Here is a 136299-nt window from a genome sequence, read left to right on the forward strand (position 1 = left end):
TCTCAGACGGGGCAGCCGGTCAGAGACGCTCCTCACCTCCAAGATGGGGTGGCGGCAGGGCAGAGACACTCCTCAGTTCCCAGATGGGGTCGTGGCCGGGCAGAGGCACTCTTCACATCTCAGACGGGGCAGCGGGGCAGAGGCGCTCCCCACATCCCAGATGATGGGCGGCCGGGCAGAGACACTCCTCACTTCCTAGAAGGGGTGGTGGCCGGGAAGAGGCGCTCCTCACTTCCCGGACTGGGCGGCCAGGCAGAGGGGCTCCTCACATCCCAGACCATGGGTGGCCAGGCAGAGATGCTCCTCACTTCCTATACGGGGTGGTGGCTGGGCAGAGGCTGCAATCTCAGCACTTTGGGAGGCCAAGCCAGGCAGCTGGGAGATGTAGGTTGTAGTGATCTGAGATCACACCACTGCACTCCAGCCTGGGCAACATTCAGCACTGAGTGAGCGAGACTCCGTCTGCAATCCCGGCACCTCGGGAGGCCGAGGCTGGCAGACCACTCGCAGTCAGGAGCTGGAGACCAGCCCGGTCAACACAGCGAAACCCCATCTCCACCAAAAAATATGAAGACCAGTCAGGTGTGGCAGCGCGTGCCTGCAATCGCAGGCACTCGGCAGGCTGAGGCAGGAGAATCAGGCAGGGAGGCTGCAGTGAGCTGAGATGGCGGCAGTACAGTCCAGCTTCGGCTTGGCATCAGAGGGAGACCGTGCAAAGGGGAGACGAGGACCATGAAAAGGGGAGAGGGAGAGGGAGAAGGAGAGGGAGAGGGAGAGTGCATAAATTTTTTTTAACATTTTTCTCTTTCACAACTTTTGCAGACAATTCTTTGACATGCCTCAACTTTCTGACTTATTACAAACATTTCTTTCTTTAAACAACCAGTTAATTTATTTCAGGACAATAATTTACCATATAACATTCTTTTTACAGAAATTCTGCCCCCCACTTTTTTTTTTCGAAGATGATAACCATTCTTTTCCAAAGCGAACTTCTTTTATGTCTGTGGACTAGACCATCTAAGGCCACAAGATTAGAAGTTACTATAATACATGTTACACTGTTAACTTTTAGCAAATTTTACTTTTGTTGAAAACCTTGTAAGTTTGGGATTTCAATTATCCTTTGCTATCAGTAAGACCTTGTTTAGTCCAAATGAACTTAGAATCGGTATAGATAGGTTTTTTTTTTTTCTTTAATTACCTTGGAGGAATCATCTATCGTCCTGTCATGAAGGGAGTTCCTCCTAGGTCTGGTCGGAATTTTGTATGGTAATTAAGATTTAGATCCCCTGTTAGGGAACCTGCTGGGTTAAGGGAATTTTCAGTGGTTAATGTTAAATCATCTTTTTTTCTTTTTTTAGGATACTTCTGAACTGGTGAGATGTGCTCAAAATGAGGTTTCCTCTAAAAGTTATTTTTCTACTTTCTTCTGTTAGCAAAGCAGTTGCCACTACAGATTGAATGCATTTGGGCCATCCACAGATTACTAGGTTAAGGATTTTTGATAGGAAGGCTACACAGGTTGTCAGTGGCCTCAGTGCTTTCAGGCTATGCCCTTGTTTACACTGACAACAAAGTGATATTGGAATGTTATAGGGTTATGGAGAATACCTTTAATTATCAATTATAGGTTTTAAATTTACCTTGGCTTTTAAAGGAATAGGGTACACTGCTTGTTTTTCTTAACAACTTGTATAGCTTTCTTTCTTTCTGTCTTTGATTTTCTGTCTCTTTTTCTCTTTGACTTTCCTTTTGCCTCTGTCTCTTTCTCTCTCTCTGTCTCTCTCTTTCTCTCTCTCTCTCTTTCCTTGACTCCCTCTTTGTCTCTCTGTCTCTTCCTCTTTCTCTCTCCTGGTCTTTCCTTGCCTCTGCCAGCTGCTTATGCTGCTGTTCTCTCAACCACTGTGGGGGTAGGGTGGGGGTCTAAAACCAGCCATGAGCAAATGTCTATGTACGGCAACTGGTCTGGGTGCCCTGGCTTACAGGTTACCTTGTACCATACCTTTGAAACAAGGGACCTGTCCAGGCTTCCTTCTGATGGCCAACCCACTTCTAATGCTGACCAGTCTATTTCACACAAAGTTCTAAGTTTTCCTGCTCTCATAGTAACATTCTAATCTCCCTTAAATCCTTTCTTTAAATTTTTCAACATAGTTCCTAGTAGGGTGGGCTTACTTTGTGCCTGACCCATGCTTCTTTGAGACAAAACACCACGCTCACACCACACACACACCACAAAACAAAGAATGTGTAAAAAGGGCACACATACACTTTTACAGTTTACACGAAACCAGAATCAAAACCAAAATCAGAGTATCCAGAAATCCAAGCCAGGTCAAAACCAAAACCAAAGTATCAAGCAATCCAAGTCAACTCAAAAACAAAAACCAAAGTGCCGGTACAGGCACATTGTGGGTGATCAGGCCACACTTCCACTCAAATGGAGTGGGCAAGTTCCAAAAACTAGTCTTACCAAGTTTCAGATGTCCAGACTCCAAGTGCCAGTTCCTTCCCGGTGTTCAGCCACTGCACTGATCCTCCACAGGGGCATGCCACACACTGCTCTGGTGAGGTGTTCCACTGGAGCAATTGCCTACCTGGGAGTGCTCTCAGGATCCGCGTCGCTCAAGCTGGCTGCAGTCCCCAACAGGGATGCTCCACAGGGCAGCCCTAAGCCACCTAAAGGGCTGCCTCGACCATCTGTTAATCACTTTGCTTCCTGGTTGGGGAACCAAGAAATGTAGCAGGATGAGCCACAGACAAAACCCCTCAGACACTGAGTTGAAGAAGGAAGGGCTTTATTCAGCCAGGAGCTTTGGCAAGACTCAAGTCTCCAACAACCGAGCTCCCCAAGTGAGCAATTCCTGTCCCTTTTAAGGTCTTACAACTCTAAGGGGGTCTGCGTGAGAGGGTCATGATCCATTGAGCAAGCAGGGGGTACATGACTGGGGGCTGCATGCACTGGTAATCAGAATGGAACAGAACAGGACAGGGATTTTCACAATGCTTTTCCATACGATGTCTGGAATCTATAGATAACATAACCGGTTAGGTCAGGGGTCAAACTTTAACCAGGCCCAGGGCATGGCGCCGGGCTGTCTGCCTGTGGATTTCATTTCTGCCTTTTAGTTTTTACTTCTTTCTTTGGAGGCAGAAATTGGGCAATAAGACAATATGAGGGGTGGTCTCCTCCCTTGGTGCCTGATTGTATCTCAGTTCTCCCACTTATGGGCTGTATGACCTAAGTATAGTTTCTTGCCTGTCTGTGCTGGGCCCTATAGTGGTTCTGTGAGAATAATAGTGCCTACATCCTAACGTTTTGTTTAAATTAAAGCAATTAATGCAAATAAAGGTGTCAGAAAAATGCCCAGCACATAACAAGTGTACAGGAAATTTAGTAACTCTTATTGATTCTGTTAGATCATGACAAATGTTAAGCCTGAAAACAAGATGGCCATACCACTGGTTCGTAACCCATGTTCCTTCTAATTTGTCCGTCTGGGGCTATAATAGTAGTTGAATGTTTTTAATACTAACCTTGGCAAATTCCCATATATTCACATACAGCATGGATATAAATATCTTTAAAAGATTTATCATTGAGTACTGCTCTTTAGCACTCCAGTAAATGGATAAAGAAGAACTTAAATGGTGAGTGTTTGTCAGTTTTATTCATTAGAGAATGAGGCAAATTGTTTCTTTATCTACTTGTTTAATATATTTCTTATTTATTTTCATTTGATACATTTAAATGTAGTTTGAAAATATATATTTAAATAACTTTTTTCTCTAACAAATGAAGAAAATCATTTATTTATAAATTTAGACAGAATTTTACTCTAAACTGTTGCTTTAGATTTTTTTTAAGGCATTATTTAGATCACTAAAAATCAGCATACTTTATTTCTGAGTGTGGGTTCAGACTATTCATGATATTAAAAGTTTACTTACATCACTACATGAGCAAGCCACATGAAATAAAAAAATATGTATATGTCTCCTGAAATTTTAAAATGAACAAACACTTTATTCTCTGGCCCAATTTCTTAAAATTTCTCTCTTTTTTTTTTTTTTTTTTTTTTTGAGACATAGTCTTGCTCTGTCACCCAGGCTGGAGTGCAGTGGCATGACCTCGGCTCACTGCAACCTCCACCTCCCAGATTCAAGCAATTCTCCCTGCCTCAGCCTCCTGAGTAGCTGGGATTACAGGCGCCCACTACCACTTCCAGCTAATTTTTGTATTTTTAGTAGAGATAGGGTTTCACCATGTTGGCTAGGCTGGTCTTGAACTCCTGACCTCAGGTGATCTGCCCACTTTGGCCTCCCAAACTGCTGGGATTACAGACATGAGCCACCGCACCCAGACTCTCTCTCTCTTTTTTTTTTTTTTTTGAGATGGAATCTCGCTCTATCACTCAGGCTGAAGTGCAATGGCACAATCTCAGTTCACTGCAACCTCTGTCTCCTGGATTCAAGTGATTGTCCTGACTCAGCCTCCCAAGCAGCTGGGATTATAGGTGCCTGCCACCACACCAGGCTAATTTTTGCATTTTCAGAAGAGATGGGGTTTTGCCATGTTGGCCAGGCTGGTCTCCAACTCCTGACCTCAGGTGATCCACCTGCCTTGGGCTCCCAAAGTGCTGGGATTATAAATGTGAGCCACCACACCCAGCCTTCTCTTATATGTTTTTTAAAGTATTAATAGTATTTTTGATTGGCAAATAAGAGTTGTATAAATTTATGGGTTAAAATGTGGTTTTAATATATGCATATTATATAATATGATTAAGTCAAGTTTTATAACATATCTATCAACTCACTTGTCAATCATTTCTTATGATACATTTGAAATTTACTGTTTTTAAAAAAATACAGTACTTTATACTTTACTATCATCATGCTGCTGTGCAATAGATCTCAAAACCTACTTATCCTGTCTTTTTGAAATTTTGTACCCTTTGATCAACAACTTCCTATTTACTTCCCACCACACCTAACCTCTCATAACCATTATTTCATTTTCAACTTTTTTGAGTTAAACTTTATTAGAGTCTACATATAAATAAGATCATGCGGTATTTGTCTTTTTGTGTCAGGCTTATTTCATCTAGCATAATCTCTTCAAAATTTATCTATATTGTTTTAAATGATGGGATTTATCCATTGTTATGGTTGACTAGTGTTCCATCGTGTATCTATACCAAAATTTTAAAAAATAATTTAAATATATGTATATTAATTAATAACTAATAATATTAATTTGTTATTTACATAAATATATATTTATCTCTTGGTTGAAAAACTAGTGTGTTATGAGAAAATATTTCTTTGTTAAAGCATGTATCATTGTAATTTAGCATGTAAATATTTTGTTAATAATAGCTCATTTGTACCAAGCACTAACCATAACATTATATGTGTTAATAAATTTAATTCTGACAGTAATTTAATAACATAAGTATACTAATTATCATTATTTCACAGTGGAAGAAACAGAGCCACTGAGAGAAATGACTCACTCACAATAGCAGAGCCCATATTAAAATACAGGCAACTTTGTCTTAAAGATAACTCTTGAGTACAACCATAAAAATCTTTCAAACAGATAAGACAAAATTACTCTTAACAATTATTTTTCATAAAAACTAACATAAATTGAATAATTGGATAAATTGTCATTGTTATATGTGTGTGTAAATGTATAAAATGGTACATAAAATAGAAATAATTTAAGCTAGAAAAAAGATAAGTTAATAATTATTATGAATAAAATGGAGAGGTAGTCAATTATTATTTGTAGATGATATCTTTGTTTACTTAGATAAAAAAACTACAAGACTACTTTAAATGTCTATTCAGGTGGGTAGGCAAAATTTTAAGACGATCACCTGGATTTTCAGTCTGTTGCACACCTGCTGTGTAATCTTCACCTCTGAAGTGTAAAAAACAAGTGTCTCACTGTGGTGGAAAATTACTTATGAAATTAGGTTACTAATGTGTTGACTCTGTGTTCATCAACAGGGAGATTACCCTGATTGGGCTAAACTTGATGAGAGGTACTTTTAAGAGAAAAAGACACATCATAGAAAAATACCCCTGCTGACCTGGAAGTAAGTGACTTCTAGGTCAACCAATTTGTAAACTGCTTATGGTGACCCCATGGCAGGAAATCTATTTGTATATTGTCAGAATTCCTGCCTTCCACTTGATGCTTCCAGTAGGAAGAGAAAAAGGATACCATGACAGGTTTAAAAAAAAAAAAAAGGAGGGGGCTCTCTTTTTTCAAGAAATAATCACCTCTCATCTGGGATAGCTTAATATAAACGGAGGAGACCACAACATGAGCACATCGATGAGAGGAAAAAGGCAACCTGGTTGAAAGGGCTCACTGACATGATGGAGCAACATTTACGAAGTCACAGTGAATGATTAGCCTCTGGGATAGCAATAGCCCGCCAAGAAGTCTACACTCATTCTTATACTGATTAAATGAGCATATCCGTGCCATTCTGGAGGCCCAGTTTTACACTACACATTACAGAAATAACATAGAGACCAGTGGGTAACCTCCTAGAATTAAACTTATTGTGAAAAAGCATATCTTATTGTTTTCACAATTGAAAAACCTTGAAAACATAATGAATTTATATAATAAATGCATTAATACAGATGTTTATTGTTGCGGGAAGTCAGGGACGCCAAATGCAGGGACCGGCTGAAGCCATGACAGAAGAACGTGGATTGTGAAGATTTTATGGACATTTATTAGTTCCCCAAATTAATACTTTTGTAATTTCTTATGCCTGTCTTTACTGCAACCTCTAAACATAAATTGTAAAGATTTCATGGACACTTATCACTTCCCCAATCAATAGCCTTGTGATTTCCTATGCCTGTCTTTACTTTAATCTCTTAATCCTGTCAGCCGAGAAGGATGTATATCGTCTCAGGACCCTGTAATAATTGCGTTAACTACACAAATTGTACAGCATGTGTGTTTGAGCAATATGAAATGTGGGCACCCTGAAAAAAGAACAGGATAACAGCAATTATTCAGGGAATAAGAGAGATAACCTTAAACTCTGACCGCCAGTGAGCCGGGCAGAACAGAGCCATAGTTCTCTTCTTTCGAAAGCAAATGGGAGAAATATCGCTGAATTCTTTTTCTCAGCATGGAACGTCCCTGAGAAAGAGAATGTGCACCTAGGGGTAGGTGTCTGAACTGGGCCCCCCAGGGTGAACCTGTCTCTTATAGTCGAGATTGCAGGGGTGAAATAAACTCCAGTCTCCCTTAGTGCTCCCAGGCTTATTAGGAAGAGGAAATTCCCACCTAATAAATTTTGGTCAGACCGGTTGATCTCAAAACCCTGACTCCTGATAAGATGTTATCAATGACAATGGTGCCCAAAACTTCATTAGCAATTTAATTTCACCTTGGTCCTGTGGTCCTGTGATCTCACCCTGCCTCCACTTGCCTTGTGATATTCTATTACCCTGTTAAGTACTTGATGTCTGTCACCCACACCTATTCGCACACTCCCTCCCCTTTTGAAAATCCCTAATAAAAACTTGCTGGCTTTGTGGCTTGTGGGGCATCACGGATCCTACCAACGTGTGATGTCTCCCCCAGACACCCAGCTTTAATATCTCTCTCTTTTGTACTCTGTCCCTTTATTTCTCAAGCCGGCCGATGCTTAGGAAAATAGAAAAGAACCTACGTGATTATCGGGGCAGGTCCCCCGATAGTTTATAATAATAAACTGCTAATTTTAGAAGATTCTACTATATTGTCATACAATATTGAACTTTAAACACCTTAATATGAATATGTCTTGAATGCATGAACAGCTATGCAGATAGTTTCTCTTAGATTAACATGATAAAAGTAACAATTAGAGAAAACATTTAGAATGGGATAAAATTTATCAAAACCACATTTTTTCAATGGCTTGGCATAATTGTCATGCTTTTTGAAATGGCTAAATTACTAAAAAGAAGCAAAGACAAAATCGTGGCTTTGCCAAATGATTAAATTCTTGACCATTTAAAATCTAAAATTCTGGCTAATGGATTTAGGTGGCTTCTTAGGGTCACAAAGGCAATACAAGAAGAATTTAATAGGCAGTAAAATGCATTCTACATACACACATTGCTCTTCTCAGATTTGCTTTAACATTAAAAGATTGAAGATTGCAAATCTAGTCTCTCAATTTAGAGTTAATTAATAAAAAGTTTTATATTTTAGCCAAGCAAATAATTGTATAAAACTCATAGGTAACAAAACAATGTCATTAACTGCCAAAAAATAGTATGACTAGATTCAGTAAGTATCTAGCCATGCAAATGACAGTGCAATTAAATCAAAATTCTAATAGGTGCATGTGGAAAGCATTTATGTGCAATGTGGTGAACTTCTGCTAGGCCCTTTTTTTTGAAAAGCAATATTCTTTATCCACAGTGGGCTTTAGAAGTACAACTCATGTCAAGACATGTATTTATTACTATACTTTGGTATACAATCATAGATATTTTTTATCTGGAATACAAAACCAAAATAAATAGCACAACTTTTAGAAACTGATGTTTATTTTCCATCAACTTTATTTCCATGCTGCTTAAGAGCCTGTGCAAGAGCAGCTTAAGACCATCCAGTGGTTGCTCCTACCCATTCAGTGGCCTGAGCAGTGGGAGCTGCAGACCAGTCTTCCATGGTAGGCTGAGCTCTCCAGTCTTCAACAGGGAACTGCTGGAGAGGCACAGAGGACACCTGCATGCCTTCAGACCAGTCTGCAACCTCAAACTGAGTAGCAGTGACATCAGGAGCTTGAGAAGTCCATTCAACCTGAAATGTCTCCTTGGTCACAGCCTTTTCAGCAGCAGCCTGCTCTTTTTTTTTTTTTTTTTTTGAGATGGAGTCTCACACTGTCACCTGAGCCAGTGTGTAGTGGTGTGATCTTGGATCCCTGCAACCTCCACCTTGTGGGTTCAAGCAATCCTCCTGCCTCAGCCTCCCTGGTAGCTGGGATTACAGGTGCCCACCACCACTCCCAGCTAATTTTTTGTATTTTTAGTAGAGATGAGGTTTCACTACGTTTGCCAGGCTGTTCTTGAACTCCTGACCTCATGATCCGCCCACCTCAGCCTCCCAAAGTGCTGGGATTACATGCGTGAGCCACCGCACCTGGACCCTAGCCCTGTTCTTAAAGGATCTCACCCACGGGCGGATCACGAGGTCAGGAAATCAAGACCATCCTGGCTAACACGGTGAAACCCCGTCTCTACTAAAAATACAAAACAATTATGGTGGTGGGTGCCTGTAGTCCCAGCTACTCAGGAGGCTGAGGCAGGAGAATGGCATGAACCCAGGAGGCGGAGCTTGCAGTGAGCCAAGATCGCACCACTGCACTCCAGCCTGGGCAACAGAGCAAGACTCCGTCACAAAAAAAAAAAAAGAAAAAAAAAGGGTCTCACCCAATAATCCAATTGGGAAATTAGAAAAAAAAAACTTATAATTACTGAATCTTCTGGTTGTCTGTGTGGCTATATATGTGTTATGTGTGCAATGTCTATTAAAAGAGCTCTAATTAATTGGCCTAAGAAAAATAAGCACTTAAATCATATATGTTTAAGGAAAAAGTAAAATCTGTGAGACCTTTCAGTTCACATGACTTTAATCTTTAAAGCTTACAGGTATAGTAAGATTAGAAATGTCTTCAGAGTTGCCAGGATACATTTTTGTTTGCATTTATTAATCAAGCAATTCCATACTTAGCACTGCCAAATACTAAAAGATGTCAAAATTTGGCATAGAGGCTACAAAACTGTAACTCAGCCCAAACAGAATAATCTTTGCTTGTATAACTTTTAAATAAAACAATAATATTGGTTTAATAAAGATAGCTACATCTTGAACTATTTAGTGAAATACCCTAACTTCCTACCTTTTAATCTTGTGGCCTTAGGCAGTCTAGTCCACAGACATGAAAGAAGTTTATTTTGAGAAAGGACTGTTATCATCTTTAGTATTGAAGAAAAGAGAATTTATTTTAAAAAAAAAGGATCTTACATGATAAATTTCTTTCCTAAAGTAAATTAACCAGTTGTTTGAAGAAAGTGATGTTTGCAACAAGTCAGAAAATCGAGGCCTGTCAGAGATTGTGAAGATTATGAAAAATTTTATAAAAGGGAATTTATGCAAGAAATGCACAATTTAAAAGTGATTAGGCATCCTGAATGCTTTATAAAATGCCACTATAACTCTTAGCTGTGCAACTTGCCTGCTTTGCCAGTAGGTAAGACCTAGGACACGTGGAGTTAAATGCTGGAATAAGCCAGACCTTATCTGCATTTCTGTCTAGGTCCTAGGCTCTACACCTAGCACATAATTAAAATCTCAAACTTACCAACGAAAGTAAAGATTGCTAAAAGTTAACAGTGTAAAATGTATTTAAAACTATTGAAAAAACAGTTTACATATACTTTTGGTAAAAAGATTATAAGGAGGCATGAGAATGTGGATTTTTACCTAGAATAAAAGGTTAAAGAATTGTTTTAAGTTGAATAAAATAAAAATGAAATTTTAAGCAAGTTTTGGAAGGTTAATTGTAAAGGAAAAGTTGTAGGGATATCATTCAGTTTTTCAGTAACTTGAGCATTAAAATAAAAGCACGAGTTTCTTATTTATTTATTTTTTTTCTTTTTGACATGGACTTCCACTCTTGTTGCCCAGGCTGGAGTGCAATGGTGCAGTCTTGGCTCAGCTCACTTCAACCTCTGCCTCCCGGGTTCAAGTGACTTTCAGCCTCCCAAGTAGCTGGGATTACAGGCATACACCACCACACCAGACTAATTTTGTATGTTTAGTAGAGATGGGGGTTTTCCCATGTTGGTCAGGCTGGTATTGAACTCTCAACCTCAGGTGATCCACCAGCCTCCCCCTCCCAAAATGCTGGGATTACAGCCGTGAGCCACTGTGCCTGGCCGAGCATCTCTTAAAGGACTAACCTGCTCTTTAACAAAAGTTATAAAGGGTTAAAAAGGGTCTATAAAAATGTTAGCTATGGCCAAATATCAAAATTGGGTAAATATGTCTGCAAGATTTTATTAAAAATTGAGTTTAACATTAATAACTCCCTAATATAAAGGTAAAATTTGGCTTATTTGGTATAAAGTCATACAGAAAGCATTGTCAAATATAAATTGGTGTTTGGCTTTCTTTGAGCTTTATTTATATAAATATGTTATTGGTATGTGTTCCAAAATTATGGGAGACTCTTATAATTCTGGTATTTCTTAGTGTACATTTTCAGTAATAATTATAATTGTTAAAATTATTGTGTGCCACAAAGATAGCAGATATCCTTGTTAATTGTAACTTTAACTGTGACTACCCTAAAACTTTTAGTTATCCATAAACAATTGGTTTGTTTTGGTCCTCTTTAGAAGGTAGTTTTACAATCAGCTATAAAGTTCTAACAGCTGCTCTTGAATGCAGGTTTCTGATAACTTTAGAGATTGTGATATCAGAATAGAGGAAAAAGGTTGAGGACTCTTGAAGAGCTAAAATGTTAATTAATATCCAGCGGGACAGGAATTAACTGCATGAACTGAAGTAATAGGATACTGGAGTGATCATTTTGACATTTTGCTTAAAATGTTGTTAATCCTTTGTTTTGGTTTTCAAAGACAAACTTTTCTTTTGCGTGATTGACAGCTTTTAATAATTTACTTCCATGAACAAAATTTGAAGCACACTTGTTTCTGTCTGTCTGATTTTCTCCAGAATTTGGAAACTATCTGAATATTCTTGTTATGCCAGTATAGTTATTTGCATAAGTGCAATAAGAATCTGTTTTGTTTTGCTTTTTTGAGATGGAGTCTCACTCTGTCACCCAGGCTGGAGTGCAGTGGCATGATCTTGGCTCACTGCAACCTCCGCCTCCTGGGTTCAAGTGATTCTCCTGCCTCAGCCTCCAAAGTAGCTGGGATTACAGGTGCCTGCCACCATGCCTGGCTTTTTAAAATTATTTTTAGTACAGATGGGGTTTCACCATCTTGGCCAGGCTGGTCTCAAACTCCTGACCTCATAATCCACAAGCCTCAGCCTCCCAAAGTGCTGGGATTACAGGCATGAGCCACCACACCTGGCCTAAGAATCTGTTTTCTTTTGTGACATTACACAACTGGAAAACTTGGTTATTTTACCAAGGCTTTAACTGGAATGTTGTGTTTTCTTTTAAGGAATCAAACTTGACTTAGGAAACCAATAAATCCCTTGGAAACTGGCCTCAGATTTTGTGTACACAGTCCCAGTACAGGGTTTCTGATCTGTGGTAAGTAAAGAATGTCACTTTCTAGCAGGCTGGGAAGTCCAAGTTATCTTGGAACCTCAAGAAGAGAGAAATTCACTCAACTCATAAGTGTTTGATGGTACAAATCCGTGGCTAGGCTTGGCTGTTAAAAGGTCTTATCTCAGATTCCTTCTACAAAACAAAGTTCCTTCAAAGCCAATTTAGAAGACCTATGTAACAAATAATTATTCTTGCTGCACCGTATGCAAATAATTAAGATAACTATAATAAAGCAAACACGTCCTACCATGATTTGTCTTCTAATAAAAATGGGAAACTGGAGAGAGAAAATTGTTTCAAAAACTACAGCATGCCTGTTGTTATATTCTAGTCTTGCCTAACGTTTTTTATTTTTATTATTTTATTTATTTTATTTTTATTATTTTCTACTGTTTAAATTAAATTCTAATTTTTCTGACTACAATTTCCAAAATAAGCTGTGTTTTCTTAAAGCCCTATGAACAGAAAACTATATGTTTCAGCAGGCGCTGCCTCTGAGCCCCCGTATCATCACAGGAGGAAATCTCTTCACTGACAACTAATAACCGAGTGTGCCCAGAATCCTTCTCCACCACATCTAGTGAGTCCATGGAACCCAGGGTAATTCAGAGAGTATCTGTTATAGGAATCAACTCCTGGATACATCACACGTAAGTCAAAGCCTGGAAAGATGAGGAAGCAACCCCTGATAGCCCAAAGGAATGTCCTAAATATCAATATAAAGAAATAGGAAATCTTAAGCTGAAAATAGTAAAAAATAAGTAACTGAGTGAGAACTACTCATCTTACTCAGTCTCACCCCTACCTCACCAAATACTTTTTGTCATTCCTACCTCAAATATTAATGAGGCAGAAATTTAAAAATAATAATAATAATAAGTACTGCATTTATTCACTACTAGAAAAGTAAAAGCTAAGTCTCAGAATGTGGAAAGGCAAGGGTTAAAAGGAAAAAGAAAAGAACAAATTTTCCTCTGCCTAGCAAGCTCACTTCAAGGACAGTTGTAAGATAATGCTGTCTGAATAGCCAAGGCCAAAGGAATGGGCTCCAGACACCCCCCATGCCCTTCCAGAGCAAGGTTGAAGGAAGAAAAAGAAAGACGGATTCTTTTACTGTTACTCTTTTCCCAGGCTTCTTAAGCATTATTGTGTTTTACAAATGTCTATATTTAGCCAGGTCTTGTTTTTCTTTCAATGCAGCTACAAGGCCACCAGCTATGCAAGGTCACAAGTTATGTTATGCTATAGATTACGTGACCTGTCACTGCATGACTAACTGCTTTTGTTTTGCTTCTGTAAGGCCACTTATAAAAACCCCGCTCTGTCTTTGTTCAATGCTCAGCTTTTTGGATGTGAGTCCACTGAGCCAGTGCGTACCTAAAATAAACAACAATCCTCCTGTACTCCACATTGGTCTCTCTGTTCCTCAGTTTACCACAACATTAAAACTTTTTAATTAAAATTATTATTATTATTTTTTTGAGACGGAGTTTCATTCTTGTTGCCCAGGCTGGAGTGCAATAGCATGATCTCAGCTTATCACAACCTCCACCTACCGGGTTCCAGCGATTCTCCTGCCTCAGCCTCCTGAGTAACTGGGATTATAGGTGTGGGCCACCCGCCCGGCTGATTTTGCATTTTTAATAGAGACGGAGTTTCTCCATGTTGGTCAGGCTGGTCTCGAACTCCCGACCTCAGGTGAGCCACCCACCTCAGCCTCCCAAAGTGCTGGGATTACAGACATGAGTCATTGCACCTGGCCATGAAAATTATTTACTATGCCACCTTGTGGGAATTGCTTTACTTACTCTACTATTTGCAGTAGGACTATATGTTGTAGCACCTTCAGGGTGGAATATTGGACAGAGAATATCAATTACTGTAGCATTTTGCTTAGTTATTATCCTCATAGCAGGAATAATGGTTACCAATAAAAAATAACACATGGGCCTTACCAAACATGCACCTCTGCCTCTCATTAGGTATGCAATGTTGTTTCTATCTCAACTAATCTGGCCTAGTAAGAGACACTGCTGAAAACTTAAAGGACTAAAAAGCTAAGGTAATACCAAAACAACCAAATAGATTCTTGGTTTGGAAACAAAATCATAGCATGGGTCATCCCATTCCTGGGCCCTCTCCTAATAATATGTCTAGGACTAATGTTCTTATCCTGCCTAGTTAACCTTTTTCGAAGATTTTTAACTGACAGGATCATGGCCATTTCACAGACAATTACCCCAAAACATCTACAGATGGCATTACTCCTGCAGTCTATCTGAGACCTGAAAACTCTTGGTCCCCTTGTCAGCAAGAAGTAGCCAGAAAGAACATGCCATCCCTCATCCTTTTTATAACTACAGGGTCTGGATTAATAGAGCAGGAGCTTCACCATCTTGGACAAGTACTGCCATTTTTCACCTCAATCAAAAACTGCCTAAATCCAAAGGGCATCAGTCTAATGTCTAAGGTCAGCATGACCATAAACCACAAATAACATCTCTGACCAGATACTCTCCAAACCCCTCTCTAACCAGAAACATGCCAGCCCTGAGATAACCTCCCCCCTGGCTGGAGAGATGTCAGCCCCAAAATAACCTCCCCTCTGACCAGAGACATTCTAACCCCGCCATAAACTTCTCCACCACACAGAAACATTTCAAGCCTGTGATAAGCTGTCTCACCTTGAACGCTTAAATAATCTTAGTCTGTAAGAGAAAGTGCTCCTGACCAAACCCAGGGTGCAGTGGCATGATCTCGACTAACTGCATCTTCCACTTCCCAGGTTCAGCGATTCTCATTCCTCAGCCTCCAGAGTAGCTGGGATTACATACATGCACCACCACTCCTGTCTATTTTTTGTATTTTTAGTAGAGACAGGGTTTCCCCATGTTGGCCAGGCTAGGCTGGTTTCAAACTTCTGGCCTCCAGTGATCCACCCACCTTGGCCACCAAAAGTGCAGGGATTATAGTCATGAGCCACTACACCTGGCCACTACTTACTCAGGGTAGTAAAACCTTTTATAATCTAAAATCAAGACATTGAGTCTGCTTGCCATCTACACTGCAGCAAGACTTGGGCCCTTGAAATTTGGGTTTATAACGTCACAACTCAGAAGAACCCCTCTAAACTCTTGCAATTGTATACCCTTTGGAGATCTTAAGGGAAAGCTAACCAGAGAAGTTTATCCTTAAAAACAAATGGCAACTTTGATATAGATAGCTTCTTTTACAAGATCAAAAATGAAGACATGTCTGCTATTATGACACTCTTAGTTGACAAATTTTTTTCTCATGGCTCCACAAACAACAGAAATCAAAAAGAAATCTCTCATGTGCACTCATGGGGATATTCTTTTATATGTAGAGAATTTTGCAGCCAACCTTACATATGAGGTTTCTTACCCACATTAAGAAAGAAATTTTAATGAGACATTTGCTGCCTCATAATATCAGAAACAAAATATTGGTCTACTGCTCTTAACCTACTTCATAACTTAAAGGGAACTTCTTCAGAATAGGTTAAAGAGCATTGCCAAGGGCCATTCGACTTCTGAATGGGCATTGTTTGTTAGGTTCCCCCCACACCCCGCATGGAGTAGAGTAAATGAGGCAATGATTAGAAATGTATTTTCCATAATAGGCTCTATAGCAGATTTTACTGCAAAGGCTATGGTTACACAATAGACTTTAAATTTTCTTACTAAAGTTTTGCTAAATAATAGAATTTCTCTAAATTACTGAATAAACAGAAAAGTATCTGTGCAGTTGCTAATATTTGTAGTTGCACATGGAGAAATACATTAGGTACTACATAGATTAAATTGCAGGGGATTAATAAAGAGGCTGCTTTGTTTAAATGAATAGAACATTTATCTAACTAATTATTTGATCTGTTTAATTTTAGTTGGTTTGTTCATGGGGACCCTGGTTAAAAACATACTTCAAACTCTTGGTGTTATCCTCTTTATAGTAAAAATAGTAGTTTCTCTGCCACACTCTATTCTCTCAAAAGTTATAAATGTTTGAATGCAGTCATCTGTACAATATCAAATGGTCTATGTTTAACTGGAATGAAAAAACCTCAAAGGCACATACGACCATGAGGACACCATAACCTATGAATGACATGGTATAAAAAAAAAAAAAAACTCAAAATAATGAAAACTGAGAGTGGCACTAAGGCCCTGAATTTTGGTCACACTCTTACCTACATGAGAACTTAACCAAAATGGGAGGAGGGGATATCTAAAATAAAATTATTGGAGGCCTTCATTCTGAACTAAGCTTGTGCCCTAGGCACAGAGCAAACCAAAATGGAGTCACTTATGCTAAATGTGATGTAATCAAACTTAAAATTTAAGAAAATAGATTCTAAAACAGGCCAAGTTTTGTTTTCTGTAAACAGCAGATGTAAACACAAGGAGGTCCCCTCTATTGTAATTATTTTAAAAAATAATAACCTGAAGTCGTTGTTTCCACTTAAAAAACCCACAGTTCTGGTATTTCACAGTGGAATTTGAGACTAAATAAGTACATTTTTGATGGTGACAGAGAAATATCAATGTCTAAAGTTTGGATCTGTTTCTCAAAATTGAGAAAATAACTAAAAAAGAGAAAATGTTAATTATAGCCTAATGCTGCCCCCTTTCATGTTTAATTTTGGTCAATAGGTCATTTTGTACATAGTATACTAAAACCACACCGTATATGTAAGTAGACCGTAACCCATTCTTGTACCTGTCAGGCCTCTGAGCCCAAGCTAAGCCATCATAACCCCTGTGACCTGCACGTATACATCCAGATGTCCTGGAGTAACTGAAGAACCACAAAAGATGACATTCCACCATTGTGATTTGTGCCTGTTCCACCCCAACTAATCAACTGACCTTGTGACATTCTCCCCTGGACAATGAGTCTCATGATCTCCCAACCCTGCACCCTGTGACCCCCGCCCCTGCTCACAAGATATAACCACCTTTAACTGTAATTTTCCACTACCTACCCAAATCCTATAAAACTGCCCCACCCCTATCTCCCTTTGCTGACTCTCTTTTTGGACTCAGCCCACTTGTACCCAAGTGAAATAAACAGCCTTGTTGCTCACACAAAGCCTGTTGGTGGACTCTGTTCACACGAACTCATGTGACATTTGGTGCTGAAGACCTGGGACAGGGGGACTCCTTTGGGAGACTGGTCCCCTGTCCTCACCCTCACTCCATGAGGAGTTCCACCTATTACCTCAAGTCCTCAGACCAGCCCAGGGAACATCTCACCAATTTTAAATCGAGTAAGCGGCCTCTTTTTATTCTCTTCTCCAACCTCTCTCACTATCCCTCCACCCTTCAACCTCTCCCTTCCTTAATTTCGGTTCCTTTCCCTTTCTGGTAGAGACAGAGGAGACATGTTTTATCTGCGAACTCAAAACACTGGCGCCCGTCATGGAGTCGGAAAGATAGTCTTCCCTTGGTGTCTAATTACTGAGGGGGCGCTTGCCTGATTATTCACCCACATTCCAGAGGTGTCTGATCACCTCAGGGACTCCTGCCTTGATCCTTCACCTTGGTGGCAAGTACCACCTCCCTGACAATTTGACTTCCTCTTTTCCTAATTGAATACACTTTATTTCCTTCTCCTGCCTAATTGCCCTGGCCAGAACTTCCAACACTATGTTGAATAAGAGTGGTGAGAGAGGGCATCCCTGTCTTGTGCCAGTTTTCAAAGGGAATGCTTCCGGTTTTTGCCCATTCAGTATGATATTGGCTGTGGGTTTGTCATAAATAGCTCTTATTATTTTGAGATACATCCCATCAATACCTAATTTATTGACAGTTTTTAGCATGAAGGGCTGTTGAATTTTGTCAAAGGCCTTTTCTGCATCTATTGAGATAATCATGTGGTTTTTGTCTTTGGTTCTGCTTAGATGCTGGATTACGTTTATTGATTTGCATATGTTGAACCAGTCTTGCATCCCAGGGATGAAGCCCACTTGATCATGGTGGATAAGCTTTTTGATGTGCTGCTGGATTGGGTTTGCCAGTATTTTATTGAGGATTTTTGCATCGATGTTCATCAGGGATATTGGTCTAAAATTGTCTTTTTTTGTTGTGCTTCTGTCAGGCTTTGGTATCAGGATGATGCTGGCCTCATAAAATGAGTTAGGGAGGATTTCCTCTTTTTCTATTGATGGGAATAGTTTCAGAAGGAATGGTACCAGCAACTCCTTGTACCGCTGGTAGAATTCAGCTGTGAATCCATCTGGTCCTGGACTTTTTTTGGTTGGTAAGCTATTAATTATTGCCTCAATTTCAGAGCCTGTTATTGGTCTATTCAGGGATTCAACTTCTTCCTCGTTTAGTCTTGGGAGGGTGTATGTGTCCAGGAATTTATCCATTTCTTCTAGATTTTTTAGTTTATTTACATACAGGTGTTTATAGTATTCTCTGATGGTAGTTTGTATTTCTGTGGGATGGGTGGTGTTATCCCCTTTGTCATTTTTTATTGTGTCTATTTGATTCTTCTCTCTTTTCTTCTTTATTAGTCTTGCTAGGGACAACATTCTTTTATGCAGTCCTTTTCAGTTATCCCCACCTTCCCAGTTCCCTTATGAGGTCGAGACGTTTTAACAAAATTATCTGCTACCCTGACTATTCCTGTACTGCAGCCCATCTCATTGCTGCTCTTCTCCCCAGCTCAAAGCCTCCTTCATGTCTTCCTCTTGTATCACCCCCACCTTAACCCACAAGTGTGGGACACCTCTACTCCCTCTCTGGCAACAAATCACACACCCATTACTATCCCATTAAAACCTAATCACACTTACCCCACTCAACGCCAGTATCCCATCCCACAACAGACTTTGAAGGGACTAAAGCCTGTCCAGAATCTTCACCTTATCAACAAAATTGTCTTGCCTATCCACCTGGTGGTGCCAAACCCATATACTCTCCTATCCTCAATACCTCCCTCCACAACCCATTATTCTGTTCTGGATCTCAAAGATGCTTTCTTTATTACTCCTTTACACCCTTCATCCCAGCCTCTTTTCACTTTCACTTGGACTGGCCCTGACACCCATCGGTCTCAGCAACTTACCTGGGCTGTACTGCTGCAAGGCTTCAGGCACAGCCCCCATTACTTCAGTCAAGCCTTTCTTCATGATTTACTTTCTTTCCGTCCATCTGCTTCTCACCTTATTCAATATTTTGATGACCTTCTACTTTATAGCCCCTCCTGCGAATCTTCTCAACAAGACACCCTCCTGCTCCTTCAACATTTATTCTCCAAGGGATATTGGGTATCCCCCTCCAAAGCTCAAATTTCTTCTCCATCCGTTACCTACCTCAGCATAATTCTTCATGAGAACAAGTGTGCTCTCCCTGCCAATTGTGTCCAGCTGATCTCTCAAACCCCAGCCCCTTCTACAAAGCAACAACTCCTTTCCTTCCTGGGCATAGTTGTATACTTTCACCTTTGGATACCTGGTTTTGCCATCCTAACAAAGCTGTTGTACCTGAGCGAGTTAGAGAAAATGTCACACTTTGAGATGAATTAAGAGTCCATTTATTTAGCCAGCGGCCAAGAGATGGCTAATGCTCAAAATTCTCTCAGCCCTGAAGAAGGGGCTAGATTTTCTTTTATACTTTGGTTTAGAAAGGGGAGGGGGCTCTAGTTAAAACAATTTTACAGAAATAAAGTAGGCAAAAAGTTAAAAGGATAAATGGTTACAGGAAAGTAAGCAGTTCCAGGTGCAGGGGCTTTAAGACTATTACAAGGTGATAGACCCAGGGCTTTGGGCGTTATCAATGGGACGAATTCCTGGGAACTGCGGATATAGCTTGCCACAGTATCTTATCAGTTAATTGCATTCTTGGATGTGCTGGGAGTCAGCTTGCACAAGTTAAGTCCTTGAGGAAGGGGGTGCCAGTGAAAGAGCCAAGATGGAGTATGTCTGGCTCTCTTAGCAAAGGGAGAGTCAATTCAGGTGGGAAAAGGCTAGGTGATTAAAGGAAAAGGGAGAGTCTAAAAACAGTGTTAGTAAAAACAAGGTTGGGCATTACATTCCTCACTTGTGTTTTTGGGGAATCAAATCGTTGATTCCTCAGTTATAGCAAGGGGGTTATACTGAGTCTTAAGATACATAAGTTTGACAGAAGCTATGCATTGTTTTACAAAATGAAGAAACTAATTTAATATGCAAGGCCCAAAAATTAGACTTAATAGTAGGATGGGGAGGGGTCCGGCTAACTTAGTGATTAGAGTAGTTATCCCTGGGTTCTAGTTGAACATGCTTTGATACTAGGGGATGTTATTTTCTCATTTTTGTTGGTGCCTATCTAGATTTTCTCACATCTTTTGAAGTGTATCTTTTATGACTAAGAATGGTGGAGGAACAGTTAAATCAACTTTGTCAGGGTGTTTCTGGAACATAAGGTTACTTAGATCAGTTAAAGGCCTAATTGACTTAGGTGGGCTTTATGAGACTAAAATTTTCTTTTGGATGGTGAACACAGTTCTAACATCGAATCCTGAGATATAAAGTCTTAATCTTTATGACATGCCATAATACTATTGAACTGAATTAGGGTCATGAACAGTTATAGTAAGAGGATTACAATTATTTTTAGTACATGATTTAGGACGAGAAGCATGAGTTATGGAATGAAGATCTGGTTGATCCTCTAGAGTAGGTGGCTAAAGTTACACATGTCTAATCAGGGCAGAAAAACTGATAAGTATCTTGACAGCTAGCGTCAGGGTGATTTCTAGGACAGAGGTAAAAGTCAACATTTTGGAGTCTTTTTTTCTGCACTTTTGGAGCTTCTACATCTAGTTTGGCTCTTGGAGCGCTTAAATCTTGCTGCAAGGTCAACACTTCCTGCTCCTGGGACTGGCAGATTGTGTTGCTCTTCGTGGGTACCGGCTGGCTCTGGGAACAGTACACATAAATCAACTGCAAAGGAGACTTCTTTGGAGGTACCAGCCTTCTAAGTGGTGTTTACAAATACACGTCCTGTCGTGAAAGAGGTGAGGAGAAAGGAGTAGGAAGGTACAGAGGATGTAAAGGGCAAAAACAAACAAGTGAGGTAGATAAAAAGAATTAACCTAATGGCTTCACTTGACTTAGGCACAGTTTTAAGGGGCCTGACCTAGGCCTGGAGACCTATGTTTCTAGTTGGGCTGTGTTGGTCTTTTTGATGCAGGAGTGATGAATCTAAGCAGGAATGCCGTCCACCTTCAGAGCCATTGGCATCGTGAGGAGAGTGGTGTGAGGTGTTTTCTAAGCAGGAGTGAGTCCTTCTTTTTGGAACTTTTTAACAAACACTAGGTCTCCTGGCTGGAACAAATGGCAGGAACCTGTCTGGTCAGGAATTGGATTGGGATGGGCTCCTCGAACAAGTGGCAGGATGATATCTTGTAGGAGAGACTGTAGGTACTGTAATCAATTAGCTTGTGATATTTCTGCCAATTGGGCATCTCTTAGCTTAGGCAACATAGTCAGTGCCTTCCTATACATGATTTCAAAAAGTGAGAACCTAGCCTAGTAAGGGGTGCATTTTACTTTAAGTAGGGCTAAAAGAAGGAGACTTACCTAATTTTCACCGGTTTTTAAGATTAATTTTGTAAGAGTGTTTTTTAGGGTGCGGTTCATGCATTGGGTCGATAGGCACCATGGAGCTTCCATTGAATGTTAAACACCTTACTGACCGACTGAGCTATGGACAAGGTGAAGGCCAGTCCATTATCAGACCTTATGGCAGCAGGCAGCCTATGTCAAGGGATGATTTCATTGAGTAAAAACTACTGTGCTGGCAGTTTCGTTTTTGGTAGCAAATGCCTCAGTGCATCCGGAGAAGGTGTCTACTAGTACTAGAAGGTATCTGTACTTATCCTGGCGTGGTTTTACTTCTGTAAAGTCGATTTCATACTTTTCTTCTGGCGAGTTTTCTCAGAGACGGTGGCCTGGGCTGGGATTAGGACCTTGCTTGGCATTTACCTGGGCGCAGGTTTTGCACCGGAGAGCTGCTTGATCTGTTAGGCTTTGAAGATGGGGCATCCTTCTTTGTTTTTGATAGCCTTTCCTGCTGAGGTGAGTAGCCTGCACTCCTGGTAGATGGCTCCATGTACATGCACAGTAGCAAAGGCGTACCTGCTGTCAGTGTAAACGTTAATATCCTTACCCCATCGGAGAGCCTGAGTGAGGGTGAGCAATTCAGCTTTTTGCGCTGAGGTGTTTGCTGGTAAAGCCTGAGCCTACGACACATTTGTCTCCGTGGTAACAGCTGCACCGGCCTTTCGTACTCCCTGCTCGAGAAAGCTGCTACCATCTGTGAACACAGTGGCGCCCGCCTTCTCTAGGGCCACATCTTGAAGGTCAAGTTGGCCAGTTTCGATAGTTTCTAACAGTTCCTGACAGTCATGAATAGTAGCTGGATTTAAACACCTTGTGGGAGAGAAAGTCAGACGAGGCTGATCTAACAGTAAACTCTGATACTGCAGGATGCGAGCATTTGACATCTATTCACCAGAAGCACTTTAAAGTAAAGTCTCTACAGCATGAGGAGCTGTAAGGGTTAAATTTTGGCCTAGAATCAACTTATCAGCCGCTTGGACTAGGCTACAGCTCGCAGACGACTTGGCTATCCGGAGGCCACAGGATCCAGTCTCTTAGATAAATAGGCCACTGGGCACCTCCAGAGTCTTAAAGTCTGTAGTCTTAAGCTTTTTTAGCAACTTCCTGGCTTTCATGGACAAACAGGTGAAACGGCTTTGAGATATTAGGGAGGGCTAAAGCAGGGGCTTCAGTTAACGTCTTTTTCAGGTTTTGAAAAGTCTGTTCTGTGTCTGTCCAAATTAATGGGCCATTTCATCCTGTACTTCTTGGATAGCCACTATTAAGATTTTTGTTTGTCTTTTGAATGCTTTATCAGTGGCCTTTTCAGCTGTCTGTGTTGCTTATTTCTGTTTTTCAAACTCTCGATTGTCAAAAACCTTTTGGGCTATTTCTAAAAGCTGACTGATATTCACTCCAGCAAATCCTTCCAGTTTTTGGAGTTTTCTTTTTAATATCTGGGGCTGCCTGAGCCACAAATGCTAAATTAGGAGGACGGCTATTTTCGGGGGCCGCTGGGTCAAAAGCTGTGTAAATCCGATAAGCCTCCTGGAGGCGCTCTAAAAACGCTCCTAGTGACTCATCGGGCCTCTGGACGACTTCAGTCACCTTACATAAGTTTATGGGTTTCTGAGCAGCTCCTTTAATACCCGCCAGTGGAAATTGTCTAAAGCTTTCCCTCCACTTGAGGAATTTGGGTCTTAATTAGGCCGGGTAGAGGGGAAGCCCTCCTCCAGGAGGTCTCTAGCTTCCTCCTCTGGCTATTGGCTGATGTGAGGTTGACAATCATCCTAGGTGGGCCGATGTGTCCGGAGTGTGGACTCCATCAGTGAGGTCAAAGCCTGGGGCTTTTCAGAGAAGGGAGGATTATGGGTTTTCTAATTATACAAGTCAGAATTAGAAAGAAGGGACATAAACTAAGAAGGGGGCTGAGCGCTAGTCACCTGGAGGGACTTGTGCCTCTCTTAGTGGTAGTAGAGTGGCTACTTCCTCCTGCTGTGGCTTCAGTTGAGGGGCAATGGGTGGTGAGCCTACAGGAGGTGTCGTCGAGAAGACATGGGATGACCTTAAGGGAGCAGGCTGGTTGTAAGGCGGTGCGACTTGGTGAGGGGGACTCTCCTCTTCTTCAGAGGGAGGCAGTACAGGGGGAGCCAAACCAGCCGAGGGTTGAGGCAAAAACGCGGTCTGGCTCAGGAGGACTTTGGAGGTAGAATTATTAATGGCACATGAATGGAGCCATGGAAGAGGGCTCCTGACCAAACTCAGCCATTGATCAATGTAGGGAAACTGATCAGGGTGGCTAGGAGTTTCGGTAACAACCTGCCACACAGCTTGAACAATTGTAGGATTCAGTGACCTTTCAGGGGGCCACCTAACTCTAAACTTTGGCTATTCTATCTTGCAGAGTGTCCAGAGCTTGCCTTTTTTAAGGCAGACTGCATAATCTTTGGAAAAACTGAGAAAAATTCTGTAGCATGCATTGGAGAGGGCTCTAACTTTTACAAGGCCGGGAGGAAGTGTTTCTTTTTTTTTCTTTTTTTCTTTTTCTTTTTAAAAAAAAGGCAGTTTAACAGAATTTGAGCAGAGATATCAGATCTAACATGGACAAAGACACTCACTCCCTGGGGGGCTGGAGTATCGGAAAAACAGAATTAACATAACTAGAAAGAACAGAAAAACTACAACAGCTAATACTACTTGTCACATTGCTGTAGCTTTAAGATTGAGGGAAGGGGACTAGAGGCTAGTCTGAGGTCTCCTGGGTTGGTTGGATCTAGGCATTCTCCTTCTCCTTTTTCTTCTAGACCTGTACCTTAAATACCTTTGATGTCTCCACAACTCAAAGGCAAATAGCTCAAATTCAGCTCTTTCTTTTAAGGGTTCAAGGAGTGAGAGCAGAGCCAAGTCCTGGAAACACTGAACTTGTTGTCACACCAGAAAATGAGATGTGCAGCATAGGGGGCAGGGATGAGGAGGAAAAGGACCACTCAGATCATCCTTAAGATGAGAGAGTAGCCACAGAGGAACAGAGTAGGAATCTAAATGAAGTAAAGCAGTACGGGCATAGGTTTCCTTAGACAGTGTTCTATTTAAGGGCACAGGAAAAGTTACAGAATGACAAAAGAGGTCAGCAAGGAAATCTGCAGGGTGGCTGTTTTGAACCTACTACAAGTTTAATCTAGAGGAGGTCTAATCACTTGGATGTGGGGTATGACAATCTAAATGCCTACAACCTCCATGGTGCCAGAAATCTTCATCAGATGAATGTTCTTCACACTTGTTCCTGTAACAACACTTGACTTGCCTCTGGCAGAAAAGACAGGGCTGTGGTGGCCAGCCTAAATGATTGATGAGAAACTTAACCTCTTGTGACAAAAAATCAGCACTAAGGACCTTGAAGAAGTTTTTACCTAGACGTCTTGGGCAATACTTACATCTTGACATGCAAAACCTTGACGACTACTAAACAAGACAATAGACACTGAACAAAACAATAAACATAAAACAAACAATTGACTTTAGGGCATGTAAACAGTTATAACAGTTTTCCTATTTATTTTTTATTAGACAGACAAGGGGAGGGGGTCCTGTGATGGGATCATTCAGATGCCTGCCTGGCCTCTCTTGCTGAGGGGACTTGGGCTCCTCTTATAATTGGCAGGCCGGTATAAACCTCTGGCTTGGATCGAGCTATGCCTGATGCTGCGTTAAGCCTTATGAGGTCACCACGGAACTGCAGGTGAGGACCCACTCAAACTCCGTAGCTTTTGCTGTGGAGCTACAAACTGGAAGACAAACGCAAGCCCTTGTCTTCCCCACTCACTCACCATTCACACAGAGTTTATAACAATTTTTTTCTCTTTTCTTTTTTTCCTTCTTGGAGATTCTCCAAGAAACTTGAACAAGAGAAAGATGAGAGATGAAAAAAGAGAGAGAGAGAGAGAGAAACTGGTCTGCCAGAAACTAAGGTTCAGTTCCCCAGCATCCTGGGACGTGAACTGAGTCAAGGGAGGGCCCCCGTCAGGACCACTTCCTACCTAAACCAAGACACAAAGGCACCTACGAGAAAACCAAGGCCCAACCTTTTAGCATCCTGGAGTAACGGGCTGAGTCAAAAGAGGGACGCCTTTGTCAGGGCTGCTTCCTTCTTACCAGAATCGAAGTCAAATCTGACCTACCTGAACCTGGGGTCAGAAGCTGAGGACTCAGATGTTGAATTTTAGGGCACCCACGCGGTAGTTGATCCGCTCTCCTCCGGAAGACAGTCACCCTTCGGGGACCTGAAAAAAATTTTTCAGGTGGCACCTCCCCCTATAAGCCAGCCATCTGTCCTGGGGAGCCCAGAGCGAGAAAGTCTCTCGCCCAGTGGCGTTAATATCTCACTGGGGCCTCCAAATGTTGTACCTGAGTAAGTTAGAGAAAACACCACACTTTGAGATGAATTAAGAGTCCGTTTATTTAGCCAGCGGCCAAGAGACAGCTAACGCTCAAAATTCTCTTGGCCCTGAAGAAGGGGCTAGATTTTCTTTTATACTTTGGTTTAGAAAGGGGAGGGGGTTCTAGTTAAAACAATTTTACAGAAATAAAGTAGGCAAAAAGTTAAAAGGATAAATGGTTACAGGAAAGTAAGCAGTTCCAGGTTCAGGGGCTTTAAGACTATTACAAGATGATAGACTCGGGGCTTTGGGCGTTATCAATCAGATGAATTCCTGGGAATTGCGCATATAGCTTGCCACAGTATCTTATCAGTTAATTGCATTCTTGGATGTGCTGGGAGTCAGCCTGCACAAGTTAAGTCCTTGAGGAAGGGGCTGCCAGTGAAAGAGCCAAGATGGAGTCTGTCTGGCTCTCTTAGCTAAAGGAGAGTCAACTCAGGTAGAAACAAGGCTAAGTGATTAAAGGAAAGAGGAGAGTCTAAAAACAAGGTTAGTAAAAACAAGGTTAGGCATTACAAAACCATTATATAAACTCACAAATGGAAACCTAGCTGACCCCAAAGATCCTAGATCCTTTCCCCACTCCTCTTTCCGTTCCTTGAAAACAGCTCTAGAGATTGCTCCCACACTAGCTCTCCCTGACTCATCCCAACTTTTTTTATTACACACAGCCAAAGTGCAGAGCTGTGCAGTCAGAATTCTTACACAAGGACCAGGACTGCATCCTGTAGGCTTTTTGTCCAAACAACTTGACCTTACTGTTTTAGCCTGTCTTTCATGTCTGCATGCAGTGGCTGCTGCCACTCTAATACCTTTAGAGGCCCTCAAAATCACAAACTATGCTCAACTCACTCTCTACAGTTCTCATAACTTCCAAAATCTATTTTCTTCCTCACACCTATTGCACATACTTTCTGCCCCACCCCCACCCCCTACCCCAGCTCCTTCAGCTATACTCACTCTTTGTTGAGTCCCACAATTACCATTGTTCCTGGCCCAGACTTCAATCCGGCCTCCCACATTATTCCTGATACCACACCTGACCCCCATGACTGTATCTCTCTGATCCACCTGGCATTAACTCCATTTCCCCTTATTTCCTTCTTTCCTGTTCCTCACCCTGATCACATTTTGTTTATTAATGGCAGTTCCACCAGGCCTAATCACCACTCACCAGCAAAAGCAGGCTATGCTATAGTATCTTCCACATTTATCATTGAGGCTACTGCTCTGCCCCACCTCCACTACCTCTCAGCAAGCCAAACTCATTACCTTAATTCAAGCCCTCACTCTTGCAAAAGGACTGCGTGTGAATATTTATATTGATTCTAAATATGCCTTTCATATCCTGCACCACTATGCTGTTATATGGGTTGGAAGAGGTTTCCTCACTATGCAAAGGTCCTTCATCATTAATGCGTCTTTAATAATAACACTTCCAAAGGAAGATGGAGTCCTTCACTGCAAAGGCATCAAAGGGCCTCAGACCCCATTGCTCAAGGCAACAATTATGCTGATAAGACAGCTAAGGAAGCAGCCAGTATTCCTACTTCTGTCCCTCATGGCCAGTTTTTCTCCTTCTCATTTGTCATTCCTACTTACTCTCCCACTGAAGTTTCCACCTATCAATCCCTCCCCACTCAAGGCAAATGGTTCTTGGACCAAGGAAAATATCTCCTTCCAGCATCACAGGCCCATTCTATTCTGTCTGTCATCATTTCTTCTTTTTTTTTTTTTTTGAGATGGAGTCTCGCTCTGTCACCTAGGCTGGAGTTCAGTGGCACGATCTCAGCTCATTGCAAGCTCCACCTCCGGGGTTCATGCCATTCTCCTGCCTCAGCCTCCCAAGTAGCTGGGACTACAGGTGCCTGCCACCATGCCTGGCTCAGTGATTCTCCTGCCTGAGCCTCTCAAGTAGCTGGGATTACAGGCATGCACCACAGGTTGTAGAGTTTGAGGGGTCAGATTCTTAACAAGAACTGATTGTTCAGCTATGGTGTCTTCATACGGCTGGGAATCTGAAGTAGGCAAGAGAAGATTAGCAGCCTGGCAAATTTCCTGTCTAGCTTGCTAGAGGATTGGAAGATAGTCGCCTAGAGGGCTGGTGTCTGGGATGAGGTCGGGGCCAAGCAAGAAAGTGCGTCCATATAAAAGTTCAAATGGACTGTACCCTGTAGCATCTCAAGGACAGGCTCTAATTCTGAGAAGGGCAAGAGGTAAAAGTACTGTCCATTCTGTTTTAAGTTGGTGGCTGAGCTTGGTGAGGTGTGGCTTTAAAAGACCATTAGTCCGTTCTACCTTTCCAGAGGATTGAGGACGGTAAGAGGTATGAAGGTTCCACTGAATACCAAGAGCCTGAGAAACTGCTGGGGTGATTTGACTAATAAAGACCTGTCCCTTTTCAGACTGTATAGAGGTGGGAAGGCCAAACCAAGGAACTATGTCTGACAGAAGGGAAGAAATGGCAGCAGTGGCCTTCTCAGACCCTGTGGGAAAGGCCTCTACCCATCCAGTGAAAAGTGTCTACCCAGACCATAAAGTATTTTAGTTTCCTGACTCAGGGCATGTGAGTAAAGTCAATTTGCCAGTCTTGGGCAGGGGCAAATCCCGAGCTTGATGTGTAGGGAAGGGAGAGGGCCTGAAAAATCCCTGAGAGTAGTAGAATAGCAGATGGAACACTGATAAGTGATTTCCTTGAGGATAGCAATTTCAATTGCTCTTTTTTATTCTTGGCCAGGCATGGTGGTTCATGCCTGTAATCCCAGCACTTTGGGAGGCTAAGGTGGGCAGATCATGAGATCAGGAGATCGAGACTATCCTGACTAACATGGTGAAACCCCATCTCTACTAAAAATGCAAAAAAAAGAAATTAGCTGGGCGTGGTGGCGGGTGCCTGTAGTACCAGCTACTTGGGAGGCTGAGGCAGGAGAATGGTGTGAACCTGGGAGGCGGAGCTTGCAGTGAGCCGAGATCATGCCACTGCACTCCAGCCTGGGTGACAGAGAGAGACTCCATCTAAAAAATATATATATATATAAAAAGACATTGTAGCCAACAAATACATGCAATGATTATATTTTGATTAAAAACATAATCTTTTAAAAGGAGCAATTATTTTTTATTCAATGAATCTTTGATACAGTCACTTTAAATTCTTAGGTGTTAAGCCTATAAATGTTCAATGGCTTAGGTAATGTCTTATACTGCATATCCTACATGCTAATCACTGTGACTATCAGATTCTCTTTTGTTCATAGCATTTTTTAAATATAATATTTTGTTTTTCTTATTAAAATTTATTTTTCTGTCATGCCTAAATCTTGATAAAAATAAAGAGGATTGGTTTGCCTGATTTATTCCAAAGTCAAATAGCAGTTTTGCTTTTTTCTTTTTATTCAGTAACTCATTTGTTTCACACAATAAACATGAGAATTAAATAACACAATTATAGTTATATCCTCATGCTAACAATGGAGAAATATTTGAGTTATTTTTTGATAGGGCTAAAATCTTATTTTATATTTTTATTACAGATTATTTCATGTCAAGTGACTAGAATATGAATTTTAATAATATACTATGAAATTAGAAAATGTGATAGTCACAGATTACGGAAGTACAGTGAAGAAATAGATTATATTAAGAGGTGATTTATTATATCTATAATAAAATGGAGCATATAAATAGCCATATAACAAGTAAAGTAAAAAGGTTACTTAAAATGATTTTACATAAAAAGCTCAGTGTCAAGTTGCTTAAATTTTAAATTTTACCAACACTTAATGAAAAGTTGATACCAATTTCCCATAAAAACTGTGAGCAACAGAAGAGGTAACATTTCCCAATTCATCTATTAGCCAGGATTACCATGATCCCGAAACCAGACAAAAGAATCAGAAATAATGAAGACTATGGAACAACGTCCCATATAAATATAGATGCAGAAATTTTCAGAAACACTAGCAAATTAAATCCAGCAACATATGAAAATGAGTACATACCATGACCAGGTAATATTTTTTCACAAATTTAGTGTTGACTTAATATTTAAAAAATCAACTAACATATTACAAAATAGTAATTACTCACAGGTTTTGTCCTGGTCGCTTCACCTGTGCAGGACCCAAGAATCTGCTCTGCTCTTGTTTCTCTAAGAAGCCAGGTGCTTAACCATGAGAACCAGGAGAAAGCAAGCTGAGGGAGCCAGAAGAGGAAGCGAGCTACAGAAAGAGGGGTGACAGGACCTCCAGGCGCAGGGTGCTTCGGGCAGGGAGGCGGGCAGGGCTGGCGGCTGCCTGGGTCAGGTAGCATGAGGTGGATCTGAGGGTACTCACGGACAGGATGTTCCAGCAACGAAAAGAGCAGAAGCTCCAGCTTTTATTTGCATGGCCATTACCACGACCAAACAATGGGAAAAGGACTGACTCTCCAACAAATGGCACCAGAGAACTTAATGTTTAAATTAAACAAAACAAAACAAAACAAAACTTGGGGCTGGGCGCGGTGGCTCACGCCTGTGATCCTAGCACTTTGGGAGGCCGAGGCGGGCGGAACACTGGAGATCAGGAGTTCGAGACCAACCTGACCAACATGACGAAAACCCTGTCTCTACTAAAAATACAACATTAGCTGGGCGTGGTGGCACGTACCTGTAATCCCAGCTACTCGGGTGGCTGAGTCAGGCGAATCGCTTGAACCCAGGAGGCAGAAGTTGCAGTGAGCCGAGATCGTGCCACTGCACTGCAGCCTGGGCGACAGAGCAAGACTCTGTCTCAAAACAAAAAAACAAAAACCTTGGATCCTTTTTTTTTGCATATTATACAAAAAATGTCTATGTATGCAAAGCAGAAACTGGAAGTAACATTTGCATACTCATGTTGATAATCATATTATTCACAAAACCAAAACTTGGAAGCTTCTTAAATGATTTTTGATGTATAATTTTTTTTTTTTTTTTTTAAATTGAGACAGGGTCTCACTCTGTCGTCCAAGTTGAAGTGCCGCGGCGCCATCTCGGCTCACTGCAACCTCCGCCTCCGGGGTTCAAGTGATTCTCCTGCCTCAGCCTCTGGAGTAGCTGGGATTACAGGCGTGTGCCGCCACACCCGGATAATTTTTGTAATTTTAGTAGAGACGGGGTTTCACCATGTTGGCCAGGCTGGTCTGGAACTCCCGACCTCAGGTGATCTGCCCACCTCTGCCTTCCAAAGTGCTGGGATTACAGGCTTGAGCTCCCACACCGAGCCATATAAATGGATTTTTAAAATGGCATATACATGCGATGGAATATAATTATACCTTATAAAAGGAAATTATGTCACATGCTACAATGAAGATAAACCTTTAGGGCCAGTGTGGTGGCTCACTCCTGTAATTCAGTTTGAGAGGGTGAGGCAAAAAAATGTTTTGAGCCCAGGAGTTTATGACTAGCCAGGCAACACACACACACACGCACACACACACACACACACACACAAAGGATAAACCTTTATGACATTATGTTAAGTGAATTATGCCAGGAACAAAATAACAAAGAGCATATAATTTGATTTACATGAGATATCTTCAGTAGTCAAATTAATAAAAATTGAAAGTAGAATGGTGTTTGTCAACAACTGGGGTAGGGGATAAAAGGGGAAGTTCTTGCTTAATGGGTTTGAATTTTGAGTTTCACTTTTGCAAAATGTAAAAGTTCTAAAGGTCTGTTGCATAACTTTTTTTTTTTTTTTTGATACTGAGTCTTGCTGTGTCGCCCAGGCTGGAGTGCAGTAGCATGATATCGGCTCACTGCAACCTCCACCTCCCGGGTTCAAGCAATTCTCCTGCCTCAGCCTCCTGAGTAGCTGAAATTACAGGCACCTGCCACCATGCCTGGCTAATTTTTTTATTGCATAACAATTTTAATACACTTAATACTACTAAACTATAAACTTCATGGTCAAATATATGTAATAACATTTTAAAAAGCATAATTATTAAAAGTATACAATTTTTAATTAAATAGGATTGACTTTGCATCTTCTTTGCTTTATGATTATGTAAAGTTTTACTTCCATTATCATGCCAATTTTCTACCTTCTCTTTCTTTTTTTTTTGTTTTTGTTTTTTTGTTTTTTTTGAGATGGAGTCTCACTCTGTCCCCCAGGCTGAAGTGCAGAGGCATGATCTCAGCTCACTGGAAACTTTGCCTCCCGGGTTCAAGCAATTCTCCTGCCTCAGCCTCCAAGTAGTTGGGACTACAGGCACGTGCCACCATGCCCGGCGAATTTTTGTATTTTTAGTAAAGACGGGGTTTCACCATATTGGCCAGGCTGGTCTTGAGCTCCTGACCTTGTGATCCATCCTCCTAGGCCTCCCAAAGTGCCACCAATCCCGGCCATTCTACCTTCTCTTTCTAATCCTACGGAGATTTTCTTAACTCTTTTCTATTCTTGCATAATGAATAAATTCAATGCATTTCTCTGAGATTTATTGTAACAATGAAATTTTTACTTTTACTTGTTTTTTTTTTTCTTGAGACGGAGTCTGGCTCTGTCGCCCAGGCTGGAGTGCAGTGGTGCAATCTCGGCTCACTGCAAGCTCCGCCTCCCGGGTTCACGCCATTCTCCTGCCTCAGCCTCGCGAGTAGCTGGTACTACAGGCGCCCGCCACCACGCCCGGCTAATTTTTTGTATTTTTAGTAGAGATGGGGTTTCCATGTTAGCCAGGATGGTCTGGATCTCCTGACCTCGTGATCCACCCGCCTTGGCCTCCCAAAGTGCTGGGATTACAGGTGTGAGCCACCGAGCCCGGCCTTTTACTTTTTTTTAAGTGAAAGCAAGTTTATTAGGAAAGTAAACAAACGAAATAATTGCTACTCTACAGGCCTACCTTTGGTTTTCATACCTACAAGTTGTTTTTGAAAAGAGATCATTTGAGAAATACTAACAGTAATTGCCTGCTATGCAAAGCTGTGTAAAATCAGTACCCAAAATTACAATTCTTCTTTCAAGCAAAGCTCTAGGAGCACCTATAATGCTTTCAGTCTAGTACCAAATGTAAAATTCATTTTCTGCAAAGAACTGTTCCTTTCACTGGAAAACACAGATACCACACTGAGCAGGCTTGTCTGTACTTATTTGGGAAACGGCTTAGTCATTGTGCCCTAAGTACAATAATTTCCTTCTTCCTTCCTTCCTTTTTCTTTCTTTTTTCTTTTCTTTTTTTTTTTTTTTTGACGAGTTTCGCTTTTTTTGCCCAGGCTGGAGTGCGATGGCGCAATCTCGGCTCACTGCAACTTCCGCCTCTCGGGTTCAAGCGATTCTCCTGCCTCAGCCTCTCGAGTAGCTGGGATTACAGGAATGCACCACCACGACTGGCTAATTTTTGTATTTTTAGGAGAGACGGGGTTTTGCCATGTTGGTCAGGCTGGTCCTGAATTCCCGACCTCAGGTCATCCGCCCGCCTCAGCCTCCTAAAGTGCTGGGGATTACAGGCGTGAGCCACCGCTCCAGGCCAATAATTTCTTAGAATTAGGAAATGAGAAAAATAAAAATAATATTAACTTATACAATTGAAATGTTTAAAAATGAAGTTTATTGTGTAATAAAAAATAATTTCAACATCTCAGTTACTAAGAAAAAGATTTGTTTCTTTTTTTTTTTTTTTTGAGACGGAGTCTCACTCTGTCGCTCAGGCTGGAGTGCAGTGGCGCGATCTCAGCTCACTGCAAGCTCCACCTCCCGGGTTCACGCCATTCTCCTGCCTCAGCCTCCCGAGTAGCTGGGACTACAGGCTCCCGCCACCACACCCAGTTAATTTTTTTTTTTTTTTAAGTAGAGACAGGGTTTCACTGTGTTAGCCAGGATGGTCTTGATCTCCTGACCTTGTGATCCACCTGCCTCGGCCTCCCAAAGTGCTGGGATTACAGGCGTGAGCCACCGCGCCCAGCTAAGATTTGTTTCTTGTTCATAGAATTGTTACACAGATTAACTGCATTTTTACTAGTTTTTGTCTTTATTCCAAAATCCAGGCTGGTGAAGCAGCTTCTCTCTACATTTTACTGATTTTCATGGCTTAGAGAAAAGAAGCAGTTGGCCGGGCGCAGACGCTCACGCCTGCAACCCCAGCACTTTGGGAGGCTGAGGCGGGCAGATCCCGAGGTCAGGAGTTCAAGACCAGCCTGGCCAACATGGTGAAACACCATCTCTAGTAAAGATAAAAAAAATTAGCCAAGCATGGTGGCATGTGCCTGTAGTCCCAGCTACTTGGAAGGCTGAGGCATGAGAATCGCTTGAACCCGGGAGGTGGAGGTTGCAGTGAGGTGAAATGGCACCACTGCACTCCAGCCTGGGTGACAGGGTGAGACTCCATCTCAAAAAAATAAATAAATAAATAAAAAGAAGCGGTCAACCACACATTGACTCTTAAAATTTATGCTCAGAAGTGACACACCTTACTTTAATCTATTTTCACTGGCCAAATAAAGTTAAATAGCCAAGTCTGATGTCTATGGTGTAAGAAAATATAATTCTCTTAGGAGGGTCATCAATTATCAGGAAACAATAATACAACTTACCACAAAACCTTCCTACTCAGCTAAATATTAAATTATAATATAGTCATTCATAAACAAAGGAACTTTGCATTTAATACTATTTATTAGTAATAATATTTAATATCTAATGTTTGCTTATTTTCTGCTAGAATCAATGATATGCATTTTATTTTTTTAATTTTTTTAGATAGGTTCTCACTCTTTTATCCAGGCTGGAGGGCAGTGGTGTAATCACAGCTCATGGCAGTCTCAATCTCTTGCTGAAATGATCCTCCCACCTCAGCTTCCTAGGTAGCTGAGATTACAGGCATGCACCACTGCACCTGGCTAATTTGTTTCATTTTTTTTTGTACAGATAGGGTGTAGCTATGTTGCCCAGGATGCTATCCAACTCCTTTGCTCCAGCAGTCTACCTGTCTTGGCCTATCAGTGCTGGCATAGGCTGCTGTGCCCAGCCAACGATAAGTGGGTTTTTTTGTTTGTTTTTTGTTTTGTTTTGTTTTGTTTTGTTTTATTTTGAGACGGAGTCTCGCTCTGTGGCCCAGGCTGGAGTGCAGTGGCATGATCTTGGCTCACTGCAACCTCTGCCTCCTGGGTTCAAGCGATTCTTCTGCCTCAGACTCCCGAGTAGCTGGGACTACAGATGCCCATCACCACACCTGGCTAATTTTTGTATTTTTAGTAGAGACCAGGTTTCAGCATATTGGCCAGGCTGGTCTCGAACTCCTGACCTCCAGTGATCTGCCTGCCTCGGCCTCTCAAAGTGCTGGGATTACAGGCATGAGCCACCACACCTGGCCCATCATAAGTATTTTATATGTGCTATTTCATTTAAATGTAAGAGGCTGGTATATAATTATCCCTATTTTAAAGATGAAGCTAGTAAAATGTAGTGAAGTTTTGAGTTGCATAAATAAGTAATGAAGTAGAGCTGCCTCTAATCCTTAGTAAATTGCCATACGCACACTAATAGTAACAATGTGTCAGTTTATAAATGCGCATGAAGTTGTACCCAAAGCTACTGATATTTTTCTTTACTAATTTGGATTATCCTTGGAGCTGCCATGAATAAAATATCCATCTAGAGCCCACAAGAGAGCAGCACATCTGAGAATAAACATGAAAACAATGAAGCAGCCACTTTTAGTGAGCTCAGCAGAACCATGGGTTCAAACTCTATTGACCATACTTATAAACCATCCAGGGCTCCAGGACAACTAAAACTGTGGCTTCTAATAATGGAGAACCACCTATGACATTTAAGGTGTGACTTTTTAAAACTGAAAAGAACAAATATGTTTACTGCTAACATTTTTATTTTGTTTATTTGACTTTGAGGATGAATGAGTAGATGTAAGAGAGGGCAATGATATGTCTTAATAGTCTTCTGAAGTAATAAATAATTTGATTTGGTCTATCAGAAGTCTATTGGCTACTACCAAACAAACCACAGTTATCCCGCGTTCAAGCGACTCTCCTGCCTCAGCCTCCTAAGTAGCTGGGACTACAGGCGCCTGGCTAATTTTTTGTATTTTTAGTGGAGACGGGGTTTCACCATGTTGTCCAGGATTGTCTTGATCACCTGACCTCATGATCCGCCTGCCTCGGCTGGCGTGAGCCACCGCGCCTGGTTGGCTGGAGTGCAGTGGCGCGATCTCAGCTCACTGCAACCTGCGCCTCCTGCGTTCAAGCGATTCTCCTGCCTCAGCCTCCCGAGTAGTTGGGATTACAGGTGCGCAACGCCACGCACAGATACTTTTTTTTTGTATTTTTAGTAGAGACGGGGTTTCACCATGATGGCCGGGATGGTCTCGATCACTTGACCTCGTGATCCGCCTGCCTCGGCCTCCCAAAGTGCTGGGATCACATGTGAGCCACCGTGCCTAGCCCAACAGCATCATTTTTATCTAAAGCTGTAGTTCAGCAAATGCTATAAGGTGAATAATTAAATATTATTTACTACAGACCCAAGCAGTCTACGATTTTATTACCCTTTAATACAAATTTATTTCTTGAATTAAATAATTATTTCTCTATTTTAGTTGTATTTTCTTTGTGTCTGTTGCTAAGTTTTGCTGAAATACTACCATTTTACTTAAACTTGCCCCACAGTTTTTTATTTGTTTAAAAAACTTCAAAAAAAAATTGTAAACATGACAGCTTGCATTGGTAGTCCCAGCTACTCAGGAGGCTGAGGAAGGATAATTTCTTGAACCCGGGCAGTGGAGGTTTCAGTGAGCTGAGATGTCGCCATTGCACTCCAGCCTGGGCAGCAAGAGTGAAACTCCATCTCAAACTAAAAAAAAAAAAAGAAAAAGAAAAATGTAGAATTCAATATGCTAAAACAACTTTTTTATATCAAATATATACATCATATTGATGGTTGTCTGATACAAATATTAAGTGTTCTGTATTAGATTTTGCAAAATATATAATTTTTTTGCACGAGTCATGAGCAAAAGCCCAACTATTCAAATGGCCATAAAAAATGATTTTTTGAAAAATAATATATGATTTTAAAAAGTTTGGGCCGGGCGTGGTACCTTGCACCTGTAATCTCAGCACTTTTAGAGGCCGAGATGAGCCGATCACCTGAGGTCAGGAGTTCAAGACCGGCCTGGCCAACATGGTGAAGCCCTGTCTCTAATAAAAATACAAAAATTAGCCAGGCGCTGTAGCATGTGCCTGTAATTGCAACTCGGGAGGCTGAGGCAGCAGAGTTGCTTGAACCCAGGAGGTGGAGGTTGCAGTGATCCAAGGTCGCCCCACTGCACTCCAGCCTGGGCAACAGAGAGAGACTCCGTCTCAAAAAATAAATAAATAAATAAACAAATAAATAAATAAATAAATAATAAAGAGCAAAACACCATCTCAAAAAAAGAAAATTACCATTCTCTGCTCTTTTTTTTTGGTTCGTTTTTTGGGTCTGTTTGTTTGTTTGTTTTGAGATAGAATCTCTCTCTGTTACTCAGGCTGGAGTGCAGTGGCACAATCTCAGCTCACTGCAACCTCCACCTCCCGGGTTCAAGCAATTCTCCTGCCTCGGCCTCCCGAGTAGCTGGGATTACAGCCATGTGCCACCACACCTGGCTAATTTTTGTATTTTTAGTAGAGGCAGGGTTTCACCATGTTGGCCAGGCTGGTCTCGAACTTCTGACCTTGTGATCCACCCACCTCGGCCTCCCAAAGTGCTGGGATTACAGGCGTGAGCCACCACGCCTGGCCAACGGTTTTCTTTTTTACAGATGAGGGTTTGCTACATTGCCTAGGCTGTTCTCGTAGTCATTGGCTCAAGCAATGAGGCTCCTGCCTCAGCCTCCCAAAATGCTCGCTGTAATATTTAATAATACTTACATGAGTCAAGTGTGCTGGCTCATGCCTGTAATCTCAACACTTTGGAGGCTGAGGGGAAAAAATTGTTTGAGTTCAGGAGATTAAGACGAGTCTTGGCAACATCGTGAAACCTCGACTACAAATAAAAAAATAGTAAGTGGACATGGTGATACATACTACAGTACTAGCTACTTGAGAGGCTTATGTGGAAAGACCCCTTGAGCCCTGGAGATCGAGGTTGCAGTGAGCTATAATCACACCACTGCACTCCAGCCTGGGCAACAGAGTGAGACTCTATCTCAAAAATAATACTTATAGACAGAATGCATTTATATAATTTTGTTATTCACTGTATTGGATTAACTTATAAACAAAAAATATAATACAGTCAAAGGCGGAATCATCCTTTTCTAGTCTTTCTTTTGCCTTTCATGTTAGCTCCTCACTCCCAAAGCAACCCAGCCTGTAGGGCTAGTTGTTGCCATGCTGCCAAATGTTTACATTCTTACTCTGATACCACATTAGCTTTTCTGAGCATATCTCTCAGAGAAGAATTTTGCTTTATATTTGTGTATGTAAGAGACTATAAGGTTGGCTTTCTTACTACTTCTTTTTCAATGATTAAAAACAAATCCTGGGGCCGGGCGCGGTGGCTCACGCTTGTAATCCCAGCACTTTGGGAGGCCGAGGCAGGCGGATCACGAGGTCAGGAGATCGAGACCACGGTGAAACCCCGTCTCTACTAAAAATACAAAAAATTAGCCGGACGTGGTGGCGGGCGCCTGTAGTCCCAGCTACTCGGGAGGCTGAGGCAGGAGAATGGCGTGAACCCGGGAGGCGGAGCTTGCAGTGAGCCAAGATCGCGCCACTGCACTCCAGCCTGGGTGACAGAATGAGACTCCGTCTCAAAAAAAATAAAAAAAAATAAAATAAAAAAACAACAAAAAAAAACAAATCCTGGGCCAGACACAGTGGCTCACGGCTGTAATCCCGGTACTTTGGGAGGCCGAGGTGAGTGGATCACCTGAGATCAGGAGGTCAAGACCAGCCTTGCCAACATGGTAAAACCCCGTCTCTACTAAAAATACAAAAATTAGCCAGGCGTGGTTGGTGGCCGGCACCTGTAATCCCAGCTACTTGGCAGGAGAATTGGTTGAACCTGGGAGGCGGAGGTTGCAGTGAGCCCAGATCACACCATTGTGCTCCAGACTAGGTGACAAGAGTGAGACTCTGTTTCACAAACAAACACGCAAACAAACAAACAAAATCTTGGCTGCTGGCAACCAGGCACAGCCAAGTAAGGTGAGGGCAGAAAGCAGAAACTTGCAATCCATGGTGCATCAGCTTTTTTAACATATTTTTTCTCCCCAACTACATAGAAAATATCCTAAGTGATCTCATGCATCTTTGAATCCAAACATCTTATTTTTTGCCTTATCCATATTACAAACGTATTCACAATTTATAATGCATAATCTATTGGAAAATATTCAAAACAAATGCATTCTCTTCATGGAACCAAGTAGTACGCCTGAATTAAAATTTGTATTGAGAATTATTAGTATAATAATTTTTAAAAAAATTATTAAGTACTTTTAGATGTTTAGCACTTGGAAAATATTATAAAAACCCTCTCAAAATTAACCTGGGACTCCAAAAGACATGTATGGTCCAAACAGTTCTTTTCTTCACAACACCGAGGAATGGCATACAAGGCTGTCTCCAAGAGGTCACATCTCTTCCAGACCTTAACGAACCTTAAAAATAATTTTTCATGTGCAGTGACTAGCAAGAAATCAAAGATGACAAAGCTCACAATAAATAAGACAGTGTGAAATACACCAGAAAAAAAATAACTGAAGCAAATTTGCAAAGACATCTAATATTAGAATTATCAGATACGAAAATATTAAAAACAACTATGCCTACCATATTACAAGAAGATAAAGTATTGGCAGGAAAAAAAATATTAAAAGTTTTAAAAATAACTAAGTTGTGGCTGGGTGCGGTGGCTCACATCTGTAATTCCAGCACTTCGGTAGGCTGAGGAGGTGCATCACCTGAGATCAGGGGTTCAAAACCAGCCTGGCCAACATGATAAAACCCCATCTCAGGCCGGGCATGGTGGCTCACGCCTGTAATCCCAGCACTTTGGGAGGCCAAGGCAGGCGGATCACGAGGTCAGGAGATCAAGACCATCCTGGCTAACACGGTGAAACCCCGTCTCTACTAAAAATACAAAAAAAAATTAGCCGGGCGTGGTGGCGGGTGCCTGTAGTCCCAGCTATTTGGGAAACTGAAGCAGGAGAATTGCTTGAACCTGGGAGGCAGAGGTTGCAGTGAGCCAAGATTGCGCCACTGCACTCCAGCCTGGGGAACAAGTGTGAAACTCCATCTCAAATAAAATAAAATGACTAAGTTGTAGAATGAATAATACAATAACTAAAATGAAAAACTCGCTAGTCACATTTGAACTTATGTGCACAAGACAGAACCAGTAAACTAGATGCTAGATCAGAAGAAATTAACACATAGGCAACAAATGTCAGTCTCAGAAAACTTTTCTGGTAAGTTTTCCAGACATTCAAAATTTAAAACTGAAAAGCATAATGTTGATATTATTTAGCCTCTTCCAAAAAATAGAGTAAGTAAAAAACCCTGCATAACTTAATTCCTGAGTTAATACCAAAGCTTGACAGAAACAAAATGAGAGCAACTATAGACAATCTCATTAAGACAAATAGAAAAAATGTTAAAGCAATTGCTAACAAACTAAATTTTGCTCTGTAAAAAATAAATAAAACCATAAGTAAGTTTGGTACAGTATAAGTTGAAATTGTAAAATCTACATGTCTATATATAATAGGCACAGAAAAAGAGTTTGGTAAAAACTTTTTAGCAAACTAGAAATAAAAGAAAATTTCATTTTATTTTCTAAATATACAAGGTATCTAAAATAAACTACAGCAAATGTAAATGTACAACTATTGAAAGCTTATCTTTTGATGTCATAAACATGATAATGATGCTGCTGTCGACGTTTTTATTAAACATTGCATGTATGGCTCCAGCCAACAAAATAAAATGAGAAATTAGTATTACAATTATATTGGCAAAGCAGAACTAGTCAATAAACTAGTACCTAAACAACTGTTCTACCTAGGTAGATTGCATCTCTGCAAAGCAACTCACACAAAAATTGTTCACATAGATCGAGGATTTAAAACTTTTGGGAGAAAATAGACGATAACATTGTTTTTATTAAAGGAGGAGACCACCCCTCATATTGTCTTATGCCCAATTTCTGCCTCCAAAGAAAGAAGAAGTAAAAACTAAAAGGCAGAAATGAAATCCACAAGCAGACAGCCTGGCACCATGCCCTGGGCCTGGTTAAAGATCGACCCCTGACCTAACCAATTATGTTATCTATAGATTCCAGACATTGTATGGAAAAACATTGTGAAAATCCCTGTCCTGTTCTGTTCCGTTCTGATTACCGGTGCATGCAGCCCCCAGTCATGTACCCTCTGCTTGCTCAATCGATCAGGACCCCCTCACGTGGACCCCCTTAGAGTTGTAAGCCCTTAAAAGGGACAGGAATTGCTCACTCAGGGAGCTCGGTTTTTGGAGACGTGAGTCTTGCTGAAGCTCCTGGCCAAATAAAGCCCTTCCTTCTTTAACTCGGTGTCTGAGGGGTTTTGTCTGCAGCTTGTCCTGCTACATTATAACTGTGGGGTAAAAAGACTTATTAAACATATAGAAATAGTGCATAGGCTGGGCACAGTTGCTGATGCCTGTAATATCAGCACTTTGTGAGCTCCAGGTGGGTGGATTACTTCTGGTCAGAAGTTCAAGACCAGCCAGGCCAAAATGGTGAAACCCCATCTCTACTAAAAACACAAAAATTAGCGAAGTGTGGTGGCACATGTCTGTAGTCTCAGCTACTACTCAGAAGGCTGAGGCATGAGCATCACTTGAAGCAGGAAAGCAGAGGTTGCAGTGAGCTGAGATTGTGCCATTGCACTCCACCCTGAGCGACAGAGTGAGACTTCGTCTCAAAAAAAAAAAAAAAGCATGAAAATATGTATAAATTAGACTATATCAATTTTAAGAATGTTTAATTATCAAAATCTTATAAAAACATGTTTTAGTAAAAATAGTGGAAAAAGCACATAGTGGAAAATGTTTTAAAAACACATATTACAGGCTGGGTGCAGTGGCTCACACCTGTAATCCCAGCACTTTGGGAGGCCCAGGCGGGTGGATCACCTGAGGTCAGGAGTTCAAGACCAGCCTGGCCAATATAGTGAAACCCCATCTCTACTAAAAATACAAAAACTTAGCAGGCGTGGTAGCGGGAGTCTGTAGTCCCAGCTACTCGGGAGGTTGAGGCAGGAGAATCGCTTGAACCCGGGAAGCGGAGGTTGCAGTGAGCCAAGATCGTGCCACTGCGCTCCAGCCTGAGCGACAGAGCGAGACTCCATCTAAAAAAAAACAAAACAAACAAACATGTTAAAAATATCAGCATTTAGAAAATATATATTACAGAATATGTATGCATAAACAAGGAAATGACAAACATTTAAAATAGGACAGATGGCAAATCTTAAAACAAGAACTTATAAAAATTGCTAACTCTATTAGTAAGCATGGAAATGCTAATTCAAACTACAAATGATACACTTTTTTTTTTTTTTTTTTTTTTTGAGACGGAGTCTTGTTCTGTCTCCCAGGCTGGAGTGCAGTGGCGTGATCTCGGCTCACTGCAACCTCTGCCTCCTGGGTTCACGCCTTTCTCCTGCCTCAGCCTCCCAAGTAGCTGGACTACAGGCGCCGGCCACCATGTCTGGCTAATTTTTTTTTTTTTTTTTTTTTTTTGAGACGGAGTCTCACTCTGTCACCCAGGCTGGAGTGCAATGGCGCAATCTCGGCTCACTGCAAGCTCTGCCTCCCGGGTTCACGCCATTCTCCTGCCTCAGCCTCCCGAGTAGCTGGGACTACAGGCGCCCGCCACCACGCCCAGCTAATTTTTTGTATTTTTAGGAGAGATGGGGTTTCACCGTGTTAGCTAGGATGGTCTCGATCTCCTGACCTCGTGATCCGCCCACCTCAGCCTCCCAAAGTGCTGGGATTACAGGCTTGAGCCACCGCGCCCGGCCGATACACCTTTCTAATTCACCATTTTGTCAAATAATTACGTCTAGTAGTTTTAAGAGTTGATAAAAATGTGAAGTAATTCAAATACCCACTGGCAATAGACGTGGTTTATAAATTGATGTATGTTTGCATTATGCAACAGTAAAAATACAGAACTAAAGGCCGGGCGCGGTGGCTCACTCCTGTAATCCCAGCACCTTTGGGAGACCAAGGCAGGCAGATCACGAGGTCAAGAGATCGAGACCATCCTGGCCAACATGGTGAAACCCCGTCTCTACTAAAAATACAAAACTTAGCTGGGCGTGGTGGCACGCACCTGTAATCCCAGCTACTCGGGAGGCTGAGGTAGAAGAATCGCTTAAACCCGGGAAGCGAAGGTTGCAGGGAGCGGAGATTGCCACTGCACTCCAGTCTGGGCAACAGAGCCAGACTCTGTCTCAACAACAAAAAAAAGAGACCTATACCTATGCAAAGCAACATGAAAAAATAGAAAAACAACATAAATAAGCAAGTCACAGATGAAAACTTATGCTAGAATATACATACAGGCAAAAAATAGGCAACACTGAAATGTATATTGTTTATACTTAAAATTGCATAAAGTAAATGATAACAGAGGCCGGGCGCGGTGGCTCATGCCTGTAATCCCAGCACTATGGGAGGCCGAGGCGGGCGGATCACCAGGTCAGGAGATCAATACCATCCTGGCTAATACGATGAAACCCCATCTCTACTAAAAATACAAAAAACATTAGCCGGGCGTGGTGGCACGCGCCTGTAATCCCAGCTACTCCGGAGGCTGAGGCAGGAGAATTGCTTGAACCCGGGAGGCGGACGTTGCAGGGAGCCGAGATCGCGCCACTGCACTCCCGCCTGGGCGATTTCAAAGCGAGACTCTGTCTCAAAAAAAAAAAAAAAAAGGGAAATAACACAAAATTCAGGTAGTGGTCACTTTGGGGTAGGAGGTTAATAGAAGACTTTAGAGGTATTGACTTTACAGGAGTGTGTGACGATTTTATGCAGCAAGACTGAAAGTTTTAAAAGAGTAAAGAGCAATACTTTTATTTTTTTCATTTTATTTCCTAAGGCTAGCAAAAAGTATGGCACAAAGTGTGTGCTCCACACACATTTCTAGGTTAAATGAATGAATACATCCCCTTTGTAAGCTGTCAAGCTATGCAAACCAAGACTTTATTATTATTAGTTACTATAGATTAGTTAATAGAATCAAATGAAAGGTAATGAACTGTGGGATTCAGAAAGCACTATTGAAAGTTCAATGTTACCCCAGCATTCTTAGGTAAAATAAATTAAAATTTTTAGTTTCTAAATTTGCGACCATTATAATTACATTTAATTTGCCACGTGTAGATGGAACATGAAATCTTACTTCAGGCGAGCATAATTTGAGATGAAAAGGCAAAAAGGGAAAAAATAAAAAAAGAATAAAAACTTGATTGAGTCAAATCTGCAAGTTCTACTTTATACTTAAAAAAAAAAATTGTTTCCTTCTCTCCTGACCCAGAGTGAGGCTGGCTGGGGAGCCTGGGTCCCTCTGTCCTTCCCGCGGTGGCAGTGGCTGATCTCTGCTCCGGCGTGAGAGGCGCCGCCCTGCGCTAGGCCGGAGGCTGCCCGGCCCAGCCCCTCCTCACTCCCTTGGACTCTTCACGGTGTCTCCGGGCCCCTGCACAATCCTGAGCGTCCCTCACATGGAAGCCGAGGTGGTAGCAGGAAGCTGGTGGAAGGAACTGGCTCCGCAGGCAGGGAGATCTCGCCCAGGAAATGCTCTGTTGGCCTCGGCTTGCTGCGCACGCAGCTGGGCCAGGACCCAGGGTTGGAGCCGAGACGTACCCGGGCTGGGCGACCCCGGGCGTTGGCGCGCCTGCTGCTGCTGCGGTTCGTGCTGTGCTCGGCTCGGCTGTGGAGGAAGGTTGGATCGAGGCTGGAGGCCAGAAGTGCAGGAGCCGCCTCGCAGGCGGGAGGAGTCGGTAGCCATGGTCTCTGAAAACTGGGCCCTGTAAACAATTTTCAGGCGCCAGGAACAGAAGAACCGGCAGAAACAGCCCTAGAGCTTGAGCCAAATGGACGGACTGTTGGCGCTGCTGAGGGCGAAGGTGCCCAAACTCCTCAAAGTGGAGCAGGAAAGCAACCACCAGAGATGGACAAGAAAAATGAAAAGTCAAAGAAAATTAGCAGAAATCAAAGGCAGTTGCTAAGGCAGTGCAAAACTGTTCACGCCACGATGGAAACCGAGTTGATGAAAGAGTCTGGGAAACGAATCTTTTTTTTTTTTTTTCTTTTTTTTTGAGACAGAGTCTCACTCTGTCACCCAGGCTGGAGTGCAATGGCGTGGTCTCGGCTCACTGCAACCTCCGCCTCCGGGGTTCAAGCGATTCTCCCGCCTCAGCATCCCGAGTAGCTGGGACTACAGGCGCGTGCCACCACACCCGGCTAATTTTTGTATTTTTAGTAGAGACAGGGTTTCACTATGTTGGCCAGGCCAACATATAGGGCAACTCACTTCTTTGGTTCCTCCAAACTGAGGCCTCACGAAGGCTCAAATATGGAGTGAGAAGGACTCAACAACAGAGCATGCAAAACAAAAAGGATGAGGTAGGATGGTCAGCTCTAAGGCTTAGGGAGTGCCTGGGGGATGCCAACATAATGATTGCAGCTATAAAGCTTACTGGGTAGAAATAAACATAAAAAGCTGAAAACACCATGGCTTGAATTTGGTAAAAAAACAGTCTCTGGAATTGTAGCAGTTGTGCCAAAATAATTGAGCAAGAATGACATGCATCTAAGGATTATTAAGGGGAATGTTTACAAGCACACAAAAATTTGTTCCAAATCTTATTACAGTGGTAATATTATTTTCCGTAATGACAGTTTCCCCAAGCTAAAGATGCCATAGTGAGACTAAGGCAAGTGCCTAATATGTTGTAGGCAGTTAGTTTCAAAATTTAACAAACCTACAATGATTTTATGAATTCAATTGAACTCTGTTTCATGTATAAATTTCACTAAAAGGCACTATCTAGTAGCTATTTCTCTCAGTTTTTCTGGAATTTTTCTGTTGCTTGATTCCAAATCAACCTTACTTGATTCCAAATCAATCTTACTTGAATCCCAGTCATTTCTAAAGCCTCAGATGTAAGAACAGAAAAACAGCAGAAATGAAGCCAAGTTACCGCAAACAGTCCACGTCTAATACATTTGGCTTCCCACATGAACCAAAAACCCCCACAAGCTAAACAACAGTGGGTTTAAAATTCAACCTAAATTCAACAATAGCAGTCACAGCCATATGTAAAAATTAGCAAATCACAATGTAGAAAACTTTAGTCTGTTATTGCATTGTTATTCTTAAATATCTACTATATTTAGACAAGACTTTCAATAAAAAGTACTTATAGCTACCATGTATGAATTAAAACAGCCCTGGGGGAAATAGTATTTTTTATTAATGATGAAGACTGAAGCTCCAAGGATGTAAAATAATTTCTACTAGGCACACAGCTAATGACCCAAATCAAGCTCATATATGTTTGATTTTAAAATTTTTAATTCTCTCACTGTTGACAATGTTGGCAAAACTTTTCAATCATAGTTTCAGTGTTGGTGCTTGGGAATAAATCACAAGTACTACTGAGGGAGGATGGGTAGTCAAGAAAGTGATCATGTCCTTGGGATGCAGCAACCACGGCGATTGCATGGTGACTGTATATTGTCAACACAATAAGTCCCAGCATTTGCTTCGTATTCCAGCTCATTCAAGCAAAGCTCTCTCCAATAGGAAAATTTTCCTGTAAAGAGCATGCACATTTTTATTTTACTTGTCCTCAGACTGACCTGACCTCTTACTCATTATTAATAGTAAAAAACCATGCCCATGGGTAGAGATTTAGAATGTCATCGAGACATGTGACATATGAAGAAGCATGTACAGCCACTGTGTATGTGCTCCAAGAGGAACACCCAGAACATGCTTACTAGTAACACCTCTCCCCTTATAAATAATTGTGTAAAGCTCCCGTAAGTGGAGTCTCCCTAGTTCCTTTCTTTCCTGTCTCATTCTTACAGCCTGTCTTGAATCCCTTTCTTTCAGGGTGTACTGGCTATTCTGCATCTAACTTTTTTTTTTTTTGAGGTGGAGTCATGCTCTGTCGCCCAGGCTGGAGTGCAGTGGCATGAACTCGGCTCACTGCAACCTCCGCCTCCCGGGTTCAAGTGATTCTCCTGCCTCAGCCTCCTGAGTAGTTGGGACTACAGGCGTGTGCCACCACGTCAGGCTAATTTTTTTTTTTTTTTTTAGTAGAGAAGGTATTTCACCATGTTAGCCAGGCTGGTCCTGAACTCCTGACCTCAAGCAATCTGCCTGCCTCGCCCTCCCAAAGTGCTGGGGTTACAGGTGTGAGCCACCACACCTAGCCTGCACCTAACTTTTAAAAGTCTTTGTTTCACAATAAATTACCCTATGCTGCATCTCCTTTGTTGTGTGTCTCATGTTTTTTTGTTTTTTAACTTAGAAGACAAAAACTGAGGTCTCACAACAGCCATTAACACTATCGCACTTTGTTTTGTGTTTTTTATTATAAACATTTTATTCTCTGATATGTCAACATTCACATTTCAAACAGCCAACTTATATTGAAGTCTACTATATAACAATGCTAAATTGAAAATTTAAATGATCAGGCAGGGCGCAGTGGCTCAGGCCTGTAATCCCAGCACTTTGGGAGGCCGAGGCGGGCGGATCACGAGGTCAGGAGATCGAGACCATCCTGGCTAACATAGTGAAACCCCGTCTCTACTAAAGATAGAAAAAATTAGCCGGGCGTGGTGGTGGGTGCCTATAGTCCCAGCTACTCCGGTGGCTGAGGCAGGAGAATGGCGTGAACCCGGGAGGCGGAGCTTGCAGTGAGTCGAGATTGCGCCACTGCACTCCAGCCTGGGCAACAGAGCGAGACTCCATTTAAAAAAAAAAGAAAATAAAATTTAAATGATCACAAAATGATTTGTCATAAAAGCATGTATATTTTACAAGTTTCAGCTTTATCACACTATTCAATTTCTTAAAACAATTTCTGACACAAATAATCAAATATTTTATTTAATGATTTGGATTCAATTCCAAAATAATTTACATTCGTTTATTGTTATATGTACTTTTGACAAAGGTGGATTTGAAAACTAAGAAAAAACTAAAGCATGTTCTCATTTTATTTATTTATTTATTTTTTTTTTCGAGATGGAGACTCACTCTTGTTGCCCAGGCTGGAGTGCAGTGGGGTAATCTCTGCTCACTGCAACCTCCGCCTCCCAGGTTCAAGCAATTCTCCTGCCTCAGCCTCCTGAGTAGCTGGAATTACAGGCAGACGCCACCACGCCTGGCTGATTTTTGTGTTTTTAGTAGAGACGGTGTTTCACCATGATGGCCAGGCTGGTCTCGAACTCCTGACCTCGTGTTTCACCCGCCTTGGCCTCCCAAAGTGCTGGGATTACAAGTGTGAGCCACCGCGCCCTGCTAAACCATGTTTTTAAAGGTTCAAGGGACTTAAGCTTAGAGACACAAATGCTCTGTAGTAAAATAAATAAAGCCTCATCTTTTTATCAATAATATTTTAATAGTTTTATGTCTGAGCACTTAAGCATCAAGAACACGACTCTGGATGATGTTGAGGGAATACTTAAATGGATAAAATAGAAAGTGGTCATCGGAGTCTAATAAGTGATGGATACAGCAACATAATACTTGACAAAACCATTCAGGGTGTGTTTGACAAACAAGGTTACATAGGAGCTGCACTGCATGATTAATGTAAAGTGTTTTGTCTCTAACTTTAGTCTTTATTCTCAATCTTACAAATATCACATACTCACATACACAGAATAATTAACTTTTTTTCCTGGAAGGCAGTGTTTCATCTTTTATTATGTCTGTTTCACATTGCTGTAATGATGCTGTTGAAGTACACTCTTTCACCAGAAGATTACCTGGGTGAATTTGAATAGACTGACACTGGATAGGACCAGCTCAGCACACTCACTTGAACTGTCTTGCTTTTCAGGCAGTTAAAATGCCTTTGAAGAGTGAAAATATACTGACTGCTGATTATGCAGAAAGTTTTACATTAAAAAAGCTTGTCAATTGTTTGAAAATTACATCGCATGGCCTACAACTTTTAAAATGTAAAATGCATAAAAATACTGCACAACAAAATAGAAATGATGGAGTTGGCCACAAAGGACAGCCAAATCTGTATATAGCAATATAGAAATGTATCTACTGTCAGAGTGAGGTAACTTGAAGTATTTGAGAGATGTTCTCTAAGAATCTAAAATTAATTTTAGTTTCAGTGTCCATGTTTTTTAAGGATTTTTAATTTTCAAAAAATGTTTAAATGTGTCCATTGTTTTATTCCTAGAAATAAAAACGGAAGGAAAAAGGAGGTATAAAAACAAATGAAATAGAAGGAAGAAAGTGGATTACTCACAATAGCTAAGGTATAGAATCAACCTAAGTGTCCATCAACCAGTGAATGAATAAAGAAATTATAGTATATTTACCGAATGGAATGATATCCATTTCTTTAAAATAGAAAGCCTTGTTATTTGCAACAACATTGATAAACCTAGAGAACATTATGCTAAGGAAAATAAGCCAGCACAGAATAAAAGTATATCACATGATCTCATTTCTATGTAGAGTGTAAAAAAGTTTAAATTCATAGAAGCAGAAAGTAGAATGATAATTGCCAGGGGCTGGAGGAGATGTTGATCAAAAATAATAGGTCTTGTCTACATCTCTTAAGTTAACAAATAAGTTATTCTCCTCTCAAATTGGATTAACCAGGGAATTGAATCATACACTGAAGAATCAATACTGAAGAAATAACACATTTGTTATAGCAATGATGGTTGTATACCGAAATTTCAGAGGCTTAGCAAAATAATATATTCTCTGCTTAGATCACCATGCCGTCGGTTTTCTTTTTCTGGTTAAGAGGACGTCTTCATGATCTTTCACGGATAATATTTTCTTTCATCTTCTATCTGCGTTCTCCTTTCTTCAGCGAATGGATGAAAAAAAAAAACGATGCAGAGAAGACACATTTGCATCTTACCCACACATCACTTTTACTATTAGGCAAAGCGGGTAAGCAAAATAGGCATATACATGAATAAAGTGCTTGTGGTAAAATAATCATTTTGTTGATTTCTATAGAGCTCAGGTTATAGATCAAAAGCTACCAAATATAAGCAGAAAAGAGTATTATTTCAAATAAGAATACTGTGAATGACATTATTCTGTCAATAGAAAACCATAACCTTATCCTAATAGTCTCACCTGTATTTGTACATCAAATTCTTTTCATTAAAAATTGTATTTCATATAAATATGCAAGTTATATCACCTTTTTAACCATTTCAATGTCTTCTTCACTCTATGTTAGTGGAAAACAGGCCAGCTGGTCCCGGGAATGATAAAGAACACTTGTTTGGGTGATACTTCTGTGCCAAACACTGTTATTTGGCCCAAGCTACTGGTTTTCTATTTTTCTCTACATTTAGTAATAAAATAAAATTCTTAGCTAAGAAGACTTGATCTCATTCAAATATGGTTTATGGAATATGGCTGACATTTAAGAGTCTCTGACTTATCTTGAATATTGACTTTTTTATGAATTCAAATTCAGTACTATAAATAATCTTTTACTAAAAGCCTTTGCAGAGTAAGATTCATAAAATTTCTTTATAATATAAAAGGAATATGTTAACCATGCTTCCAGTAATCACTCTGACCACAGCATTCTCAATTTCCAGTATTCACCCTGAGTCACTCAGGGGAAATTGGTATTTGTAAACAGGCAGAATAAGGTGCTGTTGAGTGGAGGTGAACCACACTGCACATAATGCTTTCTACATGCACCTCTTAGGCTCTTAATTTAATTGGACTGTCATTTATATGGCTAGATACCTACTCAACCTAATCATACTATTTTTTAGCAGCTAATGACATGTGTTACCCATTAGTCCTGTACAACTATTTGACTGGCTGAAAAATATTTTGTTAATTTACTTTAAATTGAGAGACTAGATTTGCGATCTTCAATCTTTCAGTGTTAAAGCAAATCAGAGAAGCGCAATGCACGTAGAATGCTCCTTCTCTTCCTTTTCCTTTTGTTGTTGTTGTTGTTGTTGTTGAGACGGACTCTCGCACTGTGCAATGGCGCGATCTCGGCTCACTGCAACCTTTGCCTCCCGGGTTCAAGCGATTCTCCTGCCTCAGCCTCCCGAGTAGCTGGGATTACAGGTGCCTGCCACCACGCCTAACTAATTTTTTAATTTTTTGTAGAGACAGGGTTTCACTATGTTGGCCAGGCTGGTCTTGGACTCTTGACCTCGTGATCTGCCCGCCTAGGCCTCCCAAAGTGCTGGGATTACAGGGGTGATAGAATGCATTTTCCTGCCCACCATACTTCTTCTTTACATAGAATATATTCCATTCAAACTATTTAGCCAGGATTTTAGATTTCAAAAGGTCAAGAACTTAATAATTGAGTGAAGCCAAAATATTGTCTTTGCTTCTTGTTAGCAATCTAGCCATTTCAAAAAGCACAGCAATTATGCCAAGCCATTGAAAGCATGTAGTTAACTTTATCCCATTTCAAAAATTGTTACTTTTATGTTAATTTAAGAGGAACTATCTACATAACTTTACATGCATTCAAGGAATATATACATTTGCTGGATGCAGTAGCTCACACCTGTAATCCCAGCACTTTGGGGGCCGAGGAGGTAGGATCATGAGGTCAGGAGTTCGAGACCAGCCTAGCTGACATGGAAAAGCTCCGTATCTACTAAAACGACAAAAATTATCTGGGCATAATGATGCACGTCTTTAATCCCAGCTACTCAGGAGGCTGAGGCATGAGATTCTCTTGAACCTGAGGCAGAGGTTGCAGTGAGCCAAGATTGCACCACTGCACTCTAGCCTGAGCAACAGAGCAAGACTCTGTCTCAAATAAATTTTCATATTAAGGTATTTAATGTTCAATATTGTATGACAGTATAGTGGAATCCTCAAAAAATGAACATAAGTTTATTATTAATAAATTTATTAGGCCAGGTGCAGTGGCTCAAGTCTGTAATCCCAGCACTTTGGGAGGCCGAAGCGGGTGGATCACGAGGTCAGGAGTTCAAGACCAGCCTGGCCAACATGGTGAAACCCTGTCTTTACTAAAAATACAAAAATTAGCTAGGTGTGGTGGCACACCTGTAATCCCAGCTACTCAGGAGGCTGAAGCAGAAGAATCGCTTGAGCCTGGTAGGTGGAGGCTGCAGTAAGCTGAGATTGCACCACTGCACTCCAGCCTGGGCAACAGAGTGAGGCTCTGTCTCAAAATACATAAAATAAATCAATTGATAAAATTATTTTTTCAAAGTTTTTCAATTGTTAAAGAATCAGGTATGCTTTTCATGATAAGTTCAATTTTAGGAGGGTACCCACTGGTCTCCATGTTATTTCTGTAATGGATAGTATAAAACTGGGTCACCAGAATTATGCAGACATGCTCATTTAATCAGAATGAGTCCAGCCTTCGTGCTGTATTGGTATCTCAGGAGCTGATCATTCACTACAACTTAGTAAATATTGCTCCATAATCCCAGCAAATTCTTTCAACCACGTTTCCTTTTTTCTCTCATTGATGTGGTCATGTTGTGGTCTCCTCTGTTTATCTTCAGCTATCCCTGATGAGAGGTGATTATTTATTGCATGAATGAGACCCCCTTTTTTTCCTCTTCCTTGGGATCCTCCTGCCCTCCCTACTGGAAGCAACATGTGAGAGGCAGGAATTATGACAATATACAAACATATTTCCTGCCAGGGGACCACTATAAGAAGCTTACAACATGACCCATCTAGAAGTCACTTACTTCCAGGCCAGCAGGGGTGTTTTTCTATGATGTGTCTTTTTCTCTTAAAAGCATCTCTAATTAAGTTTAGTCCAGTCAGGATAATCTCCCTTTTGATAAACACAAAGTCAAAATAACCTAATTTCATGAGCAATGAATTTCCTACCACAGTAAATCACTTTTTTTGTTGTTGTTGTTGTTGAGATGGAGTCTCACTCTGCGGTCCAGGCTGGAGTGCAGTGGCATGATCTCGGCTCACTGCAATCTTCACCTCACAGATTCAAGTGATTCTCCTGCCTCAGCCTCCAGAGTAGCTGGGATTGCAGGTGCCTTCCACCATGCTTGGCTAATTTTGTATTTTCAGTAGAGATGGGGTTTCACCGTGTTGGCCAGGCTGGTCTCGAACTCCTGACCTCAGGTGATCCACCTGTCTCTGCCTCCCAAAGTGTTGGGATTACAGGCGAGAGCCACCGCGCCCAGCCAGTCACACTTTTTTACACTAAAAAGATAACACCACAGGTATGCAACAGTTGGGAATCCTGGGGATCATCTTCGAATTTTGCTTATCCACCTGAACAGACTTTTCCTTTTTTTGAGATGGAGTTTCACTCTTGTCGCCCAGGTTGGAGTGCAATAGTGTGATCTTGGCTCACTGCAACCTCCACCTCTCGGGTTCAAGCGATTCTCCTGCGTCAGCCTCCTGAGTAGCTGGGATTACAGGCGCCCACCACCACACCCGGCGGTTTTGCCACGTTGGCCAGGCTGGTCTCGAACTCCTGACCTCAGGTGATCCACCCGCCTCGGCCTCCCAAACTGCTGGGATTACAGGTGTGAGCCACCACACCCAGACCTGAATAGACTTTTCAAATTCTTTCAGTTGCTTTTGTTATCTAGGTAAACAAAGATATCTGCAAATAATATTAACTACTTCCCAATTTAATTCATTACATGTATCTTTTTTCTGGCTTAATTTCTTCATGTACCATTTTATAGATTCACACACACACATATATAACAATGAAAATGTATCCAATTATTCTATTTTTATTAATTTGTATTATAAATGAGTATTAAAATAATTCTTTTTTGTTTGAAGGGTTTGTTATTCTTTGTTTTTTTTTTTTTGAGACAGAGTCTCGCCCTGTTCCCCAGGCTGGAATGCAGTGGCGGGATCTCGGCTCACTGCAACGTCCACCTCCTGAGTTCAAGCGATTCTCCTGCCTCAGCCTCCTGGGTAGCTGGGATTACAGGCGCCTGCCACCACGCCCGGCTGACTTTTGGGTTTTTAGTAGAGACAAGGTTACACCATGTTGGCCAGGCTGGTCTCAACCTCCTGATCTCAGGTGATCCACCCACCTCGCCCTCCCAAAGTGCTGGGATTATAGGCGTGAGCCACTGCGCCCAGCAACACAGAACTATTTTTATACATACAAGTCTTTCAACCAATAAATAGATATTTAAATTATCTCTTAAAATGTGGTAGAGATACACAATGGAGTACTATTCAGCCTTAGAAAGGGGTAAATCCTGTCATTTGAAATATACATTTGAAGACATTATGCTAGATGGAATAAGCCTGACACAGAAAGACAAATACTGCATAATCTCATTTATATGTAGAATCTAATAAAATTTAACTCAAAAAAAATAGAAAGTGAAATAATGGTTACCAGAGGCTTGATGTGGTGGGAAGAAATTAGAGTTTTTGATTGAAGGGTACAAAGTTTCAAATAGACAAGGTAAGTAGTTTTTGAGATCTATTTTACAGCAGCGTGACTATAGTAAACCACAATGTAATTGTATTTTAAAATGACTAAGTAAATTTCAAATGTCTTACCACAAAGAATGATAGGTAAGCGAGTTGATAGATGTTATTTAACTCAACTCAATCATTCCATATTACATACATATATTCAAATGTCACATTTTACCCCATAAATTCATTCAACTTTGATTTGCCAATCAAAAATACTATTCATACTTTAAAGAGAAATAAACTTTAAGAAATTTGATGAGAAAAGTGTTCATTTTAAAATCTTAGAAAACATACATATATTTTGCATATATATATATTTCAAATGGCTTGCTCCTTTAATGATGTAAGTAAACTTTTTTTTTTTTTTTGAGACGGAGTCTCACTGTCACCCAGGCTAGAGTTCAGTGGCATGGTCTCTCACTGCAACCTCCGCCTCCCAGGTTCAAGCGATTCTCCTGCCTCAGCCTCCAGAGTAGCTGTGATTACAGGCACCCGCCATCATGCCCAGCTAATTTTTGTAATTTTAGTAGAAACTGGGTTTCACCATGTTGGCCAGGCTGTTCTTGAGCTCCTGACCTCAGGTGATTCACCTGCCTCGGCCTCCCAAAGTGCTGGGTTTACAGGCGTGAGCCACCATGCCCAGCTGTAAGTAAACTTTTAATATAATGAATAGTCTAAACCCAACACTCAGGAATAAAATGTTTATTTTTAATGTTCAAAATACAATACTATAAAAGACTCCAAAGCAACTGCTTACAGTACCATTATTTCTACGTTTCTAAATAAATTATTCCTTCACTTGTTAGTTATTTGAATATATATTTTAAACTACATTTCAATGTATTAAACCAAATGAACATACGTACTTGGCAATAAAAAATTTATTAAACAGGTAGACAAGAAAACAACTTGCCTTCTTTTCTAATTTTAAAACTGACAAACACTCGGCATTTAGGTGCTTATTTGTCTAGTGTTACTGGAGTGCTAAAGTACTCAATGGGAAATCTTTCCGTATTTATATCCATGCTGGGTGTGAATATATGGGAATTTTCCAAGGGTAGTACTATAAACATTCAACTACTATCATATATAGCCCCAGACTGACTGATTAGAATAAACATGGGTTACAAACCACTGATGTGGCCACCTTGTTTTTAGGCTTAACATTGATCATGATCTAACAGAATCAACAAATGAGAGCTATATGCTGGGTGCTCTTCGGGCACCTTTATTTGCATTAATTGCTTTAATTTTACCAAAACCCTAAAGTTGGGGATGCAATCAGTAACCAGCTGATACCGAGTTTCAATCTAACCATTATGCCCAACACCCTGTCACCCAATGCTTGTTTTAAATCCTGACCTAACATTTTGGCTTTAAATTTTTTAATTTAGTAAAAATAAAGATAAATTTACAAACCACTTCTTTTTATCCATAGATAGTATGTAGAACTTAATTTTTGGTTTAAAGTATTCATTACAAAGTCTGAGACAAACACTTCAGTAAGTGAATTATAACATTATTCCTCTTATGACTTAAAAGAACCATTAATTTTACTTTTGAAATAATGAGTGTTTATATTTAAAGTTAAAATGAGCCTATTATTATATAGAAAATTTGTTGTCAGCATGAACCTTGTCATCCACTGAGTGGTCTACAGTTGCTTTCCGAAACACTAATAAGAATACTGTTTCTGATTGAATAATTAAAGAATGTTATGCTTTTTCAGTGACTAAAATAGATTGAAATTACTGATTAGTAACTTACCATGTGGTTTAAGTGTTATTTAATTAAATACATGTGAAGTTTCTCTTAAACTCATTTTAACAAATGACTTCTGTTTTTCACTTCTATTAGAAAAAAGTATTAAAATTTGTTATTAAAAGCCTATAAATTTTATTCAGATCTAAATATAGCGCTAATCTTAAAAGATCTGTATGCTTAGGATTATAAAAAGCCTATTCTCCATTCACACATATAAGATAAATAGCTGCTTTTCAGTAAACCCAATGGGGCAACTGTGACTCACAATTATAAGCTATTAAAATATTAATACTATCACCTAGATGACACTTTTAGGTATCTGCATGTTCAAGTTGTTTAACTTATAATTCAAAAATAATTTTTTATAAACTATAAAAAATAAAAATAATTTTATTTCTTAAATATTGTCATTATTTCTAGTTGACTTAACATTCAATTTTAGAGGCTGTGGCTTTAGAAACAAGAAATGTCATGGTTGACTCCACTTTACTTCCTGCCTTATTTCACACAAACACAGCAGCACAAAAAAGGCCAGAAATGCTACAACTTGACTGGAAATACACCAGTACCTTTCTAGGGAGAATATATGTGGGAGCATATTTACTTGAAATTAATGACATCTTTTGTTGAAGTACAGGCTTCTATATGGCAAGTAATAAATACAAAAATTTTACAGGGCAAAAGAGTAAGAGATATACTCTAAAATTACCTTCTAACCCATTATTGCTTTTATCACTAGCATGGTTGTGACGGAATGAGCATTTGCAGCAGCTTTTTTTTTTTTTTTTGAGACAGAATCTTGCTGTCGACCAGACTGGAGTGCAATGGCATGATCTCAGCTCACTGCAACCTCTGCCTCCCGGGTTCAAGTGATTCTTCTGCCTCAGCCTCCTGAGTAGCTGGGTTACAGGCACGTGCCACCACACCCTGCTAATTTTTGTTATTTTTAGTAGAGATGAGGTTTCACCATGTTGGTCAGGCTGGTCTCAAACTCCTGACCTCGTGATCTGCCCGCCTCGGCCTCCCAAAGTGCTGGGATTACAGGTGTGAGCCACGGTGCCCGGCCTGCAGCACGGTCTTAAATAACCTACACTCTCTGCTTCATCATTTTTGAGATATGGCCATAAGACATTTATGATTTTATTAGAAAAAAATGTTTCCTTTTTCTAATTCAGAAATTTAGCAAAATTTCACAGGTGGATCATGAGGTCAGGAGTTTGAGACCAGCCTGACCAACATGGTGAAACCTAGTCTCTACTAAAAATACAAAAATTAGCCGGATGTGGTGGCACGTGCCTGTAGTCCCAGCTACTTAGGAGGCTGAGGCAGAGTGCAATTGTGCCACTGCACTCCAGCCTGAGCAGCAGAGAGACTCCATCTCAAAAAAAAAAAAAAAAAAGAAAATTGAATCTACAATAACTGTAGTAATTATACTTTGAAATAAATTTAACCAAAAAGTGGAAAAACCTGTGCATTATAATCTAAACAATATTGAAGTATAAAATTAAATACACAAATGGAAAAATATTACCTATAAATGAATTAGCATTATTATTGTTAAATATCTGTATTACACAAAATAATCTACAGACATAATGCAACCTCTATGAAAATACCAGTGACACACTGGTATAAATTTTAAAACATACATCTAAAATTTATATTGTACCACAGAAGACCCAAAGTAGCCAAAGCAATAAAGAAAAAAAAAAGTGTGCTTTGGGAGGCCAAGGCGGGTGGATCACGAGGTCAGGAGATTGAAACCATCCTGACTAACACGGTGAAACCCCGTCTCTACTAAAAATACAAAAATTTATCTGGGCGTGGTGTCGGGCGCCTGTAGTCCCAGCTACTCGGGCGGCTGAGGCAGGAGAATGGCGTGAACCCGGGAGGCGGAGCCGATTGTGCCACTGCACTCCAGCCTGGGAGAAAGTGCGAAACTTCGTCTTAAAACAAAAAAACAAAGAACAAAACAAAAAAGGGTGAAGATATCACCCTACCTGACTTTGAAATATACTAAAAAAGCTATATTAGCTAAAACAGTATGGTAATTGAAGAAAAACAGACACATACTCCAATGGAGCAGGAACCAAAAAAAAGACCAGAAACGGCTGATTTGAAGTTACAACTAAGCCCAGCAGTAATATTTATGGCTTATTACGGAGCATCAAACACTCTTATGTTTCTTTTTTTTTTTTTTGAGGAGTCTCGCTTTGTCACCCAGGCTGGAATGCGGTGGAGCCATCTCAGCTCACTGCAACCTCCGCCTCCTGGGATTAAGCAATTCTCCTGCCGCAGCCTCCCGAATAGCTGAGATTTCAGGCACGTGTCACCACACACAGCTAATTTTTGTTATTTTTAGTAGAGATGGGGTTGTGCCATGTTTGCCAGGCTGGTCTTGAACTCCTGGCCTCAGGTGATCTGCCCACCTTGGCCTCCCAAAGTGCAGGGATTACAAGCATGAGCCACCATACCTGGCCTCACTGTCATGTTTCTTTTGATACATTTATATATAAAAACATTCTCATGACTTATGAAACTTCCCTAGTACTTACCTAAAAAAAAAAAAAATTAATAAATAAGTAAATTCACTTATGTCATCTATAAAAAGTAAAAGGACAATAACTAAAGAAAAGTAGGCTTATATAGGCATCTGCAACTAAAAGAACAAAATGGAATGTTCTACATAAAACAATACATTAATTATGGAATTACTTCTAAAAATTATGTGCACTACTGAATTTTATAAAAAACATTCCTTCCTGGCTAACACGGTGAAACCCCATCTCTACTAAAAATACAAAAAATTAGCCGGGCGTGGTAGCGGGCGCCTGTAGTCCCAGCTACTCGGGAGGCTGAGGCAGGAGAATGGCGTGAACCCGGGAGGCGGAGCTTGCAGTGAGCCGAGATCGCGCCACTGCACTCCAGCCTGGGCGACAGAGCGAGACTCCGTCTCAAAAAAAAAAAAAAGAAAAAAAAAAAAAAAAAAATTCTTATAATCACGACCAACTCATGTAATGGATACTTCATAAACTATAAAACAAAAAATTATAACAAGAAAATTATAGGTCTGGCATGAGTGCCAGGCAAAGAGTTTGTATGGCGAGATTCTGAACCATAAGCCATAAGGTTTTACAGTAATGAATTTAATACAAAGCTGAGAGCATAAATTTGCTTTCAGCATTTTTGAGGTTTTTACTAGCTAGCAAATTAATCACCTTATTAAAATGATTTGTTCCGATATTGCTCTATTCTTCTGAAAATAGGTACAAACTCATGCTCATACAAACACACTCACTCCATAATTTTCTTTCCTAAGGTTTAGAGTAATACATGCTTATTTTTAACTTCATGTAAATCAAAATTAAAAGTCTGTGTGTTTGCAGGCAGAGAGGCCACATGTTCAAATAAAAATATATAAGACATTTATTAAAATACGTATTCAAGACTCACAAATGTATGCATTTTATTCATACTTCTAAATAATATAATCATAGAAATTACCCTGTAGTCAATGTCTATTTATTTATTCATTTTGAGACAAAGTCTCGCTCTGCCACCCAGGCTGGAGTGCAGTGGCACGATCTCAGCTCACCACAACCTCCACCTCCCAAGTTCAAGAGATTCTCCTGCCTCAGACTCCTGAGTAACTGGGATTACAGGTACTCACCACCGTGCCTGGCTAACTTTTCTATTTATAGTACAGACACTGTTTCAACATGTTGGCAACGCTGGTCTTGAACTCCTGACCTCAGGTGATCCACCTGTCTCAGCCTCCCAAAGTGCTAGGATTACTGGCATGAGCCACGGTGTCCGGCCGTCGGTAACAGTTTAGTTGTACATTTTAAACTAACAAAAAGTGTAAAATTAAATTTTCTGTAATACAAAGGATAAATGCTAGAGGTGAGGCAGTCAGTAACAGTTTAGTCGTACATTTTAAAGTAACAAAAAGTGTAAAATTAAATTTTCTGTAATACAAAGGATAAATGCTAGAGGTGATAGATACCTAATTTACCACGAGGTGATTATTATATACTGTATGTATGTATCAAAATATGCCATACGTGGTTTAAATATATACACATACTATGTACCCAAAAATATTAAGTAAATTTAAATGAGAAAGAAAAAATAAAAACTTAACATACAGGAACAACATTCTTTAACTTCTTTGCAGTTTAAAGCCACTAGCAAAAAAGATTACTACAAATACTACTTTATTATGTTAACAAATAATATATTGTTACCATCTTTTACCTACACTCTAAGGTGGAATGGGTTAAGGTTAGCGGCAAAATAATGCTTCATTGAATGCACAATAGTATTTAACGTGTTAAAAATGTTAAATTAAAAAGTTAAGTCTACACATAATTTCAAAGTTTTAAAATGTACTGGATTGTATCACATAAAAGTACAATTAGTAAAATAATACACTATTAAATTTTAACTAAAATTAAAAATATTTTTCTCTCATAATGTAGAGTATTATACTGAACACCTACTTCATGCATTGCTCAATATTATAAGTTAATCACAAAGAGCATCCCTACTTAGATTTTCATCATACATCTTACATTTTAATGTCTTTACTCTTTCATAGAAGAGAGAATATATAACGCCCACCTAATAAAAAAGAATCTCTCATATCTTTCATGCAGGAACAATTCATCACATACTTTCACATGTGAATACAATAGGAATAAAGAAACAGCACGAATTTGAGAGTTGAATTACATCATTATTCACGTATTTAAAAAGTCTATAAAATTTTTTCAAGAAAAAAGTATACTTTGGTGGACAGTGGCTCACGCCTGTAATCCCAGCACTTTGGGAGGCTGAGCCAGGTGGATCACCTGAGGTCAGGGGTTCAAGACAACCTGCCCAATGGCCAAGACCCCATCTCTACTAAAAATACAAAAATTAGCCAGGCATGGTAGCTCATGCCTGTCATCCCAGCTACTTGGGAGGCTGAAGCAGGAGAGTCACTTCAACTGGGAGGCGGAGGCTGCACTCCAACCTGGGTGACAGAGCAAGACTTTGTCTAAAAAAAAACAAAAAACAAAAAACAAAAGTAAAGCCTGGCCAACATGGTGAAACCCTGTCTCTACTAAAAATACTAAAAATTAGCAAGGCATGGTGGTGCACGCCTGTAATCCCAGCTACTCAGAAGGCTGAGGCAGGAGAATCACCTGAACCTGGGAGGTGGAGGTTGCAGTGAGCTGAGATAGCACCACTGCACTCCATCCTGCACGATGGGAACAAGACTCCATCTCAAAAAAAAAAAAAAAAAAAAAAACGTAATTTGAATGTAATAACTCTCCAAAATATCTTATACACTTTTTAAAGTTATATACAAAATATTTATGTACAAACTTCAGTTCTCAATTATTTTCTAAACTCAGCCCTCTGATTTAGTGTACTGTCTGAAGTGTCAGTTGCTTAGATATATCTACTCTGAATTGACATTTACAGACTTAATTTTTTCAAATAATTTTTTATATTACTGCATCTGCAAAAACATATTTTAGTATGAACTCTCTGGTGTTTCCTAGGCTGTAGTTTGTAAAAAAATGTTTTTCCAAATTTACTACCTTTGCAGAGATTTTCTTCAAGATAAATTATCTGATGTTGAAGAAAGCTGGAGCAACTACTTCAGGGTTTTCCTCTAGAACAAAATGTGTAAAATAAGATCTGTAATACAAGTAATGGTACCACAACACTCTTCATATTAGTTTTTTTTTTTTCTTTGAGATGGAGTGCAGCTGGAGTGTCCAGGCTGGAGTGTGGTGGCACAAACTCAGCTCACTGCAACCTCTGCCTCCCAGGTTCAGGCGATTCTCCTATCTCAACCACCGAGTAGCTGGGATTAGTCATGCACTACCACACCCACCTAATTTTTGTATTTTGGGTAGAGATGGAGTTTCACCATGTTGGCCAGGCTGGTCTTGAACTTCTGACCTCAAGTAAACCACCTGCCTTGGCCTCCAAAGTGCTGAAATTACAGGCCTGAGCCACCATGCCCAGCTTACACTCTTGATATTTTAATGCTTGTCTTCAAAATAAATACTCTTCTTCACTTTAAAGGCTTATATTTTCTGAAAAATCTATTGACAGTAATTTCATCTTTAATGCTTCTATTAAGTATGAACTCTCTGATATTGAATAAGATGTGAACAGATATTAATGGCTTCTTCACATTCTTTACATTTGCATAATTTTTCTCAAGTATACATCATTTCCTGTCCAATAAAGTGTCAGCATTGGTAAAAAGTTTTGCCACATTCTTCACACTTGTAGAGGTTTCCTCTACTATATTTTACCTACAATCAAGTATGACAACCATTTAAAGGTGTTTAGAAATGTAGAGGTGTTGTCAACTGCACTGTTATATCTTTCAGGTTTGTACGGTTTCTCTCCAGTAATTCTCTTCGTTGGCCAGGATGGTCTCAATCTCTTGATCTTGTGATCCACCCGCCTTGGCCTCCCAAAGTGCTGGGATTACAGGTGTGAGCCACCAAGCCTGGTCCATTTTTCTTATTTGTCAGATTTTTCTACAGCATGAATTTTCTTGTGTGTAGTAAGGTTTGAGCATTGGTTAAAAGCTTTGCCACATTCTTTACATTTGTAGGGTTTCTCTCCAGTATGAATTACCTTATGTTTAGTCAGAGTTGAGGACCAATTAAAGGCTTTGCCACATTCTTCACATTTGTAGGGTTTCTCTCCAGTATGAATTATCTTATGTTGAGTAAGGTTTGAGTATTGGTAAAAAGCTTTGCCACATTCTTCACATTTGTAGGGTTTCTCTCCAGCATGAATTATCTTATGTCTAGCAAGTGTTGAGGATTGGTTAAAAGCTTTGCCACATTCTTTACATTTGTAGGGTTTCTCTCCAGTATGAATTTTCTTATGTGTTGTAAGGTGTGAGGACAGGTTAAAAGCTTTGCCACATTCTTCACATTTGTAGGGTTTCTCTCCAGTATGAATTATCCTATGTTCAGTAAGGTTTGAGGACCGCTTAAAAGCTTTGCCACATTCTTTACATTTGTAGGGTTTCTCTCCAGTATGAATTATCTTATGTGTAGTAAGTTGTGAGAACTGGTTAAAGGCTTTGCCACATTCTTCACATTTGTAGGGTTTCTCTCCGGTATGAATTCTTTTATGTGTGGTGAGGTGTGAGGATGTGTTAAAGGCTTTGCCACATTCTTCACATTTGTATGGTTTTTCTCCAGTATGAATTCTCTTATGTTGAGTAAGAGTTGAGGACACGTTAAAGGCTTTGCCACATTCTTCACATTTGTAAGGTTTCTCTCCAGTATGAATTCTCTTATGTTGAGTAAGGGTTGAGGACACATTAAAGGCTTTGCCACATTCTTCACATTTATAAGGTTTATCACCAGTATGAATTCTCTTATGTTTAGTAAGGTTCGAGGATTGGTTAAAAGCTCTGCCACAATGTTCACATATGTAGGGCTTCTCTCCAGCATGAATTATCTTATGTCTAGTAAGGGTTGACGATTGGTTAAAAGCTTTGCCACATTCTTTACATTTGTAGGCATTCTCTCCAGTATGAATTATCTTATGTGTAGTAAGGTGTGAGGATATGTTAAAAGTTTTTCCACATTCTTCACGTTTGTAGGATTTCTCTCCAGTATGAATTATCTTATGTGTGTTAAGGTGGGAGGACTTGTTAAAGGCTATGCCACATTCTTCACATTTGTAGTGTTTTTGTCCTGTATGAATTCTCTTATGTTGAGAAAGGGTTGAGGACACATTAAAGGCCTTGCCACATTCTTCAAGTTTGTAGGAATTGACAGTAGTGTGAATTCTTTTATGTTGAGTTAGGTGTGAAAGAACACAAAATGACTTGCCACATTCTTTACATTTGAAAGGATTCTTTTCAGTCTTATGTCTATTTGAATTTGAAAATTTATGAAAGTCTTTCACATATTTATCACATTGAAATATTTTGCTCTGGGTAGTTGTCAAACACTGGTTAAATCCATTATAACTTCCTTTGTGAACCTTATACTCATCCACACTTTTATAGCCTTTTTTAAACTGTAAATTGTGATGTCCACATTTTTCATATTTTCTCAGTATTATTCTTTGCAAAGAAGCTTTTATGCTCTGCTCTGGCCAAAGGTCTTGGGCAAAATAACAACACATACCTGAAAGAAATAAAAATAACAACTTACTCCACATACTAGACTCAGATACATATTCTTTATACATCTAACCTACAAAACTATACAAACTACATAAACAAGATTGCATAAGAAGGCCAGGCATGGTAGCTAATGCCTGTACTCCCAGCACGTTGAAAGGCTGAGATGGGCAGATCACCTGAAGTCAGGAGTTTGAGACCAGTCTGGCCAACTGGTGAGACCCATCTTTACTAAAAAATACAAAAAAATTAGCCGGGCATGATAGCATGCACCTGTAATCCCAGGTACTCAGGAGGCTGAGGCAGAAGAATCGCTTGAACCTGAGTGGCAGAAGTTGCAGTGAGCTGATATCACACCAATGCACTCCACGCTGGAGAACAGAGCAAGACTTTGACTCAAAAAACAAACAAACAAACAAAAAACTGCATAACAAAATACCAAAGGCCCTAATTTCCTTATAGACATATGAATATAAGAAAAATACACAGACCAAAATACATTTGTGAAAAATTTATAAATGAGTTAAGTGTGTACAGTGCCCCAGGAGGTGAGTACAATGCAGAGCCACAAAGAATAAAGAGAAAAGTCTGTTATGTTTACCTAACACAGCTCATCCCTCTCCCCAATATAATATAGTGCCTTTAGAAGTGAACACCCAGCCAGGCAGGGTGGCTCAGGCCTGTAATCCCAACACTTTGGGGTGCCGAGGTGGGCCGATCACCTGAGGTCAGGAGTTTGGAACCAGCCTGGCCAATATGGCGAAACCCCGTCTCTACTAAAAACACAAAAATTAGCCAGGCGTGGTGGTGGGCACCTGTAGTCGCAGCTACTTGGGAGGCTAAGGCAGGAGAATCGCTTGAACCTGGGAGGCGGATGTTGCAGTGAGCCGAGAGCACACCACTGCATTCCAGCCTGGGCAACAGAGCAAGACTCCGTCTCAAACAAAAAAACAAACAAACAACAACAACAACAACAACAAAACCCCACCAAATCTGTTGACAATGCTATGAAAATGAAACTTATGTTGATTGTTGATGGAAAACAAGGATGCAGCCATTATTTTAAAATGTTATGTTTCACACATAATTAAAAATAGAATTATAATTAAATACAGCAATCCCATTTATTAATCTATATCCAAAGTATGCAACACAGGACCTAGAAGAGATATGTAAACATCTATCTTTATTGTACCAGCATTCACAAAAGCCAAAAGGCTGAAGTAACCCAGATGTCTTTTGATTCATAAACGTATCAAAAAATGTGACATATACATACAATGGAATTTTATTCAGCCTTAAAAAAATCGTGGCCGTGCATAGTGGCTCATATTTGTAATCCTAGCACTTTGGGAGGCAGAAGCGGGTGGATCACCTGAGGTCAGGAGTTCCAGACCAGCCCGGGCAACGGTGAAACCCCATTTCTATAGAATACAAAAAAATTTATCCGGGCATGATGGTGGGTGCCTGTATTCCCCACTACTCAGGAGGCTGAGGTGGCAGAATTGCCTGAACCTGGGAGGCGGAGGTTCCAATGAGCCGAGATAGCACCATTGCACTCCAGCCTGGGCAACAAAACAAGACTCCGTCTCAAAAAACAAAAAACAAACAAAAACCACTTGTAAAATTCTAAGATAAACTTTGAGAATATTTTATCACCTAAAATAAGACAGTAACAGAATGATGCATACTATATGATTCCACTTATATGAGATATGTTATAAAGAGTCACACTCATAAAAACAAAGTAGAAGAGTGTTTGTCAAGGGCTGAGGAGAGGGGAAAATGGGCAGTTGTTACTTAATGGATATTGAGTTTTCATTTTACAGATGAAAAATTTCTAGAAGTGTTTTGCATAACCAGGTGAATATACTGTCACCCAAGCTGAAATACAGCGGCAAGATTATGGCTTACTGTAGCCTCAAACTCCCAGCCTCAAGTAATCCTACCCCTTCAATTCCCCAAGCTGCTAGGACCACAGGCGCACACCACCCCATGCCTGGTTATTTTTGAAAAAAATTTTCTAGAGAGAGGGTCTTTTTTTTTTTTTTTTTGAGATGGAGTCTCGCTCTGTCCCCCAGGCTGGAGTGCAGTGGCTGAATCTCGGCTCACTGCAAGCTCCACCTCCTGGGTTAATGCCATTCTCCTGCCTCAGCCTCCCCAAAAGCTGGGACTACAGGCGCCCTCCACCATGCCAGGCTAGTTTTTTGTATTTTTAGTAGAGACAGGGTTTCACTGTGTTAGCCACAATGGTCTCGACCTCCTGACCTCGTGATCTGCCCACCTCGGCGTCCCAAAGTGCTGGGATTACAGGCGTGAGCCACCGCGCCCAGCCCGAGAGAGGGTCTTTACGGGTGGGCCAGGCTTGTCTCAAACTTTTGGGCTAAAGTGATTCTCTTGTCTTGGCCTCTCAAAATCCTGGAATTACAGATGTGAGCCACCACCATGCATAGTCCTAATATGTACACTTAAATAGATTTAAGATGGTAAATTTTATGTCATCTGTTTTTACAATTTTGTAGAAGAAGAACCGAAAAAAGTAAAGAATTATAAATCTTTTCAAAAATTAACTTCAAATAACAAAAGTGATCTGAAAGGAACACAAAGGAAATGTACATTCATTATTAAACACAGTGTGGAAATAAGATTATTTTCACAACTACTCACTTATATAAGACAAAACAACCACTGAAAACAGCTAAGAAAAAATATATACAAGATAGGCCATAACCATAATTAGGGTCATATTTATAAATAAAAAACACATACATATATAATCTGATTGTGATAGACATATAGCTAATTTATTTCTTAATTAAGCCCTATGTTGACTTAAAGTCTACAAACAGAATTACAAATTGTCTAAAATTTTAATATGTAAGTAAAACCAAAAACACAATAGATTCATTTTAAGAAACCAACACTAAAAAAAACACATGAAGAACTGCAAAATAATAAGGGAAACGTTTACTCAAACTCTGGTAAGCAACATTAATGGACCATTAAAAAAGAATTTGTCTAGATAACTACAATATTTGACTGTAACTGTGTACTCATGGAAGGCAGGTATTATGAATCACTGGCATTAACTATATGGTAGTTAAAATTTCAGAGAAAATGCAGTATAACCATAAATAGAAGACTCTAATGAGAAACTTTTAATAAATAAGCATTATAAAAACTAGAGGTAGTTTTCATGTTTTAAATGTATGTTATTCTTATACAAAATGAAACTGCTGTAATTCAAATTTAGAAGCAGGCCAGGCGTGGTGGCTCACGCCTGTAATCCCAGCACTTTGGGAGGCCAAGGCAGGCGGATCACTTGAGGTCAGGAGTTCGAGACCAGCCTGGCCAACATGATGAAACCCCATCTCTACTAAAAATACAAAAAACTAGCCAGGCGTGGTGGTGCATGTCTGTAATCCCAGCTACTTGGGAGGCTGAGGCAGAAGAATCACTTGAACCCAGGAGGTGGAGGTTGCAGTGAGCCGAGATCACGCCATTGCACTCCAGCCTGGGCAACAGAGTGAGACTCCATCTCAAAAAAAAAAAACAAAAACAAAAAAACAAATTAAATTATATTGCTAAATTAAAAAGAAGTAAATATATTTTTGCAGAATATAATTAAAGCCTCTGATATATATAAAACAAATATTTGGGAATAAATTATGTTTTTATTTAGATATAGTCTGAAGAAAGTGGGTGCAAATCCTGTAATTCCTATTTGCCTGCAGCAAACAAATGTATAAGTAACTATTTTAGTAAATATGGAGTGCCTACTAAGTATCTAATTTACTTCAGGCATAACATTTAAATTCTGACATATGTGTCAATCTAAAATTAATTCTGACATATGTGTCAATCTAAAATTACAGACAAATTTGAAATAGAAAATAGAAAAATGAATAGAGTGACATTAGTTTGACGGAAAAATAAAAGGTGACCTATTTTCTTAACCCGACAGCAAGAAAATTTGTCAGGAATCCCTGACAAAAATGCCTTTATGAGAGAGCCAAGCATCATGTCTCACACCTGTAATGACAGCTATATGGTACATTGAGGTTGGAGAATTTCTTCAGGCCAAAATTTCAAGACCAGCTTGGGGTATGTAGCAAGTCCTCATCTCCAAAATAAGTGCCTTTAAGAGAGCTTTAAAGGCCGAGTGTGGTGGCTCACGCCTGTAATTCCAACACTTTGGGAGGCTGAGACAGGTGGGTCACCTGAGGTCAGGAGTTCGAGACCAGCCTGGCCAACATGGTGAAACACTTTCCCTACTAAAAATACAAAAATTAGCCAGGCGTGGTGGCGCATGCCTGTAATCCCAGCTACTCGGGAGGCTGAGACAGCAGAATTGATCGAACCCAGCCGGGAGGCAGAGGTTGCAGTGAGCCATGATCGGGCCACTGCACTCCAACCTGGGTGACAGAGATGAGACTTCGTCTCAAAAAAAAAAAAAAGGCCGGGCTCAGTGGCTTATGCCTGTAATCTCAGCACTTTGGGAGGCTGAGGCGGGTGTCGATCATCTGAGGTCAAGGAATTCGAGACCAGCCTGGCCAACATGGCGAAACCCTGTCTCTACTAAAAATACAAAAATTATCCGGGCATGGCCGGGCACGATGACTCACACCTGTAATCCCAGCACTTTGGGAGGCTAAGGCGGGAGGATCACCTGAGGTCAGGAGTTTGAGACCAGCTGGCCAACATCGTGAAACCCCGTCTCTACTAAAAATACAAAAATTAGCCAGGTGTGGTAGCATGTACCAGCTGCTTGGGAGGCTGAGGCAGGAGAATCGCTTGAACCTGGGAGGAGGACGTTGCAGTGAGCTGCGATTGAGCCACTGCACTCCAGCCTGGGTGACAGAGCGAGACGGCAAGCCCCACTTCCAAAAAAAAAAAAAAAATTATCCGGGCATGGTGGCGCGTGCTTATAATCCCAGCTACTGGGGGGCTGAGGTAGGAGGATCACCTGAACCTGGGAGGCGGAGGTTACAGTGAGTTGAGATGGTGCCACTGCACTCCAGTCTAAGGAACAGAGTGAGACTCCGTCTCAAAAGAAAAAAAAAAAAGAGAGATTGAGAGAGAGAGCTTTGAGATCCAGGGAGGGAGTTGTGAAACTCTGATAATGCCCAAGACTGAGGAGCATCCTTTTCAGAAGGCAGGCATTCATTCAGGTGGTAAACTACAGGACCTCTGTTCTTGGCTACAGACTGAAAAATAGCCTACCCAACTTGGTCCCACTGAGAATACTGAACTTACCCTGTAACCATCTCAAACTCCTCCCAGTCACAGTCTGGGAGAGGTCCTGCCCTTCCAGAGGCCTGGAGGAAGACACCCATTTATAGCCATGCAGGCAGGTTTGCAAGACCTTAGCCTTTACTGTGGTCCCTGAAGCAGTTCCATGACTCAGTTCAAGGCCAGTTCTGCCTACACAGAAACCTACACAGTGACCTGGCAAAATCCTCTTTGATACTAAGTGAAAGCCATACTCATTCACATCCTGATGTAAGGCTCACCATATGCAGACCTGACTACAGAAACCTGCCTAGTGTCTGCCCTACAGACCAAAGTCCTGAAGGATATTCAGCCTGTCCAAAAATAAAATGCAAATTACAACGACACAATCCCCTTGTAACAAGCCAACTAAAGGTAAACCCTTGTGCAGACATAGCAGCCTTGTGAGCAACCTACAACCCCTCTTCATTACAAACCCATAGGGCATCCCATTATCCTGGGTGCCCAACAAAAGATCTTTTACCTCCTGAAACCAGTTTATAAAAACTTGAAGAGGTGTTTGTTTCTTGAAATTCACAGACACCAGTGCAAAACTATATTGTGCCCAGTGTCAATGCTTCTATTTTAAAATAGCACTGAAAGTATGTAGCAGAATAATTAGGACAACTTTTAAAAAGCCATTAAAATTGAAGACAAATAGGTAAAAAGTTGCTGTTTGTAGATCATATAATCTCATATATAAAAAATCATACACAGTACATTTAAACAGGTCTAAACTAATTAATATACTCAGTAAATTAGCAAAATATAAAATTAACATACATTTATAAGATATGGTTCCATAAACTTAAACTATCTGATAAAATAAAGGAGGAAAACAATCTTATTGATAATAGCATTAAAATAATAAATTTCTTAGAACAAATTTAACCAAGGATCTAAAAAGCCTTTACAATAAATGATGTATCAATGGAGGAAATTAGAAAAGACACAAATTTTAAAATATTTTGTGTGTATGGATTGAAAGAATAAATATTGTTAAAGTGCCATATTATCCAAAGTGATCTACAGATTTAATAAACTCCCTATCAAAATTCCAGTGGTATTTGTTTTCATAGTAATGAAAAACACAATCATAAAATTTACTTGAAACTTCAATAAACTCTGAATAATGAAAGCAATCTTGAGGAAAAAGAACAAAGGATGAGGACAACGTACTTTATAATTTCAAACTATATTTCAAGACTATAGTAATAAAAACAGGAAGGAATGTGCAGAAAAAATGAACAAAAAAAAGAAACAGAAACCACTATTCTCACATATTTCAGACATGATGTAGAAAGAAAACTTAATAGTTTAACATAGAGTTTCTTAAAATTTCACAGATATTTATGTGTCCACCAAAACATTAAAAAAGCAGATTTTGTAGTCTTGTATATGCCAAAAAGGGGACTTTGGTTCTCACTGAAAACTTGAAGAAAGATAACGGAAGGGAAAGTATATTCCTTAGAAAAGTTAGAAGGATAAGACAAAAGATACCCCTATGCAAGAGAAAAAATAAAATAAACTATTTTATTTTCCCAGAAACTATTTTCCTTGGAGCACAACTCCCAAATTGTATTTCTTATTTTTATTCGTTTATTTATTTATTTATCTGAGACGGAGTTTCGCTCTTGTTGCCCAGGCGGCAGTGCAATGGCGTGATCTCAGCTCACCACAACCTCTGCCTCCCAGGTTCAAGCGATTCTCCTGCCTCAGCCTCCCAAGTAGCTGGGACTACAGGCATGCGCCACCACACCCAGCTAATTTTGTATTTTTAGTAAAGACGGGGTTTCTCCATGTTGGTCAGGCTGGTCTCGAACACCTGACCTTAGGTCATCTGCCCGCCTTGGCCTCTCCAAGTGCTGGGATTACAGGCATGAGCCACCACACCTGGCCCCAAATCGTATTTCAAAAACTGACTTTCTCCTTGACATTTGGACCTCTCATCTGTGTCATCTGTCATATTCACTCTCACCTACCTGGGGGTTTGGCCACCATCTCATGTCTCTCCATATTCCAGGGCTCTTTGCCTTGCTCCAGACAGGTGATCAGGTCTGGCTTAGAGACAGCAATACCTGTTTTATTAAAAATAAATAACATGAATGTTGCTCATATTCTTCAAATAATGTGCTCAGTAAAAAGGGTGTAATTAATAGAATACTAAATTAATTACAAAATACAAATTTAAAACAAATTTCTAAATATTTAGACACTATTTTAAATTTGTAGGTCCTTAATTTTACTACTTAGTAGTACTGAATCAAAAACTGGAGATGACAATTAGATTTTAAGGTATAGAAAACAATATTTTATGCCACTAAATTTCTGGAATTACCACTAATTTAGAGTGAAGGATACAGATCAGCTCAGGAATATAAAAAGTCCAGATCACAATGAAACATCTTGAATTTTTTTTTTCTACATTGACAAATCCCCAAGATTTTCTTTCTCTCCCTTTTTTTTTTTTTTTTTTTTTTGAGATGGAGTCTCACTCTGCCACCCAGGCTGGAGTGCAGTGGTACGATCTCGGCTCACTGCAACCTCCACCTCCCGGGTTCAAGTGATTCTCTTGCCTCAGCCTCCCAAGTAGCTGGGACTACAGGCGTGCACCACTACACCTGGCTAATTTTTGTATTTTTTAAAGTAGAGATGGGGTTTCACCATGTTGGCCAGGCTGGTCTTGAACTCCTGACCTCAGGTGATCCACCCGCCTTGGCCACCCAAAGTGCTAGGATTACAGGCATAAGCCACCGCGCTTGGTCCCCAAGATTTTCTTAGAAATAGAGATCTGATACTCATTTATGCAAAGATCAATTACCAAAAAACATCCTACAAAAAAACAAACGAAATATTTAGGGTAGATTAGGAATTGTGTATTGAAGTTATTCTCACCCAGGAAGACCAGGTTTCTGTAGTTCTCTAACATCACGTTCCTATATAAATTCTGCTGTGCAGTGTCCAGGCATTGCCACTCCTCCACAGAGAATTCTATGGCCACATCCATAAACGTCAATGGTCCCTGAAAAGTACACACACATATTTACGAAGTGGCCATGGGCAAAATTTTTAATTTGATTCAAGATGAAATGAAAGACTAAGGAGTACTCGTTCTGACTTATAAAAGTGAATGAAATTATCCAAATGAAGTAATTTTAAAGACAGAAATATTCTCTGATGTACTCTCTAACTCTGAGAAAAGACTAGAATAAGATCTACAACATCAATTTATATATGATACTTTTCTGGATAATAAAATATAAAATTAAGGACATGAACACAGGCATGTACATTCTGGAGTGCTATATTCACACTATAAAGAATGAGTTCTGTTGAGATGAAAGACATGTCGAGTTACAAGGTACATCTCAAATTTTAATGTGTACAATAAACTGGAAATCTTGTTATGCTTTTTTTTTTTTGCAGAAGATCTGGAATAAAGTCTGAGTTGCTGAATTTTTAATAAGCTCACAAGTAATGCCAATGATTTTGCCCCAAAGAAAAATATTTTATCAAACATCCAATAAGTGAAATAACCTGTTTTTTCCCCCCAGTTTTTATGGCCTATAAGAGAGAGATGACAGCCTTCATTTTCCAAAAACAGATATATGCAAAGAAACCCTAAGAAAGAAGAGCAGCTGTCAGGATTACATTTGATAATTTATACAAATCAGCTGCATAAAGATACTTAATAATGAAGAAAACATAATTAACTGTATAGTGAAAAAATCTGTCAGACAGCTCTTTAACCAAGTGAATCATTAACATCAACTGCACTAGGACAAATTTTTACGGTGTGCTAAAACACACAGAAGGACACACAGCATCGCTGCTGGAATATTGTTCCCAATAAGTAAATTATAGTCTAAATTCAACCATATGGAAACATCAGTTTTATGCAAAGTTCAAGATACAGGTATCTTCTATCTTGATACAGGATATCTTAAGATACAGGAATCTTCTATTCAAGATACCTGTATCTTCTATGTTCTGTAATGTTTAATAGTGATTTTAAGTAGTCTTTCTTTAGCACCCTAGAGAACAGGTATCTCCTGATAATTTTTTTCAGAACTTTCTGGGTAATAAATGCCATCCTGTTTAAATAAGCATTTTCTTAATTCTGTTCTGCATAGGGCTAATAGCAAACACAAACGGAACTTCAACATTACATGTTCTCCATCTTTACTAAGGATCCCAGCTTTTCCCCAATAGTAATCTTGAGTATCCACACTTTTCTAAGTTCAACAGCCACAAAAAGAACACTTTTAATACTGCAGATCATAAATTAATGGTGATAATTTTGCAAGGCATATAAAAAGCCAAAATGTAAAAAATTTAGAGAAGGCTCTGGTATATAGGAAAGAAATATTTTTCTTGATTATCATAAGAATTTTAAAAAGTAGTTAAAACAAACTCATTAGGGAGAAAAAAAACACAAGAATAGAAGTCAAGGTTTGCAAGTACTAAACACACAGCATTCCGGAGGCAGGGTGGATACAGCTCTTGATCTGAGACATGTTTAGCTGGAAAAAAAAATGCCACTTTTTCCTCTATCTCCTCCTTCTCTTGGATTTATTTTCAGATGAGATTTTCTGGACAAATTACACCTGCATCTTGAGAAAATGCCACCTGTTTACATGCTACGACCACACCCACAGGCAGAAGGACCAAGACCCTCAGAAAAAGTCCACCCATTTCTGGGTGAATCTTCAGAAAAGATTCAGAAACAATGAAGAGAAAAATAGAAGTTTCTCCTTTCCTGTCCTTAGGTACCCTCCCCACCACAGACACCAGCAATTTCTGCTACAATCATGGAAATATGGGCCACGCTGCCCTGTCTTTACCAAACCCAAACAGAACAGGCCCTGTGACCATCCTTCAGTGGAAAAGTAAAACTTAACTCTCATGAATGTATCTTGAACCCCTCATAGTTGATTCTGGCCTTACCTTAGAGTCACATGAGGCACTTAATTAAAACAACATAAATGTGTCCACACAAAACAATAAACAGAACCTGTGAAGAAGGCACAAGTAAAGGGATTTCTAATAATTAGCCATGTAATTTGAGTGCCTACACCTAAGTAATCCAAGTTACTTAGAATGGCAAAAACGTCAATTAACTTTTCCACCAACCTAATAGAAGTCCAGCTGATAACCATTTAGCTAAGCATTGCCTTGCGATTTTTTTTTTTTTAGACGGTGTTTTGCTCTTGTCATCCAGGCTGGAGTGCAATGGCACAATCTCTGCTCACCGCAACCTCCACCTCCTGGGTTAAAGAGATTCTCCAGCCTCAGCCTCCCAAGTAGCTGAGATTACAGGCATCTGCCACCATGCCCAGCTAATTTTTGTACTTTTAGTAGAGACGGGATTTTACCATGTTGGACAGGCTGCTCTGGAACTCCTGACATCAGGTGATCCACCCACCTCGGTCTCCCAAAGTGCTGGGATTACAGGCATAAGCCACCACGCCCAGCTGCCTTGTAATATTTAATAAGCTTATAAATCACTTGGTAACTTTGGACCTTCCCTATGTATTTTGATTCTGCAGGTTTTCAAAGGGTTCATGAATGTGTGTTTTAAATAAGTCCCCTGTCAATGCTGATGTTGCTTCTTCTAGGCTCATCATTAGAATTGGTTAGAGAAGCAGGCACAGTACAGAGTCCCTTACACTCAGCACTCTTGTCACAACACAAATACTTCCGGCACAAATGAAGACAACAAATCTCCAACTTTAAGTATCATATTCTTTGCTGGTTCTTTAAAGTTTACAGAGGCAACAGAAAGTAGCAATGCCTGAATAAGTCTGCACTTGGAAAACAACATGTACTATTGAAATGTTTATAAAGCAGGTACTATGTGCTCAAGAGTATGTTACAGAGCACTGTGCTTGGAATAACACATTATGTGATTTAATTCTCATAACAAACTGGGAGTCAGCACAGCTGTTTAATAATTCCCAGGATTTAGATTAAGGCTTAGCATTTTTATTTCATCTTCTGTTTCTCTGCCCTTGGTTTTTTAAAAAAATGTATAGAACACTAAATATAGACAGATGAGAGGGATACAGAAAGGAAGAATTTAATGTAGTTTAAAGAAATTTTTATTGTGTTCATATTTACTTGTTTGTGACTTGTGGAGCAACTACTGCATCTGCAGGAATAGAAAACAAGTTGCTAAATGTCTCTGCAAGCACTGGTTTAATAGAAAATTTAAAAATTAAGATGCTAAAATACATACTTTATTTTTCCAATTTTATCTGCTTTTGGGTTTCAGAAAATTGTGAGCACCAGCTCTAAAAATGTAACAGACTCACTAGTCAAAACTTCTAATCAGTTCTGTGAGGCCAGACTTCAAGGTGGGGCCAGATCGAAATAAGAGGTAAAATAGCTGATTGCTACCCTGTGAAGTTTGTAGAAATCTGAAGTGACTGGAAGCCTGAGAGGAAAAGGCCCCTCTAGGGTAAAGTTTGGCTGGAACCGTATGTGTTCATATCACGTCTAGTAATTCTAGACAGTGTTTGGAAAATATAATTAAAAGAAAAAATTTCTCCAGCCCTAGAGAAACTCCAAAATGATAGAACAGAAAGTAAACTGTTTCATTACACAATTAAACCAGAATGTGACATGCACCACAGTCAATCTTCTTAAGAGATTGCAAAGACAAAAAGACACTCCCATAATTAGTCCACAAGTAAAAGAATTTACAGCACCATGTAATACATGGTTCATCCTAAATTCACCTGGTAATGGGGGAGGTGATCCGTGTATGCTAATTGGTTATAATCAATGACAAAATTAACTTTTCACATCCTCATGACAGGAGGTAATTTTGCAACTTAGGGAGTTATCTTTTTAGCTATTTACATTTTAAGCAATCAATGGCTCTGTACTCCCTGAGCACTATACTCTGCTTGCCCTTTCCTGATAGCCAGTGTCCTTTCTTGACTCCTACCACAGGGCTCACAGCTGGCAGCTCACATCTTACACGAACCCCAACTGCCAGAGCAGCACTCCAGTCCCACATCAGGTAATGAAGCCTGAGCCAGCCCTCCTGGCTGAAATTGCACCTTCACGATAATGGGAATGGGAGCAGTGTTTCAGCTTCAGTTTCTATTTATAATAGTGACATGAAAAAAATACTGCTGGATTTTCAGCATCAGTCCGCATAGAGATACCTCTAAGAGTTCTCCCTGTGACAGCCCAACTCATTCACGACACCATGGGATAGTAATAGAGCTTCTGAAACAGACACCCAAAGCATTGGAGAGAAAAATCGCTCTTCATCTTAGTAAAATTATACTGAGTAAAAAAGAAGAGCATCTTAAAAAAACACTCAGATTAGATATAAGATTGATCATGTTGGCCAGAAAATGTTCCCCTAAAATAAACGTCTCTCTAAACACCCAAACTGCACAGCTACTCTCAGCATGAGAAGCATGAGCATTATGAAGAAAGGGGACATATTCTCAGCAAAATTTTATAAAGTTTCTCTTTTATCTCTGCTGCTCTCTCGTCTCCTAGCCATTAAATGGAGGATTTATATTGGAATACATCTGACAATTTCCAACAGCTCCTTTTTATTTTTATTTTTTTTTTGAGACAGAGTCTTGCTCTCTCACATATGCTGGAGTGCAGTGGCATGACCTTAGCTCACTGCAATCTCCACCTTCCAAGTTTAAGCGATTCTCCTTCCTCAGTCTCCTGAGTAGCTAGAATTACAGGCACCCACCACCACCCCCCGCTAATTTTTGTATTTTTAGTAGAGACAGGGTTTCACCATATTAGCCAGGCTGGTCTCAAACTCCTGACCTCAAGTGATCTGTCCACCTTGGCCTCCCAAAGTGCTGGGATTACAGAGGTGAGCCACCGCACCCAGCCTTCACCAACGTTTTTTGATGAAGAATCAGAATCTGACTTTGTTTATATAGTAAAATATATTTGAGCTTACAACACAGCTAACTTAAAAGCTATTATATTTCTTGCATGGTCACATCACCCATCACGTTTATTTGTACTGTAATAGCAGTATTCGAGTTTAGTAAAATAAAAGATACTGAAATCATGCTTACCTATATCTATTGGGTAAATTAATATGCATGTCAGGCTAATATCTACTGTAACAATTTTGTAGTGAATTTTTTTGGATATTAGATATAAATATCTAAGCATAAATAATTTTAATGTACTAGTAATAACGTAGAATTTTAAAAAATTTTCTGTAACCATAATTTAGTTATAATACTTCATATTTCAAAAGTATGACTAATATTAAAATGACTAAGACATTCATCCAAAATAAATATTGTGGTCTTATATTCATAATATTGTAGAAAATACCGTATAATTTAGGTCGGGCGCAGTGGCTCATGCCCATAACCCCAGCTACTCAGCCGAGATCACGCCACTGCACTCCAGCATGGGCAACAGAGCAAGACCCCGTCTTAAAAAAAAAAAAAAAAAGAAAATACTGTATAATTCACACAAATGGAAGTTGTCTACAAACACTACACATAACCATGCTAATAGTTTTGAAGCAGTAAATAGGAACCAAAGCATAACCACAGACTCCACTGTTGAGTTTATACACTGAACTGTTCTTTCTTTCGCAGTGTAAGTACTTCAGCCTGCAAATATTGGATAATTACACTGGATAATCAGTTTTTTGTCAAAGAAACTTCCTCTGCATCTTTTAGTCTTTATCATTCTGTATTGCTAAGTTTAATCCTATCTTTGTGCTCCACTTTTTGTGTGCTCTTAAAATGAGCTTTAATCTAGACAAATCTGTATCTACTTTAAGAGACTGAAAACAACAACAACAACAACAAAACCTTGTAATCCTAGCACTTTGGGAGGCCGAGGTGGGCGGATCACGAGGTCAGGAGATGGAGACCATCCTGGCTAACACGGTGAAACCCCATCTCTACTAAAAATACAAAAAATTAGCCGCATGTGGTGGCGGGCGCCTGTAGTACCAGCTACTTGGGAGGCTGAGGCAGGAGAATGGCGTGAACCCGGGAGGCAGAGCTTGCAATGAGCCCAGATCACGCCATTGCACTCCAGCCTGGAAGCGAGACTCCGCCTCAAAAAACAAAAAACAAAAAAACCTTTGCCAAAGCAAAAACACTGCAATGGTTCTGAGGTCCTAGATAAAGACAATCCTGAGTCAGAAAGAATGACAAAAGGTTTCTTTAGGTGTAAATATGATTTATGTATATTTCAGAAAAGCAGAGAATATCTACATATAAGCAAAATGCTTCAATAAAGAGAGATGAACAAAATATCCTCCCTTTTTATAAGGTAAGAAAATAAAGACTCTTATTTCTAATTTATATTTTCTCCTATAAAAGCCAAATCTCGACCAGGCATGGTAGCTCATGCCTGTAATCTCTGCACTCTACGAGGCCGAGGTGGTTAGATCACTTGAGGTCAGAAGACCAGCCTGGCCATCATGGCGAAACCCTGTCTCTACTAAAAATAAAAAATTAGCCGGGCGTGGTGGCATGCACCTGTAATCCCAGCTACTCAGGAGGCTGAGGCAGAAGAATCACTTGAACCCAGGAGGCAGAGGTTGCAGTGAGCCGAGATCGTGCCACTGCACTCCAGCCTGGGCGTCAGAGTGAGACTCCATCTCAAAAAACAAAAACAGCTAAATCTCTGGACAAGTTCTTGATCTCTTGGACATCTGAATTTCAGCAGACTGTAGGTTCAGGCATCTAAGGAGTAGCCTTGGGCACACTAAAGAAAAAAGCAGAAGAGAGAAAGGTGTTCTAAAAAAATCCATGAGTGCATATGAATAAAGCAAGTTCTTAGAGAGCTATGAAGAGAGTTGGATTCTGACACAATAATAGTGGGAGACTACAACACCCCACAGAGACTATTACAACATTGAAGCAAAAAAATTAACAAAGATATCAGGACCTAAACTCAACATTTGACCAAATAGTCCTAACTGGCATCTATAGAACTGTCCAACTGAAATCAACATAGTGTACATTCTTCTTATTACCACATGTCACATACTCTAAAATTGACCACACAATCAGAAATAAAACAATCCTCAGCAAATTCAATTTTCCCAAAGTCATACCAAACACACACTTAGGCCACAGCTTTGTAAAGATATAATTCAATACAAAGAAAACCACTTCAAATTATCCAATTACATGGAAATTTAAAAACCTTCACCTGAATGACTTTTGGGTAAATAATAAAATTAAGCAGAAATCAATAAGTTCTTTGAAACAAATAAGAAGAACAAAGATACACAAACCAGAATCGCTACAACACAGCCAAGGCAGTGTTAAGAAGGAAATTTATAGCACTAACTACTCACATCAAAAACTTAGAAATCAATTTAAATACCTAACTCTACTAAAAATACAAAAATTAGCCAGTCATGGGGACACTCGCCTGTAATCTCAGCTACTCGGGAGGCTGAGGCAGGAGAATCCCTTGAACCCAGGAGACAGAGGTTGCAGCGAGCCAAGATTGTTCCATTGTACTCCAGGCTAGGCAACGCAGCGAGACTGTTTCAATCAATCAATAAAGCAAGAGAAAACCAATTCCCAAGCTAGCAGAAGACAAGAAATAACCAAAATTAGATCTGAACTGAAGGAGATTTAGAAATGAAAAGTCATAGAAAATATCAAGTAATCCAGGAGTTAAATCTTTGAAAAAAATTAAGAAGATAAACCACTAGCAAGATTAGCAAAGAAAGAAGATCCAAATAAGCACAATTAAAAATGACAACAGGGGGCCAGGTGCCGTGACTCATGCCTGTAATCCTAGCACTTTGGAAGGCCAAGGAAGGTGGATCACCTGAGGTCAGGAGTTTGAGACCAACCAGCCTGGTCAACATGGTGAAACCCCCTCTGTACTAAAAATACAAAAATTACCCAGGCGAGGTGGTGCATGCCTGTAGTCCCAGCTACCTGGGAGGCTGAGGCAAGCCAATTACTTGAACGCAGGAGGTGGAGGTTGTTTGGGCAACAGAGCGAGACTCTGTCAAACAAAAAAAAAAAAAAAAAAAAAAGATAAGGACAAAACACAAAAAGGATGAAAACGGAGAATGGCACTAAGGCCCAGAGTTTTGGTCGCACTCTGACCAAAAAATGAGAATGGCACTAAGGCCCAGAGTTTTGGTCACACTCTGACCAAAAAAGGAGACAATATTAAACAAAATTATTGGAAGACATTATTCTGGACTGAGCTTGTGCACTAGGTCCAAACAGACAAACCTAACCAAAATGGAGTCACTGATGCTTAAATGTGACATAATGGAACTGAACATTTAAGGAAAGTGGTAGATGCTAAAACAGGCCAGGTTTTGTCTGTCTTTTGTAAACAGCAGATTTAAGCACATAATTGCTTAAACCAGGAAGGCGAAGGTTGCGGTAATCTGAGATCATTCCACTGCACTCCAGCCTAGGTGACAGAGTGGATTCCACCTAAAAAAAAAAAAAAAAAAGGCAACAGAGGCCAAGCACAGTGGTTCATGCCTGTAATCCCAGCACTTTGGGAGGCCGAGGCAGGTGGATCACCTGAGGTCAGGAGTTCAAGACCAGCCTGACCAACATGGTGAAACCCTGTCTCTACTAAAAATACAAAAATCAGGCCAGGTGTGGCAGCATATGCCTGTAATCCCAGCTACTTGAAAGGCTGAGGTAGGAAAATTGCTTAAACCCCGGAGGCAGAGGTTGCAGTGAGCCAAGATCACGCCAGTGCACTCCAACCTGGGCAACAGAGCGAGACTCCATCTCAACAACAACAACAACAACAACAACAACAACAACAACAACAACAACAACAAAAAAGACTACAGAGACATTACCTCTGACCCCACAAAAATACAAATAGCTACTGAAGTTTACTATAGACAACTCTGTACACAAAAACTAGAAAATCTAAAGGAAATGGATAAATTTCTAGACAAACAAATTCTCTCAAGACCAAACAAGTTGAAGCCCTAAATAGATCAATAACAAGCTCCAAAATTAAGTTAGTAGTAAATAGGCTACCAACTAAAAAAACCCAAGACCAGAAGGTTCACAGCTGAATTCTACCAAGTATAAAAAGAAAAGCTGATATAATGCCTTTTAAAACTATTACAAAAAATTAAGAAGGGACTTCTCCCCAGCTCATTATATAATAGCATCATTCTGATACCAAAACCTGGCAGAGACAAAACAAAGAAGAAAACCTCAGGCTAATATCCCTGATGAACATTGCTGCAAAAATCCTCAACAAAATATGGGCAAACCAAATCCAGCAGCACATCAAAAAGCTAATCTACTATAACCAAGTAGGCTTTATCGCTGGAATGCAAGGTTGGTTCAACATACAAAAATATCAATAAATCTGATTCACATAAACAGAACTAAAGAACCACAAAATTATCTCAATAGATGCAGAAAAAACTTTCAATAAAATGTAACATTGTTCATGCATAAAACCCTCAACAAACTAAGCATTGAAGATATATACTTCAAAATAATGAGTTATCTATGACAAATCCAAAGCCAACATACTAAATGGACACAAGCTGGAAGCATTCCTTCTGAAAACTGGCACAAGATAAGGATGCCTTTTCTTACCGCTCTTATTCAACAGAGAATTGGAAGTCCTGGCTAGAGAAATCAGGCAAGAGAAAGAAAGAAAATGCACCCAAACAGGAAGGGAGGAAATCAAACTATCCCTGTTTTCAGATGACATGATTCAGTATCTAGAAAACCCTAGTCTTGGCAGAAATGCTCTATAAACTGACAACTTCTGCAAAGTTTCAAAATACAAAACAAAGGTGCAGAAATAAGTAGCACCTCTATACATCAACATACAAGCCAAAAGCCAAATCAAAAACACAATCACATTCAAAAATGCCACAAAAAGAATAAGGTATCTAGGAATACAGCTAACCAGGGAAGTGAAAGATCTCTACGACAACAATTACAAAACACTGCTCAAAGAAGTCAGAGATGACACAAACAAATACAAACTATTTGATGGTCATGGACAGAGAAGATCAATATCATTAAAATGGCCATACTGACCAGGCATGATGACTCACGCCTATAATCCCAGAACTTTGGGAGGCTGAGGCAGGCAGATTGCCTGAGCTCAGGAGTTTGAGACCAGTCAGGACAACATAAAGAAACCCAATTTCTACAAAAAAAATACTAAAAGAAAAATTAGCTGGGCATGGTGGTGTGTAATCCCAGCACTTTGGGAGGCTGAGTCGGGTGGATCACGAGGTCAGGAGTTTGAGACCAGCCTGGCCAACATGGTGAAACCCCCTCTCTACTAAAAATACAAAAATTAGCTGGGCTTGGTGGCACATACCTGTAATCCCAGCTACTTGGGAGGCTGAGGCAGGATAATCACTTGAACCCAGAAGGCAGAGGTTGCAGTGAGCCAAGATCACGCCATTGCACTCCAGCCTGAGTGACAGAGCGAGACTCCGTCTGGAAAAAAAAAAAGTAATAATAATAATAATAATAATAATAATAATAATAATACAGGCCGGGCGTGGTGGCTCACACCTGTAATCCCAGCACTTTGGGAGGCTGAAGCGGGTGGATCATCTGAGGTCAGGAGTTTGAGACCAGCCTGACCAACATGATGAAACTCCAGCTCTACTAAAAATAGAAAATTAGCCAGGTGTGGTGGCACATGCCTGTAATCTCAGCTACTGGGGAGGCTGAGGCAGGAGAATAGCTTGAACTCGGAAGGCGGAAGTTGCAGTGAGCCAAGATTGTGCCATTGCACTCCAGCCTGGGCAACAAGAGCAAAACTCCATCTCAAAAAAAAAAAAAAAAAAAAAAAAGAAAGAAAGAAAATATAATATGTAAATATCATGGAGTACTGTATGACCATAAAAAAGGAACAAGATCATTTCATTTGCAGTCACATGGATGAAATTGAAGCCCATTATTCTTAGACAACTAATGCAGAAAGGCCAGCCATGGTGGCCCACACCTGTAATCCAAGTACTTTTGGAGGCAAGGAGGGCAGCTTCCTTGAGGTCAGGAGCTCCAGACCAGCCTGGCCAACATGGTGAAACGCCGTCTCTACCAAAAATACAAAAACTAGCCAGGCGTGGTGGCTTGCCTGTAATCCCAGCTATTCAGGAGGCTGAGGCAGGAGAATCACTTGAACCTGGGAGGCAGGGGTTGCAGTGAGCTGAGATCGCGCCACTGCACTCCAGCCTGAGTGACAGAGCGAGAGTCCATCTCAAAAAAAAGAAAAAAAAAGGTAAATTGATGCAGAAAGAGAAAAACAAATGCACTATCTCATTTATAAGTAAGAGCTAAATAATAAGAACCCATGGATGCAAAGAGGGGAAAAACAGACACAGGCCTAGTTGAGGTTGGCAGGACAAAGACCTGTTTGGGCCGGGCGCAGTGGCTCATTCCTGTAATACCAGCACTTTTGGAGGCTGAGTTGGGCAGATCACCTGAGGTCAGGAGTTCGAGACCAGCCTGGTCCACATGGTGAAACCTCATCTCTACTAAAAATATAAAAATTAGCCGGGCATGGTGGCAGGCACCTGTAATCCCAACTACTTGGGAGGCTGATGCAGGAGAATCACTTGAACCCAGGAAGCGGAGGCTGCAGTGAGCCGAGTTCATACCATTGCACTCCAGCCTGGACAACAAGAGTGAAACTCCATCTCAAAAAAAAAAAAAAATTAAATTAAATAAATAAAAAAAAAAATACCTGTTTGGTGCTATGCTTAGTATCTTGGTGAAAAAATAATCTACATCAAACTTTCATGACACAATCTTACCTATGTAATAAACCTGCATGTGTACCTCTGAACTAAAATTAAAAGTTGAAAGGAAAAAACTCGACGGGTGGGGGTAAGTGCAATATGTAAACTGAAAGATTGGTTTGTGCTATTTATTTCTGGGTCCATGCAGGCACGTGAGATTATGAACAAGTGGCCCAGAACCCTAAGTTGGTGGGGAAAACAGGTTGCTGCTGCAGATTCGGTGTCTGGGGAACAGGAATATGCCGGGAGACTCGTAGACACTTTTGAAGGATTTTTGCAAGAAATGCTAAATCAAAAATGCTGTGGTGAAGTTCCTGAGGGTGGTGCCTTGTCCTGAGAGGGGTGTGGATGCATCAGTGTCTAGTGGGCATGATTGTGAGTCGGTGGGAATCCTGTGGTGGCAACTGTGGAAAGAGAAGGTCTGTCATCAGAGATTCTTTCCTCTAAGTTTTCAGTCCTCTCGCACTCTAAGAGAAGACCTGGAATCAGAAAACAATGGGCAGTGTGACAGCCAGTACATAGGAGCAGAGCCTCCCATTCCCAGACACTCAGTTTTATTCCAGGCTAGACCTTTTATGGTATTTTTATTCTGGCACAAAATCTATAGAGTTTGCTGAACACCAAGCAACTCTCCAACACCAATTCTTTATCTAACATTTAAATTCTGACACCACCCAGAGTCAGCACAGATGCTGATTCAGGGTTTGGTCTCAAAATATTGTTCTTACTACAGTTGCCAGTAACAAACCCCATGGGCCCATTTATGCTTCTAAATTATGAGCCCATTATGAGCTACTGTTTAAAAATTCAGGACTCCCAAAACTTGCTCAAGTTCAATAACTTAATAGTGCTATACACAGTACTTAGAAAAACACTGTAGTTATGTTGACCGGATTATTATAAAAGATACAACCCAGGAAAAGTCAAATGAAAGAAATGTGTAAGACAAAGAAAAGAGGTGGGGAAAGATGAAGCACGTAGGTAATCCTGGTAAATGGCTATAATTAATAAAATTCTCCATCTTTTGTGTGCTCCAGAAACAGTTTATGGAAAGAAACACACATCCCATTATGACTTAGATGATGAACTCTTTTCTTACCTATCACATAGCCAGACATAGATTCTGCCCATTTTCTTCTTATTCTCTCAGAAAACTCAGCTGAATTTGTCTTCAGTGGTCAAAATAAAATACTACTTAATCAAACAAGTTTATCTCCTTCCCACAGCTCCTGAACTTTTAAGCTAACCTCAGTCTAAGCCAACATACAACCCCATTATATGCTCCTCCTAAGAACATTCTCTGATTTAGCCAGGTGCGGTGGCTCACGCCTGTAATCCCAGCACTTTGGGGGGCCAAGGCAGGTGGATCACGAGGTCAGGAGATCGAGACCATCCTGGCTAATATGGGGAAACCCCATCTCTATTAAAAATACAAAAAATTAGCCAGGTGTGGTGGCGGGCACCAGTAGTCCCAGCTACTCAGGAGGCTGAGGCAGGAGAATGGCGTGAACCCAGGAGGCGGGGCTTGCAGTGAGCAGAGATCGCGCCACTGCACTCCAGCCCTGGGCAGCAGAGCAAGACTCCATCTCAAAATAAAAAAAAAAATTATCTGATTTAGAATCTGATTTTTTCACCCTTCATTTGCCATTCCCCTCCCACCTTGTTTCTCATCTTGGTTGCTCCTTACTATGAAAAAAACCCACCCTTGTCTGCCTAACCTTTGAGATCCTTAAAGATCTTATAATTGGTACTTCCTCCTGTTGCAATACTCCTTTGGAACTTAATTTTTAAAATATAAATCTAACTTTATTTTTAAAAGTCTAGAAACGCCTCAAAGCAAGAACAACTTTATCTTCAGTAAGATCCTTTCAGTCCCATTCCATCTTAACTGCATCTGTCTGTGGGTCCCCAGCTTTCCATGGCTCTATAGCTTCTCTTCAGATAAAAGGCTTCTTCCATGGCTGGAGTGAGCAGGCTAGGAAATCTGCAGGGGAGGCTCCCCAGGAAGAACTAACTGGGCCTTTAATAACCTTCTTTTGCAGGATCAATATGAGCCTTTAGCTTGGAGTCACTGGGCTCAAGCTTTACTTTTCCAGTAAGAGTTATTCACTCAGGTTTTGAAACTCAGTGTTTGAAAAATCAAGTAAAATTACTTGAACACAGTGCTCATATGAAAGAAAAAAAATTTAAGGTGCTTAAGTTTTATACCTCAATAAGAAAAGCAAAAGAATCTAAACTTTCTTTCAGACAATAAATACTTTATTATCTCCATTATAAATCATGTAGTAAACAATTAGTCATATGGGGACACCTCTAGGAGGTACCAAGTTTTGTCTTATAAAATTTAGCATCGGCCGGGCGCGGTGGATCACACCTGTAATCTCAGCACTTTGGGAGGCCGAGGCGGGCAGATCACGAGGTCAGGAGTTCAAGAACAGCCTGGCCAACCTGGTGAAACACTGTCTCTACTAAAAATACAAAAATTAGCTGGGCGTGGTGGCATGCACCTGTAATCCCAGGTACGCTGGAGGCTGAGAGAGGAGAATTGCTTAAACCCGGAGTCGGAGGTTGCAGTGAGCCAAGATCGCACCATTGCACTCCGGCCTGGGCGACAGAGCAAGACTCTGTCTCAGGGAAAAAAAAAAAAAGAATTAGCATTAAACTCATACATCAAGATTACAGGATATAGAACAGAGATATTCACTCTCAGAAATTTACCCTGCAATAAGAGGAACTGATGTTTTTATCAATCTGTGTAACTCAGCAATTATCTACCACATTTTCTTGTGAACATGTATTCATTTTCTACAGCCAAAATGGAAGAGAAATTTTCCTTATTCTTTTCCTTGATAGCTCTCTAAAAGCTAATGCTTGAAATTGTGTTTGAAAACACTCAGGCAAAAAAACACACCTGAGAAGGCTGGGCACGGTGACTCACGCCTGTAATCCCAGCACTTTGGGAGGCCGAGGTGGGCGGATCACCTGAGGTCAGGAGTTCAAGACCAGCCTGGCCAACATGGCGAAACCCCGTGTCTACTAAAAATACAAAAATTAGCTGGGCATGGTGGTGTGCACCTGTAATCCCAGCTACTCAGGAGGCTGAGGAAGGAGAATCGCTTGAACCTGGGAGTCAGAGGCTGCAGTGAGCTGAGATCATGCCACTGCACTCCAGCCTTGGCAACAAAATGAGTGAGACTCCATTTCAAAAAATAAAAAATGTACCTGAGAAAATTTCTAAACTCACAGTGGGGAAAAAAAAGTAAATGAGAATTTTTAACAATGGAATATATGAGTAGGTATTTTTTGAAACCTGTCTATTTTATGTTTTTGTAAATATTTTCTCACCTTTCAAGCTCTACTAATAAAATACAATTTACAGTTTAAAAGAGTCAATATAAGTGAACAAATCTTTTCAAGGTGACAAAACAAAGGAGTGGCAGTGCTGATTAGAAAACAGATGTGTCTGACTCATTCGTCAAGTCAGGCCATCCAATCCTTGGAGAGATTTTCCCACCCCATCCTGCTCACTTAAGTGTCCAATGACCACCCTTCTCAGGAGACACTGCATTACGCCCCAATGAGTGCCCCAAGTGCATTTTACTTGGCAAGTTCTTGTACTAGCTCACTGAGATGAGGTTTTTATCTGTCTTTGGGGATACAATTTTTTTTCACAAATCTTGGAGAATCCAGCTGGCAGAAATTATTTCTGTTTTCCCCTCAATACCAGCGTCTGATCGCTGACCAGCAATATGTCTCCAAGAAATGGAAGATGGCTTGGATAAAAACAATCTTAATGTCTCAAAGGGTTAGCTTTTCAAAGGAAGAATACACCAGGAGATCCCTCTAAGCCCCAGGGCATTCACCTTCTTCTTGAGAGGCTACACTCCATACCTCAGCTTGTTCTATAAGAGAAAATGACCCAAGAGCTGATATTAACTCTAGCAGACAGACATGGTGGGTATCTTGGTTTATTCAGATAGTACAGGACCAGGAAAAAACTAAAGGGTAGCTGAGGACACATCACCCCATAAAGTTTACAAAAAACACTGACCCCCAAAACATTATGATCTCTGTGCTTAGGGAAGATAAAAGAAAAAGAGGCACAGATATTTTTTAAAATACAGTGCCAGGGGATTACTCTTTGCTTTCTTCTCATGGAAAATATTTAAAAACAGAAAACAAATTTTAAAAATGTTTTCAATGTGTTGTCGGTAAACAATTAAAATACAGTATGAAAAATGTACACTAAAGGACAAATAGTTCATAATGTGAATTAGGGAAAGAAAGTTGGCAGTTCCTTGAAGTAAAGTACTAAATTTTCAGTTCTCGAGATTGTCAGAACTGGAAATTTAGTATGTATTTTTACTTCAAGCCAGAGTTAGGCTGGAGGTAAGGAGAACTGGGGGATACACGGGAGACCCTGCTTGGAACACACGTAAAAAATGCGGGGAATATCAGTCCTCTGTGGAGTGTGAAAATAGTTAAGTGCCAGGCAATTAGTCTGAGGTGGAAATCTAGGCCCTGGATTCCTGCTTTGAAAAAAAATCTAACTCAAATGCATTTTTTTTTTTTTTTTGTAAATTACTACATTACAGGAAACAAAATTCAGGCTTAACCGACTATAAACTGTCAATTAAGCTCCAATTACACAACCAGGAAATTTGTACGTTCAAGGTGGAAAATAAGAAACTGAGGCAGGGAGCACCGACTCATGCCTGTAATCCTACCACTTAGGGAGGCTGAGGCCGGTGGATCACCTGAGGTCAGGAGGTCGAGACCAGCCTGGCCAACATACTGACACTCTGTCTCTACTAAAAATACAAAAATTAGCCGGGCATGGTGGTGGGTGCCTGTAATTCCAGCTACTTGGGAGGCTGAGGCAGGAGAATCACTTGAACCCGGGAGGTGGAGGTTGCAGATCGTGCCACTGCACTCCAGCTTGGGCGTCAGTGCAGGACTCCATCTCAAAAAAACAAAACAAACAAACAAACAAAAAAAAACTAAGAAGAAGAAAAGAGGAGAGAAACAAACAAACAAAGACAGGAAGACCGAAAGAATATAACTGTACCTAACCAATTATTGAATTTGGGATTTTTGCATCATGCACCTTATCAAAGTCCTTCAAGCCCCTCTTATAAACCAAAAACTACAACCCATAGGGGTGCTCTAAAATTTTTGAACCACTCTTTGATTAAATTATTTACTATTTTTGCGGAGACTGCCTTTTTTTTTTTTTTTTTTTAGACAGAGTCTTCTTACTCTGTCGCCCAGGCTGCAGTGCAGTGGCGCGATCTTGGCTCACTGCAACCTCCTCCCGGGTTCAAGCGATTGTCCCGCCTCAGCCTCCCGAGTGGCTGGGATTACAAGCATGCGCCACTATGCCCGGCTTTTTTTTTTTTTTTTGAGACAGAGTCAAGCTCTGTCACCCAAGCTGGACAGCAAATGGCGTGATCTCGCCTCACTGCAACCTCCGCCTCCCGGGTTCAAGCGATTTTTCTGCGTCAGCCTCCTGAGTAGCTGGGATTACAGGACCGCGCCACCACGCCCGGCTAATTTTTTGTATTTCTAGTAGAAACGGTGGTTTCACCATGTTGGTCAGGCTGGTCTCGAACTCCTGACCTCGTAATCCGCCCACCTCGGCTTCCCAAAGTGCTAGCATTATAGGCGCAGGCCACTGCACCAGACTAATTTTTATATTTTTAGTAGAGATGGGGTTTCGCCATGTTGGCCAGGCTGGTCTCCAACTCCTGGCCTCGGGTGATCCGCCCGCCTCAGCCTCTCGAAGTGCTGGGATTACAGGCGTGAACCAAAGCGCCCGGCCTGCCATAAATTTTTAATAGGGGGAAAGATGAACTGGAAACGCAGCGGACTAAAGCCCTTCCCATTCATGAACCCGCTCCCCGAGTCAGGATTCTCCCCTGACTACCCTCCCTTGGTCCCTGCACAATCTGGGAGAGACGCTGCGCTGCGGGAGCAGAGCTGCCCAGAGAGGGCTCCAGGTCAGGGCACAGTCACTGGGCAGGGAAGAGACAAGACGCCCGGGGGCCAGCTGTCAGCGAAGCCGCCATCTTATGGCTGAAGGGGACTGAGGCCCAGCTGGGCAAGGAAAACTCAGCGCGCAGTTTGTGGAGATGACTGCGGGGAGGCCCGAGTCCGCCACAGCCACTTCCCACAGGTTTCAACCAGCCCCTCCCTCTCTCTCCGGATGTCGGAGCCGCCACTCTCACCATTTCTAAGCTTCCAGGGGAGGCCCTGGCGTCTTAGCTGTGGATCTCCCAATGCTTGCAGGTCACAGGGCCACAGAGGCTGGGCCTCTAGGAGCAGGGGACACAAAGCAGGGAAGACGAGACCAAGCGCTCCAGCTGCAGCGAGAGACAAAGGCCCCGCCAAATCCCGGAAGCCGCCCTGTCCGCTCCAGCTGCGTGCCTGATTGGACGGTCCCCAGCTCAGCGTCCCTGGTTGGAAAACGTCTAAGGCCCAGCCCCTTCAGGCCTTAAGTGACAGAAGACCTGACCAAACGCTGGACGGAATGAAGAAAGAGTGACAGCCTAAGCTGCAGCGTTTTCAGGCAGGGCTTCCTCCCTGAGCTTAGCCCACCCCGGAGGGTATTTGCATTTAACCTCGTGTATGAGGTTTCATGTATTTATAAATAACATACTATACGGCTATTCACAAATGAAAAATATATAATAACAATAATTTTAAAATTTCAGTTTTTATGATCTTCCTGGCTTCTGGCATTTGAGCAAGCAGCCTGAGATTTTTTTTAAAAGGCAATCCTCTGAAATAAAATATAAGCCACATGTGAATTTTGAATTTTCTAGTAGCCAACTTTAAAAAGAAACAAGAAAAAGGTGGAGTTGATTGTAACAATTTAACTTACCCAATATATCCAAAATATTATCAGTTTAATATGTGAGCAATAAGTAATTATATATGTATATATGTATATATGTATATATGTATATGTGTATATATGTATATATGTATGTATGTATATATGTGTATATATGTATGTATATGTATATATGTATACATGTATATATGTATATGTGTGTGCGCATATATATATATATATAAAAAAAACGAAATCTTTGAAACTAACTCTGTATTTTACCATTCCAGCACATCGCAGTTTAGACCAGCGACATTCCAGGCACCCAGGAGCCACACGTGGCCAATAGCTGCCATTTTGAAGTGCAGCTGCGACGTCAGCTGAGTGAAGGGCCTGGACATCAGAGGTGGGGGAAAGCCTCTTCCTACCAACATCTCTTCAGTTCCCAGGGTGGAACAGATAGTGGCCATAAAAGAGCAGAAGGCAGCAAGAATAAAATAACCACACATAGACCACTGCTGGCCACCTGTTGACCACCTTCCTTCCAGATTAAACAGTGAACAAAAAGTGATGGGGTGACAGGAGAAGTAAACTCTATGTCTTCATATCTGTCCAGTCTTTTTTGAGACAGAGTTTCGCTCTTATTGCCCAGGCTGGAGTGCAGTGGAGTGCAATGGCAGGATCTCGGCTCACCACAACCTCCGCCTCCCAGGTCCAAGCAATTCTCCTACCTCAGCCTCCCAAGTAGCTGGGATTACAGGCACGCGCCACCACACCCAGCTAATCTTTTGTATTTTTATTAGAGACAGGGTTTCTCCATGTTGGTCAGGCTGGTCTTGAACTCCCGACTTCCGGTGATCTGCCCGCTCCCACCTCCCAAAGTGCTGGAATTACAGACGTGACCCACCACGCCCGGCCTTTTTTTTTTTTTTGAGACAGACTTGCTCTGTCACCCAGGCTGGAGTGCAGTGGCACGATCTTGGCTCACTGCAATTTCCACCTCCTGGGTTCAAGCAATTCCCTGCCTCAGTCTCCTGAGTAGCTGAGATTACAGGCGCCCACCACCACGCCGAGCTAATTTTTGTATTTTTAGTAGAGACAGAGTTTCACCATCTTGGCCAGGCTGGTCTTGAACTCCCGACCTAATGATCCACCCGCCTCGGCCTCCCAAAGTGCTGAGATTACAGGCATGAGCCCAGCCTTGTCCACAGTCTTGACCTCCAATGTTTATATATGAAGAAAACAGATTAAAGGCAAACTTATTTTGCTATTTGACCTTGGCCCTAATGGTCAGGCTGTGGTTATCTGTTTTATTTTGTGGTGTGGGGGGTCTGTGTAAGTACAAATCACATGCATAAATGTCTACATGTATTTCTGCATTACTCAGCATTATCTTACAAGACATCCAACTTTATTTCTTTTTATTTATTTATTTTTGAGACAGAGTCTCACTCTGTCACCCAGGCTGGAGTGCAGCAGCGCAATGCGACGTTGGCTCACTGCAACCTCCACCTCCCGGGTTCAAGCTATTCTCCTACTTCTGCCTCCCCTGTAGCTGGGATTATGGGTGCGTGCCACCACCCCCAGCTGATTTTTTTTGTATTTTTAGTAGAGACAGTGTTTCTCCATGTTAACCAGGATGGTCTTCATCTCCGGACCTCGTGATCTGCCCACCTCGGCCTCGCAAAGTGAGCCACCGCGCCCGGCCAGGACATCCAACTTTAAATTAGAAATAAAAAATTAGAGGCTGGGCACAGTGGTTCAGGCCTGTAATCCCAGCACTTTGGGAGGCAAGGCGGGTGGATCACGAGGTCAGAAGATCAAGACCATCCTAACACGACGAAACCCCGTCTCTACTAAAAATACAAAAAATTAGCCGGGCGAGGTGGTGGGCGCCTGTAGTCCCAGCTACTCGGGAGGCTGAAGCAGGAGAATGGCGTGAACCCAGGAGGCGGAGCTTGCAGTGAGCCGAGATGGTGCCACTGCACTCCAGCCTGGGCGAGACTGTGAGACTCCATCTCAAAAAAAAAAAAAAAAGTTTGTGACTTACATATAATCTTTAATAAGGCGACTTTAAAATTATTGGTAAAATAGTATCAGCAATGTCTTAAATATTGTTAGCATTTTGTTAACTTTTTTTTTTGAGATGTAGTCTCACTCTGTCGCTCAGGTTGGAGTGCAGTGGCACGATCTTGGCTCACTGCAAGCTCCCCCTCCTGGGTTCAAGCAGTTCTCTGCCTCAGCCTCCCGAGTAGCTGGTATTACAGACGCCTGCCACCATGCCTGGCTAATTTTTGTATTTTTAGTAGAGACGGAGTTTCACCATCTTGGCCAGGCTGGTCTTGAACTCCCGACCTTGTGATCCACCCGCCTCGGCATCCCAAAGTGCTGGGATTACAGGTGTGGGCCACCGCGTCCGGAACATTTTTTTAATCAAGGGGTTTTTGGCCAGGCTCAGTGGCTCATGTCTATAATCCTAGCACTTTGGGAGGCCAAGGTGGGTGGATCACTTGAAGTCAGGAGTTTGAAACCAGCCTGGACAACATGATGAAACCCTGTCTCTACTAAAAATACCAAAAGTTGGCCAGGTACCATTGTGCATGACTGTAATCCCAGCTACTCAGGAAGCTGAGGGAGGAGAATGGCTTTAGCCCAGGAAGCAGAGGTTGCAGTGAGCCGAGATTGCACCACTGTACTCTACGCTGGCTGACAGAGTGAGATTCCGTCTCAAAAAAAAAAAATCAAGTGGTTTTATGATTATTCCTCCAACAATACTATAAGATTTGCCCTAAGGGTTACAAATGATAAAGCCCAGCACATGACAGAATAATCTTTGCTTGCATATGCTTATAAAACATTGTTGGCTTAATGAACAGCTAAATTGTGCACTTTTGGTATAAACTTTTTTTTTTTTTTAGAATGGTATGAGGTCACAGATTGGTTTAAGAGTGTGCCCTTTCTTAAGGATGATATGCATGGAAAGGCCAAAAGCAATTTCAGGATACCAAAAAAACTTCCCCTAATTGGTACTTTAACTAGTGATGCTGGGGTGGAAGAGCTTTTCATTGATATTCCCCTTTATTTAACAATTTATTTAGTTGAATCAAATAAGGTACTCTTTTTACTTTTACAAAGCCCGGATGGCTTCTTTACCATCCAAGGAGGTAAGAAGTTAAGCTGAGAGTTTTGTTTGTTTTTGTTTTTTGAGATGGAATCTTGCTCTGTCACCCAGGCTGGAGTGCAGTTGCTTGATCTCACCTTACTGCAGCCTCCGCCTCCCAGGTTCCAGCGATTCTCTTGCTTCAGCCTCCTGAGTAGCTGGGATTACAGGTGCTCACATCCACACCCAGCTAATTTGTGTATTTTTAGTAGGGACGGGGTTTCACCATTTTGGCTGGTCTGGTCTTGAACTCCTGACCTTAGGTGATCTGCCTCCCAAAGTGCTGGGATTACAGGGATGAGCCACCACGCCCAGCCAGTTGAGAGTTTTAATCCTCTATTACACAATTGGTTTCTCTGGCAATCAACCCTGGTCCTGAGGCTGTCCAGAAGCCTCCAGCCAGAAGTCATCTCATTAACATACAAAAGATGCTTCTCTTTTCAGACATTCTAAAGATTTTAGGGGCTGCATACAAAGAAACTGAGACAAACTCTAGATTTTAGGGGCTGCAAACAAAGAAACTGAGACAAACTAAGTACTGACATTGATAAGAGCCTCCAGACCTGGCTCAGCTCTGGCAGTCTCTGGAAAGCTTTGCTTTACTCACCTCCTTTTAATTAGAACCTACCCCCAATAACCCTGTGGACATTCTTTATAGCAGCGGCATGTTCTGGCATTTCACATCTTTGATATAATCTTGGTGTTTGTTGTTTACTTCCTTATACTTTTGTTCTGGGGAGCTATGTCTTGTTTACACTATATTCCCAGTGGCAATCACAGGCCTCAGCCCATGGCAGGTGCTCAATGAATAGTTGTTTAATCAATGCACAATGGCATTGTCTGTAAAAGGGAAGCAAGGAGTAGGTTAGAGCACAGTTTAGCTCAGCCACTTCCTATCTGGCTGACTTTGGGCAAGTTCCTGAATTTTTTCTTCTTTCAGTCACCTTGTCTGTGACATGAGGAATCATTAAACTTACCTACAGAGTTTTTGCTGATGAAGATTTAATGAGCAAAAATATCTAAATGGCTTTGAAACACTGGCTGGCACAGCAAGAGTGCTCCACACATCAACTGTGTCGACTAAGGGTCAAACTCTTTAAAATATTTGAAGAAATTTATTGAGTCAAATATGAGTGACCATGCCCCATGACACAGCCCTCAGAAGGTCCTGAGGCCATGTGGCAAAGGTGTTCTTCAAAGTGTTCATTATTAAGGCATCCGTCTCCCATAACTTCAATGCACTTTGCTAAACAATGCATTATTTCTGAGGACGTCTGAATCTGTTTCTGTACCAATGGTCTTAATCAGAACATCACATAAATTGCCACATCTGTGTGAGATACTCAGGACCACGGACTCTCACACACTCCAGAAGAAAAGGCATGGATTCTGCTGCTGCCCCTCCAACACCATCGTGGAAATAAAATTTCAGTAAAGGGACCACCAGTTTGACAACCTGCTTGGTGTACTCCACAAAGCATAGTCAAATCAGCTATGTGCTGCAAAAGGTCACTTTTTTTTTCTTTGAGATGGAGTCTCCCTGTCACCCAGGCTGGAGTGCAGTGGCGCAATCTCGGTTCACTGCAATCTCCGCCTACCCGGTTCAAGCGATTCTCCTGCCTCAGCCTCGTGGGTGGCTGGAACTACAGGCGCCTGCCACCACGCCCAGCTAATTTTTGTGTTTTAAGTAAGACGGGGTTTCACCATGTTGGCCAGGCTGGTCTCGAACTCCTGATCTCAGGTATCCACTCGCCTCGGCCTCCCAAAGTGCTATGATTACAGGTGTGAGCCACCGAGCCTGGCCAAGGTCACAATTCTTCCTGTGAGCAGAGACCAGGTAACGGAAGAAAATCACATCACCTGTGTGAGTGGTGCAAAGACAACGTCCTCTGGTGCCAGGACCCAGGCATAAAAGTTACATCACCTGGATGTTGGACCCAGCAATATGTCACAATGGCCCAAGTAGGCAGAGACAGAAGAGTCAAATAATGTCAGTGCAGGGCCCAGCAATGTCACAAAGTCTCCTGTAGGCAAAACCTAAAAGAAGAGAAAAGTGCTGGGCATAGCAATATGCTACAATGTTCCTGTAAGCAGGGACCAGGCAGAAGACGACAGTCACATCGCCTAGATGCTGGGCCTAGTGATATGTCAACCATCTTTTCTGTAATAAAGACCCAAGCAGGAGAAACACATCACCTGGTTGCTGGCCACAGAAATGTGCCACAATTTTCCCTGTAAGCAGGCTGCAGGCAAAAGAGGAGAGTCACATCTCCTAGGTAATAACTGTGACATACCTGTGCAGAAGTATGTCACAATGCCCCTTTCAGGAAGGGGCCAGGTAGAGAACTCCCATCCCTTAGGTGTTGAGCCCAGTGTCACATTTGGGTATGTCACAATACCCAAATATGTGGGGCCTGAGAAAAAGAGGAGAGTCACATCACCAAGATGCTAGGCCAATGATATGTCATAATTTCCCTGTGAGCAGAGACCAGGCAGGAGAAGAGTAACATCACCATGGTTATGGGCATTCAGTTATGTCACAAAGCCCCCTGTAGTCAAGGCCCAGGAAAATGTTACATCACTTGGGTGTTGAGCCCAGCAATATGTAATGATGTCTAATGTGACACATTGTGCTGCAATATGGCACAACATGAAGGACATAGGTTGGAGAGTCACATAACATGGGTACAGGATCCAGCAATATTTGACAATACCCAAAATTTGTAGTGTCCAAAAAGAAGAGTCACATCACTGAAATGCTGGGTCCAGTGATACATCACAATCTTCACTTTGGGTTGAAACAAGGCAGGAGCATCAAACCACTCAGGTGTGTAACAAAGACATATGTCACAATCACACCTGCAGGAAGGTCCAGTAATTAAAAATCCTGCACATGTCCCAGTTCTAGGTATCAGAGTATGCTGGGTCTAAGTATGCTAGTGACAATCTCACCAACTGGATCTGTGCATGAGAGCTGAGAGCCTTCATCCCTTCCATGAACTGTTTGGCCCTAAGCCCAGGTAGGAGAGTCAACATGTCCCCCAGCCAATTAGGGACATGTTGACTATCCTATCTAGGCTTAGACAGGTAGAATTCTCACCTGCCTATGAACTGGATTTAGAAATAAGTCATTATTTCAACTCTAGCCAGATATTCACATATGACAGTCACAATTTTAACTGTAGACTGTGTGTGTGTGTGATTCAGGGCACCAGTGGGCTCTGTCCATGTGTGAGGGTGACAATTCTAACAGTTGGTGGGGAGTGTATATGAGAAACAATCTCATCTGTATGCTGAACCCTGTAATGACACTCTCTGTACCACAAGAGATTTATATAGTATGCAAGAAAGTGGCAATTCTTCATGACCTTTGTACAAAGAGACCCAGAATCATATTCATGACTCTAGGCCTAGCTGTTAAGAGACAGCATCTTGGGCTGGGCACAGTGGTTCATGCCTGTAATCCCAGCACTTTGGAAGGCCGAGGTGGGCGGATCACCTGAGGTTGGGAGTTCGAGACCAGCCTAACCAACATAGAGAAACCCCATCTCTACTAAAAATACAAAATTAGCTGGGCGTGGTGGCACATGCCTGTAATCTCAGCTACGTGGGAGGCTGAGGCAGGAGAATCACTTGAACCCGGGAGGCAGAGGTTGTGGTGGGCAGAGATCACACCATTGCACTGCAGCCTGGGTAACAAGAACGAAACTGTCTCAAAAAAGAGAGTGAGAGCAAGAGAGAGAGAGCATCTCTCCTATTAAATACTGTGAGGTATGAGAGTAATCATTGCATCTGTGATCTAGGTCAAGATCTATTTTACAGGCCAGGCACAGTCGCTCACACCTGTAATCCCAGCACTTTGGGAGGCTGAGGCAGGTGGATCACCTGAGGTCAAGAGTTTGAGATCAGCCTCACCAACATTGGGAAACCCTATCTCTACCAGAAATACAAAAATTAGCCAGGTGTGGTGGCTAGCTACTTAGGAGGCTGAGGCAAGAGAATTGCTTGAACCCAGGAAGCGGAGGTTGCAGTGAGCCAAGATCATGCCACTGCACTCCAGCCTGGGTGACAAAATGAAACTGTCTCAAAAAAAAAAAGATATATTTTACAATCCTGCCTGTGAATAGGGAGAGAGGAGAGTCACATCATCTGGGTTTTTAGCCAGGAATATGACACAACCTTTTTTTTTTTTTTTTGAGATGGAGTTTTGCTCTTGTTGCCCAGGCTGGAGTGCAATGGCACAGTCTTGGCTCACTGCAACCTCCGCCTCCTAGGTTCAAGTGACTGCTGTGCCTCAGCCTCTCAAGTAGCTGGGACTACAGGTGCATACCACCACGCCCGGCTAATTTTTGTAATTTTTTTTTTTTTCCCAAGATGGATTCTTGCTCTGCTGCCCAGGCTGGAGTGCAGTGGCATGATCTTGGCTCACTGCAACCTCCACCTCCCGGGTTCAAGCAATTCTCCTGCCTCAGGCTCCCAAATAGCTGAGATTACAGGCGCCCGCCACCACACCCGATTAATTTTTGTATTTTTAGTAGAGACGGGGTTTCACCACGTTGGCCATCTGGTCTCAAACTCCTCAGGCGATCCACCCACCTCGGTCTCCCTAAGTGCTGGGGATTACTGGCATGAGCCACCGGGCCCAGCTTGACACAACCTTTTCTGAGGGCAGAGATCAGTCAGGAGTGTGACTGCATACTCAGCCAGGAATAAGTTACAACCTTCTCCTGAAAGCAGCACACAGGCAGCAGAGTCACATCACCTGGGTGCTGAGCCCAGCAATCAGTAACAATGCTCTCTGTGGTCCAGGCCCAGGCAGCAGAAACACATCACCTGGTACCTGGGCCAGCCACAATTTTTTCTGTGGGGCACGTACAGGCAAAAATGGAGCATCACATCTCCTAGGTTATTGATGCTGAGGTATGTCACAAGGCCCTCTGTAGAAAGAGCCCAGGTGGTAGTCTCCCATTTTATAGGTGTTGGACCTAGTAATATGTCTTAACATGAAAAATATTCAGGGCCTAAGCAAAAAAGGAGAGTCACATAACCTGAGTGCAGGGCTTAGGAATATGTCACAATGCAACATGTGGGCAGCTCCAAGGCTGGAAAAAAGAGTCACATCTTGGAGGTTCAGAGTCAAGCCATATGTCACAATCTCATTTGTGTGCTTGGCCAAGGCAGGAGAGTCAAATCACTAAGGTGCTTTGCAATGCACACAATCACACCTGCAGGAAAGTCCAGGGATTAGATTAGAAATTCCAAACATGTCCAGGTTCTAAAGGTATGAAAGTCAACACCTCCTGTATGTTGGGTCTAAGTACATGAGTCACAATCGCAATGATTGACAGAATGTGTGCAAAAGAGCCACAATTTCTTCTGCAGACTGTATCTTCTTAGTGTAGTCACAGCCTTACATGTGCACTGAACCTTGGTCTGGAAGTCACTAACCCACCTGTGGACCAGATCCACACATGAGAGGCAATTATCCAACTTTTGACAGCCTCTGTGAAATTCAGAACTTCAACAGTGGGATGTGTTTATGTGGGAGAACGACAATCTTTACTGTTGCCTGGGTGTGCATTCGAGAGACACTCTGTGTCACCTGAGGACTTTATACAATATGCAAGATTGATAATCCTCTGTGACCTTTGCACAAGGAGCTCCAGAATCTTTCCTATGGTTCTTAGCCCAGATATGAGAGTCAACATCTCTCTCACTGACTGAGTCCAGATAGGAGAGTCTTCACCTTCCTATGATCTGGATTTAGAAATGAGTCACCATCCCAACTGTAGCCAGATGTTCACATATGACAGTCACAATTCCAACTGCGGACTGTGTTCACATGTAATTCAGAACCTCACTAGCAGACTCTGTCAATGGGTCAGGGTGACAACTGTAAAGGTTGGTGTGGTGTGCATAGGACAAACACAATCTCACTTGTGTGCTGGGCCCTGTTATGACATTCTCTGTAACACACTAGGGCTTTATATATGTGAGAGAGTAGTAATTCTTTATGACTTTTGTACAGAAAGACTTCCTCATTTTCCTAAGCCTGAGAGCAACATTCTCTCTCCTATTGGCTTCTTCAAGGTATGACAGTCATTATTACATCTGTACGCTTGGCCAGATATATGTCACAATCCTACCTGTATGTAAAAAGCAAATTCAAGAGTTACATCAACTGTGTGTTGGGCCAGGGCTATGTCACAATCCCCCCTGAGGGCAGGCATCAAACAGGAGAATCACATCACTGGGGGCTTGACCAGGGATGTTACAATCCCTCCTGAAAGCAGGGCACAGGTAGAAGAGTGAGATCCCTTGGGTGCTGGGCCCAGATGACAGACAAAACGACTGGTTGCTGGGCCCAACGATATGTCAAAATCTTCCCTGTGGGCAGAATGCAGGCAAAAATACAGAGTTTTATCTCCTGCATGATGGATGCAGAAATACATCACAAAGCTGGGTGCAGTGGCTCACAACTGTAATCCCAGCATTTTGGGAGGCCGAGGCAGGTGGATCACCTGATTTCAGGAGTTTGAGACCAGCCTGACCAACATGGAGAAACCCCGTCTCTATTAAAAATAGAAAATTAGCCGGGCATGGTGGCAGATGCCTGTAATCCCAGCTACTCGGGAGGTTGAGGCAGGAGAACCGCTTGAACCCGGGAGGCGGAGGTTGCGGTGAGCCAAGGTCACGCCACCGCATGCCAGTCTGGGCAACAATAACGAAACTCCATCTCAAAGAAAACAAAAAACAAACAAAAAAACATCACAAGGCCTCCTGTGGGAGGGACTCAGGCAGGAGCCTTCCAACCCCTAGGTGTTTGTTCCAGTTGTATATCACAATGTCTAAAATATGCAGGTCTCAGGCAAATGAGGAGAGTCACATCACCTAGGTGCTGGGTCCAGTGATCTGTCACAATCTTTTCTTTTGGCAGGCCTGAAGCAGAAGAGTCACGTTACCTACATAATGAACAAAGAGATGTGTTATTTCTGTGGGAGCACCCATGCAGGACAGTCACATCACCTTGGTGTTGGACCCAGAGACATGTTGCAACACACAATCTATGCAGGTCCCAAGCAGAAGAGGAGTCATATCACCTAGGTTCTTGGTCCAGAAATATTTCATGATATTTCTGGAGGGGAGGGCCTAGGCAAAGAAGTCACATTACCTAAGTGAGAGGCCTAAAGATATGTCACAATGCCTCCTGTGGGTAGGGCTCATAAACAAGAGGAGAGTCACATAACGTAGGTGCTGGGCTCAGCTTTATGTTCCAATCATCCCAGTAGGAAGGGCCCAAGCATGAAAGAAAAGTCACATCACATAAGAGCTACGTCAAGCGATGTATCACAATTCCCACTGTGGACAAACCCCAGAAGAGGAGTCACATCATCTAGGTGATGGGCCCAAACATATATCACAGTGACTTGTGTGTGCAAGGACCGAGCAGAATAATTACATCACTGGTGTGCTTGGTCCAGCGATAAGTCACTCTCTATTCTGTGGGCACGGCCCAGGCAGTAGAGGAGTGTCAAATCACGTAGGTAAAAGAGGGCATTTATCTGTGCTTTTCCCACAGGAGAGATTGCAGTGGGTCAACAGATAGGTCACAATGCTTCCTGTGATCAGGGTTCAGGCAGGGAACTCACATCATCTTGGTGCTGGGCATAGCAGTATGTCTCAATGCCTTCCAAGGGCACAGCCAAAGCAAATAACTAACATCAACTTAGTGTTAGGCCCAGCAATGTGTCACAATCTCCTTTGTTGTCAGAACCTAGAATAAAGAAAAGTCACATCAGCTAGGTGCTAGGCCCAATATGTCCCAATACCCACTGTGAGTACAGAACAGGCAGGAATAAAAAGTCACATTTCCTGGGTGATTGGTGAAGACATATATTACAATGCCCTCTGTAGACAGGTCCAGGATGAAGCGTTACATCACCTGGGTGTTGCACTCAGCAATGTTACAATGGCCTATGTGTTTAGGGCACAAGCAAGAGTCACATAACATACGCCCAGCAATATGTCACAATACACCTGTGGGCAGCACCAAGGCAGAAGAGGAGACTCAAATCACCTAGGTGCAATGCCCAGCGATGTCACAATGACCCCTGTGGGCTGTATCAAGGCAGAATAGAATCACATTACCAAGGGTCTGGGTCCAGTGATATGGCACTGTGAGCTGGACCCAGGAAACAACAAATAACTCAGATGCTAGGCCAAGGTATATGTCACAATTACACTTGTCAAAAGGTCTTGCCATGACATTAACAATTACACACATGTCCTGAGTCAAGGGATGAGAGTCAACACCTCCTGCATGTTGGGTGTAAGTACAGGGTGGACTGGATTTGTGCGAGAGCCTCAATTTCCTTTGCAAATTGTGTGCCTTAGACTGGGCACGGTGGCTCACACCTGTAATCTCAGCATTTTGGGAGGCCGAGGTGGGCGGATCACTTGAGGTCAGGAGTTCAAGACCAGCCTGACCAACAAGGTGAAGCCCCATCTCTACTAAAAATACAAAAAATTAGCCAACATGGTGGTGGGCACCTGTAATCCCAGCTACTTGGGAGAATCAGGCAGGAGAATCGCTTGAACCCAGTAGGCAGAGGTTGCAGTGAGCGGAGATCACGCCACCGCACTCCAGCCTGGGTTACAAGAATGAAACTTCATCTCTAAATAAATAAAGCTCCTTAGTGAAGTTAGTCACAAAGGTGTGCTGAATTTTGATTAAAGAGTCACTAACCCAAATGTGGACAAAATCCACACAAATGAGAGTCAATTTTCCAACATTCAACTGCCTCCAAAAGTGAGATTCAGAACCTCAAAAGTAGCGTGTGTTTGTTTAAGTAAATGACAATCTTTGCTATTGACTGGGTGTGAATATAAGTTTGACAATCTCACCTGTGTGCTTGGCCCTGTAAGGGCACTCTCTCGAGGACTGTATGAGTTGCAACCTACTCTGAGAACTTTGCGCTGCTTTGGACCCATGATCTTATGTGGCCCTAAGTCTAGGTATGGGTCAACATCTCTTCAATTGGCTGGGTCCAGAGAGGAGAGTCCTCACTCACCTATGAGCTGGGTTTAGAAATGAGTCACCATCTCAACTGTGGCCACGTTTACATATGATAGTTACAATTTTAACTGTGGACTGCATCTGTGCATGAGAATTATGACCTCATCAGTGGGCTTTTACCATGTGTGACGATGACAATTCTAAAAATTGTCAGGGAGCGCTTACATGAAACATGATCTAACCTGTTTGCTGGGTCCTATGACGACATGCTCTGTATCATCTGAGTGCTTTATACAATATATGAGAGAGTGGTGATTCGCTATAACCTTCATGCAGAGAGGAGACCCGGGATTTTACTCCTTTTTCTAAGCTTAGCTGTGAGAGACACTATCTCTTCTATTGACTGGTACGAAGTATTAGAGTCATCATCAAACCCGTGAGCTGGGATGAGATATATGTTACCAATCAACTTGTTGGCAGAAAGCACCCAGGAGAGTCACATCACCTGGATGCTGGGCCACTGATATGTAAATTTTTTCCCTGAGGGCTGTGAAAAGGCAGGAGAGTCACATCATCTGGGTTTTCAACCAGTGACATGTTACAACTTTCTCCTGAAAGTTATGTACATTCAGGTGAGACACAACGGCTGGCGGCCAGGCCCTGCAGTGTCACAATCTTTCCTGTGGGCAGGGTACAGGCAGAAAAGGTATCACATGTTTTATGTAATGGATGCAGATATATGTCCAGATATATGTGGACAGGGCTGAGGCAGGAGCCTCCCATTTTTTAGGTGTTTGGCCCAGTGAAATGTCACAATACCCAAAATAAGTGGTTGCTAGACAGAAGAGTCTCATCACCTAAGTTCTGGTTTAAGTGATATGTCACAATCTTTCTTTTTGACAGGGTTCAGGGAGGAAAGGAGTCATATCACTGAGACGATGAACAAAAATAAATGTCCTAATAACCCCATGCTCAAGGTCCATGTGAGAGAGTTGAATCACCCATGTGTTGAACCCAGTGACATGTCAAAATATACAATTTATGCAGGGCCCAGGCAGGAGAAGACAGTACCTTCACCTAGGTGTCAGGCCCAGTGATACATCACAATACCTTCTGTGACAGAGTCCAAGCAGTGGAGAAGAGTCACATTACCTAGGTGCTGAGTCAAAAAATATGTCACAAAAATCACTGAAGGGGGGGCCCAGGCAGGAATCAAATTACCTAAATTAGGGGCTCAGAGATATGTTGCAATGACCTCTGTGGGTTGGACTCAGGAGAAACAGGAGAGTCACATAACCTAGGAGCTGAGTACAGCTATATGACATAATCACCCAATTTGATAAGCCCAGGCAAAAGAAGAGAGTCATATCACATAAGTGCTGGGCCAAGTGATGTGTCACAATCCTCATTATGGACAGTTCCCAGAAAGAAAAGGAGAGTTACATCATCTAGGTGATGGGTCTAGAGATGTCACAATAAGCCATGTGGGCTGGGATCATGCAGAAGAATCGAATCACTTGTGTGTTAAGCCTAGTGATAAGTCACTCTTTTCTGTGGGCATGGACCAGGCAGGGTAGGACAGTCATAATATCTAGGTGCTGGGCCCAGAGATAGGTCACAATCTCTATTATTAGCAAAGCCCAGGTAAGAAAAGAGTTGCCGGGCACAGTGGCTGATGCCTGTAATCCCAGCACTTTGCGAGGCCGAGGCAGGCAGATCACCTGAGGTCAGAAGTTTGAGACCAGCCTGACCAACATGGAGGAATCCCTCTCTACTAAAAATACAAAAAATTAGCTGGGCGTGGTGGCAGGCACCTGTAATCCCAGCTACTTGGGAGGCTGAAGCAAGAGAATTGATTGAACCCGGGAGGCGGAGGTTGTGGTGAGCCAAGATCATGCCACTGCACTGTAGCCCAGGCGACAGTGCAAGACTCTGTCTCAATTAAAAAAAAAAAAAAAACCCAAAAAAAGACAAAGAAAAAAAAAAAAACAACAAAGTTCTACTGTGTACTAAATATTTCACAAAATATTTTTTCTTTTTTTTTTTGAGATGGAGTTTTACTCTTGTTGGCCAGGCTGGAGTGCAATGGTGTGATCTCGGCTCACTGCAACCTCTGCCTCTCAGGTTCAAGCGATTCTCCTGCCTCAGCCTCCCGAGTAGCTGGGACTAGAGGCACCCGCCACCATGCCCAGCTAATTTTTATATTTTTAGTAGAGAAAGGGTTTCACAATGTTGGCCAGGCTGGTCTTGAACTCCTGACCTTGTGATCCACCCACCTCAGCCTCCCAAAGTGCTGGGATTACAGGCATGAGCCACTGCATCTGGCCCAGAAAATTTTCATAAACAGGGGCAAATATTATTACTTCTCATAAATTATTGTTGTATTGTGCATTAATATATAAAAAATTGCTAGGATAAAATTTAGTAGTCAATATAGCCCAAGAAAGATTGTTGCCAGGCATGGTGGCTCATGCCTGCAATCTCAGCAATTTGGGACTCCAAATGATCCCAAAGGATCACTTAAAGTGAGGAGTTCCAGACCAGCCTGGCCAACATGGTGAAACGTCTCTACTAAAAAAAAAAAAAAAAATCAGCCAGGCGCAGTGGCTCACGCCTGTAATCCCAGCACTTTGGGAGGCCGTGGTGGGCAGATCACAAGGTCAAGAGATCAAGACCATCCTGGCCAACATGGTGAAACCTGTCTCTACTAAAAATACAAAAATTAGCTGGGTGTGGACCTGCGCCTGTAGTCCCAGCTACCTGGGAGGCTGAGGCAGGAGAATGGCTTGAACCCGGGAGGCTATGTTGCAGTGAGCCGAGATCACGCCACTGCACTCCAGCCTGGTGACAGAGCGAGACTCTGTCTCAAAAAAAATACGTAAAAATAAATTTAAAATATAAAAAATTAGCCAGGTGTGCTTTTGCACATGTAATCCCAGATACTCGGGAGGCTGAGGTGAGAGAATTGCCTGAACCTGGGAGGTGGAGGCTGCAGTGAGCTGAGACTGTACCACTGCACTCCAGCCTAGGCAACAGGGCAAAGACCTCGTCTCAAACAAACCAACAAACAAACCAGGCTGACTTCTGCGTAAAATATTCCCTGATCTAGCATCTACTTTCACCATGTTCTATCCCTCCCCTTCCCACCTTTTTTCTGACTTTGTTTTCTCTTCCTTATGAAAGAAAGTCCTTTTCTCTCTAACCTTTAAAATTCTCCAACATCTTATAATTGGTGCTTTCCCCTTGTTGCAATACTCCTTTAAAATTAAGTAACTTCATTAGCTGGGCATGATGGCGGGTGCCTGTAATCCCAGCTACCTGGGAGACTGAGGCAGGAGAATTGCTTGAACCCGGGAGGCGGAGGTTGCAATGAGCCAAGATCACCCCACTGGACTCCAGCCTAGGGAACTGAGCGAAATGCCATCTCAAAAAAAAAAAAAAAAAAAAAAATTAAGTAACTTCTTACCAAGCACAGTGGCTCACACCTGTAATTTCAGCACTTTGGGAGGCTGAGGTGGGTGGATCACCTGAGGTCCAGAGTTTGAGAACAGCCTGACCAACATGGTGAAACCCCATCTCTACTAAAAATACAAAAATTAGCCAGGCATCGGGGCGCCTGTTTGTAGTCCCAGCTACTAGGGAGGCTGTGGCAAGAAGATCGCTTGAATCTAGGAGACAGAGGTTGCAGTGAGCCGAGATTGCACCACTGTACTACATCCTGGGTGAGAGAATGAGACACAAAAAATTAAGTAACTTCTTACCTAAATCTAAATTTGTCATATTTTACAAAATCTAGAAACAACCTCAGAATAATAACAACTCTATTCCCAGAAAGAGCTTCCCAACCCCACTTTTGTGCCAATCCCAACTGCATCTGACTGTGGATTTCGAGGTTTTCAGGGCTCCGTGACTTCTCTAAGTATAAATGCTCTGTCCATGGCTATTGTGAGCAGGCCAGGACATCTGCAGGGGAGGCTCCTCAGGCAGAACTGGCTGCTCCTTCAATGATCTCACTTTACAGGCAAAGCTGTCCTTAGCTTGGAGTCACTGAGTTCAGGCTTCTACTTACCAGTCAGGGTTACTCACTTAGTTTTAAATAAGAAAATGACCAATGTAAGGCCAGGTGCGGTGGTTCAATGCCTGTAATCCCAGCACTTTGGGAGGCTGAGGCAGGAGGATCACTTAAGGTCAGGAGTTCGAGACCATCCTGACCAATTTGGGGAAACCCCATCTCTACTAGAAATACAAAAATTAGCCGGGCGTAGTGGCATGCGCCTGTAATCCCAGCTATCCATAAGGCTGAGGCACGAGAATCCCTTGAACCCGGGAGGCGCAGGTTGCAATGAGCCAAGATCGCACCACTGCACTCCAGCCTGGGCGACAGAGCAAGACTCAGTCTCAAAAAAAAAAAAACAACAACAAAAAAAGTCAAAAAACGAAAATGACCAACGTTTCAAGAAAAGAGTAAAATCACTCCAACACATTGTTTATAGAATATTGTAAGGAAATTGTAAGACTTAAATTTTCTACTACAATATAAAAAGCTTAAGTAGGTTTGGGCACGGTGGCTCACACCTGTAATCCCAGCAATTTGGGAGGCCGAGGTGGGTGGATCACCTAAGGTCAGGAGTTCGAGACCAGCCTGGCCAACATGGTGAAACCCGTCTCTACTAAAAATACAAAAATTAGCTGGGCGTGGTGGCGCTTGCCTATAGTCCCAGCTACTTGGGAGGCTGAGGCAGGAGGATTGCTTGAACCCGGGAGGCGGAGGTTGTAGTGAGCCGAGATCATGCCACTGCACTCCAGCCTAGGCAACACAGCGAGGCTCCATCTCAAAAAAAAAAAAAAAAAAAAAAGAAAAGCATAAGTATCTGTCCTTTTCAGACAATAACATGTTATTTAAATATTTCCCTGATAGACAATTTAATAAACAACTATATGTGAACATTTCTAGAAGGTGTCAAGTTCCATCTCATAAAATTTAGCATTAAACTTGGACATTCAGACAACAGAATACAGAACAGAGATACCCATCGTTACAAATTCTAGACCCTGCAAAAAAGGAGTTGATGGTTTGAGAAATATATACAATGTACCAATTAATCTATCACATTTGCTTGTAGAAAATGTATTCACTTTCTATAGCTTTAATGGAAAAAAGATTTTTCCATTTCTCTTCTCTGACAGCATTCCCCAGAGCAAAGCCCTGGGGTTCTATTTAAAATCATGCAACCGACCGGGCGCAGTGGCTCACGCCTGTAATCCCAACACTTTGGGAGGCTGAGGCGGGTGGATCACGAGGTCAGGAGATCAAGACCATCTTGGCCAACATGGTGAGACCCCGTCTCTACTAAAAATACAAAGAATTAGCCGGGCATGGTGGCGGGCGCCTGTAGTCCCAGCTGCTCGGGAGGCTGAGGCAGGAGAATGGCATGAACCCAGGAGGCAGAGCTTGCAGTGAACCGAGATCGCACCACTACACTCCAGCCTGGGTGACAGAGCGAGACTCCATCTCAAAAAAAAAAAAAAATCATGCAACCAGAAAAAACAGACATGAGAAACTTACTACACTCACTCTGGAGAAGATAAATAAGAATCTGTAACAAATAACATATATGACTAGATTTTTCTGAAATATACCTTTCAAAGTCTTTGACATTTTAAACATCATTTAAGCTCTTTTGATGAAATGTAACTTACAGTTATTAAAAAACTGAAATTGAAATAAGTGAAAAAATCTTTCCAAGGTGACAAACTCAGGAAGTGGCAGTGCTGATTGGAACACAAACATGTCTGACTCCACTGTCAAGTCAGACCATAATATCACTCAAAACATTCTCCCATCCCCATCCTGCCCATTAAATTAGTGACCACCTTCCCAGGAGACACTGTACTGTACCCCACTGTAAGCCTCAGGTGCATTTTGCTTCAGGTTCTTGCATTGCCTTACTGGGATGGGATCTTCTTGTCCTTTGGAAAAAATTTGATTTCAAGAATCAACAGAAATCATTTCTGCTTTTTCTCATCAATACCAACATCTGATTGGCTCACCACCAATGTGTCTACTAAGAATAAAAATTAGGTTGATAGGTTGAGAGGTCGGGCGTGATGGCTCACACCTGTAATCCCTGCACTTTGGGAAGTGGGTAGATCGCCTGAGGTCAGGAGTTCGAGACCAGCCTGGCCAACATGATGAAACCCCATCTCTACTAAAAATACAAAAAATTAGCCGGGTGTGGTGGCAGGTGCTTGTAATCCCAGCTACTCAGGAGGCTGAGGTAGGAGAATCACTTGAACCTGGGAAGCGGAGGTTGCAGTAAGCCGAGATTGGGATAATGCACTCCAGCCTGGGCAACAAGAGTGAAACTCCATCTAAAAAAGAAAAAAAAAAAAAAATAGGTTGAGAAGAAACTTTTTAACTGTTTACACACTTGTTCATTTTTATGTCATCAGGGAAGACCCCTCAATATATTTCAGAGTCAACGGGTAACATTTTATTTTTAATAATTTTTTTTGAGACAGAGTCTCGCTCTGTCACCCAGGCTGGAGTGCAGTGGCATGATCTCAGCTCACTGCAACCTCCGCCTCCCAGGTTCAAGCGATTCTCCTGCCTCAGCTTCCCGGGTAGCTGGGACTACAGGTGCCCGCCACCACGCCCAGCGAATTTTTGTATTTTTAGTAGACACAGGGTTTCACCATATTGGCTAGGCTGCTCTCAAACTCCTGACTTTGTGATCCGTCCACCTCCAACCTCCCAAAGTGCTGGGATTACAGGCATGAGCCACCACGCCCAGGCTTTTTTTTGTTTTATTTTTTGAGATGGAGTCTTGCTCTATTGCCCAGGCGGGAGTGCAGTGGTGATCTTGGCTCACTGCAACCTCCGCCTCCCGGGTTCAAGCAATTCTCCTGCCTCAGCCTCCTGAGTATCTGGGATTACAGGCACATGCCACAATGCCCAGCTAATTTTTTGTATTTTTAGTAGAGACAGGGTTTCACCATGTTGGCCAGGCTGGAAATAATTTTTTACTCTGGGACTGGGTGCAGTGGCTCATGCCTGTAATCCCAGCTACTCGGGAAGCTGAGGTGGGAGCATCGCTTGAATCTGGGAGGCTGAGGTTGCAGTGAGCCGAGATTGCACCACTGCACTCCAGCCTGGGCAACAGAGCAAGATTCTGTCTCAAAAAAAAAAAAAAGGTATACTCTGCACCAGCAGCATTAACACAAAAAGTTCTATTAAACCCTGACACCCACTCAAATGTCACCTCCTTTATAAAGCTCTCTCTGATTTTCCCTCTATGTCAGTGGCACAATTGATCACTATTACCATTCAGCTCAATACCTTATGTCTTATGTGCAAGTATTATTCTCCAGAATAAATTAATCATTTACACATCTATCCATGCTAATGAACTATAAACTCCTACAGGGCAGGTATGTTGAACCCTGTTCATCTGTGTAATCCAAATGTCTTATACATAATAGGTATCATATACAAGCAAAATCCCTGTCAGGGAATTATTGGAAAAGCTACCAAATTCTTCTAAGTTCAAGGGTACATGTGCAAATTTTTTACATAGATAAATGTGTGTCATGGCGATTTTTTGTGCAGATTATTTCACCACCCAAGTATTAAGCCTACTACCCATTAGTTATTTTTCCTGATCCTCTCCCACCTCCAATAGGCCCCAGTATGTGTTGTTCCCCTCTATGGGTCCATGTGTTCCCATCACTTAACTCCCACTTGTAAGTGAGAACATGCGGTATTTAGTTTTCTATTCCTGTGTTAGTTTCCTAAGAATAATGGCTTACAGCTCTGTCCACGTTCCTGCAAAAGATATGATCTCATTTTTTGTATGGGTGCACAGTGGCATGGTGTATATGTACAACATTTTCTTTACCCAGTCTATCACTGATAGGCATTTAGGTTGATTCCATGTCTTTGCTATTGTGAATTGTGCTGCAATGCACATACGCATGCATGAGTCTTTATAATAGAATGATTCACATTGCTTTGGGTAAATACCCAATAATGGATTGCTGGGTCAAATGGTATTTCTGTCTTTAGGTCTTTGAGGAGTTGCCACACTGTCTTCCATAATGGTTGAACTAATTTACACTCCCACCAACAGTTCATAAGGGTTCCTTTGTGAAAAAATAATTTTAATTTTCTAAGAGGTTAGCTTTTTAGACAAATAGTATACAAGAAAATTTTCCGCAGGCCTACGCCATCCAGCTGCTCTTCTGAGAGGCTACACTCTTACTCCTCAGGCTGTTCTCCAAGAGATGACCCAGGGGATGATATTCATTAGACACTCCAAGAGATATGGCCACTGTGGGTATCTTGGATTATCCCAGACCATTCTGAAACTCATGACCAAAAAAAGACTGGAGGGCTGCTGTAAAGGGCTCTGTAATTTCTCCAAAGCAAAGCTTCAACCCAAATATTTACTAAGGTGTGTGTGCCTAGAAAAGATAAAAGGAAGAGGCACAGATTTTTTTTTTTCCAGTGGAATTTCAGAGGATTATTTTCTACTTTTTTCTCACGTAAAATGTTTACAGACTTGGGAGGCTGAGGCGGGTGGATCACCTGAGGTCAGGAGTTCGAGACCTGCCTGGCAAACAAGACAAAAGACTGCCTCTACTAAAAATACAAAAATTAGCCAGTCATGGTGGCGGGAGCCTGTAATCCCACCTACTTGGGAGGCTGAGGCAGGAGAATCCCTTGAACCTGGGAGGTGGAGGTTGTAGTGAGCTGAGATCACGCCATTGCACTCCAGCCTGGGCAACGAGAGTGAAACTCTGCCTCAAAAAAAAAAAAAAGAAAATGTTTACAGACAGAAAGCAAATCTTTAAAAACCTGCCATTCACTGCTGTGTAAAAACATGATTAACAATTAAAACACTGTGTTTGAAATGTACAATAAAGGACAAATAGTTGATAGTGTTGTAAATTGGGGAGAGGAAACTGTCCTCATTTCCTACATTTGAGAATGTAGGAATGAAAGCGGACATTTATAATTTTACTGCAAGCCTGAGTTAAGCTAGGAGAAAAGGTGGATTTGAAGTCCTGCTTGCCATACATTAGGAAGTCACAGAGGTAAACCAGTCCTCCTGTGGAGTGTTGAGATAACTAAAAAGCAGGAAATTAGACTGAAGGGGCTCTAGTGCCCTGTGTTCATAAGTAAAGAATGAAAACCCTAACTCAAATTCACTTCTTTTAAATTACTATTTTAGGCAGAAACAAAATTCAGGCTTAACCAATCATAAACCTGCAATTAACCTCTGATTACATAACCAGGAAATTTCCACCTGAATCATACAAATAAGGTGACTACCTAACTGTAACCAATTCTCCAATTTGGTTTGCCTTCTCACACGCCCTTTATAAAACCCTTTCCTTTATGTCTCTCAGGTGGGCCACATATTATGGCTGGGTGTTTTCCATTTCACCAATCACTGCTCAAATAAACTGGTTAACGTTTTAACATTGACTCCCTTTAATATTTAATAGAAGCGGCTGGGCGCGGTGGCTCATGCTTGTAATCTTCGCACTTTGGGAGGCCGTGGCGGGCGTATCGCTTGAGGCCAGGAGTTCCAGACCAGCTTCCACCATGGTGAAACCACTTCTCTACTAGAAATACAAAAATTTGCCAGGCGGGGTGGCGCAGGTCTGTAATCCCAGCTTCTCGGGGGCCGGGGGGCGGCGCTGAGGCACGGGAATCGCTTGAGCCTGAGAGGCAGGGGTTGCAGTGATCACGCCACTGCACTCCAGCCTGGGCAACAAAGCAAGACTCCGTCTCAAACAAACAAACATGTTTAACAAAAGAGACTGGGAGTCTCACCTGCCACAGCTCCTTCTACGCACACACGAGTCGGAATTCTGCCCTAATGACCCGCCTGGCATCCCTGAACAATCCGGGAAATACTCGGGGCTGCGTGCAGAGCTGCCCAGGGAGCTCCAGACAGGGCGCCGCAGGGTCCGGGAGGGACGCCGGGGTGCCGGCTGCGGGCCCAGCCGCCATCTTACGGCGAGAGGGGTCTGGGGCGGAGCTCCGCCAGCGGAGACTCAGGTCGGCGACCCGGGAGCGGACTGTGGGGAGGCCGGTCCCGCCGGTTTCACAGCTCGCTCTCCCCTCTCGGGATGCCCAGCCCCGCACACTCACCTTTTCCCAGCTTCCAGGATGTCCTGGCATCTTAGCTGTGCGTCTCCCAGAACCTGCAGGTCACAGGGCAAGAGGCTGTGACAGTCACCGGGGGCTCCCGAGGTGGAGGACGCAAAACAGCAGAGACTGATCCCAAGCTCTGGCGGGAGCGAGATACAAAGGCCCCACCAAATGCCGGAAGCCACGCCCTCCTCTCCAACTGGGCGGTTCCTGCGCTAGCGCCACTGATTGGATAAAGCACCAGCACTCTCTCTCCATACCAACCCCCTCCTCTCAGCATTAGTGCATTTTACTGACAGGAAAACAGACTAAAGTAGGTAGGGTAACGTGCACAGGGAATTACAGCTAATAAAGAAGTGAGCTGAGACTTGAAATGCACTTGCTCTTTCCCTTACCTGGGTTTGCTTGTATAATGCATCTTATTTACTACTTAAGGGTAAGAAAAAAACATTTGGACTTTTTTTTTTGTACCTAGTTTCGCTCTTATTGCCCAGGCTGGAGTGCAATGGTGCAATCTTGGCTCACTGCAACCTCCGCCTCCCGGGTTCTAGCGATTCTCCTGCCTCAGCCTTCCGAGTAACTGGGATTACAGGCACATGCCACCATGCCCGGCTACTTTTTGCATTTTTAGTAGAGACAGGGTTTTGCCGTGTTGGCCAGGCTGACTCCTGACCTCAGGTGATTTGCCCCGCTCAGCCTCCCAAAGTGCTGAGATTACAGGCGTGAGCCACCGTTCCCGGCCCATTTGGACTTTTTTTTTTTGAGACGGAGTCTCGCTCTGTTTCCCAGGCTGGAGTGCAGTAGCACGATCTCGGCTCACTGCAAGCTGCGCCTCCCGGGTTCAGGCCATTCCCCTGCCTCAGCCTTCCAAGTACCTGGGACTACAGGCGCCTGCCACCACGCCTGGCTAATTTTTTTTTTTTTTTTTTTTTTGTATTTTTAGTAGAGACAGAGTTTCACTGTATTAGCCAGGATGATCTCGATCTCTTGACCTCGTGATCCGCCCGCCTCGGCCTCTCAAAGTGCTGGGATTACAGGCGTGAGCCACCGCGCCCAGCCCCATTTGGATATTTTAAAACAACTTTTTAATCATTTTGATAATGCAGAAAAAACCCAGCACTTTGGGAGGCTGAGGCGGGCGGATCACGAGGTCAGGAGATCCAGACCATTCTGGCCAACATGGTGAAACCCCATCTCTATTAAAAACACAAAAATTATCTGGGTGTGGTGGTGTGCGCCTGTAATCCCAGCTACTGGGGAGGCTGAGGCAGGAGAATCACTTGAACCAGGGAGTCAGAGGTTGCAGTGAGCTGAGATCGTGCCATTGCACTCCAGCCTGGCTATAGAGCGAGACTGCGTCTCAAAAAAAAGAAAAGAAAACAAAACAAAACAAAAATCCTGAGATGGTGCTGCTGGATGTGAGTGCTGGAAAGGGGGAGGGAATTAAGAGCTGACCAGATCCCTCCTGACTGCCCCGCAGAACAAGTGGGGGGTGGTGCTGCACTAAATGATGCCCTCCCACAGAAGATGTATTTGCATTGGTTCAATGAATATACAATGCAGAGACCTAAATGAAGACACGTGAATGGGTGAATGTGGACATCAGATTGCAGCTGGGAAACAGGTGCCTGTCATTCTCCCCAGCAAGTGTGGAAGGTGTCCATGCCCATGAGGGTATAGATCTGTCATTCTTAACTTGCATACAACTCTAGGTCAGTTCTGACTCAATGACGTGCAGATGAGATTTCTCAGATCATTTGTATGTTTGACGTTGTGGCTGCTGCTTTTGCTGCCACCATCCCCAGGCCCAGCCTGGCTTAAAGTCCAGGCTTTAGGTCAAAACAATGGAGGGCTTCCTGTGTTCTGGGATGGGAAGTTGGAGATCTGTGGTAGGGCTGGGGGTTGGGGTACACTTTAGTTTTGTGCAGAATGAGAGCTGCAGTGGTTTTATTAATCGTGATGATTGGCCTGGCCTGGTTGTAACTCTGGGCGGGGGGAAGGAATCAGCAGTGGTTGTTCCCCAGATATTCATGTGTCCAGCCCTGGCCTTCCTGCCCTCAGACCCAGCAAAAAGTACCACCACAGACTCTGACTTGCCTGCCTACTCCCTGCACCCCAGATGGGAATACCTTGGAGGCCAGACTCTGAATGTATTATTCTCCCCGTTCTAACCAGACCTGCCCAACACACAGTGAGGGAGTGAAGATAGGCGGGGTGAGGGACCTGGGGAGAACCAGAGTGGAATCACAAATCCTTGGGAAAAGTTAAAGATACAGCAGTGGGCTGGGCTCAGTGGCTCACGCCTGTAATCCCAGCACTTTGGGAGGCCGAGGCAGGCAGATCACCTGAGGTCAGGAGTTCAAGACCAGCCTGGGCAACATGGTGAAACCCGGTCTCTACTAAAAATACAAAAATTAGCCGGGCATGGTGGCGCACACCTATCGTCCCAGCTACTCAAGTGGCTGAGGCAGGAGAATTGCTTGAACCCGGAAGGCAGAGGTTGCAGTGAGCCGAGATCATGCCACTGGGTGACAGAGCGAAACTCTGTCTCAAAAAGAAAAAAAAATTGTTCTATCTCTCAAAATTGAGAAGATGACCAATAGGGAGAAATTGTTAAATTAATTATACCCTAAAGCTGCTCCCTTTCCTGTTTAATTTTAGTCAATAGTTGTTTTTTGTTTTACATAGTAAACTGAAACCTAACTGGACATGTAAATAGACTGTACCCATTCTTGTACCAACCACTGTGGTTTGGGCAATAAAAGGATGTCAACTGTTCAAACCACGTTCAAATAAGGCGAACCCCAAGCTGTAATCAATCTGGCTGTTTCTGTACCTCACTGCCATTTTCTGTATGTCATTTTGCTTTTTCTATCCATAAGTCTTTTTCCACCTTGTGGCTGTGCTTGAAGGGGGCCTGCCCCTCCACACCTGTGGGTATTTCTCGAAAGGTGGAAATGAGAGACTGAGAAAAAAAAATAAGACACAGAGACAAAGTATAGAGGAAGAAAAGTGGGCCCGGGGGACCAGCGCTCAGCATATGGAGGACCTGCACCGGCACCAGTCTCTGAGTTCCCTCAGTATTTATTGATCACTGTCTCTACCATCTCGGTGAAGGGGATGTGGCAGGACTATAGGGTAATGGTGGGGAGAGGGTCAGCAGGAAAACGTGTGAGCAAAGGACTCTGTGTCATAAATAAGTTTAAGGAAAGGTGCTGTGCCTTGATGTGCACATAGGCCAGATTTATGTTTGACTTTACACAAACATCTCAGTGCAGTAAAGAGCAATGTTGCCACCAGCATGTCTCACCTCCAGCCTTATGGCGTTTTTCTCCTATTGTTGTAACCGAGCGAGTTATAGAGAAATTCCACACTCTGAGACTAATTCAGGAGTCCTTTATTGCCAGCAACTGAGAGACGGCTAGCGCCCAAAATTCTCTCAACCCCGAAGAAGGGGCTAGATTTCTTTTTATACCTTGGTCTAAAAGGGGAGGGGGAGCCTAGCTGAAGCAATTTTTACAGAAGCAGAACAGGCAAAAAGTTAAAAAATTGATGGTTACAGAGATAGTTACAGAAAAATAAACAGTTCCAGGTGCAGGGGCTTAAACTATCACAAAGAGATAATGCAGGGGCTTTGGGTACCATCCACCGAGCGCATCCCCAGGAGCTGCTGGTTCAGCTTGCCTCTATATCTTATCAGTAAGTGCATTCCTGGACGTGCTTGGAGTCAGCTTGCACTAGTTATGTCCTTAAGGGAGGGGGATAAGGGGGGCTGCAAGTGAAGAAACAAAAATGGAGTCTGTCTGGCTCTCTCAGCTAAAAGAGAGTCAATCCGGTTAAAACAAGGTAGGGTATCACACTATCTTAGTAAATAGAATGTACGATTGGGTTTTACACCGAGACATTCGAATCCTAGGGACGAGCAGGAGACAGATGCTTTCCTCTTATCTCAACTGCAAAGAGGCCTTCCTCTCTCACTAATCCTCCTAAGCACAGACCGTTTACAGGTGTTGGGCTAGGGGACGGTCAGGTCTTTCCCTTCCCATCAGGCCATATCTCAGGCTGTCTCAGTGGGGGGAAACCTTGGACAATACACAGGCTTTCTTGGGAAGAGGTCCCTGCGGCCTTCCGCAGTGCATTGTGTCCCTGGGTACTCGAGACTGGAGAATGGTGATGACTTTTACCAAGCATACTGCCTGCAAACAGATTTTTAACAAAGCACACCCTGCACAGCCCTAAATCCATTAAACCTTGAGTCAATACAGCACATGTTTCTGCAAGCACAGGGTTGGGGCTAGGGTTACAGATTAACAGCATCTCAAGGCAGAAGAATTTTTCTTAGTACAGATCAAAATGGAGTTTCTTATGTCTTCCTTTTTCTACATAGACACAGTAACAGTCTGATCTATCTTTCTTTCCCCCACAATGCTGAAATCTCTCTGAGCCTACTCTGGCTTCACAGGCTACTGGATTTGCAAATCACTCTTTGTTCAATTAAACTCTGTTGAATTTAATTTCTCCAAAGTTTTTGTTTTATTTTAAACATTTTCCTCAAATTTTTTCTATCATTAAAATGAATAATGTGCTCTTGGGCTTTGATTTTCTAAATTCATCCCTCAGCTATTTTCCCAAATTATTTTGTCCTTTCATAATGCTTCTGCAATTTTTTTTTTTTTTGAGACAGAGTCTCACTCTGTCGCCCAGGCTGGACTGCAGTGGTGCAATCTCGGCTCACTGCAACCTCCACCTCCCAGGTTCAAGCCATTCTCCTGCCTCAGCCTTCTGAGTAGCTGGGACTACAGGCACGTGCCACCATGCCCGGCTAATGTTTTGTATTTTTATTAAAGATGGGGTTTCACCGTGTTAGCCAGGACGGTCTCCATCTCCTGACCTGGTGATTTGCCCGCCTTGGCCCAAGAGTGCTGGCGTGAGCCACCGCACCTGGCTACATCTGTTTTCTAATCAGTACTGCCACTCCCTGGGTTTGTCACCTTGAAAAGATTTGTTCACTTATATTAACATCAGTTTTTTAACTGTAAATTGCATTTTATTAGTAGAGTTTGAAAGGTAAAGTATTTACAAGGGCATAAAGGAGGTGAGTTTCAGAAAAATCTAATAATATATTTCTTTGGTTAAAAATTCTCATTTACCTATTTCTTTCTTTCTTTTTTTTTTTTTTTTTTTTTGAGACAAAGTCTCACTCTGTCACCCAGGCTGGAGTGCAGTGGCGTGATCTCGGCTCATGGCTGCCTCCGCCTCCCGAGTTCAAGCAATTCTCCTGCCTCAGCCTCTGCAGTAGCTGGGATTACAGGCACCTGCCACCATGCCCGGCTAATTTTTGTTTTTGTTTTTGTTTTTTTTTTAGTAGAGATGGGTTTCACCATGTTGGCCAGGCTGGTCTCGAACTCCTAACCTCAGGTGGTCCACCCGCTTTGGCCTCCCAAAGTGCTGGGATTACAGGCATGAGCCACCACACCTGGCCTAATTTTTTCCTTTTTTTTTTTTCTTTTTTGAGACAAAGGCTCACTCTGCCGCCCAGGCTGGAGTGCAGTGGGGCAATCTCGGTTCACTGTAATCTCCACCTCCCAGGTTCAAGCGATTCTCCTGCCTCAGCCCCCTGAGTAGCTGGGATTGCTGGTGCACATCACCACGCCTGGGTAATTTTTGTATTTTTAGTAGAGATGGGCTTTCACCATGTTGGCCAGGCTGGTCTTGAACTCCTGACCTCAGTGATCTGCCCACCTCGGCCTCCCAAAGTGCTGGGATTACAGGTGTGAGCCATGGCACCCGGCCTTGCCTGGATAATTTTTTAATTTTTAATAGAGACGGGGTTTTGCCACGTGGGCCAGGCTGATCCTGGACTCCTGACCTCAGGTAATCCATTTGCCTCAATCTCCCAGAGTGCTGGGATTACAGGCATGAGCCATAGTGCTCAGACTAAAAATTCTCATTTTTGCTTTCCCTGGGTGAATTTAGAAATTTTCTCAGATGTGTTTTTTTTATGGCTGGGTGATTTCCAACAGAATTCCAAGGCATAGCTATTAGAATGCTAGCTACCAAGGATAAAACAAGGGAAATCTCTCTTCTATTTTGGCTGCAGAAAATAAATACATTTCCACAAGAAAATGTGGTAGGTAATTAGTGAGTCACATAGATTCATTAAAACATCAGTTTCTCTTTTTACAAGGTAAATTCGTGACAGTGAAGATTTTTGTTGTATATCCTGTGATTTTTATTTCTGAGCTTCATGCTAAATTTTATGAGATAAAACTTGAGGCCAGGCACAGTGGCTTACGCCTGCAATCCTAGCACTTTGGGAGTCCGAGGCTGGCAGATCGCCTGAGCTCAGGAGTTCGAGACCAGCCTGGGCAACATGGTGAAACCCCGTCTCTACTAAAGTATAAAAGAATTAGCCGGGTGTGGCATCATGTGCCTGTAGTCGCATCTACTGGGGAGGCTGAGGCAGGAGAATTGCTTGAACCTGGGAGGCGGAGGTTGCAGTGAGCTGAGATTGCACCACTACACTCCAGCCTGGGTGACAGAGCGAGACTCTGTCTCCAAAAAACAAACAAACAAAAAAAAACTTGGTACCTCCTAGAAATGTTCACATATGACTAATTGTTTACTACATGATTTTTCATGAAAATAATGCAATAATACATTTATTATCTGAAGGGAATAGATGCTTTTGCTTTCCTTGTTGAGGTATGAAATATAAGCACCTTAAAATTTCCTTTTGGTGGGGCACGGTGGCTCACGCCTGTAATCCCAGCACTTTGGGAGGCCGAGGCGGGCAGATCACGAGGACAGGAGATTGAGATCATCCTGGCTAACATGGTGAAACCCTGTAATAAAAATACAAAAAATATTAGCCGGGTGTGGTGGCACGTGCCTGTAGTCTCAGCTACTCAGGAGGCTGAGGCAGGAGAATCACTTGAACCCGGGAGGCAGAGGTTGCAGTAAGCCAAGATCGTGCCACTGCACTCCTGCCTGGGTGACAGAGCATGACTCCATCTCAAAAAAAAAAAAAAATTCCTTTTTTTACATGAACATAGTGTTTGAGTAATTTTGCTAGATTTTTCAAACATTTTCAAAAACCAAGTGAGTGGCTGGACATGGTGGCTCACGCCTGTAATCCCAGCACTTTGAGAGGCTGAGGCAGGCGGATCACCTGAGGTCAGGAGTTCAAGATCAGCCTGGCCAACATGGTGAAACCCCATCCCTACTAAAAATACAAAACAGCCAGGCATGGTGGAAGGTACCTGTAATCCCAGCTACTCGGGAGGCTGAGGCAGGAGAATTGTTTGAACCCAGGAAGCGGTGGTAGCAGTGGCTGAGATCGTGCCACTGCACTCCAGCCTGAGCAAAAGAGTGAGACTCCATCTCAAAAAAAAAAAAAAAAAAACCCCTCTCTCTCTCTCTTTGATTGTCACACCCAGGCTGGAGTGTGACAAAAACAAAACTAATAGGTCAAATTCAGCATGCAGGAAGAAGCACAGGAAAATAGAGAGAGAAAAGAAAAAAGAAGAAAAACAACACCAAGTTACTCTAAGTACTGTGGAAATAAACTGAAAGTGGGGTCAGAGAAAAAAAGAAAGAAGAAGGTCCAAGTAGTTCCAGGTACTTGGGAGGCTGAGATGGGAAGACCAACTGGGTGCGACCAGTGAATCACAATCTGCATGGACCTGAATGGTACAGGCGCCAGTGAGAGCCATCTGGTCGACCTTAGACATGGCAAGCTGACAGCCAGGTCCAAAGCTCATGGCCAACATCTCTCTCAAAATAAATAAACAAAAAACCAACAGTAAATATTTAACAATAACAAAGAAATAATAACAAGCAATAAGACCAATAAATAAGTAGAAGTAAACAAACGTAAAAGGTAATTAATATCACAATTAGTTGTTCTCTCTCTCTGTTTCTCGGTTTCTGTCTTTCTGTTTCTCTGTCTCCCTCTCCCTTGATCTCTGTGTGTCACACTATCACACCCAGGCTAGAGTGCAGGTGTATGGTTACAGCTCACTGTTGATTGCACACCTGCACTCAAGCCATGATGTGACACAGTGAGAAGACCTAGCTAAATAGAAATATATATAACATCAACTTCAGCATCTAGGAAGGAGCATAAAAGATTTTAAAAAGAGAGAGAGAGAACAAAGGACACAAAAGAAAAACTACAGCAACTCTCTCTAAGTACTGTTGAAGCCAACTGAAAGTGGGGCTAGAAAAAAAACAGAGGAAGAAGGTTTGAGTAGTTTTACATACTTAGGAGGCTGAATGGAAAGACCACCAGGGTGAGACTGGGGAGATCAAGGCTATAGGGAATCACAATCGCATCCTTCCTTTGGACCTGAAAAGTACTGCCACTGGTTATAGCTATCTGGTCCACCTGAGACATGGCAAGCTGGCGGCCAAGTCCAATGCTCATGGCTGAAGTCTGTCTCAAAATAAATAAACTAACAACAGTAAATATTCAACAATAAAGAAATAATAAAAAACAATAATAAGACAAATAAATAAGTGAGAGGGAACAAAGATAAAAGGTAATTAATATCACAATTAATTGTCTCTCTTTCTGTCTCTCTCTCTGTCTCTCTCTCCCTTAATCTCCATGTGTCACAGTTTCACACCCAGGCTGGAGTGCACATGTGTGGTCACAGCTCATTGCTGGTCACTCACCTGCACTCCAGCCAGGGCGTGACAGAGTGAGAAGACCTAGCTAAAAAAAAAAAAAAGAAATCTAAAACATCAGTTTCAGCGTGCAGAAAGGAGTGTAAGGAAATGAAACAAAGAGAGCAAAGAACAAAGGAGAAAAACCACAGCAACTCCCTCTAAGTTCTGTGGAAGCAAACTGAAAGTGGAGTTGGAAAAAAAACAGAGGAAGATCCAAGCAGTTTCAGGTACTTAGGAGGCCGAGATGGATGGGAAGACCACCTGGGCAAGACCAGGGAGATCAATGCCACAATGAATCACAATTGCATCTCTTTCCAGCCATGCTCAGTGGCTCATGCTTGTAATCCCGGTACTTTGGGAGGCCGAGGCGGGTGGATCACGAGATCAGGAGATCAAGACCAGCCTGACCAACATGGTGAAACCCCATCTCTACTAAAAATAAAAAAAAATTAGCTGGGCGTGGTGGCGGGCGCCTGTAATCTCAGCTACTTGGGAGGCTGAAGCAGGAGAATCATTTGAAACCGGAAGGGGGAGGTTGCAGTGAGCCGAGATTGCGCCACTGCACTCTAGCCTGGGCAACAAGAGCAAAACTCCATCTAAAAAAAAAAAAAAAAAAAAAAATTGCATCCCTCTGCCTTACCTGAGCAATATGAGCAATGCTGCTGCCGGTGAGAGCTATCTGGCCGACCTTAGACAAGGCAAGCTGGCGGCCAGGTCCAATGCTCGCAGCCGACATCTGCCTCAAAATTAATAAACAAATGACCAACAGTAAATAATAATAACAGAGAAATGATAACGAACAATAATATGACCAATCAATCAATAAATAAATGGGAGTGAACAAAGGTAAAAGGTAATTAATATCACAATTTATTGTTGTCTCTCTCTGTCTCTATTTCTCTGTTTCTGTCTGTCTGTGTCTCTGTCTGTCTTTCTGTCTCTCTCTTTGATCTCTGTATGTCACACTGTCAAACCCAGGCTGAGGTGAAGGTGTGCAGTCACAGCTCACTGCTGGTCATGCACCTGCACTCCAGCCAGGGTGTGACAGAGTGAGAAGACCTAGCTAAAAAAATATACATGTGTATAAAACATCAACTTCTGCATGCAGGAAAGAGCGTAAAAAAAATAAAAAAAAAAAAAAGAGAGACAGCAAAGAACAAAAAGAAAAACTACAGCAACTCTCTCAAAGTACTGTGGAAGCAAACTGAAAGTGGGGTTAGAAATAAAACAGAGGAAGAAGGTCTGAGTAGTCCCAGGTACTCGGGAGGCCAAGATGGGAAGATCAGCCCCGTGAGACTGGGGAGATGCAGGCCGCAGTGAATCATGATCGCATCCCTCTGCTGGACCTGAGTGGTACTGCTGCCAGCAAGAGCCAAATGGTCGATCTTAGACATGGCAAGCTGGCGACCCAGTCCAACACTCGTGGCTGACATCTGTCATAAAATGTATAAACAAGAAAACCAACAATATATATATTTTTTGAGACAGAGTCTTGCCCTCATTGCCCAGGCTGGAGTGCAATAGTGCAATTTTGTCTCACCGCAACCTCTGCCTCCTGGGTTCAAGTGATTCTCCGGTCTCAGCCTCCCAAGTAGCTGGGATTACAGGCATGCGCCACCACGCCTGGCTAATTTTGTAGTTTTAGTAGAGATGGGGTTTCTCCATGTTGTTCTGGCTGGTCTCGAACTCCCGACCTCAGTTCATCCACCTGCCTCGGCCTCCCAAAGTGCTGAGATTACAGGCATGAGCCACCTCGCTCAGCCCATAAATATTTAAAAATAACAAAGAAATAACAATAACAGGACCAATAAATAAGTAAGTGGGAGTGAACAAAGGTAAAATGGAATTAATATCACAACTAATTGTTGTCTTTCTGTCTGTCTCTGTTTTGGTCTCTCTGCCACTGTCTGTGTCTCTGTCTCTCTGTCTATCCCTCTCTCCATCAATCTCTGTGTGTCACACTGTCACACACAGGCTGGAGGGCAAGGTCACGGTAATGACTCACTGCTGATTGAACACCTACACTCCAGCCAGGGTGTGACAGAGTTAGAAGACCTACAAAAAATAAAATAAAATTAAACATCCATGTCAGTGTGGAGGAAAGAAGGTAGCAAAAAATAAAAGAAAAAAAGAAACAGAGCAAAGAACAAAGAATAAAGACCACAGCAACTCCCCCTAAATACTGTGGAAGCAAAATGAAAGTGGGGGTAGAAAAAAAAAGTAGGAAGATGGACTGTGTAGTCCCAGGTAAATGGGAGGCTGAGATGGGAAAACCTTCCGGATGAGACCACGAAGATCGTTGCTGCATTGAATCATGATTGTATCCCTCTGCTGGGCCTGAACAATACTGCTGCCAATGAGAGCCATGTGGTCAACCTTGACACCAGCAAGAGCCATCAGTTTGACCTTAGACATGGTGAGCTGGCGACTAAGTCCAACACTCGCAGCCGACATATGTCACAAAATAAATATACAAAAAAAAAAACAGTAAATATTTAACAATAACTAAGAAATAATAACAAACAATATTAAAGACTGTTGGGAACAGGCTCCCAAATCTGGCCATAAACAGGCCCCAAAACTGGCCATAAACAAAATCTCTGCAGCACTGTGACATGCTTGTGATGGCTATGATGCCCATGCTGAAGGTTTTTGGTTTGCCAGAATGAGGGCAAGGAACACCTGGCCAACCCAGGGTGGAAAGCCGCTTAAGGCATTCCTAAACCATGAACAATAGCATGAGCAATCTGTGCCTTAAGGACATGTTCCCGCTGCAGATAACTAGCCAGAGCCCATCCCTTTGTCTCCCGTAAGGAATGCTTTTAGTTAATCTATAATCTATAGAAACAATGCTTATCACTGGCTTGCTGTCAATAAATATGTGGGTAGCACTCTGTTTGTGGCGGTCAGCTCTGAAGGCTATCAGCCCCCTGATTCCCACTCTGCACTCTGTATCTGTGTCTGTGTCTTTAATTCCTCTAGTGCCGCTGGGTTAGGGTCTCCACGACTGAGCTGGTCTCGGTAAAAGACCAATAAATAAATGAGAGTGAACAAGGGTAAAAAATAATTAACATCACAATTAAGATATTCTTCTCTCTCTCTGATTATCACACTCAAGCTGGAGTGTGACAAAAATAAAAAAAATCTAAGAGGTCAACTTCAGCATGCAGAAAGGAACATAGAAAAATAGAGAAAAGAACAAAGATTTAAAACAACAGCAAGTCACTCTAACTACTGTGGAACAAACTGAAAGTGGGGTTAGAACAAAAACAAAGGAAGTAGGTCCTAGTAGTTGCAGGGACTCTAGAGGCTGCGATGGAAAGATCACCCATGTGAGAACAAGATTGAGGCTACAGAGAGTCATAATCACATCCCTCTGCTGGACCTCAAACAGTATGGCCACCAGCGAGAACCATCTGGTCAACTTCAGACATGGCAAGCTGGCAGCTAAGCCCAATGCTCATGGCTGATATCCATCAGAAAATATATAAGCAAAAAAACCAACAGTAAATATTTAACAATATCAAAGAAATAATAACAAACAATACTAAACACCAGTAAATCAATAAGCAGGAGTCAACAAAGATAAAAAGTAATTAATATTACAAGTAAGATCTTCTTCACTCTCTTTCTCTCTCTCTCTCTCTCTTCATTTGTCATACCCAGCTGGAGTGTGACAAAAAAATCTAAAAGGTAAACTTAAGCGTGTAGAAAGGTATGTAGAATAGAGAGAGAAAGAAAACAAGTAAAATAACAGCAAGTCATTCTAAGTACTCTGGAAACAAACTGAAAGTGGGGTTAGAAAAAAAAAAAGGAAGAAGGTCTAAGTAGTCCCAGGTACTCATGAGGCCGAGATGGGAAGACCACCCAGGCAAGACTGGGGAGATCTCGATCACATCCCTCTACTGGACCTGAAGGGTACTGCCACAGGTGAGAACCATCTGGTCAACCTTAGACATGGCAAGCTGGTGGCTAAGACCAAGGGTCATGGCTGGCATCTGTCTCAAAATTAATAAACAAAAATACCAACAGTAAACATTTAACAATAATAAAGAAATAACAATATTAAGGACCAATAAATAAATAAGTGGGAGTGAAAAAAATAAAAGGTAATTAATATCACAGTTAAGATTTCCTCTCTCTCTCTCTCTCTCTCTCCTTTTGTCACACCCAGGCTGGAGTGTGACAAATAAAAAATAACCTAAAAATTCAACTGCAATGTGCGCAAAGGACTATAGGAAAATAGAGAAAAGAACAAACAAGAAAAACAACAGCAAGTCACTCTAAGTACTGTGGAACAAACTGAAAGTGGGGTTAGGAAAAAAAAAAAGGAAGAAGGTCTGAGTAGTCCAAGGTACTCAGGAGGCTGAGATGGGAAAACCACCTGGGTGAGACTGGAAAGATCAAGGCTGCAGTGAATCAGGATGGCATCCATCTGCTGGATCTAAGTGGGACTGCCGCTTGCAAGAGCCATCTGGTTGACCTTAGACATGGTGAAACATGAGGCATCTGGAGGACCTTAGACATGGCAAGGCAAGAGCCATCTGGTTGGCCATAGACATGGCAATCTGGTGGCTAAGCCCAATGCTCACAGCCGACAGCTGTCTCAAAATAAATAAACAAAAAACCCAACAGTAAATATTTAACAATAACAAAGAAATAATAACAAACAATATTAAGGAAAATAAATGAGTGAAAAAGGTAAAGAGAATAATAAATATCACAATCAATATTATCCCCTCTCTTTTTTTCTCTCTTTCTCCATTTGTCACACCCACGCTGGAGTGTGACAAAAAAAAAATAGTTAACTTCAGCTTATAGGAAGGAGTGTAGGAAAATAGATAGAGAAAGAACAAAGAAGAAAAACAACAGCAAGTCACTAGAAATACTGTGGAAACAAACTGAAAGTGGCTTTAGAAAAAAAGAGAAAGAAGTTCCGAGTAGTCCCAGGTACTCAGGAGGCTGAGATGGGAAGACCACGCAGGTGGGACCAGGAAGACTGAGGCTGCAGAGAATCATGATCACATTCTTCTGCTGGACCTGAATGGTACTGCCACTTGGCAAGAGCCATGTGGTGAATCTTAGACATGGCAATGGAGGAGCCATCTGGTTGACCTCAGACATGTCAGGGCAAGAACCTTCTGGTCCTGCCTCCAGTTTCCCTCTCCAAAACGGATTTATGTTTAAATATACTTAATAATTATAATATTGAAATAACTTTATTTAATGTTTTTATTCATCAAAAATACTAATTTTCTGTATAATTAATGGTTAGATTTAATTTAATTAGATTTAAATGAGAAATTGCCACAATCAAAACTTTTTAAAAGTACAACTGTATTTTATAGTTATAAAACGTACAAAATATGCAAAAATTAAAAATAAATTTGTGACATATTAAAGTGTATCTGTGTCTGTAAGATTGAGAAACATAGTGGATAAGCACATTGTCTACTCCTGAAACTTTATTTTTATAATGAGGTGACTTTAGAAATGTCATTCAGCCTTCTTTTGTTTAATATCTCCTCACCTGTAAAAAGGGAACAATAAAGCACGTTGTAGATTTATGATAAAAATACATGTAAAACTTGTTATAGTATTCTAGAGTAGTGCTACAATATAGTGGGAATATATGTTTTTCTTTTTAGAACAAAACTGTTACAAAAAAAGAGGTTCAATAAAATATTTCTGAGTTGGAAACAATGGCAAGTATACGGCAGAATGTTTTGGTTTCCTCCATAAAGCAGACCTCATCTGTCCATGAAAGATCTCCTCACTTGGAATGAAATTATAAGTCACTTGAAAATAACAGATTGTCTCCAGTAATATAGCAGTAGGAATGATCTTATCTCAGACCATAGTTAAATAGCTGGGATTTTTTGTTTCTTGGCATCAGAGTTTTCTTTATTTACCAGATGCACATTATGATCCACAGATTTGATTCTCAAGCACCTGACTATGGCCAACTCCTTGGTACTCTCTAAAAAAAGTCCTTTAGATGATGACTGATTTGGAGTTGAAATATTTTCTCAGTAATATTTCTCAGTAAATAGAAAGTGTTTTCTATGTTCAGAGAGTGGCCAGAGCATGTGCATTGACACCATCTGCCTCTTGAGTATCTCCCAGGCCATCACCATCAGCCCAAAAAACCTCAGGTGGGCATAGCTTAAACTATATGATTCCAAATATATTTGAATCTCTAATATCCAAATTATGTGCTGAATTCTGAATATGCTTATAAATGTCATTTTTCCTATGTATGTTACTGGCAAATGGAACACAATAAACAACACAAAAATTATTTAAAACACTGTTCTGGAGTAGTTAATAACAGAATTCCACATTTATCACATGTTGTGCTTTTATTATTTTTTAATGTTTTGTGTTTGGAACTTTTAACCTGGGCCAGCAGCTCCATGACTTTTATCCTGTTCAACACAAGTAGTGGGGTCCAACACATTCATAGGTCCAACATCACTCCTAAATTCTCACCTGAGTCCACAGTCACCCAAAACATCTTTGTCCTAAGGAGCACCTTTGTATTATTTTACACTCTCTTCTACATCTTTTCAGTATATATGTTATTTTTTTATTTTTTTATTTTTTAGTAATTATTGATCATTCTTGGGTGTTTCTCGGAGAGGGGGATTTGGCAGGGTCATAGGACAATAGTGGAGGGAAAGTCAGCAGATAAACATGTGAACAAGGGTCTCTGGTTTTCCTAGGCAGAGGGCCCTGCTGCCTTCTGCAGTGTTTGTGTCCCTGGGTACTTGAGATTAGGGAGTGGTGATGACTCTTAACGAGCATGCTGCCTTCAAGCATCTGTTTCACAAAGCACATCTTGCACCGCCCTTAATCCATTTAACCCTGAGTGGACATAGCACATGTTTCAAAGAGCACGGGGTTGGGGGTAAGGTTACAGATTAACAGCATCCCAAGGCAGAAGAATTTTTCTTAGTACAGAACAAAATGGAGTCTCCTATGTCTACTTCTTTCTACACAGACACAGTAACAATCTGATTTCTCTATCTTTTCCCCACATTTTCCCCTTTTCTATTCAACAAAACCGCCATCGTCATCATGGCCCGTTCTCAATGAGCTGTTGGGTACACCTCCCAGACGGGGTCGTGGCCGGGCAGAGGGGCTCCTCACCTCCCAGACAGGGCGGCCGGGCAGAGGCGCCCCCCATCTCCGGGACAGGGCGGTGGCTGGGCGGGGGCTGCCCCCCACCTCCCTCCCGGATGGGGCGGTTGGCCGGGCGGGGGCTGCCCCCAACCTCCCTCCCAGATGGGGCGGCTGGCCGGGTGGGGATGCCCCCCACCTCCCTCTGGGACTGGGCAGCTGGCTGGGCGGGGGCTGCCCCCCACCTCCCGGACTGGGCGGCTGCTGGGCGGAGACGCTTCTCACTTCCCAGACGGGGCGGCTGCCGGGTGGAGGGGCTCCTCACTTCCCAGACGGCGCGGCTGCCGGGTGGAGGGGCTCCTCACTTCTCAGACGGGGCGGCCGGGCAGAGACGCTCCTCACCTCCCAGACGGGGTGGCGGTCGGGCAGAGACACTCCTCAGATCCCAGACGGGGTCGCGGCCGGGCAGAGGCGCTCCTCACATCCCAGACAGGGTGGCTGGGCAGAGATGCTCCTCACTTCCTAGACGGGATGGCGGCCGGGAAGAGGCGCTCCTCACTTCCCAGACTGGGCAGCCGGGCAGAGGGGCTCCTCACATTCCAGACAATGGGCAGCCAGGCAGAGACGCTCCTCACTTCCCAGACGGGGTGGTGACCGGGCAGAGGCTGCAATCTCAGCACTTTGGGAGGCCAAGGCAGGCGGCTGGGAGGTGGAGGTTGTAGCGAGCGGAGATCATGCCACTGCACTCCAGCCTGGTCAATAATGAGCACTGAGTGAGGGAGACTGTCTGCAATCCCGGCACCTCGGGAGGCCCAGGCGGGCAGATCACTCGCGGTCAGGAGCTGGAGACCAGCCCGGCCAACACGGCGAAACCCCGTCTCCACCAAAAAATACAAAAACCAGTCAGGCGTGGCGGTGCGCACCTGCAATCCCAGGCACTCGGCAGGCTGAGGCAGGAGAATGAGGCAGGGAGGTTGCAGTGAGCCGAGATGGCGGCAGTACAGTCCAGCCTCCGCTCGGCATCAGAGGGAGACCGTGGAAAGTGGGAGACGGGAGAGGGAGAGGGGGAGGGGGAGGGGAGGGGGAGGGGGAGGGGAGGGGGAGGGGGAAGGGGAGGGTTCTTTTTTATAATCCAAGTTGTTGGCTTATGAAAAACTCTAAACTGATCACTGCTTGTTTTTTCTATAGTCAGGTCCATTGTTCTCATAAGCCATGACCCCACAATATCCAGGATAACCTCTTCCTGCTATGGAAGGAATATACAGTTTCCTAAGATGATCACATAGATCTACATTTTATGTGGAATTATTTTTTTAATGTGCAGACATTCATTCATTATTTTATGCAGAGGTTTAATTACCACAAAGAGCAGTCACATATCAGAGAACCCATGAGTCACCGACTGAGTCCCTGCCCTCATAGAATTTATTATATGGTAGCAACGACAGTTACAGACTAAATGTTTTGAATAGTTCTTTGATAATTTTCTATTTACTAAATGTTATAATAAAGAAATTTAGAGGCCAAAATTTCATTTTAAAATGGGGCCTCTAGTAATTTGGAGACAATGGAAAACTTATATGGGTATGTAGCTTTAAACTAATTAATTTAAAACGTCCGCTGGGAGCTGTGGCTCATGCCTGTAATCTCAACACTTTGGGAGTCTGAGGCAGGCGGATCACCTGGGGTCAGGAGTTTGAGACCAGCCTGGCCAACATGGCGAAACCCTGTCTCTACTAAAAATATAAAAATTAGGTGTAGTGGTGTGTGCTTGTAATCCCAGCTACTCTGGAGGCTGAGGCAGAAGAATTGTTTGATCCCAGGAGGTGGAGGTTGCAGTGAGCCAAGATAGTGCCACTGCACTCCAGCCTGGGTGACAGAGCAAGGCTCTGTCTCAAAAAAAAAAAAAAAAAAAAAAAAAAGCCATAACCAGTTCATAGGTACATCAAGATGGTAGAATAGAAGGCTTCACCAACCTTCCCCCCTGCAAGGACACCAATTTAACAACAACCTACATTTAAAAAGCACCTTCATAAGAAACAAAAATCAGGTGAGCACTCATGGTACCTGGTTTTAACTTCATATTGCTGAAAGAGGCACTGAACGGGTAGGAAAAACAGTCTTGAATCTCTTACACTATTTCTCCCACATCCCCCAACAATGGTGGCATGGTGCAGAAAGGGAGAGTTCAGCAATTGTGAGGCATTGAATTCAGTGCTTTCATGTTATAACAGAAAGAAAAACCAAACGAAACTCAGCTTATACCTGCTGATGGAGGAATTATTTAAACCACATAGTTAAATACAGTTGCTGGTAATAGTAAGTACACAGAAAATCAAATAATATTATAACACTGTAACTGTGATGTATGAACTACTCTTATGCAAGGTAGAAAGACTAAATAATAAACCAATCAAAAATAACAACTACGACAACTTTTCAAGACATAGACAGTAAAATTACATATACATAGAAACAACAAAAAGTAAGGGAAAAGAATTAAAGCATAGAGTTTTTATTATTCTTTTTGCTTCTTTGTTTATTCAAACAGTGTTAAGTTGTTATTAGATTAAAATAATAGGTTATAAGATAGCATTTGCAAGCCTCATGGTAAGTTCAAACCAAAAAACATACAAGGAATACACAAAAAATAAAAAGTACAAAACTAAATCATATCACCAGAGAAAACTACCTTCACTAAAAGGAAGACAAAAAGCAAAGAAAGATAAAAGAGAAGACCACAAAGCAACCATAAATCAAATAAAATGGCAGAAGTAAGTTCTTGCTTATCAATAATAACATTGAATGTAAATAGACTAAACTCTCCAGTCAAGACAGAGGGGATGAATGTATATAAAAACAAGACATATTGATCCTTTGCCTGTAAGAAATTCACCTCATCTATGAAGACACACATAGACTGAAAGTTTTAGAAGTGGAAAAAGATATTCAATGTCAATGGAAACAAAAAAAATGCGGTAGTAGCTATACTTACATTAGAAAAATAGATTTTAAGACAAAAATTATAAGAAAAGACAAAGAGGTTACTATATAATGATAAAGGGGTAAAGTTAACAAGAGACTGTAACAATTTTACATATAAATACACCCAACTCTTGAGCAATGAAATATGTAAAGCAAATATTATTAGAGCCAAAGAGACAGATAGACTCCAATACAATAATAGCTGGAGACTCCAACACTCCACTTTCAGCATTGAATTGGTATTCCAGACAGAATATCAACAAAGAAATGTTGGACTTAATCTGTACTATAGATCAAATGTATCTAATAGGGATTTAGAGAACATTTCATGTAATGGTTGCAGAATATACATTCTTTTCTTTAGCACATGGATTATTTTCAAGGATAGACTATATGTTATGCCACAAAACAAGTCCTAAAACATTCAAAAACTTGAAATAATATCAAATATCTTATTTGTCCACAATGGAATAAAATTAGAAATTAATAAAAAGAGGAATTATAAAAACTATACAAATACATGAAAAATCAACAATATGCTCCTGAATGATCAGTGGGTCAATGAAGAAATTAAGAAGAAAATTAAAAATTTTCTTGAAACAAATGATAATAAAAACACTATGTATCAATATCTATGGGATACACAAAAGCAGTACTAACAGGAAAGTTTATAGGTATAAGTGCCTACATCCCCCCCCAAAAAATTCTCAAATACACAACCTAATACTGTATCTTAGAGAACTAGAAAAGCAAGAGCAAACCAAACCTACAGTTATTAGAAGAAAAAAATCATAAAGATTAGAGCAGAAAAAAATTGAACAAAAAATACAAAAGATCAATGAAAAAATTGGCTTTTTTGAAAAGTTAAAAATTGACAAACCTTCAACAAACTAAAAAAAATTTTAAATCCAAACATAAAATAATTTAACAAACAAATAAACTATGATACAAGAGGGCAAATGAGTGAGGCCTACAGGCTCCAGGGCAATGTAAGAGACCTCAGAAGCCTCCTGTGCTTCCTTGTTTGCCTCCACTGTTCTGAGGTATCCAGTTAACTCACAAGTTCATCATCCCAGCCTGGAAAATGACTCTGGTTCCACTTCCAAAAAAGAACCCCAGAGCTATGACAGGGATGGTCTTCAGAGCAGTGATCTGATGCTCTGCCACATTCTACACTAGCCTGAGTGCTCAGTCCCACAAACCCCCAAGCAAATTTCTGCTCTGAAAGACCTCCAGAGGATATGGAGAAATTTCCAAGGATCTGAGAGTACAGTGGGTAATTGATAGACAGCAAGGTCAACTCACCTTTTTGAGCGTTTGAAATTTAGATGCCACCCAGGTCAATTACTTCAATTTACAGAGAAAAATTTGAGGTTTTTCACTACTGTATTCCCCTTCATACTGTGTGTAGGGGGATTACACCCAATTTTAATTACACAGAGCAATGAATGCAGAAACTAAGTTTTTGTCCTCTAAAAGCTTTCCTGGGGATGGCCACAGAACAGGCAGATCCATGGGAACCTTGAGGTTCCCAAGTCATCAGCCTGTTATCTTTTCTCCTCCCCATGTTATAGGTCCTGGGCATGTTACCCAGGAGACTGGGTGCCCCTACCCCGTGGCAGAGCTGCCCTCATCCTCTGTCTTCTTGTCACTCCATCAGTGTTAACTGCTCTTCTGACCTTTAACCTGAGAAGTCTCTGTGTGTGTGTGCTCGCTCATGCATGGAAACCTGTGCAAGTTTAATGGTGCAGATATGAGTGTGCTCCATACGAGAAAATTGGCAGAAATTCTCAAGATCTCAGGGACTCTCATTCTCAAAGCAAACCCCGTGATAGGGATGAGCCCTGGCCTATGAGGTCAGAATGCTCTTTTATCCTGTGGACTCTGCCAACTTTATGTTCTCTGGGCCAGTCTCTGCTTCTCTCCAGACCTCAGTTTCCCAGTTATCCAGTGAGATGTTAGATGTCAAAGTGCTTAAGCCACAGCTCAGCATGCACACGGTGCAAGCTCCCTACCAACTAGGATGGGTGTAGCAGGGCTGTGATCAGGGTGTACCCAGATCTTCCTCAGTTGGACAGAAATAGACGGGTTCTGCACTGGGTAGCTGGACCTTCTGCCCAAAAAAGGTCATGCACACAGGATCCTTCAAGGCCCACAGACAATGTGCGCATGTGAGACCCACCTTTATACCCCAGCAGCTCCCACTGGAGCATACCCAATATGTCCCCTGTCCTCTGCATCTAGAAAGTGGTGACATCCTCACTTAACACATGGACTGATGGACCCTTTGTGGTGGAGTACTCCCACAAAGAGAATCTGAGATGCTATTAACTGTACAAGGAACTATGGATGTGGGCCATATGAAGGCACTTGAACTTCAGAATTAAATCTTCCCCACTCCTGCCTCCACCACTATGCAGATAAAAAAATGGTCCTTGGAAAGTGATATGTCTTACCGAAGATTACCAGCGATTCCATGTCAAAGCTAGCACTTTGGTTAGGATTACATTTGCCTATAAGTAGAAGGATGCCCAATATAACAGTAGTGCAGACAAGATACAGAATGCTTTCTTTCTCATAAATAAGAATCTTAGAGCTGGACAGTCCATGACTCTGGACTGTGCACCAAGGCAGTCAAAAATTATCTTTTTGCTACTTTTTTTTTTTCTTTTTCTAACTTTTAAGTTCAGGGGTACATGTGCCGGATGTGCAGGTTTGTTACATAGGTAAAGATGAGTCATAAAGATTGGTTGTACAGATTGTTTTATCACCCAGGTATTAAGCCTACTATCCATTAGTTATTTTTTCTGCTTCTCTCCCTCCTCCCACTCTTCACCTCACAATATGCCTTAGTGCATGTTGTTCCCCTGTATGTGTCTGTGTGTTCTCATCATCTAGCTCCCATTTATAAGTGAGGACTTGTAGTATTTGGTTTTCTGTACCTTTGTTAGTTTGCTAAAGACAATGACCTCCAGCTTCATCCATGTCTCTACAAAGGACATGATCTTCTTCTTTTTTTATGGCTGCACAGTATTCCATGGTGTATATGTACTATATTTTCTTTATCCAGTCTATCATTGATGAACACATGGGTTGATTTAAGGTATTTGCTATTGTGACTATAACTGCAATGAACGTGTGCATGCATGTGTCTTTATAATAGAAAGACTTACATTCCTTTGGGTATATACTCAGTGATGAGATTGCTGGGGTGAATAATATTTCTGTCTTTAGGTCTTTGAGGAATCATCACACTGTCTTCCACAATGGTTGAA

At 41.8% G+C, this 136299-nt stretch overlaps 1 protein-coding gene, 1 long non-coding RNA gene and 1 other non-coding gene across 7 annotated transcripts; all 3 read right to left on the reverse strand.

Annotated features, from left to right (window-relative positions):
- Positions 1–55792: 55792 nt before the first annotated feature.
- LOC134728368 (zinc finger protein 724) lies at positions 55793–91988 on the reverse strand. 3 transcript variants are annotated; one of them, XM_063600095.1, is made up of 5 exons: positions 91299–91985; positions 83640–83761; positions 73200–73326; positions 72287–72382; positions 55793–65037 (listed from the first exon to the last, which is right to left on the reverse strand). In XM_063600095.1, exons 3-5 carry the CDS (start codon positions 73309–73311, stop codon positions 63404–63406), a joined length of 1842 nt encoding a protein of 613 aa, XP_063456165.1. In that variant the 5' UTR covers positions 73312–73326; positions 83640–83761; positions 91299–91985; the 3' UTR covers positions 55793–63403. The 3 variants fall into 3 exon arrangements, with proteins under 3 accessions (XP_063456165.1, XP_063456164.1, XP_063456166.1); XM_063600094.1 differs by lacking the exon at positions 83640–83761; XM_063600096.1 differs by lacking the exons at positions 55793–65037; positions 83640–83761 and having other exon boundaries at positions 72279–72382; positions 91299–91988.
- Positions 91989–92054: 66 nt separating this feature from the next.
- Positions 92055–114507, reverse strand: LOC103783570 (uncharacterized). Of its 2 annotated transcripts, XR_010110868.1 has the most exons (5): positions 114245–114507; positions 110380–110454; positions 109982–110052; positions 102716–102840; positions 92055–102028 (listed from the first exon to the last, which is right to left on the reverse strand). It is a non-coding gene; the product is annotated as an uncharacterized LOC103783570 (transcript). The 2 variants fall into 2 exon arrangements; XR_010110867.1 differs by lacking the exons at positions 109982–110052; positions 110380–110454 and having other exon boundaries at positions 114245–114496.
- LOC134729616 (uncharacterized) lies at positions 113561–114235 on the reverse strand. 2 transcript variants are annotated; one of them, XR_010110869.1, is made up of 2 exons: positions 113924–114235; positions 113561–113712 (listed from the first exon to the last, which is right to left on the reverse strand). It is a non-coding gene; the product is annotated as an uncharacterized LOC134729616 (long non-coding RNA). The 2 variants fall into 2 exon arrangements; XR_010110870.1 differs by having other exon boundaries at positions 113561–113811.
- Positions 114508–136299: the final 21792 nt, after the last annotated feature.

The sequence above is a fragment of the Pan paniscus genome, chromosome 20, assembly GCF_029289425.2.
Source record: "Pan paniscus chromosome 20, NHGRI_mPanPan1-v2.0_pri, whole genome shotgun sequence".
Classification (NCBI taxonomy): domain Eukaryota; kingdom Metazoa; phylum Chordata; class Mammalia; order Primates; family Hominidae; genus Pan; species Pan paniscus.

Coding starts and splice junctions, on each gene's coding strand:
- LOC134728368 (XM_063600094.1), bottom strand. Junction 72,383..73,199: donor CAGAAACCTGGTCTTCCTGG/GTGAGAATAACT, acceptor TTAATAAAACAG/GTATTGCTGTCTCTAAGCCA. Junction 65,038..72,286: donor GATGGTGGCCAAACCCCCAG/GTAGGTGAGAGT, acceptor TATTTCTTTCAG/GTATGTGTTGTTATTTTGCC.